This window comes from Pseudophryne corroboree, chromosome 11, assembly GCF_028390025.1.
Source record: "Pseudophryne corroboree isolate aPseCor3 chromosome 11, aPseCor3.hap2, whole genome shotgun sequence".
Taxonomy (NCBI): Eukaryota; Metazoa; Chordata; class Amphibia; order Anura; family Myobatrachidae; genus Pseudophryne; species Pseudophryne corroboree.
In genome coordinates this window covers 266,108,889-266,253,067 of record NC_086454.1, presented here as the reverse complement: position 1 = coordinate 266,253,067, position 144,179 = coordinate 266,108,889, and the positions used below count along the sequence as shown (strand labels likewise).

Sequence of the window (144,179 nt, the reverse complement as noted above, 5' to 3'; positions counted from 1 at the left end):
TGACCTGACTCAGGCTGGCAGTGTCTGAACTGACTTCACGTGTGGCAAGTTCAAAGGGCATCAGAACCTTGCACAACGTTGAAATCATTCTCCACTGCACTTGAGACAGGTGCATTCCACCTACTATATCGTGCTCAATTGTATAGGCTTGAATGGCCTTTTGCTGCTCCTCCAACCTCTGAAGCATATAGAGGGTTGAATTCCACCTCGTTACCACTTCTTGCTTCAGATGATGGCAGGGCAGGTTCAGTAGTTTTTGGTGGTGCTCCAGTCTTCTGTACGTGGTGCCTGTACGCCGAAAGTGTCCCGCAATTTTTCTGGCCACCGACAGCATCTCTTGCACGCCCCTGTCGTTTTTTAAAAAATTCTGCACCACCAAATTCAAGGTATGTGCAAAACATGGGACGTGCTGGAATTTGCCCATATTTAATGCACACACAATATTGCTGGCGTTGTCCGATGCCACAAATCCACAGGAGAGTCCAATTGGGGTAAGCCATTCCGCGATGATCTTCCTCAGTTGCCGTAAGAGGTTTTCAGCTGTGTGCGTATTCTGGAAAGCGGTGATACAAAGCGTAGCCTGCCTAGGAAAGAGTTGGCGTTTGCGAGATGCTGCTACTGGTGCCGCCGCTGCTGTTCTTGCGGCGGGAGTCCATACATCTACCCAGTGGGCTGTCACAGTCATATAGTCCTGACCCTGCCCAGCTCCACTTGTCCACATGTCCGTGGTTAAGTGGACATTGGGTACAACTGCATTTTTTAGGACACTGGTGAGTCTTTTTCTGACGTCCGTGTACATTCTCGGTATCGCCTGCCTAGAGAAGTGGAACCTAGATGGTATTTGGTAACGGGGGCACACTGCCTCAATAAATTGTCTAGTTCCCTGTGAACTAACGGCGGATACCGGACGCACGTCTAACACCAACATAGTTGTCAAGGACTCAGTTATCCGCTTTGCAGTAGGATGACTGCTGTGATATTTCATCTTCCTCGCAAAGGACTGTTGAACAGTCAATTGCTTACTGGAAGTAGTACAAGTGGGCTTACGACTTCCCCTCTGGGATGACCATCGACTCCCAGCGGCAACAACAGCAGCGCCAGCAGCAGTAGGCGTTACACGCAAGGATGCATCGGAGGAATCCCAGGCAGGAGAGGACTCGTCAGAATTGCCAGTGACATGGCCTGCAGGACTATTGGCATTCCTGGGGAAGGAGGAAATTGACACTGAGGGAGTTGGTGGGGTGGTTTGCGTGAGCTTGGTTACAAGAGGAAGGGATTTACTGGTCAGTGGACTGCTTCCGCTGTCACCCAAAGTTTTTGAACTTGTCACTGACTTATTATGAATGCGCTGCAGGTGACGTATAAGGGAGGATGTTCCGAGGTGGTTAAAGTCCTTACCCCTACTTATTACAGCTTGACAAAGGGAACACACGGCTTGACACCTGTTGTCCGCATTTCTGGTGAAATACCTCCACACCGAAGAGCTGATTTTTTTGGTATTTTCACCTGGCATGTCAACGGCCATATTCCTCCCACGGACAACAGGTGTCTCCCCGGGTGCCTGACTTAAACAAACCACCTCACCATCAGAATCCTCCTGGTCAATTTCCTCCCCAGCGCCAGCAACACCCATATCCTCCTCATCCTGGTGTACTTCAACACTGACATCTTCAATCTGACTATCAGGAACTGGACTGCGGGTGCTCCTTCCAGCACTTGCAGGGGGCGTGCAAATGGTGGAAGGCGCATGCTCTTCACGTCCAGTGTTGGGAAGGTCAGGCATCGCAACCGACACAATTGGACTCTCCTTGTGGATTTGGGATTTCGAAGAATGCACAGTTCTTTGCTGTGCTGCTTTTGCCAGCTTGAGTCTTTTCATTTTTCTAGCGAGAGGCTGAGTGCTTCCATCCTCATGTGAAGCTGAACCACTAGCCATGAACATAGGCCAGGGCCTCAGCCGTTCCTTGCCACTCCGTGTGGTAAATGGCATATTGGCAAGTTTACGCTTCTCCTCCGACAATTTTATTTTAGGTTTTGGAGTCCTTTTTTTACTGATATTTGGTGTTTTGGATTTGACATGCTCTGTACTATGACATTGGGCATCGGCCTTGGCAGACGACGTTGCTGGCATTTCATCGTCTCGGCCATGACTAGTGGCAGCAGCTTCAGCACGAGGTGGAAGTGGATCTTGATCTTTCCCTAATTTTGGAACCTCAACATTTTTGTTCTCCATATTTTAATAGGCACAACTAAAAGGCACCTCAGGTAAACAATGGAGATGGATGGATTGGATACTAGTATACAATTATGGACGGGCTGCCGAGTGCCGACACAGAGGTAGCCACAGCCGTGAACTACCGCACTGTACTGTGTCTGCTGCTAATATAGACTGGTTGATAAAGAGATATTATACTCGTAACTAGTATGTATGTATAAAGAAAGAAAAAAAAACCACGGTTAGGTGGTATATACAATTATGGACGGGCTGCCGAGTGCCGACACAGAGGTAGCCACAGCCGTGAACTACCGCACTGTACTGTGTCTGCTGCTAATATATAGGCTGGTTGATAAAGAGATAGTATACTCGTAACTAGTATGTATGTATAAAGAAAGAAAAAAAAACCACGGTTAGGTGGTATATACAATTATGGACGGGCTGCCGAGTGCCGACACAGAGGTAGCCACAGCCGTGAACTACCGCACTGTACTGTGTCTGCTGCTAATATAGACTGGTTGATAAAGAGATAGTATACTACTAATATTATATATACTGGTGGTCAGGTCACTGGTCACTAGTCACACTGGCAGTGGCACTCCTGCAGCAAAAGTGTGCACTGTTTAATTTTACTATAATATTATGTACTCCTGGCTCCTGCTATAACCTATAACTGGCACTGCAGTAGTGCTCCCCAGTCTCCCCCACAATTATAAGCTGTGTGAGCTGAGCAGTCAGACAGATATATAATATATATAGATGATGCAGCACACTGGCCTGAGCCTGAGCAGTGCACACAGATATGGTATGTGACTGACTGAGTCACTGTGTGTATCGCTTTTTTCAGGCAGAGAACGGATATATTAAATAAACTGCACTGTGTGTCTGGTGGTCACTCACTATATAATATATTATGTACTCCTGGCTCCTGCTATAACCTATAACTGGCACTGCAGTAGTGCTCCCCAGTCTCCCCCACAATTATAAGCTGTGTGAGCTGAGCAGTCAGACAGATATATATAATATTATATATAGATAATAGATGATGCAGCACACTGGCCTGAGCCTGAGCAGTGCACACAGATATGGTATGTGACTGAGTCACTGTGTGCTGTGTATCGCTTTTTTCAGGCAGAGAACGGATTATAAATAAAACTGGTGGTCACTATCAGCAAAACTCTGCACTGTACTGAGTACTCCTAATGCTCCCCAAAATTAGTAAATCAAGTGTCTCTCTAATCTATTCTAAACGGAGAGGACGCCAGCCACGTCCTCTCCCTATCAATCTCAATGCACGTGTGAAAATGGCGGCGACGCGCGGCTCCTTATATAGAATCCGAGTCTCGCGATAGAATCCGAGCCTCGCGAGAATCCGACAGCGTCATGATGACGTTCGGGCGCGCTCGGGTTAACCGAGCAAGGCGGGAAGATCCGAGTCGCTCGGACCCGTGAAAAAAAACATGAAGTTCTGGCGGGTTCGGATTCAGAGAAACCGAACCCGCTCATCTCTAGTTGTTTTCCTGATTGTAACTTAATATGAGCTATACACTATATACACCTGTAAATGTATTCTGTGACTTCCAATGATAACATCGACACCAAATGTACTATACAGTATGTATGTAATTAATATTTTGTCCCAGTGAGAGTGGAGGGACAGAAAGCGTTACCGTGCTGAAAACTACTTCCTACGGAAATCAGTTCTACATGGTAATAACTTTTTGCCTGAGTCATGTCCCTGCAATGACAGTAACAGGCAGTTACAGAAGAAGCCGTTCATACTGGAATATAAGTGTTAATGTCCCTTTAAACCAGTCACCCGTCTATGCTGGTGCAGAAGTTGTGTAAAGATAAGTGCAGATTAGCTCTGGGAATGTAGAAGGGGCTTCAAAAAGGGAGATATCTCTAGAAATGATGGCACAGGAGCTGCTTCCATCCGGCACCTGGCTAAAGTGTAAATTATACAAATCCCAGTTCATCTGACAGTCAAGGAGGCAACAACCTGTGATTCTCCAGTGTAACTACAAATCCCAGCATGCCCTGGCAGCCAAAACTGCACTTTTTGGTTCCAAAATTCAAAAAAATATTTTTGTTTTCTCTCTCTCCTGTGATCTGTGGATGTGAGAGATAAGACAACTGTACATGCAAATGGCTGATGTGATAGAGAGACATTGTAGGGGCACTGAGTTCACTGTTATCTTGCTGAACAAGGAGCACAGCAGGTTCATGGAGTTTGGGGAAGATAATGAGGTCTCTGTTTGATAAGGGTGGTCTGTTCTAGCAAGGAGAACTGATGGAGAGCACAGGTTGCGGCAGCTGTCTATCAGCGCAAACGTCTTGTTGCTTCATCTCTGGTGAAAGTTATCACTAGCCAGCATTAGAGGCTGCTCACATGACAACGTCTCTCCTCTCAAGGCAGAATACATCTGGCTAGATCCAAGACATGACATGTACAGAAGAGGAGAAGCGGTGGACACGTGTATTATTACATAATCTTATCATCTTTTACTGAAATATTAAGAGTCAGCGTATGGATTATAATCGATCTAATATTATTATCCAGGAAGCCAAATCATGAGGTCTAGTAATGAAAGGTAGAAAGACAAGCGTTCAGCGAAAACTGTATTTTTCTCAGGATTTAGGGATTCTGCCTACAGTATTTATTATGTTCTTCTTCCTGGTAATGATTATTGCTTGCAACCACTGACGGCAGGCAGCCTTCACCCAGGGGGTAGCCTAGTTACTGTATAGAGGACAGCGGTGGTACTGGTATGGTTGGGTGAAGGAACTTTGCATCAGTAACATCGCTAATTTCTCACTGCACTCCATAGAGGTACGCAGAAAAATGAGTTATATTACGGCACCATATTCTTCCGCTATGTGTGAAGCCAAACATTCTGATGGCACAAAATGGAGAGCTAAACCTCCACCAATATACAGTGATTACAAAAAGTAGCATATTTAGCCTGAGAGAGGAGAGTCCAGGGGCAGATCTACTATGAAACTAATAAAGCTTAAGCTTCAGGGCCCCTAATCCCAGAGGGGCCCATTTTCACCTCTTGTTTTAATGTACTGTGTGGTTATAGCTCGTCTCCAATAACACCATAACAACCAGGCTTCTAGTACAGGGGTGTAGTACTGCTGACCGGCGGTCTCCTGACCGCCGGTCAGCTTACCGACGCCGGGATCCCGGCAGCATACCGACGCCGGGATCCCGGCGGGGAGGGACGAGTGCAGCAAGCCCCTTGCGGGCTCGCTGCGCTCGCCACGCTGCGGGCTCGGTGGCGACCTGCGGTCGCCACGGGTTCTATTCCCACTCTATGGGTATCGTGGACACCCACGAGTGGAAATAGTGACCCGTCGGGCTGGTGGAGGAGGTCATGTGACTGTCGGTCAGTTGACCGGCGGTCACATGAATACCACCCCTAGTACAGCATAGCTGCTATTACAGCTTGGATGTACATTCAGAGGCAGAGCTCTGGGAGGCAATGGAGTCATCTGCCGACGGGCTCCTGCTCTGAAGGGGGCACCTCTCCTCCCATTCTGTGACACCATTGAATTAAGTTAATTGATAGCTGCCGCTATCTCTTCAGTGTCCGACTTCCTCACTGGTCCCTGCACCTTACAAATCACACCCTCTTTATTATACTGTGGATACACATTTTACAAGTGTCACACCCAGGATTAGAAACCGCAACCTATTACACTGGAAGCAGACACCTTACTGATGAAGCTGTATGCTCCTGAAAAGGAAATATGAGAATTTTAACTATATAAAGTTACTTCTCTGACAATCACAAGTAATTTCATATAGTTAGAATTCTCATACTTCCTCTACAGGAGCAAATAACTCCATCAGTAAAGTGTCTGCTGTCAATGTAACAGGTCATGGGTTCTAATCCTGGGTATGACTGCTAAGAATTGTGTGATTTAAAATAAAAGACTATTAAATGTATAAATACAGTATATTAATTTTGTACACACACACACACACACACACACACACACACACACACACACACACTTATTTATCTTAATATAGGAAATAGGGGGGGCACCAATATTTATCTTGCCTCCGGGCAACTGGGACGAACTTACGCCACTGTGTACATTGCTTAGTACCGCAGGAGTTGCTGGGAGTAGTAGTCTAGCTCTGTGATTTGTGCTATGTAAATAGCGTGAAATGTGTATCTGTTTTAAACTACAATTCCAGACAGCCCTCAGAATTTCTCTTTGTGACATTTCCAGGAATAGCGGAGCCTCAGAGGGCCTGTCCTAGGAAGGAGGCTGGGAACAATGGGGGTAATTCTGAGTTGATCGCAGCAGCAAGTTTGTTAGCAATTGGACAAAACCATATGCACTGCAGGGAGGGTGGGGGGGGGGCAGATATAACATTTGCAGAGAGAGTTAGATCTGGGTGGGTTATTTTGTTTCTGTGCAGGGTAAATACTGGCTGCTTTAATTTTACACTGCAATTTAGATTTCAGTTTGAATACACCCCACCCAAATCTAACTCTCTCTGCACATGTTACATCTGCCCCCCCCCCCCTGCAGTGCACATGGTTTTGCCCAACTGCTACCAATTTGCTGCTGCGATCAACTCAGAATTAGGCCCAATGGGGGTCATTCCGAGTTGTTCGCTCGTTAGTTTTTTTCGCAACTGAGAGATTAGTCGCAAACTGCGCATGCGCAATGTTCACAGTGCGCCTGCGCCAAGTAAATTAGCACAAAAGTTTGGTATTTTACTCACGGCCTAACGAAGATTTTTCATCGTTCTGGTGATCGGAGTGTGATTGACAGGAAGTGGGTGTTTCTGGGCGGAAACTGGCCGTTTTATGGGAGTGTTCGGAAAAACGCAGGCGTTTCAGGGAAAAACGCGGGAGTGGCTGGAGAAACGGGGGAGTGTCTGGGCGAACGCTGGGTGTGTTTGTGACGTCAAACCAGGAACGAAACTGAATGAACTGATCGCAGTGTAGGAGTAAGTCTGGAGCTACTCAGAAACTGCTAAGAAATTTCTATTCGCAATTCTGCTAATCTTTTGTTCGCAATTCTGCTATGCTAAGATACACTCCCAGAGGGCGGCGGCTTAGCGTGTGCAATGCTGCTAAAAGCAGCTAGCGAGCGAACAACTCGGAATGACCCCCAATGTCATGTGAGAAGGAGCCCAGGACAAGGAGGCGTCTAATAGGGTTATTTTGCTGGCACTGACGGGTGTGTGCTGTCAGGAGCAGTTCTAGGCACGGACAAGCAGGGCAGGCGGCCGGTGCGCTGCGGCCCACGGGCGTGGCCGCAGTCATCTCGAAGGTGCCCGCCACCCGCCCGCACCCCACATCCTGCACCCCTGCTCCCCGGCTGAAGCAGGCGCCGTGGGCTGTGTGGGCGCCCACTGCAGCCGGCTCCATCGTCATAATTGACCTCTAGTGTCTGTGCTGCGCTGCTATGGGAGAGATGTCATGACGTCTCTCCCATAGAGAGGAGCGGGCGGAGCAGCAGCGACAGCAGAGATGGAGCAGCAGTGGCAGCAGCGGTCGGGAAGCAGGAGCGAGGCTGGTGAGTATTGTTTTTTTTTTTTTTTGTGTTTGTTAGCGGTGCTACCAGGAGGCACAACTACAGGGCGCACAGCTACTCCGGGCACAACTACAGGGGGCACAACTACTAGGGGCAAATCTATAGGGGGCACAACTACATGGGGCACAAACCAGGGGGCACAACTACTCCGGGCACAGCTACAGGGGGCAAAGCTACAGGGGGCACAGCTACAGGGTGCACAACTACTGGGGGCACAGCTACAGGGGGCAAAGCTACAGGGGGCACAGCTACAGGGTACACAACTACTGGGGGCACAACTCCTGGGGGCACAGCAACAGGGGGCACAACTGCGGGGTGCAAATCTACAGGGGGCACAAACCAGGGGGCAAACTACTGGGGGCAGATCTACAGGGGCACAGCTACAGGGTGCACAACTAATGGGGGACAGCTACAGGGGACATGACTACTAAGGCCATAACTGAAAGGGGGCATAACGGTAGCCCCACCCCTTATTTTTGCCGGGGGGGGGGGGCGAAGGAAACTTTTGCCCTGGGCGCCACAAGGTCTAGAGCCGGCCTTGTATGCTGTCAGGTGTTTATTGAAGGGGGGGGAAAGTGCTGTGAGGTGATTACTAAAGGGGGAGGGGGGGTTCGATGTGAGGTGATTGAAGGGGGAGTGCTATGAGAGGTAGACATTATAGGGGTTGGAAGTAAGGGGGGTGCTGTAACCAGACTCTTCCACATGCCAACTATACCTGACCTGTCCCCGCAGACACAGACTGGAGGGAAAGGGCTCACTGTATTGCCCATTTTCAAGAACTCCACCCCTCCACCCTGTTCTCCGCCATTTGAGCCTTAAGATCCTTGCAAGGGCTGCAAGGCCCTTTGGACCTTGTTGCATGTTGCCCTATGGTTGCTGGTTGTGAAGGGGCCCCCATAACAGTTCAAGCTTAAGGGCCTCAAAATTGTAGGTCCGCCACTGGGAGAGTCATGAGGAAGAGACCCCTTTGCATGAATTCCAGTGCTGCTGTATATTTCACCATCCAACTACCAAATCATCCTACTAGTCTGCCTCTAACAACAATATACATATACTATATATGTAGTCCATACACCATACATGAAGGGCATCCTCACACAGCAGAGACAGGGCCTTATAATTTAATGCATATAACGTCATCAGGTACCACCTTGCCCTCATTACATGAAAGAGAAGCAGGATCTGGGAGGATGGCCTACAACCCAGTTGTCCGGGAGACTCCCAGACAAACCAGAAGTGTAGGTAATTATGATCTACATACTATATACAAAAAACATATTATATTGGTCCTGTACTGGTGATGAGACAATACAAGTGTATTTTGCTAGATATAGTCTTTGCTGGTTGGGGCTGAAATGCCGGCGGTCAGAATACCGACCAACGCATCCATTACTGTTTAGAAACCCCTCATCCCCTTAACTCAAACCCTCCCTTACTGCAGCCTAACCCCAAACCCCAAACCTCCCCAGTGGTGCCTAAAGCTAACCCCCCCCCCCTCACCGCATCCCAAACCTAATGCCCCTTTCCCGCAGCCTATAACACTACACCACCAGCCTAAACTTAACACCCCCCCCCCCCCCCCCCCCCACACACACACACACACACACGGCTTACATCTCTGTTGGCCCGGCAGTGACTCGACTGACAGGATTCCAGCGATGGCATTGTGATCCTATTCGGGATACAGTCAAGCCACAGTGATTCTTCGTATTTTAATAAGCAGCTGCATGGAGGGGACATTCCAGGCACCTACAATACTCCCCCACTCTTGTCACTCAGAACATTTAACCATTTGGAGAGATTCAGTAAATGCAATTTAACTAGAGATGTGCGGCGGGCACTTTTCGTGTTTTGGTTTTGGTTCTGGTTACATGCTCGTGTTTTGGATCTAGATTGGTTTTGCCAAAACCATCCTTTCATGTTTTGGTTTTATTTTGCATCTGGATGATTTTTAAAAAAAACATAAAAACAGCTAAAATCACAGAATTTGGGGGTAATTTTGGGGTTCACTACGGCTGGCCGGCGGTCGGGCTCCCGGCGACCAGCATCCCGGCGCCCGACCGCCGGCTTACCGACAGCTTGGCGAGCGCAAATGAGCCCCTTGCGGGCTCGCTGCGCTCGCCACGCTACGGGCACGGTGGCGCGCTACGCGCGCCACACTATTTTATTCTCCCTCTATGGGGGTCGTGGACCCCCACGAGGGAAAATAAGTGTCGGTATGCCGGCTGTCGGGCTCCCGGCGCCGGTATACTGAGCGCCGGGAGCCCGACCGCCGGCAAACAGAAGACCACCCGTAATTTTGATCCTACGGTATTATTAACCTCAATAATATTAATTTCCACTCATTTCCAGTCTATTCTGAACACCTCACACCTCACAAAATTGTTTTTAGGCCAAAAGGTTGCACTGAGGTGGCTGTATGACTAAGCTTTGCGACACAAGTGTGCGGCACAAACACCTGGCCCATCTAGGAGTGGCACTGCAGTTGCAGACAGGATGGCACTTAAAAAAACTAGGCGCCAAACAGCACATCATGCAAAGAAGTAAAAGAGGTGCAATGAGGTAGCTGTATGACTAAGCTAAGTGACACAAGTGTGCGGCACAAACACCTGGCCCATCTAGGAGTGGCACTGCAGTTGCAGACAAGATGGCACTTAAAAAACCTAGTCCCCAAACAGCACATCATGCAAAGAAGTAAAAGAGGTGCAATGAGGTAACTGTATGACTAAGCTCTGCGACACAAGTGTGCGGCACAAACACCTGGCCCATCTAGGAGTGGCAGTGCAGTTGCAGACAGGATGGCCCTTAAAAAACTATGCCCCAAACAGCACATCATGCAAAGAAGTAAAGGAGGTGCAATGAGGTAGCTGTATGACTAAGCTAAGCGACACAAGTGCACGGCACAAACACATGGCCCATCTAGGAGTGGCAGTGCAGTTGCAGACAGGATGGCACTTAAAAAACTAGGCCCCAAACAGCTCATCATGCAAAGAAGTAAAAGAGGTGCAATGAGGTAGCTGTATGACTAAGCTAAGCGACACAAGTATGCGGCACAAACAACATGGGATGTGCTGGAATTTGCCCAGATGTAATACACACACCTTATTGGTGGCACAGGAGAGCGTACCCCTAAACCACACACACACACGCGGCAAAGCCTGTAAATTTTTTTTGGATAATAATAACCCTTTTATTTGGAGCTATTAAAATAATATGCAGCACAGGCAAGTGTACCCCTATACCACGCAGGGCAAACCCTCTAAAAATTATTTGGATAATAATATAAGTAACGTATATAACCCTTTTATTTGGAGTAAATAATATACAGCACAAGACACCACCACTGGACTTATGCCAGCACAAGTCACCACCACTGGACTGATGCAGCACGAGACAGCACCAATGGACTGGACTTATACGGCAGTACCCCTGGACTTATATGTCAGTACCCCTGGACTTGTACGACAGTACCCGTGGAGTTGTACGGCAGTGTCAGACAGGATGGCACTTTAAAAAACTAGTCCACAAACAGCACATGATACAAAGAAGAAAAAGAGGTGCAAGATGGAATTGTCCTTGGGGCCCACCCATCCTTATGTTGTATAAACAGGACATGCACACTTTAACAAACCAATCATTTCAGCGACACGGTCTGCTTTGTTTGAGCCCCCACCAAAAAAGAAACGATCAATCTTTACTTGCACAAACTGTCTCTACAGAGGCAACATGTCGACCTCATCCTCATTCTCCGATTCCTCACCCCTTTCACTGTGTACATCCTCCTCCTCACAGAGTATTAATTCGTCTCCACTGGAATCCACCATCACAGGTCCCTTTGTACTTTCTGGAGGCAATTGCTGGTAAAGGTCTTCCCGGAGGAATTTATAATTCATTTTGATGAACATCATCTTCTCCACATTTTATGGAAGTAACCTCCTATGCCGATCGCTGACAAGGTTACCGGCTGCACTAAACACTCTTTCGGAGTACACACTGGAGGGGGGGGGGAACTTAGGAAAAATCCGTAGCGGATCTTGCCACGGGCAAGCAGGACTTTTGCCCGGGGCACCGCCTTCCGGAGGGCGCCGCACCATGGCAAGATCCGCTATTGCTGTGCCCCCGCTGCCCGCTGTGTCCCCCAGCTGTGTCCCCCTGTGGAGAGGACCTTTGCTGAGCGGAGCGCGATGATGTCATTGCGCACCGCACAGCAAAGGTCTTCTTCACGAAGGGAACTAGACGCTATGCGTCTAGTTCCCTTCATGGAGAGGACCTTTGCTTGAGCAGTGCGCGATGACGTCATCGCGCACCGCTCAGCATTTCAGCGGTGCTACTCTACTATACATGGGGCGTAACTGACCATGCCCCCTGTATGAAGCCATGCCCCTGTTTCCCGCCCGGGGCACAAAAAGGGCTAGATCCGGCCCTGGGTAAAATAAAGCCAGTTTGTGCAAGGGCATCCAAATTGCCTCTTTTTCCTGCCAGTATACACGCTGTCTGACATGCCTACTTGGATGCTGTCACTCATATAATCATCCACCATTCTTTTAATGGTGACAGAATCATATGCAGTGACAATAGACATGTCAGAAATCGTTGGCAGGTCCTTCAGTCCGGGCCAGATGTCAGCACTCGCTCCTGACTGCCCTGCATCACCGCCAGTGGGTGGGCTAGGAAATCTTATCCTTTTCCTCGCAGCCCCAGTTGCGGGAGAAAATGAAGGAGGAGCTGTTGACGGGTCACGTTCCGCTTGAGTTGACAATTTACTCACCAGCAGGTCTTTGAACCTCTGCAGACTTGTGTCTCCTGGAAAGAGAGATACAATGTAGTCTTTAAACCTAGGATCGAGCACGGTGGCTAAAATGTAGTGCTCTGATTTCAACAGATTGACCACTCTTAAATCCTGGCAAAGCGAATGAAGGGCTCCATCCACAAGTCCCACATACTTTGTGGAATCTCTCCGTCTTAGCTCCTCCTTCAATTTCTCCAGCTGCTTCTGCAAAAGCCTGATGAGGGGAATGACATGACTCAAGCTGGCAGTGTCTGAACTGACTTCACGTGTGGCAAGTTTGAAGCGTTGAATAACCTTGAACAAGACGGAAATCATTCGCCACTGCGCTTGAGTCAGGTGCATTCCCCCTCTGCCTATATCGTAAGTGGATGTATAGGCTTGAATGGCCTTTTGCTGCTCCTCCATCCTCAAGCATATAGAGTGTTGAATTCCACATCGTTACCACCTCTTGCTTCAGGTGATGGCGGGGCAGGTTCAGGAGTGTTTGCTGGTGCTCTAGTCTTCGGCATGCAGTGGCTGAATGTCGAAAGTGGCCCACAATTTTTCGGGCCACCGACAGTATCTCCTGCACACCCCTGTAATTTAAAAAAAAATTCTGCTCCACCAAATTAATTGTATGTGCAAAACATGGGACGTGCTGGAATTTGCCCAGATGTAATACACGCACAATATTGGTGGCGTTGTCCGATATCACAAATCCCCAGGAGAGTCTAAGTGGAGTAAGCCATTGTGCGATGATGTCCCTCAGTTTCCGTAAGAGGTTGTCAGTGGTGTACCTTTTATGGAAAGCGGTGATACATAGCGTAGCCTGCCTAGGAATGAGTTGGCATTTGCGAGATGCTGCTACTGGTGCCGCTGCTGCTGCTGTTGTTGTTGTTGTTGCTGCAGGGAGCAATACATCTACCCAGTGTGCTGTCACAGTCATATAGTCCTTAGTCTGCCCAGTTCCACTTGTCCACATGTCCGTGGTTAAGTGGACAGTGGGTACAACTGCATTTTTAGGACACTGAGGACACTTTTTTTGACGTCTCTGTACATTTTCGGTATCGCCTGCCTAGTGAAGTGGAACCTAGATGGGATTTGGTATCGGGGACACACTACCTCCATCAATTCTCTAAGTCCCACTGAACTAATGGCGGATACCGGACGTACGTCTAACACCAACATAGCTGTCAAGGCCTCAGATATCCGCTGTGCAACAGGATGACTGCTGTCATATTTCATCTTCCTCGCAAAGGACTGTTGGACAGTCAATTGCTAAGTTGAAGTAGTACAAGTAGTCTTCCGACTTCCCTTCTGGGATGACGATTGACTCCCAGCAGCAACAACAGCAGTGACACTAACAGCAGCAGTAGGCGTACCACTCAAGGATCCTCCAGAGGAATTCTGGTTAGGAGAGGCCTCCTCAGTCTTGCCAGTGACATGGCCTGCATGACTACTGACGTTCCTGACTGAGGAGGAAGTTGACATTGAGGGAGTTGGTGGTATGGCTTTCAGGAGCTTGGGTACAGGAGGAAGAAGGGATTTGGGTGTCAGTGGACTGCTTATGCTCTTATTCAAAGTTTCAGAACTTGACACTGACTTCTGATCAATGTGCAGCAGGTGATGTATAAGGGAGGATGTTCCTAGGTGGATAACATCCTTACCCCTACTTATTACGGATTGACAGAGGCAACGCACGGCTTGACACCTGTTGTCCGGATTTGTGGAGAAATAATTCCCCACCGAAGAGGTGGCTTTTTTTGGTATTTTGACAAGGCATCACAATGGGCTTATTCATCCCACAGACAACAACTGTCTCCCCCGGTGCCTGATTTAAACAAACCACATCACCATCAGAATCCTCATCGTCAACTTCCTCCTCAGCGCCAGCAACACCCATATCCTCATCCTGGTGTACTTCGACAGTGACATCTTACAGCACTTGCAGAGGGCGTGAAATTGGTGGAAGGAGCCACCTCTTCCCGTCCAGTGTTGGAAAGGTCAGGCATCGCAACCGCCGACACACTTGGACTCTCCTTGGGGATTTGTGATACCATCTTAGAACGCACAGTTCTTTTCTGTGCTCTTTCCAGCTTAACTCTTTTTTAATCTTTCTAGTGGGAGGATGAGGGCTTCCATCGTCATGTGAAGCTGAACAACTAGTCATGAACATAGGCCAGGGCCTTAGCCGTTCCTTGCCACTCTGTGTCGTAAATGGCATATTGGCAAGTTTACGTTTCTCCTCAGACCATTTACATTTATTTTTTGGGGTCTTTTTACTGAATTTTGGCTTTTTGGATTATACATGCCCTCTACTATCACAATGGGCATCGGCCTTGGCAGATGACATTGATGGCATTTCATCGTCTATGTCATGACTTGTAGCAGCAGCTTCAGCACTAGGAGGAAGTAGTTTTTGATTTTTCCCTATTTTATCATCCTAATTTTTGTTCTCCATTATTTTTCTGGAGTTATATAACAATATGCGGTACAGGAGAGTGTACCTCTACACCACACAGGGCAAATCCTGTGAAAATTATTTGGATTAAATATTAATAACCCCTTTATTTGAATAAAATAATATACAGCACAGGACAGCGCCACTGAACTTATACGGCTGCACCACTGGACTGGATTTATATGGCAGCACCACTGGACTGGATTTATACACCAGTACTACTGGATTTATTCTGCAGTACCACTGGACATATACGGCAGTATCACTGGAATTGTACGGCAGTATCACTGGAATTATACGGCAGTACCACTGGAATTATACGGCAGTACCACTGGAATTATACGGCAGTACCACTGGATTTATACGCCAGTACCATTGAACTGGATTTATACGGCAGTATAACTGGATTTATACGCCAGTACCACTGGAATTATACGGCAGTATCACTGGAATTATATGGCAATATCACTGGAATTATACGCCAGTACCACTGGGCTTATACGGCAGTACCACTGGACTGGATTTATACTCCAGTGTCACTGGACTTTTATGCCAGTACCACTGGAATTATACAGCAGTACCACTGGATTTATACGGCAGTACCACTGGATTTATACGGCAGTACCACTGGAATTATACGGCAGTATCACTGGAATTATACGGCAATATCACTGGAATTATAGGGCAATACCACTGGCCTTATACGGCAGTACCACTGGACTGGATTTATACTCCAGTATCACTGGACTTTTATGCCAGTACCACTGGAATTATACAGCAGTATCACTGGAATTATACAGCAGTACCACTGGACTTATACGGCAGTACCACTGGGCTGGATTTATACGGCAGTATCACTGGACTTATACACCAGTACCACTGGAATTATATGGCAATATCACTGGAATTATACGGCAGTACCACTGGATTTATACGGCAGTACCACTGGTCTGGATTTATACACCAGTATCACTGGATTTATATGCCAGTACCACTGGAATTATACAGCAGTACCACTGGACTTATAAGGCAGTACCACTGGGCTGGATTTATATGGCAGTATCAATGGACTTATACACAGGGGCGGATCCAGAAGAAAATGAAAGGGGGTGCACCATGTCGAAGTCAAAAAATATTACATAAAGAGAACATACAAACTACACACATTTAAGTCGCTATACTTGCAAATACGCGCAGCGAGCACAGCCATATATGGTAACACACGCATTTACACGGACATGCCGCAGAGATGGGATCGACACTTATTTCATACAGTACATAATTATAATAATATCAAGCGCCAGACATCATGATGATTTAGAATTGTATATGATGGAGTGGTGTCATGTATGTGTATTATTTGAACTAAACAAGATAAATCGGTCATGTTTACTATTAAAACAACCATCTTAATGTATAGATTAATTTGATACTTGTTATGAAGTTGTAGGACATTGCAGCGAATAGTTATGATTACATGTATAAAAGCTAAAATTACTTTGTTAGAACAATGAATGTTACAGTGGACAGGGAACTCATGCCAGCCCTTTGATGTCTTCAAGGCTGAATCTGATTACCATATACAAAGGAATTGGTGACTCATCATGAGTCCCCTCCCCCAGAAACTAGATGAGACATAAGCTGACCACACAGGAGGTCAGACTTACTTGCTTTTTGGTCTCAGAGGATGATGAACTTGCTGCCAGTTCAGTTCCTATTTTGGTCTCAGAGGAAGATGAAGTCCCAGCATTACTTTACAGAGAAAGAGAGATATAAGATACATTGAGGGAATGGTATTGTATCGCTGGCATGTAATTGTATGTAATTGTATGTAACTATATGTTTTTAACTGCTTACTGTGTGAGTGTAACCATGTAACTATAGGTATACTGTACTTTGTAATATATATTGAATCCATATCCTTTTTAATAACATATATACATCAATGAGCTTTGGAACTCAGATAATGTGTGGGTGTATTGTTTTCTCTTATGGGATACAGTGTTTTGCGATGTACAGCGCACTTTTATCGTATATGGTAATAAGAGGTGCAGGCGTTTACAATATATATTAGAGCGGGCATTTTAAATATTCGTGAGAAATCAATTTAGCATTCTTAGATGGGGCTGGTCTGCGATATCACGTTCTTAATGATGCACTGTACATTATAAACGCGACGCTGTGGTCGATCAGCTTGTGATGGACGCATCCTAAAGCTGAGAAAATCATATCCTTGTGAATTGTTGTGTTATTAGTAAGACGCTGATATGAAATTCAAAGGACAATCCGTTTCTCATAATATTTAAGATGCAAAAATGTATTTTTATTGTTGCAAAACAAGGTTCAAATAAGTCATATTGTGTTTGATTCAGATTGGATTGCTTATCTGTTAAGTAGGGTTAAAAGTACATTTAAAAGTTGCTGCATAGCCTTGATATAGTTTTTATTTTTAACTCAGGCCTAAAATAACTTCTGGTGCTTGTATGATGTGTGATTTCTCTGTGACAAAGGAAGCCGCATGGTCTGTCCTCCATTTTGGACTAACCACATGGCCTGTCCACCATTTTGTGTAACCCTCATGGATGTGGAAGGGGGAGAAGCAGCGGCCATTTTGGGAAGGTCATTTTTCTAAATGGCTGATTTTCAGTCTGCTCAGAATAATCAGCTTTCCTTGGTCACATGAAACACGATTTATGAGTTACCAATGCATTTATTTAACCCATGCCATAGTCGATTACAAATAGTTTCAGCTGGGCCTAGTGAGAATTAATAGATGAATACTTGATGTAAGAATTACACACAGATAAAAAAAAAAAAAAAAAGTTTTTTTTCTTTTACCTCTAGGATTTAGTTAAAATTTCCTTGCTAGTTTAGGATAGCCATTGAAATGTTAATTAACCTGTCCCACTACCCTCTTGAACAGGCATATGAACCTCTGATGATATGCAAATTAGAAGCACTGAATGGGTAAATGAGTCTCAGGAGACCAGTGAATGGTACATATATATAATTATTATAATTATGTGTATATTGATATCAGTGTATGTTCTGCAAGATGGCTATCCAATCTGAATCATATCATTTAAATTATTGATCATTGCTAGATTAATTTAGACCTGTGTGAAACCGGAGATATTTGTTGCTACATAGTTAAAACTAAAATAAATATTTAAGGAAGTAAGCGTAAAGCACAAACACAGTCTGGCCTAGTTGTAAAGGTTTATACAGAAAGAAACTGTGTTGTGTTTAGTGGGCAATAGTAGTTTTATTGCTCACATTTATAGAGTTGTATGATTTGTTTTATTGCGGACGCAGGGTTTTGTACACGTGTCTCGGACAAAGTAAAGGACTGCGCACACAGCATAAGGGACATGCACGGTCGCGTGTTTGCGCAAAGTGCGTAAGAATGCGGGCGCTAAGTACAAATTATACAATAGTGTCGTTTAGTTCAAAGGTGGGATAGTAGACATTTAATACAATAGCACATAACTATCAGAGTTCAAAAGCAGGTTACTCTAAATTTAGTTTAAAAACTGTATTGCCTCTGGGGTAAAGCTGCCTATCTGAATGAATTTAAATTTTCTGTACAGAAAAACAAAGTGTATTTGAGTGAGCGAACGTAAGAGTGAGTGAAATTCGAACCCAGTAATTCGGGATCCCGTCGTGTGGTACATCAAGTGAGTGGAGACTTGGTGGCGTGAGGCGGCTGACTCACGTTAGTATAAAGTATAATACGCAAATCGTGAGGTGATTTGTAAAGGAGCGTGATAGTGCATTGTATTGCGAAGTTTTGAAGTTAAAAGGTTTTTGTATTACGCTCCGGACTGAGGGTCGCAGTTTGTACATCGACCCGTGGTCGTATGGCAGATAGGTAACAAGTACCTATATGCTGTGTGATTGGACCGCGCGTTTGTGGGTGCGATAGATAGCGCAACATGATATCCTTTTTACGAGCTTTTGCATAAAATCGCAGTATCGTGAGCGCCATGTAGAGCATACGCAAGCGTGATTTGTGTATAATGTTATAGGGAGTTTTCGCTGGTCTCTCTCAGGAAAATCTCCAGCGGTGTATATTCACTGGAATAGGTAAGTCACTCCTAAACACTTCCAGTGAATAGAAATCAGATAGGGACTTCGCTGGGTACGCTGTGTTCACTATTGGAGTGAGTCGTGGTACTTAGTGGAGAAGGAGTGGGTGAAAGCGCTCTAAAAACTTTCACCGTCTATTCGTATTGTGCATTGGGGATTGCATAAAAGGAAAAAGCCCGTGATGGGATCCAATTGCACAAGCGGTGGACGTTTTGTAGCCAGGGTTCAGCTTGTAGAGCCGCGGCCCATGGGGTCAGCGATGTTTATTATGTGTGGGAAATATGGTCCACACATGGAAGGCTTTTTGTCTGAATGGGTATGTATGACTGACAAAGATAGGGTACCATTCCCTAAGGTGAGCAGCTTTGAACCAGAGGTATTGCAGAACTTAAGGATAAGAATATGTCTGATAAAATCCCGAAAACAAAGGGTCAGACATACAAATTGTTTAAACCTGTGACAGCAAGAGGGGTTGGCGAGTTTGATCCTAAGATATTGCAGGTGGTATGTTTAACCAAAATCATATAAGACAAGAATGGAAATATAAGAACTGTTTGAACTTGTAGCAACAATAAATAAGTAGGAAGAAAAAAAAAGAGAATGCAAGTACACCGCCTTATGTAGATGTGGAAGCAGTTACGGCCAGCGTACAAACTATAGAAAATAATAAAAATATGAAAAATATGACTGTAACCTATATATGTACTAATGAATGTTGAAGTTTTATTTAGGAGGAGAAGGTGACCTGATCGTTTTCAGCCATTTCTCATGCACCAAGAGGAGTATCCAACCGGTAAAAGAAGAGCAGTAGCCTGTGGGGGAAGTGGCTGAGACCAGTGGAACAGGTAAGTATGGTATCATTCGTGTACATATATAGTAAAACCAAAAAAAAATAAAACTAAAAAAAAAAATCAAGAAAGTAACGTCAGAAATGGAGAAAAACCTGTCTGCACATTAGTATTTGCCAGTAGGAAAGCGGACAGAGACAAGGTAACCCCAGGGTATTTCTTTCAGTTACCATATAAGAAGTATTCATTCCTAGTAATGTCCCTAGTCAAGATCAGCTTGGAAATGTTTGTTGAACCATGTACAGACCCTTAGTACGGGATGAGAAGGATTGAATGAAATACTTTGCATGACCTAGAAGCTTGTTAAACTTTTTTTTTTTTTTTTGTCTCTTGCAGTAATAGAAAACTCTCCATCTGGATAAGACCACTGGTAAACACTAATTCGGCAAATGGGAGGTGGCTGTCTCTGTGCAAATGGACGGGCTCAATAAGGCATTGAGTGTCAGGGTGCAGACTTCTTTGCAAAATTGGAAAGGGGTCACAGTAGCTAATTTTAGATAGTGTGCTATTGAACATCACAAGAATAGTGCTAGGCGCAGAGAACAACAGGTGGAGAGGTTGAGGACGGTAAGTATACTGGCACATACAGGAAAGACCCATCAGTCGAAACCCCAGATCCCTAATGGTCAATAATATGTTACACTTGTAGGAAGGAAGGGCATTTTGCCAGAGATTGTAGGAGTAGTAGGACACATAGTCAATATAGATCCCCTAGACAGAAAACACAAGCCATATTATTAAACACATAGACGGGACCAAGGGACATATAGTAAGGAATCATAAGCCATATAGAAAACACAGATTCGGCTAATGGGAAGAACAAAATAAATGCAACATTACCCTTTGATAAAACTTGAAGACTAATGTCGCATTCTACTGTTCTAGATGCATGTCCATCACAGGTAGAGGAAATTATCTCACAGATACCGGGTTCCCTATGAACTTAGGATGGACAGGACACTGGATTGATGGCTGGGATAGTCCCAGTAGAGATAAAACACACAGATTTTTTTTTTAAGGAGTAGACCAAGTAGAGAATCACTTCCCCGTAGTGCCCAATCCAGTTGTCAAAATTTTTATAAAATCTTCTTCACCTCTACAAACTCATCTGTCACCAACCTCTATTCTGTTTCTCTACAGTTTTCCTCTTCATCTTTTGCGTTCACACATGGTGGTACAATACATGGACCCAAGTACAGTTCAAACTCCACATGACTAGGTCCTTCAGAGTTCTGCCCAAACCCAGAATATCTCAACAGCACGATGACACCAGTAAAACTGCAGTGTGCCTTGTCATGCACAAAGGGTGGAGAATGGGAATACTGGTGAAGGGAAATTTTGTATAGACACTGATATGCCTGTTGGTGAATGGCAAACCTGACATTTTCTTTTTCATTTTCTTCTTCTTTCTCTCCTCTAGAGATGTTTCTTTTTTCTTTTTTTTTCTTTTTGAGTTATGCTCATGGTACTCTACATTGCAAACACACGATAGTTAAAATAAGATACAAAAATTTGTGTTCCCTGCAGGAAGAGGCAGTCTGGAGGACAAAGGGGGTATGGCCAGGAGTTCTCAGGACTGTGGGCAGGTGGACACGGTAAGCCAGTAGCCCCCAGAGCATACCTTCCAAGTCTAGCTGAGGTGGCAAACGGTCTGACTCATCTAGGCAAAGAGGGTAGGTGCAGGCTGATGAGAGTCTACTGGTGTGCGCCAGGATTCTATTCTCATGCAGGTAAGAGAGCAATGACCTGTCTTACTTGCTTGAGGAAGAATATTGGTAAAGCAATACCAACAGAAGCCATCCCATATCCCTTCTGCAGACGGATCTTTTCAGGAAATACAAATCGACTTCGTACAGTTAACACCCTTTAGAAATTATTGTTATGTATTGGTGTGCACTGATGTTTTCTCAAACTGGGTAGAGGCATTTCCTGCCGCCACGGATGCTGCTGTGTTTACCGCAAAGAAAAATTGTGCAGAAATTTGTGTGTAGATAATGGTACCCCTAGAAGTAGGAGCAACGCTTGAAATTGTACTACTGTGATCATAGATACTGCTACTAATATTATGTAGCTTCGGAACCACTCCCAGATCTTCACTCGACGAATGACCCTCTTTGAAATTAGTTTTTGTTTTGGTATTTGTGTCTTTTTGGGTTGTTTTTGGAAGACAACCTCATGTCATGATTGATCCGCACAATGATCAGAAATACACCAATGAGGTGACAGTACAGTACATTGTTGAGATGAGCCAGCATTTGAGAACTTGACAAAGAACTTGAAACTGTTGATTGCTGGTATGCCAAATGCTAACTGTCTTGATTGTGAACCAAGAGACTGTGTGATTGTTCTTACGCTCAGGTTGCCTAATAGACAGGTGGGAAGGACCATACCAAGATTTGTTGACAGCACTAAAGGTCCCCGAAGGAGAGACTTTGGTCCACTCGTCCCACTGCAAGAAGGTCGCTGACCCGGAGAGAACTCGTGACAAAGTAGTTTATTGCTCACATTCATCGAGTTTGTGAACTGTGTGTTCGTAGTGAACTGTGTGTTCCAAGTGAACTGTGTGTTCAAAGAGCAAGGAGGAGAGCAAAGTGAACTGTGTGTTCCAAGTGAACTGTGTATTCAAAGAGCAAGGCAAAGAGATCACAAAAGTATCACCAGAGACTCTGTTCCGTGAAGACTGAGAGGCGGCACTGTTGAACACTACCTGAGCGTACTAAAGGACTGCAGAAAGACCAGTCATTGTAATTGATTTGTCATGAACAAGAGTTGTTTTGTTCTATTTCTCTTTTCTCTCTTTCCCGCTGACAAACATTTTCTTTCAGGATATTCTATTTTTGCGAGGTTTTTTTTTATGAGGAGTCGAGTGTGGGACTGGAACTGGTTCTCTAGGAAGGAGTGATCTCCTTATAGGATCCCAGGATTAGCCGATCAGTTTGTTAAAGTCAGAGAAAAATCAAAGTTCTAGTAGTTATGGAGTTCAGAGGTAATCAGGAACAGTCAGACAATGGCTATTCACACATTGCAGATAAAGAACTCATTAATATATGTGGAAGAAAGGTTTATGAGTGGCTCTCCCCGAACTCCGAAGGTTTATGTTATTTAGGAAGGACACTACTTATAAACCTTGTTCAATGATTAAACAGACCTAGCATACGTTCCAGAAATGGAAACAATGTTCAGAAAATGATAGGAATATGTAGATCATGAAAATTTTATATGTCACTGTCACGATTTGTTTGTGTCTTCTTCACCTACCCAGCAGAACTTCAATTTAATCCAAACATCAGTGTACAAAGACGTAGGTACATGTATGTGTGAAATGTTCGTTGCAAATCAGACATTATAGGCCAAAGCACTGTCCCAGCATACTCTATAGGTTGAATGTTGTCCCACACCCAACCAGTGGTCCCGTGACCGCTGAGTGCATATAGAGGATGTCTCGTCCTCCTCCCTGTATTCCCCAAATATAGTCAAGTGTCTGATTTGCGAAATGCATACATACTTGTGTCTAGGTCACCGATTATGGTATGAAATATTTTTTTCTTATGTTAATAATTGATGGCAGTTATTGTTTACTGCCAAAAGGTGGATTGTCGAAGTAAAAAAATATTACATAAAGAGAACATACAAACTAGACACATTTAAGTCGCTATACTTGCAAATACGCGCAGCGAGCACAGCCATATATGGTAACACACGCATTTACACGGACATGCCGCAGAGATGGGATCGACACTTATTTCATACAGTACATAATTATAATAATATCAAGCGCCAGACATCATGATGATTTAGAATTGTATATGATGGAGTGGTGTCATGTATGTGTATTATTTGAACTAAACAAGATAGACCGGTCATGTTTACTATTAAAACAACCAGCTTAATGTGTAGATTAATTTGATACTTGTTATGAAGTTGTAGGACATTGCAGCGAATAGTTATGATTACATGTATAAAAGCTAAAATCACTTTGTTAGAACAATGAATGTTACAGTGGACAGGGAACTCATAACAGCCCTTTGGATGTCTTCAAGGCTGAAGCTGATTACCATATACAAAGGAATTGGTGATTGGCTGTAGGAGCACATCCTGGTTTATTGCCAATGTTTCACCCTGATGAAAAGGCTGATTGGGCCTTGAAATGTTGGTCACCTGTTCCATTAGTTATGGGAGCCTGGAAGGCACTCCAGCACAATATAATTATTAAAGTTTTTAGTTGGTGGTGGCAGGTGCAGCATACCTTGTTTTGAGACTCAGACTGCAGGACACGGACTGCCCATCTTTGATTAACAGAAGCCAGGGCAGCCATCAGGGGGGGACTGTGGGGACTGGTGTGCCGGGCCCTTAAAGACAGGGAGGCCCACCCCTGGCTCCGAATACCAATACCTGTAGAACTGCAGAGTGAAGACTTTTTAAAACAAGCCTTCAGCTGCACATCAGCTCTCTGTGAACCGTTCCTGTAGGTCCACAACACTCCACCTACTGTATATGTAATCACAATATATGACATCACATAGGTGTGGAGTGGTGTGGCAGAATCTTATTTTGAGGGGGAAGACAGGGGTCGCTTTTGTCAGACCTGGGCCCCACAATTTCTGATGGCAGCCCTGGCAGAAGCAGCCAGCTGGATCTCCAACAAGCAGCATAAGACATCTGCAGGACAGCCCCGTCACAATCACACGGGCCGCCTTCTCAAAGTGGAGGCTGAGTTTGACTGCACCTAGCATGGTGGTAAAGGAAGTGGAGGAGGAAGCGCTGGGAAACTGTGCGGTGCAATGAGGGCTAATAAAGCCTTCTGCGCCATCATAAGTAACAGTATTACTCGATGCTGGCCTTTGAACCCCGTGCTTGGGCTGGACTCTGTCCGGCTGGCAGTGGGGGAGGTAGGTTGCAGTGTGAGCAGGGGGAGGCTGGAGCTGCAGCTCCAGCCTCCCCATTGGTTACCACACGGACTTGCTGTTAGAGCCGCGGCGGGTCCAAGTGCCTGCTGGCTCTTTTATCAAAGCTGACTGACGGAAATAGCAGTAGTGCTGCTGCTGTTTTCCTTTTGAAAAAAAAGAAGAAGTTCGGAAATGACAGTGCCCTCCCCCTGGATCCGCCTATGCTTATACACCAGTACCACTGGAATTATATGGCAGTATCACTGGAATTATACGGCAGTACCACTGGACTTATACGGCAGTAACACTGGACTGGATTTATACGGCAGTATCACTGGATTTATACGCTAGTACCACTGGAATTATAAACCATTATCACTGGAATTATACGGCAGTATCACTGGAATTATATGGCAGTAACTCTGGACTGGATTTATACGGCAGTATCACTGGACTTATACGCCAGTACCATTGGAATTATACAGCAGTATCACTGGCATTATATGGCATTACCACTGGACTTATACAGCAGCATCACAGAACATATACGGCAGTATCACTGGACATATACGTCAGTATCACTGGACTGGATTTATACGCCTATACCACTGGATTTATACAGCAGTACCACTGGACATATACGGCAGTATCACTGGACTGGATTTATATTAGAGATGAGCGGGTTCGGTTTCTCTGAATCCGAACCCGCCAGAACTTCATGTTTTTTTTCACGGGTCCGAGCGACTCGGATCTTCCCGCCTTGCTCGGTTAACCCGAGCGCGCCCGAACGTCATCATGACGCTGTCGGATTCTCGCAAGGCTCGGATTCTATCGCGAGACTCGGATTCTATATAAGGAGCCGCGCGTCGCCGCCATTTTCACACGTGCATTGAGATTGATAGGGAGAGGACGTGGCTGGCGTCCTCTCCGTTTAGAATAGATTAGAGAGACACTTGATTTACTAATTTTGGGGAGCATTAGGAGTACTCAGTACAGTGCAGAGTTTTGCTGATAGTGACCACCAGTTTTATTTATAATCCGTTCTCTGCCTGAAAAAAGCGATACACAGCACACAGTGACTCAGTCACATACCATATCTGTGTGCACTGCTCAGGCTCAGGCCAGTGTGCTGCATCATCTATTATCTATATATAATATTATATATATCTGTCTGACTGCTCAGCTCACACAGCTTATAATTGTGGGGGAGACTGGGGAGCACTACTGCAGTGCCAGTTATAGGTTATAGCAGGAGCCAGGAGTACATAATATATTATATAGTGAGTGACCACCAGACACACAGTGCAGTTTATTTAATATATCCGTTCTCTGCCTGAAAAAAGCGATACACACAGTGACTCAGTCAGTCACATACCATATCTGTGTGCACTGCTCAGGCTCAGGCCAGTGTGCTGCATCATCTATATATATTATATATCTGTCTGACTGCTCAGCTCACACAGCTTATAATTGTGGGGGAGACTGGGGAGCACTACTGCAGTGCCAGTTATAGGTTATAGCAGGAGCCAGGAGTACATAATATTATATTAAAATTAAACAGTGCACACTTTTGCTGCAGGAGTGCCACTGCCAGTGTGACTAGTGACCAGTGACCTGACCACCAGTATATATAATATTAGTAGTATACTATCTCTTTATCAACCAGTCTATATATTAGCAGCAGACACAGTACAGTGCGGTAGTTCACGGCTGTGGCTACCTCTGTGTCGGCACTCGGCAGCCCGTCCATAATTGTATATACCACCTAACCGTGGTTTTTTTTTCTTTCTTTATACATACATACTAGTTACGAGTATACTATCTCTTTATCAACCAGTCTATATTAGCAGCAGACACAGTACAGTGCGGTAGTTCACGGCTGTGGCTACCTCTGTGTCGGCACTCGGCAGCCCGTCCATAATTGTATATACCACCTAACCGTGGTTTTTTTTTCTTTCTTTATACATACATACTAGTTACGAGTATACTATCTCTTTATCAACCAGTCTATATATTAGCAGCAGACACAGTACAGTGCGGTAGTTCACGGCTGTGGCTACCTCTGTGTCGGCACTCGGCAGCCCGTCCATAATTGTATATACCACCTAACCGTGGTTTTTTTTTCTTTCTTTATACATACATACTAGTTACGAGTATACTATCTCTTTATCAACCAGTCTATATTAGCAGCAGACACAGTACAGTGCGGTAGTTCACGGCTGTGGCTACCTCTGTGTCGGCACTCGGCAGCCCGTCCATAATTGTATATACCACCTAACCGTGGTTTTTTTTTCTTTCTTTATACATACATACTAGTTACGAGTATACTATCTCTTTATCAACCAGTCTATATATTAGCAGCAGACACAGTACAGTGCGGTAGTTCACGGCTGTGGCTACCTCTGTGTCGGCACTCGGCAGCCCGTCCATAATTGTATATACCACCTAACCGTGGTTTTTTTTTCTTTCTTTATACATACATACTAGTTACGAGTATACTATCTCTTTATCAACCAGTCTATATATTAGCAGCAGACACAGTACAGTGCGGTAGTTCACGGCTGTGGCTACCTCTGTGTCGGCACTCGGCAGCCCGTCCATAATTGTATACTAGTATCCAATCCATCCATCTCCATTGTTTACCTGAGGTGCCTTTTAGTTGTGCCTATTAAAATATGGAGAACAAAAATGTTGAGGTTCCAAAATTAGGGAAAGATCAAGATCCACTTCCACCTCGTGCTGAAGCTGCTGCCACTAGTCATGGCCGAGACGATGAAATGCCAGCAACGTCGTCTGCCAAGGCCGATGCCCAATGTCATAGTACAGAGCATGTCAAATCCAAAACACCAAATATCAGTAAAAAAAGGACTCCAAAACCTAAAATAAAATTGTCGGAGGAGAAGCGTAAACTTGCCAATATGCCATTTACCACACGGAGTGGCAAGGAACGGCTGAGGCCCTGGCCTATGTTCATGGCTAGTGGTTCAGCTTCACATGAGGATGGAAGCACTCAGCCTCTCGCTAGAAAAATGAAAAGACTCAAGCTGGCAAAAGCAGCACAGCAAAGAACTGTGCATTCTTCGAAATCCCAAATCCACAAGGAGAGTCCAATTGTGTCGGTTGCGATGCCTGACCTTCCCAACACTGGACGAGAAGAGCATGCGCCTTCCACCATTTGCACGCCCCCTGCAAGTGCTGGAAGGAGCACCCGCAGTCCAGTTCCTGATAGTCAGATTGAAGATGTCAGTGTTGAAGTACACCAGGATGAGGAGGATATGGGTGTTGCTGGCGCTGGGGAGGAAATTGACCAGGAGGATTCTGATGGTGAGGTGGTTTGTTTAAGTCAGGCACCCGGGGAGACACCTGTTGTCCGTGGGAGGAATATGGCCGTTGACATGCCAGGTGAAAATACCAAAAAAATCAGCTCTTCGGTGTGGAGGTATTTCACCAGAAATGCGGACAACAGGTGTCAAGCCGTGTGTTCCCTTTGTCAAGCTGTAATAAGTAGGGGTAAGGACGTTAACCACCTCGGAACATCCTCCCTTATACGTCACCTGCAGCGCATTCATAATAAGTCAGTGACAAGTTCAAAAACTTTGGGTGACAGCGGAAGCAGTCCACTGACCAGTAAATCCCTTCCTCTTGTAACCAAGCTCACGCAAACCACCCCACCAACTCCCTCAGTGTCAATTTCCTCCTTCCCCAGGAATGCCAATAGTCCTGCAGGCCATGTCACTGGCAATTCTGACGAGTCCTCTCCTGCCTGGGATTCCTCCGATGCATCCTTGCGTGTAACGCCTACTGCTGCTGGCGCTGCTGTTGTTGCCGCTGGGAGTCGATGGTCATCCCAGAGGGGAAGTCGTAAGCCCACTTGTACTACTTCCAGTAAGCAATTGACTGTTCAACAGTCCTTTGCGAGGAAGATGAAATATCACAGCAGTCATCCTACTGCAAAGCGGATAACTGAGTCCTTGACAACTATGTTGGTGTTAGACGTGCGTCCGGTATCCGCCGTTAGTTCACAGGGAACTAGACAATTTATTGAGGCAGTGTGCCCCCGTTACCAAATACCATCTAGGTTCCACTTCTCTAGGCAGGCGATACCGAGAATGTACACGGACGTCAGAAAAAGACTCACCAGTGTCCTAAAAAATGCAGTTGTACCCAATGTCCACTTAACCACGGACATGTGGACAAGTGGAGCAGGGCAGGGTCAGGACTATATGACTGTGACAGCCCACTGGGTAGATGTATGGACTCCCGCCGCAAGAACAGCAGCGGCGGCACCAGTAGCAGCATCTCGCAAACGCCAACTCTTTCCTAGGCAGGCTACGCTTTGTATCACCGCTTTCCAGAATACGCACACAGCTGAAAACCTCTTACGGCAACTGAGGAAGATCATCGCGGAATGGCTTACCCCAATTGGACTCTCCTGTGGATTTGTGGCATCGGACAACGCCAGCAATATTGTGTGTGCATTAAATATGGGCAAATTCCAGCACGTCCCATGTTTTGCACATACCTTGAATTTGGTGGTGCAGAATTTTTTAAAAAACGACAGGGGCGTGCAAGAGATGCTGTCGGTGGCCAGAAAAATTGCGGGACACTTTCGGCGTACAGGCACCACGTACAGAAGACTGGAGCACCACCAAAAACTACTGAACCTGCCCTGCCATCATCTGAAGCAAGAAGTGGTAACGAGGTGGAATTCAACCCTCTATATGCTTCAGAGGTTGGAGGAGCAGCAAAAGGCCATTCAAGCCTATACAATTGAGCACGATATAGTAGGTGGAATGCACCTGTCTCAAGTGCAGTGGAGAATGATTTCAACGTTGTGCAAGGTTCTGATGCCCTTTGAACTTGCCACACGTGAAGTCAGTTCAGACACTGCCAGCCTGAGTCAGGTCATTCCCCTCATCAGGCTTTTGCAGAAGAAGCTGGAGGCATTGAAGAAGGAGCTAAAAGGGAGCGATTCCGCTAGGCATGTGGGACTTGTGGATGCAGCCCTTAATTCGCTTAACAAGGATTCACGGGTGGTCAATCTGTTGAAATCAGAGCACTACATTTTGGCCACCGTGCTCGATCCTAGATTTAAAGCCTACCTTGGATCTCTCTTTCCGGCAGACACAGGTCTGCTGGGGTTGAAAGACCTGCTGGTGACAAAATTGTCAAGTCAAGCGGAACGCGACCTGTCAACATCTCCTCCTTCACATTCTCCCGCAACTGGGGGTGCGAGGAAAAGGCTCAGAATTCCGAGCCCACCCGCTGGCGGTGATGCAGGGCAGTCTGGAGCGACTGCTGATGCTGACATCTGGTCCGGACTGAAGGACCTGACAACGATTACGGACATGTCGTCTACTGTCACTGCATATGATTCTCTCAACATTGATAGAATGGTGGAGGATTATATGAGTGACCGCATCCAAGTAGGCACGTCACACAGTCCGTACTTATACTGGCAGGAAAAAGAGGCAATTTGGAGGCCCTTGCACAAACTGGCTTTATTCTACCTAAGTTGCCCTCCCACAAGTGTGTACTCCGAAAGAGTGTTTAGTGCCGCCGCTCACCTTGTCAGCAATCGGCGTACGAGGTTACATCCAGAAAATGTGGAGAAGATGATGTTCATTAAAATGAATTATAATCAATTCCTCCGCGGAGACATTGACCAGCAGCAATTGCCTCCACAAAGTACACAGGGAGCTGAGATGGTGGATTCCAGTGGGGACGAATTGATAATCTGTGAGGAGGGGGATGTACACGGTGATATATCGGAGGGTGAAGATGAGGTGGACATCTTGCCTCTGTAGAGCCAGTTTGTGCAAGGAGAGATTAATTGCTTCTTTTTTGGGGGGGGTCCAAACCAACCCGTCATATCAGTCACAGTCGTGTGGCAGACCCTGTCACTGAAATGATGGGTTGGTTAAAGTGTGCATGTCCTGTTTTGTTTATACAACATAAGGGTGGGTGGGAGGGCCCAAGGACAATTCCATCTTGCACCTCTTTTTTCTTTTCTTTTTCTTTGCATCGTGTGCTGATTGGGGAGGGTTTTTTGGAAGGGACATCCTGCGTGACACTGCAGTGCCACTCCTAGATGGGCCCGGTGTTTGTGTCGGCCACTAGGGTCGCTAATCTTACTCACACAGTCAGCTACCTCATTGCGCCTCTTTTTTTCTTTGCGTCATGTGCTGTTTGGGGAGGGTTTTTTGGAAGGGACATCCTGCGTGACACTGCAGTGCCACTCCTAGATGGGCCCGGTGTTTGTGTCGGCCACTAGGGTCGCTAATCTTACTCACACAGCTACCTCATTGCGCCTCTTTTTTTCTTTGCGTCATGTGCTGTTTGGGGAGGGTTTTTTGGAAGGGACATCCTGCGTGACACTGCAGTGCCACTCCTAGATGGGCCCGGTGTTTGTGTCGGCCACTAGGGTCGCTTATCTTACTCACACAGCGACCTCGGTGCAAATTTTAGGACTAAAAATAATATTGTGAGGTGTGAGGTATTCAGAATAGACTGAAAATGAGTGTAAATTATGGTTTTTGAGGTTAATAATACTTTGGGATCAAAATGACCCCCAAATTCTATGATTTAAGCTGTTTTTTAGTGTTTTTTGAAAAAAACACCCGAATCCAAAACACACCCGAATCCGACAAAAAAAATTCGGTGAGGTTTTGCCAAAACGCGTTCGAACCCAAAACACGGCCGCGGAACCGAACCCAAAACCAAAACACAAAACCCGAAAAATTTCAGGCGCTCATCTCTAATTTATATGCCAGTACCACTGGATTTATACGGCAGTACCACTGGACATATACAGCAGTATCACTGGATTTATAGGGCTGTACCGCTGGACTTATACAGCAGCACAGGGACACCACCACTGGACTGATGCAGAACAACATAGCACCACTGCAATGGACTGGACTTATACAGCAGCACTGGACATATGGAAGCAGAGGACACCACCACTGTGACTGGACTGATGCAGCACAAGACACTACAACTGTACCGATGCAGGACAACACAGCACCACTGGACTGGACTTATACAGCAGAACTGGACATATGGCAGCAGAGGACACCACCACTGTGACTGGACTGATGCAGCACAAGACACTACCACTGTAATGATGCAGGACACTGAGGACGGAGACGCGTCCTCTCGCTACACTCTCCAATGCCAGAGTGAAAATGGCGGCGACGCGCGGCTCCTTATATGGTATCCAAACCCCGCGAGAATCCGACAGCGGGATGATGACATTTTTTTCTGGCGGGATAACCCGTGCCAGACTCGGATCTGAGCTCGGGTAGTGAAGTCCGGTAAGGTTCAGTTCTCAGGGAACCGAACCCGCTCATCTCTAAATTTAACATCTGGGGGATCTTGTCTATAAATCAGTTCTCCTTTGTGTTAGCCCATTAAAGAGTGTCACTAATTACAGTTTAAACATGTATCTTTCACAGAACCAACTTATTATATTATATTGTAATTATGCTTGATATACATCATGCTAAGCATTAGTCTGCTACCTACACAGATACATACAATGATTTATCCTATGAATTTTCATTTTCCTGAAAATATTATGTAAATTGCCTCCATTGCAGCTGAGTTTCCCCTACATTCATGAGCTGCTTAACTATTCCCAAACAGTGTTTCAGAAAGACTCCAAACTCTTCTATAAATATAATATCCCAGCAGTTAACACTTCTCCACAGCCTGAAATGAGCCGATCCTGGATTCCATTATTTATCGCAGTCCTCTGCCTCTCCTAACTTCCTGTTGTCATTAATTTTTAATCAGGCATTTAAAATAAATAAGTATGCAGAGTCACTGAGCCTCTCTCAGTGCACGCGATGGATGTTTTGGGTAAAGTGATAGTTTAGAGAACTTGAAAGCATTTAATTCCTTTCTTACTTGGCAAAGCAACACTTATGCTACCCTGGAGGAGGAGTCCTGAGAGACGCCCAAGCCCCAACAGATTAATTCATGCTCAGTACCAGAGGAGTCACATAAACATTGGCAGATGCAAAGATAAGTGGAGAAAGCTGCCATATTGAGCATAGATCTGTTTAGTACTAGTCTGGTGGAACCCAGTGGAGAGCAAGGCGGCAGGCAGGAGGGACTATGGGCCTAATTCAGGTTGGATCGCAGTAAGCGAGCCAACCGCAAAAAATATGAATAAGATACGGGCGCATGCGCAGCATCTGTCCTGCGCATGCGGCTGCATTTTCTGCAGGGGAGCCACAGAAAATCCGATCGCCTCTGCCTGGCAAATAGGCAGAGGTGGTGACAGGGTGGGGGCCAGCAACGCTCCGTTTCCAGGGCGGAGACGGAGTGTCGCGGGGGCAGAGGCCGACAAATGGGGGCGGGACGACGTGAACGGGGTGTGGTGGGGGCATGACTGTCACACACAGACACACCGGGATTGGAAACATGCAGCGGGTCTCCTGCGGGTGCAGCTAAGCTGTGATGGCAGGAGGCAACCTTAATTTCTGCTTGTGGAAGGGGTGGGGGGCTGCGGTCAGCATGCTGGGCGGCCTTGCCCTGCGATGGACGGCCCCCAGCATGCTAACAGAAGGCAGAATTTGCAATCCTTACTGAATTAGGCCCTATGTTCCCTGGACACTCTTGTTATAATGATCAAGGCCTAGAAGTGAGTTTGATAGTGCTTCTGTGCTATATAGTCACATGGTCACTGCATACACTATGGAAAATCGCAATAGTCCCCATATTGGTGGGTTTGTCCCATTGTAACAAAAAAATGGGTGTGGATTAGAGTATAGATGTACTTTGGGTACGTAATGGGAGGGGATAAGTTTGTTTTATGTTATTTAAATGGTGGGAGGCATGCTTTATGTGGCACCTATGTGGCCCACTGCCAGTTGCCACATAGGAACTATATGGTGTAAAGACCATTTACATGCACTGGGAAGCGCATATGGGAGGGGCCGGGGCAACAACATCACTACCTGTTTGATGGCAGCCTAGTCGACAATGTGTGGGGTGGGCTTGGCTGTCAAATGGGCTTGGGCAAGGCACCTCCCCCACTATACAATTTTCAAGTGTGGCCTCTGGGAGACTTGCTCACTTTTCCACCTAAGATTCAGGAGTCTCCAGGGCCATTTTAATAGCAGTGGGGGGGAGTGGACCAGGAAACGCAGGCGTGCCAAGGCAGTTTTCGGGGCCGGATGATGACGTTGCCTGAATTTCCTCCGATAGGAAACATGGTGGCGGTGCACCTGCCTACACAGCCATGCTGCGTAGGCAGGGGTCAACCTCTATTTGAGCTTTCTGCAATGCGATCGGAATTCAATTGCGATCACATCACTGGGCGGCCTTGCCCTGTGCTGGGCGACCCCCAGCATGTGATTTTAGTGGTTACAGATTTGGCAAAATCTGCAGCCAGCTGTGAACAATTCCCCCAATCCACACAGATTGCTTTGATCAGGAATTGAACTCATGACCTGAGGGCTGTGAGGCAGTAATGCTAACCACTGTGCCACCATGCTGCCCAATTTACATAAATATATACAAATATGCATAGGCCTACTGTTTAGAGTAGCCTATGTTTAAATGTTTCACGGAACGGGAAGTCTGTTGCCGTATCTCATGGCAAAGAAAATAATATAATATCTGCCAGGAAGACCCTGTCTATAAAATATAAATGTAGCAATTTACAGATATATACCGGTATATATATATATATATAATATACAGGCCTATGCTATGCACAATGGTAAGTGTGTTTTGCTGTACATATTCAGCCTGGGACTTTAAGATTGCATTAAGCAGCCACTAAATATCCTGTTTGTGTAGTGTTATTCCGTTAATTAGATGATTAAGTTATATGAGTGAAAGTGTTTTATTCAAGGGTCCTGAACCAAGATCACAATATCCAACATGCAATGTAATTTTCTCCTCTGACCCATCACTAAAGGGCTGTTTTGTTTATTCACTAGTCTGTTCCCGGCTAGAATTCATTACCCGCTGCTTTAATTGGACACCTACAGATACTGCTTATGTCGTTTTTATTTGTTGAAGGTCTTACAGGGATCATTTGCATGCCATTATCATCAAGTGGTTCAGCGAGGGGCACCGGACAAAGGTCTGTGGTCTTGCCTCAGGCAAAGGTTTGCTAGCCCAGTGGCAGTATGGGGCATCACGTGATAAGAATTATGTTAATTATCATATTAAGAATAAAACAAATTAAGAAAAGTTTGGCAAAAAAAAAAAAATAGGACACTTTACAAGTACTTTTCCCACTGTAAGTGGAAGTAAATTTGAAACAAATATTTTTACTTGTTAAAGAGACGGTAACCTGTATTGTTTAACCCCTACTACTTGAATGTCACAATAGTTCTGGTGAATGAGGAAATGAATCATAAGTTGCTCACTAAATGCTACCGAGTGCTGCAATATTTTTATGTAAGTCCATCCCACATTCTCAGTTGTTAACTTTAATCAGTCTCCTAAGAAGAATCTGAACGGCAGCAGGCTGATTGAGGCTACAGCATACTTGCTGTCTCTCTCTTTCTGGAGATGCCATAGGAGAGTTCCAACTGGGAACATCAGAGGGGACGGGTCTCTAGTGGCATCATCTACTTACTGCAGTTTGTGCCGTGGCCAATGGTGGTGGCGTTCACAATGACACAAATATGCCCTCAGGCTACCCACTTCACTAGGGCTCCCAGAGGTTGGTCTACTGCCCTGGCAGTGCGCCGTACATATGTAGTGTGTACAGTAGGTACCCTTAGCTATAAAGCATCCATACTTTTCAACGTTTATATTGTTGTAGATGGGCCTCATCGGCACGTCTGCGACTATATGCTGATGTTAGTATCAGCTCTTCCCTGGTCTACATACGTGCAGGGACTGAGATGCCCACTTTGAGCATCTTCAGGGGCTGCCATACTGCTTAGACACCACCATCGGTCACACCATTGACACTTGCACCAGCCCCATGGTAGGTATACATTTTCTGTCTGAGTATGGCTTCCAATGTGAGTGATTGTGGGGGTTATTCAGGTCTCATCGCTAATCGGGTTGGCTGCGATACATCACACGCAGCCGCGATACATCACACGCAGCCGCTTTGATCAAGAACATGGCGGCGCATTGTCTGCATACACTGCAGTGAGTCGTCCACAGTTGCTGCAACAGCAATTAAACTGTGGTCACAGCCACTGGGCAGACAATTTTTCATGTTGTGCGGCCTTGCACTGCGATGGGCGGCCCCCAGCATCCAATAGAAAGGATTTCATATTCTGCTAAAAAGCTAAAATCCTTACTGAATAACCCCCTTTGTACGGAACGTCTCCAGCGAGACATCCACGACACTCCCGACATGCCCATAAGACAGACCCAGCACATTTCCAATAAATTTCTGATACCTCTGTGCACACACAGCGTAATGCATGCGCCGCAGGAGGCTTTAGGCACTTTAGGGGGTGTGGTTACCCCTAAACCCCCCCACAAAAAAGAAGAGAAAAAAAACCCGAACCCCAGTTGCAGGGGAGTCCAGCACCTCTCTGACTGTCCCGAGTGCTGGACCAATGGAAGAACACTATAGAGTCAGGACTGTCCTGCTTATGTCAAGTCAATTGGAAGAGATCTGAGTCTGCTTTCACTTTCATGACTCATACAGTATCTCTTTATTCGGGTTGGGTATGGGAATGTCAACATCGTCATAATGTTGACACTGACCTTGTCGACATTCATCATGTAGACAGTGATGAAATGCCGACATGTTAGCATGTCAACATATTTTCCATGATAGTACACCAGTGACTTACTGGCTGCTCCTGACGGCAGCAGTGGCTCCAGTGGCACCTCCAGAATCCTGGTGCTAATGTGACTGTGACTTCCAGGTCAGACCTCTGATCCATGGGCATTTAGATGAGTATGTCTTCCCTATCTCTAATACCATCCCTTAACCCTAAACTTCCCTTTAGTATCTAACCCCCTGCTCCCCCCTTCAGGGGTGTAAGTTCATAGCAGGAGCCCGCATCTGAAATATTCACTACCAACACCCCGTCCCAGCAGCACCCAGACACAGGGCAGTAGAGAGCCTGGCTGGGCCCAGGTACTTTTCAGGAGGTGTGGCCTAATCATAGGAGGCGTGGTCATGCACTAAAATTGTATTTTAACCTCTTAACTGACGATTTTTCCCTCAAAAAAGCTCAGAAATTGACGTTTTTGTTTTTTTGAGTGAATTAGGTGAAGAACATGAATTTAACCTTGTCCAAAATGATTTCAGTTAAAAAAAATAAAAATAAAAAATGTAAATAATTTTTCTCAAACATCAGAACATCGGTCAGGAAGATAGGTAACATGGGAACATCGGCAACATCGCGGCCATCGCTATGTTACTTTTTACTCCAAAGACGGCTGCCAGGTACACAGGGGTGTGCTGGGGGGGGTTGATTTGATTTACACTTTTCCAGCGGCTGTCATTGTCTCCAGCCGCTGGGTGGGGGGTCCTGCTGTGCTGACCGTTCAGCAATGATCGGCAGCATGGCAAACACTGGAGAAGAGTGCAGGGAGGCAGAGGGACCTTCCAGTCCCTCTGAGAGTAGCAGTGGAGGGAAGTTTCCCTTCCCTGCCGCTGCTAACACTGTTTATCTGACTGGTCGCATCCTGTGCGACCAGGTCAGAGAAAACACTTGCTGGTATGGTCAGAGAAACCAGCGTGTGCTGGTGTGAGGACGAGAGCTGCAGCTGCTGTTGCCATATAAGGGGGAAACAGACGTATCCCCACTGGGCCTATCCACCTGACCTGGGGCCGGGTAATTAGTACCCGCCCCCCCCCCTCTCGGTGCTATTGCCCAGACTCACTCTCTCCAGGGGCACTGAGATGGTAGGGGGAAAGAGTACTAATTACCTGTCCCGGGCCTGTTTGAGGGACCCAGACTGGCTCATTTGCTAAGGGGGACATGGTCCCCCGTGCGGCTGCCTGTACAGCCAGGGCTATGGTCCCCCTCCCCAATCCCCTTCCTCGCTCAGCACACATCGCGCTGTATGCTGAGTGGGGGAGAGATGTGTGCTGAGCGTTCTGTTCTAGATCGCTCAGCACACATCTCTGGGACAAATCTCCCATGTGTACGGCCCTTTAGAGGGGAAATTAGGGTGGTGGGATGTGTGCACTCAAGAGAAAGTCTCTCCCCATAGGTGTCAGCTGCTTTGGAACAGCTCTGGGAGGGTCCATACCTCCTACAGATCACATTCACTTCCACCACACCAGAAGCACCCAGACAGGGAGAGGGAGGATCGCAGTGCATCCCCCCTGACTCCCTGCTTATTCCTGCTCTGGGGCACATAAAGCAGAACCCGATGCAATGGAGGAGGTCAGTGTGTGCCCCCCTCACCGCGGGCGCCCAGAGGTTAACAGCCTTCCATTGTCTTCTTTATTTACGTCCTTCCCCCCTCCCAACCTAACCGTAGCTGTCCCGTCTGCAACATAAAGCTGGGTACACATTAGATGCTTAGGGGGACATTTACTAAGCAGTGATAAGAGCGGAGAAGTGATCCAGTGGAGAAGTTGCACCATCAACCAATCAGCAGCTCTGTATAATTTTATGGTATGCAAATTATAGATGTTACTTCAGTGCTGATTGGTTGTCATGGGCACTTCTCCACTGGCTCATTTCTCCGCTCTTCTCACTGCTTAGTAAATGTCCCCCTTAATTGGATGATTTATTGTTTTGATCCGAATCGGAACGACAAATAGTCCACATCATCCAGTTTGTATGCACTAACGCGTGCTCCCATGAGTGATATGTCACATCTTCTCATTTGCCTGCAGTACAGGCCAATCTGACAATATTGTCAATGATGTTGTTCAAATTGTGCAGTGTGTATGCACCAAGTTCCTACATATATATACCTGACATATCATTAACGACCAAATTACTGAACAACGAACGATATATCGTTCAGTCGTTTGACAGATTGCATAGTGTGCAGGGCAGCAGAGAGCCTGGACGGGCCCAGGTACTGTTCAGGTGGCGTGGCCTAATCACGGGAGGCGTGGCCGTGCCTATTTAGAAAACAAATACATAAAAAATAGCACTCTAAGCGTCTTCCTGGTCACACTGCAGCCCAGCACACAGCAGTGTGTACTGGTCTGAGGAGAAGAGCTGAAGCTGCTGCTGCTAGGTAAAGGGGGACTTGGGCCCCTGCTGGGCCCCTCCATCAGACCTGGGCCCGTGTAAATAGTATCTACTCCCCCTCCCTCTTGGTACCACTAATAGTGTGCATGCACTATGCGGTTCATTCAGGTGCGGTTGTTCTTCCTACTCCTGTTGCAGTGATTTGCCATATGCAACTGCCATTATATGCTAATATGGTCAGAAGCTAACCCGTGCAAAAGGATGCCTACTGCGATCGTATTTCTTGCGTATGGCGCCGTATGATTGCAGAACATTGCTAACATCGATGCACACGCCTCTCCAGTAGCAAGTTTGATCGCAGCTGCTAATATACGCATGCCCAGATAATGCTGTCTGAATGGCCATGACACACCTGCATTTGCCTGATCACTCCCCGTTACCACTCGGAAAAGCTGACTTCCTATCACTCACTTTGCGACTAAAATCTCACTGCGACTGCGCTCGCTAATCACTTGCTGGATGTGCGCATTGTGGCTCACAGGCATGTGCAGTGCTCCAGCCAGATGTTCTGCAAAGTAGGCATTGTTAGGACTCTATAACAAGACTTGGACGGGCCTATTAGAGAGAAAGGCCAGGGGCCACAACTTCATCGCCACCTGTGTTTGCCTATCAGAGTCTGAGAGGGGAAGAAGAACGTTATAAATTTGGAAAAGCACTGGATGAGGAGGACTCCCTCTGGGTCAGGACCGCTGCCAAAGTCTCCTGCCTAAATTTCGATTTCACAGCAAATGAATTGCAGGTCACAGATACCAAAACGTGTAATTGATATTTATTAGTAAATTATCTTCAGGTTTCTTCCTCTCTCTATTCATTCGTGCATTGAGCCGGGAGCATTTGATGCTTAATATGTATTCACGTTCCTACAGCAGAGATATTTGAGTCCTAGTAAATGGGAGAGCTAAGTTTACACAGTCAGATGCATACTCCTTCTAAGCATTACTGCGTGCTATCAGCAGAGAGCGTTTCTATAGACAGCAAGTCTGCCTATCCCTGGCAGGAGCACATTTCTTATATACACAGAACACATTTCTTCTAAGGCGTTGCAGACAAGCTTTTAACTCCTCGAGTTTTAAATTAATATCACCCTGCAGCAAAGGATTTTAGACAGGGAGTCTGAAATATATGTATGAATGTCTGGGGAGGGCAGTGAGGAGAAATGAGGGAGGTTGATGTGAATGCCTAAGAGTACAATACATGCCAAATCTCCCCGCCATTAGAGTAAACAAGCTGCAAGATGGGCAACTTATGGTATGGGGGGAAAAAATTGGGAGTAGAGATGTCCTGTCTGCTGCTTACTGAGATTTGTAAAAAGCAGAGAGTAAGAATGAAGTAGGGCCGGTTGTAATGGCGCCCGAGTTCTGCAGCTGTGCGGGATGCTGGCCGAACTGGAACGTTTTTTAAAGGGGCAATCACTTACAAGTAAAGAGGTGCGGTGGGCACTTTTCGTGTTTTGCCTTTGGTTCTGGTTCCAAGCTCTTGTTTTGGATCTGGATAAGTTTTGCCAAAACCACCCTTTCAGGTTTTGGTTTTGGATCTGGATGATTTTTTGAAAAAACATAAAAATAGCTAAAATCACAGAATTTGGGGGTAATTTTGATCCTGCAGTATTATTAACCTCAATAACATTCATTTCCACTCATTTCCAGTCTATTCTGAACACCTCACAATATTGTTTTTAGGTCAAAAGGTTGCACCGAGGTGGCTGTATGACTAAGCTAAGCGACACAAGTGTGCGGCACAAACACCTGGCCCATCTAGGAGTGGCACTGCAGTGGCAGACAGGATGGCACTTAAAAAAAACTAGTCCCCAAACAGCACATCATGCAAAGAAGAAAAAGAGGTGCAATGAGGTACTGCAGATACACATTCCTACTATCTGTATGTAACACCTGCACAGTATTACTTCTCTCATTATGTATGATCAGTGTAATTATACTGTAGATACACATTCCTACTATCTGTATGTAACACCTGCACAGTATCACTTCTCTCATTTTGTATGATCAGTGTAATTATACTGCAAATACACATTCCTACTATCTATATGTGACAGCTGTACAGTATCACTTCTCTCATTCTGTGTGATCAGTGTAATTATACTGCAGATACACGTTCCTACTATCTGTATGTGACACCTGCACAGTATCACTTCTCTCATTCTGTATGATCAGTGTAATTGTACTGCAGATACATCATAGGTGTGCGCAGCTAATTTTATTAGGGGGTGCACTGCCGAAGGTGCGTGTCTAGAATCACCTTTTGGGTGTGTCTAGTACCGCCTTTTGGGCGTGTCTAGCAACGTCTTTTGGGCATCTCTAGCACCACTCACGAACATATCAAGCACTATTTTACATTCAGTAAAATCACATGGCTTAATCTAATTTCTCCCTAGTTCCTAATAAAGTAGATATAATACACCCCAGAGAAATTAAATGAAACATAATGATGTGACCACTGGCCGGTACTGACTGTCCGCTACGGCATTAACCTGAGTCCTAGCTGCCGTTGCACCCTATCGCTGCTTACACTCCCCCAATCTATCCCTGACCCAGTGGCGGAACTAGAGAGTGGTGGGCCTAGGTGCATATACATTCCCCTCCCCCTACACACATCCCACCCCTTGCACCCCCCAGCATCTACACCTTGATTTTGAGTGGCCCATTCTGCAAAGTACAGGAGATTTAGGGGCCGAACTTTTCAGTTTTAATATAACACAAGTAATGTCCCCATGCCCCTTATTCACATAACACCATAGAGTATGAGTCATACATAAATGCATATTATGCCACACAGTATGAGCCACAATTCACATCACGCCACACAGTATGAGCCACAATTCACATTACGCCACACAGTATGAGCCAAAATTCACATTTACGCCACACAGTATGACCCGAAATTTATATTACGCCACACAGTATGAGCCACATTCATGTTACGCCACACAGTATGAGCCAAAATTCACATTACGCCACACAGTATGAGACGAAATTCACATTACGCCACACAGTATGAGCTGAAATTCACATTACGCCACACAGTATGAGCCAAAATGTACATTACGCTACACAGTATGAGCCAAAATTCACATTACGCCGCACAGTATCAGCCGAAATTCACATTACGCCACACAGTATGAGCCAAATTCACATTACGCCACATGGTATGAGCCAAAATTCACATTACGCCACACAGTATGAGCCAAAATTCACATTACGCTGCACAGTATGAGCCGAAATGCACATTATGCCATACAGTATAAGCTGAAATTCACATTACGCCGCACAGTATGAGCCAAAATTCACATTACACCGCACAGTATGAGCCGAAATTCACATTACACCACACAGTATGAGCCACATTCATATCACGCCACACAGTATGAGCCACATTCATATCACGCCACACAGTATGAGTCATTCACATTACACCACACAGTATGAGCCAAAATTTACATTACGCCACACAGTATGAGCCAAAATTTAATTACGCCACACAGTATGAGCCGAAATTCACATTACACCGCACAGTATGAGCCACATTCATATTACGCCACACAGTATGCTCCCAGCAGTGCCAGACACACATAAAACCCCCCTGGAACTACTGACTGCTTGTCTCAGGCTCAGCTAATATATTTATGTAACCCTTCTTCTCTTTTTGATTTATTTCCAGAGTGTACCCACATATCTATTTTTTGTGGGGGGAGGGGGAGTAACTTCACTTCTGGATGTAACATAATCAAGTAATTCCCCCTTCCCTGGCCCCCCTCTTTCCCCTCCAGCAGGAGCAGGCTCAGCTGCAAGCTGCAGCGCTGAGCGGTGACTTACAATGACAGTGTTTTGCAGAATGTGACCTCCAGCAGCAGCTCGATTCCTCCTGATTGAGAGCGTGGGCAGGAGAAGGCTCGGGCCGGCGTAAAGTGAGGGCGCGGTGTGAGTCACATGACGAGGCAGAGGCTGGACAAAGGATGTTTCAAAGTGACGCAAGTCCCCCCTGTGCGGCCGCCGGTATATACAGCTGTGACAGCCAGTGCATTCATCGGACCGGGCGGCAGGGCCAGCTGGAGATGCACAGTGACAGGAGAGAGCAGCAGGCGGCAGAGTCCTATCACACACCAGCGGGCCGCAACGATCATCACTGTGCTTGGCGTGCGGTGGGGGGGGGGGGATGCCGGACATTAGGGGGTGCCTGTGCGCACCAGGCACCCCCCGTGCGCACGCCTATGAGATACATGTTCCTACTATCTGTATGTGACACCTGCACAGTATCACTTCTCTCATTTTGTTTGATCTGTGTAATTATACTGCAGATACATGTTCCTACTATCTGTATGTGACACCTGCACAGTATCACTTCTCTCATTCTGTACGATCAGTGTAATTATACTGCAGATGCATGTTCCTACTATCTGTATGTGACAGTTGCACGGTATCACTTCTCTCATTATGTATGATCAGTGTAATTATACTGTAGATACACATTCCTACTATCTATATGTGACAGCTGCACAGTATCACTTCTCTCATTCTGTATGATCAGTGTAATTATACTGCAGATACATGTTCCTACTATTTATATGTGACACCTGCACAGTATCACTTCTCTCATTCTGTATGATCAGTGTAATTATACTGCAGATACATGTTCCTACTATTTATATGTGACACCTGCACAGTATCACTTCTCTCATTCTGTATAATCAGTGTAATTATACTGCAGATACATGTTCCTACTATCTGTATGTGGCACCTGCACAGTATCACTTCTCTCATTCTGTATGATCAGTGTAATTATACTGCAGATACATGGACATATGGCAGCAGAAGACACCACCACTGTGACTGGACTGATGCAGCACAAGACACCACCACTGGACTGATGCAGCACAAGACAGCACCACTGGACTGGACTTATACAGCAGCACTGGACATATGGCAGTAGAGGACACAACCACTGTGACTGGTCTGATGCAACACAAGACACCACCACTGGACTGATGCAGCACAAGACAGCACCACTGGACTGGATTTATACAGCAGCACTGGACATATGGCAGCAGAGGACACAACCACTGTGACTGGACTGATGCAGCACAAGACACCACCACTGGACTGATGCAGCACAAGACAGCACCACTGGACTGGATTTATACAGCAGCACTGGACATATGGCAGCAGAGGACACAACCACTGTGACTGGACTTATGCAGCACAAGACACCACCACTGGACTGATGCAGGACAACACAGCACCACTACAATGGACTGTACTTATACAGCAGCACTGGATATATGGCAGCAAAGGACACCACCACTGTGACTGGACTGATGCAGCACAAGACACTACCACTGAACTGATGCAGGACACTGAGGACGGAGACACATCCTCTCTCTACACTCTCCAATGCCGGAGTGAATATGGCGGCAACGCGTGGCTCCTTATATGGGATCCAAACCCCACCAGAATCCGACAGCAGGATGATGACGTTTTGCCTAGTTCTGGCTTCCGAGTCAGGCGGGGAAAACCGAGCCAGACTCGGATCCGGGCTCAGGTAGTGAAGTTCGGTAGGGTTTGGTGCTCAGGTAACCGAACCCGCTCATCTCTACTTACAAGGTATGACCCCCACCCCCGTTCCTAAACCTAACTGCGGCGCTCTACTGACGTGGGTCAGAATTCCAACGTCAGTCTCCTGACCATTTCGGAATTACAGCGCTGGCATTGTGACCGGTGTCGAGATTACGGCATCGGTATTCTGACAGCCGGGATCACGACTGCCGTTAGATTACCCGCATCCCATTCGGCACAGGCTCTCATAGCACCCCTGCAGTATAGTAAAGACTACTTCATTTTTCAGCCTATTATCAAAAAGCTGCACCGTATTTCTACCTACAAAATAAATCAAATACTAATCCCAGTCTTGGTCAAAAGAAAGTTTTTAAGGTGATGGGATTCTAAGTGTGGGGGAGGGTTCACATAACCAAATGTAAACCAATATATACTGTACAGTAACTATACATCTGTGGCTTTTACTCTCTAGGCTTCTAGCATACATGTGACCGCATCCATTTAGCATAAGTAATTGTATATACATACATATATATCTGGATTTACATTGTCAATCTGGTAGCATTAGTTAGTTCAAGCTGATGGCCGAATATTTCACTATGTAATACATAGGTGAAATATACTAACCGGCGTTCAACACTGCTTATTCTCACAGCAATGATTGAATATTATCTCTGTAGCAAATACAAGTAAGTTGAAAGGTGGGGATTGCTATATTCTTGTTGTACAGTATGTTTAGTATAGGAGTTTATTGGGTCATGGTCTTATTGGGATGGGAGTTATGGGATGTTTAGTGTATATCCCGGTTTCCAGATATTAGTCCTTTCCTGATCTGTAGGTATTCTTAAAATGGGTACACACCTAAGCAATGTGGCAACCCAACAACGCAGTGTACACACTACGCATTCAGCTATACACACTACGCATTCCATCATATTATGACGCAATATATTGTTACATGCTTAATGTAACAGCACTGCATCAGCCGTGTAATCGCTTCACTGGATGCACAGCTCATCCAATGGACGATGTGACCACCTGATTCATCAAATTAATTATTGGGTGCTTTTGGGGGTACATACATTATGAAGGTCGTTGCGATATGTCATGGATTACATGATCGGCCAATACATTGTATAGTGTGTACCAAGCTTTAGAATGTCCTTTGTACATGAAGCTCCGGTTGTCATATATGTTAGCCCCTGTCACCTACACAAATGGGAGCTGCCATTTTGTTGACTATACCCAATATTCATGATAGTACAGCTATCAATTCAATGTAAAGGAGGACCTGATTCACATATGGCCATGACGCACCTCTGTGATGTAACTGGTTCTGATTGAATTGATAGACTGTATTATCCTGCATATTTATATAGGGCTCACAATGACCACCAGCCATTGGTGTATCTAATGGGTGCAGGATGTGCGGTGCACACAGCCCTTGATTCCAGATGGTCCACACCACACACCTTACACCCATATAATTATACTTACCCCTTTTGATTCCTGCGGCGGCCGATGCTGCAGATAGAAACCACCGGGAAAATAGCCAGCATCCATTTAACTGGGACTTGCGCATGCGCAATAGATATGTCCCCAGGAATAATGTGCGGGTGCCATGTTACCAGAGACCTGCACATGGCCATTAGACTCCGGCACAAAGCCTAGTCTACAGCACTGTGGCCGCTGCCAGAGAGTAGGGGCATGGCTGTAACTAGGGGGGGCTAAGGGGTCACACACTTCGGGTGCTGGATGAGTGGGCACTAGGGAGGCTGTTTCTGCAGCCAAAATTATCTGAGGGCACCGCGCGCGATTCTGGATGCCGCATTGTGACGTCACACGTATCACACATCGAGGGAGGAGAGGGAGAGAGGACGGAGACAGGAGTCTGGCCAGCGGCATTGAACCCTTGTGCATAGAGTGCGGGGTTGATGAGGGCACGCTGGCTGCAGTCAGTGACAGTGAATCAGTCACTGTCACTCATGCTGCAGCATTCCTCACTGGATTCTAAAGGCTCCTCTGACAGGGGAGCTTTCATGGAGACGGCATGTCTCCGGCAGCCATGAGCACACACATCCCTCCCCCCATGCCTGGGAACAGGGGGAGGGACACAGTGCAGCAGAGTCGACTCTGAACGAGGGGGAGCTGGAGCTGACCTGTGACAGAGAGAGGAGATTTAGGAGGTATATTTCTCTGCCTGGAAGACAGCTCCCCCTATACAACGTGTGTGTGTGTGTGTGTGTGTGTGTGTGTGTGTGTGTGTGTGTGTGTGTGTGTGTGTGTGTGCATCTGGTCCCTATACAGTGTGTGTGTGTCAGTGTGCATCTGGTCCCTATACAGTGTGTGTGTGCGTTAGTGTGCATCTGGTCCCTATACAGTGTGTGTGTGTGCGTTAGTGTGCATCTGGTCCCTATACAGTGTGTGTGTGTGTGTCTGTGTCAGTGTGCATCTGGTCCCTATAGTGTGTGTGTGTGTGTCAGTGTGCATCTGGACCCTATAGTGTGTGTGTGTGTGTGTGTGTGTGTGTGTGTGTGTGTGTGTGTGTCAGTGTGCATCTGGTCCCTATACAGTGTGTGTCAGTGTGCATCTGGACCCTATACAGTGTGTGTGTGTCTGTGTCTGTGTGCATCTGGTCCGTGTGCACTTGTGTGTGTGAGTGTGCATCTGGTCCCTATACATTGTGTGTGTGTGTCAGTGTGCATCTGGTTCCTATACCGTGTGTGTGTGTGTGTGTGTGTGTGTGTGTGTGTGTGTGTGTGTGTGTGTGTCAATGTGCTCATATTCAATCTGTTTTTGTGTCAGTGTGCTCCTGGTCTGTGTGTGGGTGTCAGTGTTCCCCTGGGACCTGCACCATATGTGTATCAGTATGCCCCCTATACAATCTATGTAATGTGTATATTCCGCTCCTCTGTGCTGTAATGTGCATAAGTGTCTCCTCTGCAGTGTAACGTGTATAAGCTGTTGTACTGTGGTGTAACATATATAAGCGGCTGTACTGTGGTGTAATGTATATATATATATTTGTATTTTAATTATTATTTATTATTATAATTTTTTTGTATTTTTTATTATTATTATTTTTATTATTATTATTATTATTATTTATTTATTTATGTATTTTTTTTTGGGGGGGAGAGCGCAATATTTACTGTCTGGCCCCGGGTGAGAGCAATCCTAATTTCGGCCCTGGTAGGGAGCCTGCACACGGGCCCTCTCTGCACATAATCTGCCCCTGCCACCAGCCCTGTGTACAGGTGACATGCCATCTTTGCGAGTAAGATAACACAAACTACTATGAACACAATTTGTAATGCAGGGCAGAAATACAGGAAGGTGTTTTAGTTTTATTGTTTTGTACAGAAAAAACACAGTATCATCTCATAACTCTTGGGGCGGGATGTACTAACAGTGATCGCAGGCCATCGCAACGATGCTAATTGCATATGTACTAACATATGTGATTAGTATTGTAATGCGATGCCAAGGGCCCCCTGTGATCCCTAGTGGTCTAGAGGAGAGGGTGTGCAAGGGCCTCCGGGGGTCTCCGTCACCTCCCAGCACTGGGAGGTGACGTCTGCTGTCAGTCCCGGTCTCCTCCTCCCTGCAGCTGGAAGTACAGATGGCTGTGTTCCTGGGGGAGGAGGAGGCTTGAATTCGGGACTGCGAAGGGAGCTGCCTGCATGCAGGTATGGGAAGGAGGGGTCGGCGTGAGCAGCGCTGTGCGGCGGGTGAGACGGGATGCGATAAGAAGACCATAGGCTTCTATAGGGTATTGCCATAAAAAGATGGCGATACCCTCCGCATCAAAAAGTGGGCGGCTGGGTCTTAGTACATTTGAAAATGCAGTAACCCCCCCAAACCCCCCACCCCCCATAAACGGGGGTTCTACTGCATTTTTCCTTTAGTACATCCCGCCCTTGTGCTGATAAAGCATCAATCATATATGGAGATTCTGAGCAGCATCATTAGATAATGCTTCGTATTTACAGGTGAAATACAATACTGCTTCTGTGTGCCACATTACGTCAGCTAATATGCCATTAAGCTAGCAGCGTGTAGGGTCGCCCCTTATTTGCATGTTTATAGGGTCTTGTGCAGAACTGTGTAGCTTCCAGGCAGCGGATGTCAGGTAGAACTATTGTTGTTCTCTCCGCTTGTTTCTGTAAGGCAGCAAAGCCCCTGGTAGACTGCCAAACCCATTCCAGCCTTTCCCCTGCATTCCCCTCAACTCATATCAAAAGATTCTGTGAAACTGCACAGATACACTTCCCTCTCTGTCCCAGAACCCTGGCTCTGCCATTAGCTGATATTTAGCATGGACATCCTGTCAGGTAAAGTACTTTGTAGTAAGTGTAACACAATTTTCTCTGTTAATTGGTTCTGCTTTCAGATTCCTCATTCCCCAGTACCTACTGCGAGAACTTTAAAACATTAGAGCAGAGATATAGCCTTCTGCATGTGTTATACTGAATCCACAATTAACTCTTACAAACACCTGTGTCCGAAATCAGAGGTAACACCGAGTGCCGCTCAGTCAGCATCCGGGGAGTTCCAGGGGCTTTGCAAAAAAGAAGACCGAAGCAACCAGTTTATTGATTGGACATGCACTTCAAAAGCTTTTCAAAGGCAAAAGTAAATATCAAGAGACAATGGGGTATATGCAATTAGCGGCGAATCGCGGCAAATTATCGGCCGTTTTTCAATTCGACACAATTTGACAGGCTAATTTCGGCAAGTGGGTGCCGAAATTGACCATATGCAATAAAAAACGGATTCGACAGTCCCGCTGCCGAAAAACGGCCGATTTGACGGATTTGTTCCGTTTTTTTAAAAACGTGTAAAAACGGGAAAAAACTCGGAAAAAATGGCGTGGGGTCCCCCCTCCAAAGCATAACCAGCCTCGGGCTCTTCGAGCTGGTCCTGGTTCTAAAAATCCGGGGGAAAAATGGACAGGGGATCCCCCGTATTTTTAAAACCAGAACCGGGCTCTGCGCCTGGTGCTGGTGCAAAAAATACGGGGGACAAAAAGAGTAGGGGTCCCCCGTATTTTTTACACCAGCATCGGGCTCCACTAGCTGGACAGATAATGCCACAGCCGGGGGTCACTTTTATACAGCGCCCTGCGGCCATGGCATTAAATATCCAACTAGTCACCCCTGGCCGGGGTACCCTGGGGGAGTGGGGACCCCTTCAATCAAGGGGTCCCCCCCCAGCCACCCAAGGGCCAGGGGTGAAGCCCGAGGCTGTCCCTCCCCCATCCAAGGGCTGCGGATGGGAGGCTGATAGCCTTGAGAAAATGTAAAGAATATTGGTTTTTCCTGTAGTACTACAAGTCCCAGCAAGCCTCCCCCGCAAGCTGATACTTGGAGAACCACAAGTACCAGCATGCGGGAGAAAAACGAGCCCGCTGGTACCTGTAGTACTACTGGAAAAAAAATACCCAATTAAAAACAGGAGACACACACCTTGAGAGTAAAACTTTATTACACACCTGCCGACACACACATACTTACCTATGTTGACCCGCCGACTGCCACGTCTCCTGATCCGACGATCCGGGGTACCTGTGAATCAAATTATACTCACCTCAATCCAGTGTCCGGATATAAATCCACGTACTTGGCAAAAAAACAAACCGCATTTACCCGGACCACGCACTGAAAGGGGTCCCATGTTTTCACATGGGACCCCTTTCCCCGAATGCCGGGACCCCACGTGACTGCTGTCACCGAGGTCCCTTCAGCCAATCAGGAAGCGCTACTTCGTTGCACTCACCTGATTTGCTGTATGCGCGTGTGACCTCAGACAGCGCATCGCACAGCTCCCTCCATTACTTTCAATGGTGGGAACTTTGCCGTCAGCGGTGGGGTTACCCGCTGTCAGCCGCTGACCGCGGGTGACCTCACCGCTGACGCAAAGTTCCCACCATTGAGTATAATGGAGAGGCTTTGCGAGGCGCTGTCTGACAGCTCAGACGTCCAGCCAATCAGCAGAGTGCCAGGACGTTGCGCTCGCTGATTGGCTGAAGGGACCTCGGTGACAGCAGTCACGTGGTGTCCCGGCATTCGGGGAAAGGGGTCTGATGTGTAAACATGGGACCCCTTTCAGTCCGCTGGTTCGGGTAAATGCGGTTTGTTTTTTTGCCAAGTACGTGGATTTATATCTGGACACTGGATTGAGGTGAGTATAATTTAATTCACAGGTACCCCGGATCGTCGGATCAGGAGACGTGGCAGTTGGCGGGTCAACATAGGTAAGTATGTGTGTGTCGACAGGTGTGTAATAAAGTTTTACTCTCAAGGTGTGTGTCGCCTGTTTTTATTTGGGTATTTTTTTCCCAGTAGTACTACAGGTACCAGCGGGCCCGTTTTTCTCCCGCATGCTGGTACTTGTGGTTCTCCAAGTACCAGCTTGCGGGGGAGGCTTGCTGGGACTTGTAGTACTACAGGAAAAAACAATATTATTTACATTTTCTCAAGGCTATCAGCCTCCCATCCGCAGCCCTTGGATGCGGGGAACAGCCTCGGGCTTCACCCCTGGCCCTTGGGTGGCTGGGGGGGGACCCCTTGATTGAAGGGGTTCCCACTCCCCCAGGGTACCCCGGCCAGGGGTGACTAGTTGGATATTTAATGCCACGGCTGCAGGGCGCTGTATAAAAGTGACCCCCGGCTGTGGCATTATCTGTCCAGCTAGTGGAGCCCGATGCTGGTGTAAAATATACGGGGGACCCCTACTCTTTTTGACCCCCGTATTTTTTGCACCAGCACCAGGCGCAGAGCCCGGTGCTGGTTTTAAAAATACGGGGGATCCCCTGTCCATTTTCCCCCGGATTTTTAGAACCAGGACCGGCTCGAAGAGCCCGAGGCTGGTTATGCTTTGGAGGGGGGACCCCACGCCATTTTTTTCCGTGATTTTACCATTCCATCTAAAAAATAAATAAAAAAATATATATATATTTTTAAAAATATATAAATAATACTTGTGCCTCCCAAAAAGACAAACCAAGTACCTAATCCCTTCTAATATAAATAGATATGCTATTACCAATAAAAAAAACACCAAAAAAAACATGTTTTAATTTTTTTTTATCAGTTTCACCCACCAAAGTGTGGCAGATTGAAAATGACAAATTTACTGTCTAAAAGCACTGTTGTCGAATTTCCAAACTTCAATTGAATATACTTTTGTCGAATTGGCGCATTTGTACCATTGCAGAAAAGTCGAATTTGACAAAAGTCGAATTTCAAAAAGTCGAATTTGGAAAGTCCGTTTTTTTTGACGGAAAGTACTGTATTGCATTGTCGATTTTTTTTTTTTTTTTTGCGAAAAAGTCCAGTTTTTCGACAATTTCGGGAATTCGACCGCAATTGCATATACCCCAATGAGTAAGAACTAAAATAATAACTATTTAACTAGTAATCAAAGTTGCCATATTTCCTGCAAAAATTAATAGAACAGGGTCTGCATTGGGGATGTACTGAAAAGGTTGATAATAACAGTGGTGTTGGCCACATGTAGCATGAAATTAGGGTTAGGCTGCAGCCGGGAGGGTTAGGGTTAGGCTACGGTTTAAGGTTATGGTGGTTAGGCACTAGAGGGAGGGTTAGGGTTAGGCTACGGTTTAAGGTTATGGTGGTTAGGCACTAGAGGGAGGGTCAGGGTTAGAGATAGACGAGAAACACATAAGGTGGCCATCCACTAGTGCGAGGTACCGCATGTGAACCTTGCATGCGATACTCCGCCAACTCACCCGGCAGCTCCCGGGTGGCTGGTCCACATACAATACATTGTATGCGGTTCTTTTGCATACGATGTGTTGTATTCAATTCCAGTCATGGCTGCGGGATCTGAGAAATCCTTGGGGCAGCCATGACGATCTTCGGATCGGAATGGGAGGTAAAACACATACGATGTGACACGTTTCATGGGTCAAAATCGGGTGAAAAATGGCCATATCATATCAGTGTATGGGCACCTTTACTTGAACACCGGAGGATCAGAGGTCTGACCAGGATGCTTGGAAAATCCAACAGCACAGTAGCCCCCATAGAAACCTATGGGGGCTGCTCTGCGGTCAGAAACCGGGGACCCCGGCAGATATTGGAGATATCTATGTTAAGCCCCAGCAATCCTTAATATTTGCAGGTTCCCCTCAAAAAATGGGTGTTTTGGGGGATATCCTGAAAATATGGATTGATAAATATGCCCCTTTGTGTTTTCAATCTTTCTAGTCATCAAGAATGAATTGACCCCAACTGTTTTCATAGATATGTGACTTTACAATAACAGTGCAGTTCTGAGGTGGAATGAGAGAGGGTGGGAAAAAAAAGGTATCGAAAAGCTTTTGTAGAGCATAGATATAGGCGGGGGGTGGCCAGTTGCACCCTTCTCATAACTTTTATTATGTATTTGTTTTTTAAACTAACATGTAAGGGGGAGATGTACTAAGCAATGATAAAAGTGGAGAAGTTGCCCATAGCAACCAGTCAGATGCTCTGTATACTTTTATAGGATGTAAATTATAAATGTTACGTCAATGCTGATTGGTTGCCATGGGCAACTTCTCCTCTGGCTCACTTCTCCACTGTTATCACTGCTTAGTACATCTCCCCTTGAGTGCAATGAGCACCAGCATCTATTTGCCTGCCCCACATTGCTGTCCTTGCCGCTCAGCGTTCTTGAGCATCAAACTTTAACTTGTTGAGAGGGTACTTTAAGAGATTCTTTCAGATAAAGGAGCAGCGGGCATGGGGCGTGGCATGGTAGTAGATGGTGGTCTAGGTGCAGGGCCGGCTCCAGGCCTACTAGCACCCTGAGCGAGAAAATGTAAAAGCGCTCCCCCCCCCATGCGCGCGCCGAAGGCGCGCACGCTCCCAGAACAGTGGGCGTGGCCTCTGGAAAAGTGGGCGTGGCCTCGTAACTTCATATCATCAAACTATAAATATATTTTCACACAATTAGCAGCCTTACACATAGCCACAGTAGTGTTCCTTACACACAATGTCTCCAGTATAGTGCCAGATACACATAATGTGCAGTGCCAGATAGACATGACATGCCCCCCAGCAGTGCCAGCTACACATGACATGCCCCGCAGCAGTGCCAGCTAGACATGACATGCCCTGCATCAGTGCCAGCTAGACATGACATGCCCCGCAGCAGTGCTAGCTGCACATGACATGCCCCCCAGCAGTGCCAGCTACACATGATAGTGTTCACTTTTTAGGGCATGGTGCTGATCACAGGGAGGGCACATTTTTAAGTTAGGAGGGCAAAATGATGTACATACTGCTTGTTGTTCCCATACCTATATGACAAAGCATGGACAGTGCGCGTCGAAGGCGCGCAGCAAAAATTAAGGGGAGTTACTTCGTGGGGAAGGTACGTGGCCACATAATAGTGGCAATTTGCATTACACCACACAGTAGTGCAGCTAATACACACTGCACCAGGTAGAACCTCCTATACACTTTGCGCCAGGCACAGCACGGAGACACATTGCACCAGGGAGAGCACTGAGACACATTGCCTAGCCACAGACGCCTAGCGGGAACACTACATGACATGCCCCCCAGCAGTGCCAGCTACACGTGACATGCCCCCCAGCAGTGCCAGCTACACGTGACATGCTCCCCAGCAGTGCCAGCTACACGTGACATGCCCCCGCCCCCCCAGCAGTGCCAGCTACACGTGACATGCCCCCCAGCAGTGCCAGCTACATAAATGGCCACACAGTGCCAGATATGCACCCACAGTTCAGATACATAAATGCCCCCAAAGTTCCAGATACATAAATGCCCCCACAGTGCAGATATGCCCCCCACAGTGCCAGATACATAAATGCCCCCACAGTGCCAGATACATAAATGCCCCCACAGTGCCAGATACATAAGTGCCCCCACAGTGCCAGATACATAAGTGCCCCCACAGTGCCAGATACATAAGTGCCCCCACAGTGCCAGATATAAAAATGCCCCCACAGTGCCAGATATGCCCCCACAGGGCCAGATACATAAATGCCCCCAGTGCCAGATGCATAAGTGCCCACACAGTGCCAGATACATTATTGCCCCCCACAGTGTCAGATATATTAATGCCCCCACAGTGCCAGATATGCCCCCGCAGTGCCAGATACATTAATGCCCCCACAGTGCCAGATACATTAATGCCCCCCACAGTGCCAGATACATTAATGCCCCCCACAGTGCCAGATACATTAATGCCCTCCACAGTGCCAGATACATTATTGCCCCGTGCCAGATATGCCCCCAGTGCCAGATACATTAATGCCCCCAGTGCCAGATATGCCCCCACAGTGCCAGATACAATATTGCCCCTAGTGCCAGATATGCCTCCACAGTGATAGATACATTAATGCCCCCAGTGCCAGATATTCCCCCAGTGCCAAGTACATTAATGCCCCCAGTGCCAGATATGCCCCCACAGTGATAGATACATTAATGCCCCGAGTGCCAGATATGCCCCCACAGTACCAGATACATTAATGCCCCCAGTGCCAGATATGCCTCCACAGTGATAGATACATTAATGCCCCCAGTGCCAGATATGCCCCCACAGTGCCAGATACATTAATGCCCCCAGTGCCAAATATGCCCCCACAGTGATAGATACATTAATGCCCCCAGTGCCAGATATGCCCCCACAGTGCCAGATACATTAATGCCCCCAGTGCCAGATATGCCTCCACAGTGATAGATACATTAATGCCCCCAGTGCCAGATATGCCCCCACAGTGCCAGATACATTAATGCCCCCAGTGCCAGATATTCCCCCACAGTGCCAGATACATTAATGCCCCCAGTGCCAGATATTCCCCCACAGTGCCAGATACATTAATGCCCCCAGTGCCAGATATGCCCCCACAGTGCCAGATACATTAATGCCCCCAGTGCCAGATATTCCCCCACAGTGCCAGATACATTAATACCCCCAGTGCCAGATATGCCCCCACAGTGATAGATACATTAATGCCCCCAGTGCCAGATATGCCCCCACAGTGCCAGATACCTTAATGCCCCCAGTGCCAGATATGCCCCCACAGTGAGAGATACCTTAATGCCCCCAGTGCCAGATATGCCCCCACAGTGCCAGATACCTTAATGCCCCCAGTGCCAGATATGCCCCCACAGTGCCAGATACCTTAATGCCCCCAGTGCCAGATATGCCCCCACAGTGCCAGATACATTAAATGCCCCCAGTGCCAGATATGCCCCCACAGTGCCAGATACATTAATACCCCCAGTGCCAGATATGCCCCCACAGTGAGAGATACCTTAATGCCCCCAGTGCCAGATATGCCCCCACAGTGCCAGATACATTAAATGCCCCCAGTGCCAGATATGCCCCCACAGTGACAGAAACATTAATGCCCCCACTGTGCCACATATGTCCCCTGAGTACCTGATGTGCCGGGCGCCGGCGATGAGGGAGGGGGAATGCAGCTGCAGGCAGGCGCGCTGTGCGGCGCCTGTGCCCTAGTGATCTGTGCGGCGCCAGTGTCTTACATCAGACGCCGGCGCCGAACAGCGCGGCGCGCGCAGGGCTAGGACAGGGCCAGCTCCAGGCTCCAACATGTCGGCGCCAGCGTGCGGCGCCCTTTAAGAGTGGCGCCCTGCGCGGGCGCTCGACTCGAACATGCCTGGAGCCGGCCCTGTCTAGGTGAGTGCATGGGAGGGTGGTTTGGAGTGATATTATGAGGATGAGGAAGCTAATAGAGAATGATGGTGAGAGAGTTAATGAGGAGTGTTGATAATTAAAGGGATAATAATGATGAAATCAGGTTATAATGTAGGGTGAGGGGTTATTGATAAATGGAAAATGAGGAGTTAATGGAGGATGATGATGATGAAAGGGTTTTAACGACTGAGGTTAGGGGGATAATAATTGATAGAGGGGGTTACCCATCAATGATGCAGGGTTAATGATGGAAGGATGATTAATAATTTATAAATGAATGTTTATCTTTAAAAACAAAAAGTAAAAACAATTCTGTGTTCACAACCTGATGAAATATGCTGCGCATGAATAGGGTATGTGTACATGGTATATGGAGGGCCTCATTTACATGCTTACTTGGGATCTAATGCTGAGTTCAACGCATATTGGCCTCATTCAGATCTGTGCCCTATCCCACAAAAGTACCGATGTTTCATACTTTGCACATGTGCAGCACCTGTTCTGCACATGCGTGAACGGGTCTTACAATGACAGAAGCAGTCCGGCATCAGTCTGTCAGCGGCGAGGGGGCGGCAACGGCCTCCATGTCGCCAACATTGCAGAGAAAGGACAAGGCCAGGAACTGCATCCGAGGACGCATATTTCCTTGCTTCTTGGTAGCTCCTGCGGCGGTAGCGCTTGTGTGACCCCACGGGTCATGCAGCCGGCCGATGATGTTGCAGATGATCCGACACTGCATCCTTAGATGTAGCCCGGATCAGTAATGCAGCAGGAGGCGTGACGCCCCCTGCTGCATTACAATATTAGTGCTACTGCTGCTGCATCTATGTATAGCTCCTCCAACCACATCTGAATGAGGGGCATTGGCTGTATTTACTCTTGCATGGTGTTACAGCCCAGTTACACCTCATCTTGTGTTGCAACATTAGACTAAATTAACACATTGATTAGTTTCAACGGGTGGTCTTCAGAATGCCGAATGTCGGGATCCCGGCGCACATTATACCGGCGCCGGAATCCCGACACCCGGCATACCGACAGCTATTCTCCCTCGTGGGGGTCCACGACCCCCCTGGAGGGAGAATAAAATAGTGTGCGCGTGCCACCGTTCCTGCAGCGAGGCGAGCGCAGCGAGGCGAGCGCAGCGAGCCCGCAAGGGGCTCCTTAGCGCTCGCCACGCTGTCGGTATGCTGGCGGTCGGGCTCCCGGCGCCGGTATGATGGTCGCCGGGAGCCCGAGCGCCGGCATACCGTACTACACCCAGTTTCAACCATATAGTAGATAATGAAGATATTCCAATCAAAGTTGATAAGAAATGCCAATGCATACCTCCCAACTTTCCAATGGCCAGGGTCAAGACGTTGGTGCGGCGCAGCCGCTTGCGACCCAAAAGGGGCGTGGCTTAGTATGTGAGGGCGTGGTCTCTGCTGAGTGGGCGTGGCCGAGCGTCACGGACCTGTTTTCAGCATTTTGGGAGCGTGCACCGTATCTTTTCAGAGATCACTCGCTGCTTTGCAGTTTAGAACAGCAGGTGAACAAAGCCTCCCCCAACTGCCCCCCGCCCGAGGGACAGCGGGGCAGTGTCTGAATAGCGGGACTGTCTCGCGAAATCGGGACAGTTGGCAGGTATGGCCAATGACATTTTCCCATGTGTATATTAGAGATGAGCGGGTTCGGTTCCTCGGAATCCGAACCCGCCCGAACTTCAGGTTTTTTTACACGGGTCCGAGCGACTCGGATCTTCCCGCCTTGCTCAGTTAACCCGAGCGCGCCCGAACGTCATCATCACGCTGTCGGATTCTCGCGAGGCTCGGATTCTATCGCGAGACTCGGATTCTATATAAGGAGCCGCGCGTCGCCGCCATTTTCACACGTGCATTGAGATTCATAGGGAGAGGACGTGGCTGGCGTCCTCTCCGTTTATAGAGATTCGAGAAGAGAGTGAGACAGAGAGAGACACAGTAGTAATTTTGGGGAGCATTAGGAGGAGTACTACTACTACTAGTACTTGCTGAAGTGATAGAGATAGTGTGACTGTATTATCTGACTTGTGGGGGAGACACTGACAGTGGGGAGCAGTTAGAGTCTGAGAGCAGGACTCAGGACTCAGGAGTACATATAACGTACAGTGCACACTTTTGCTGCCAGAGTGCCACACTGCCATTGTTTGTGACCACACTGACCACCAGTATAATATATATTGTGATTGTCTGCTTAGGACTCAGGAATACTACTTGCAAGTTGCTGATAGTGTGACCAGTGACCTGACCACCAGTTTAATAATCACCACCAGTTTATGAGTTTAATATATATATATATATATATAATTGTATATAATATATATATATAATATTGTATACCACCTAGCACCTACCCGTGTTTTTTTTTTTTTTTTTTTCTTCTTTATACATACTACTATAGTAGCTTACTGTAGCAGTCTGCGGTGCTGCTGAGCTGACAGTGTCCAGCAGGTCCGTCATCAGTCATTACATAATAAATATATATACCTGTCCGGCTGCAGTACTAGTGATATTATATAATTATATATATATATATATATTGATTTCATCTCATTATCATCCAGTCTATATTATCAGCAGACACAGTACGTTAGTCCACGGCTGTAGCTACCTCTGTGTCGGCACTCGGCAGTCCATCCATAATTGTATACCACCTACCCGTGGTTTTTTTTTTTTCTTTCTTCTTTATACATACTACTATAGTAGCTTACTGTAGCAGTCTGCGGTGCTGCTGAGCTGACAGTGTCCAGCAGGTCCGTCATCAGTCATTACATAATAAATATATATACCTGTCCGGCTGCAGTACTAGTGATATTATATATACATATATATTGATTTCATCTCATTATCATCCAGTCTATATTATCAGCAGACACAGTACGTTAGTCCACGGCTGTAGCTACCTCTGTGTCGGCACTCGGCAGTCCATCCATAATTGTATACCACCTACCCGTGGTTTTTTTCTTTTTCTTTCTTCTTTATACATACTACTATAGTAGCTTACTGTAGCAGTCTGCGGTGCTGCTGAGCTGACAGTGTCCAGCAGGTCCGTCATCAGTCATTACATAATAAATATATATACCTGTCCGGCTGCAGTACTAGTGATATTATATTTACATATATATTGATTTCATCTCATTATCATCCAGTCTATATTATCAGCAGACACAGTACGGTAGTCCACGGCTGTAGCTACCTCTGTGTCGGCACTCGGCAGTCCATCCATAATTGTATACCACCTACCCGTGGTTTTTTTTCTTTCTTTCTTCTTTATGCATACTACTATAGTAGCTTACTGTAGCAGTCTGCGGTGCTGCTAAGCTGACAGTGTCCAGCAGGTCCGTCATCAGTCATTACATAATAAATATATATACCTGTCCGGCTGCAGTACTAGTGATATTATATATACATATATATTGATTTCATCTCATTATCATCCAGTCTATATTATCAGCAGACACAGTACGTTAGTCCACGGCTGTAGCTACCTCTGTGTCGGCACTCGGCAGTCCATCCATAATTGTATACCACCTACCCGTGGTTTTTTTTTTTCTTTCTTCTTTATACATACTACTATAGTAGCTTACTGTAGCAGTCTGCGGTGCTGCTGAGCTGACAGTGTCCAGCAGGTCCGTCATCAGTCATTACATAATAAATATATATACCTGTCCGGCTGCAGTACTAGTGATATTATATATACATATATATTGATTTCATCTCATTATCATCCAGTCTATATTATCAGCAGACACAGTACGGTAGTCCACGGCTGTAGCTACCTCTGTGTCGGCACTCGGCAGTCCATCCATAATTGTATACCACCTACCCGTGGTTTTTTTTTTCTTTCTTCTTTATACATACTACTATAGTAGCTTACTGTAGCAGTCTGCGGTGCTGCTGAGCTGACAGTGTCCAGCAGGTCCGTCATCAGTCATTACATAATAAATATATATACCTGTCCGGCTGCAGTACTAGTGATATTATATATACATATATATTGATTTCATCTCATTATCATCCAGTCTATATTAGCAGCAGACACAGTACGGTAGTCCACGGCTGTAGCTACCTCTGTGTCGGCACTCGGCAGTCCATCCATAAGTATACTAGTATCCATCCATCTCCATTGTTTACCTGAGGTGCCTTTTAGTTGTGCCTATTAAAATATGGAGAACAAAAATGTTGAGGTTCCAAAATTAGGGAAAGATCAAGATCCACTTCCACCTCGTGCTGAAGCTGCTGCCACTAGTCATGGCCGAGACGATGAAATGCCAGCAACGTCGTCTGCCAAGGCCGATGCCCAATGTCATAGTACAGAGCATGTAAAATCCAAAACACCAAATATCAGTAAAAAAAGGACTCCAAAATCTAAAATAAAATTGTCGGAGGAGAAGCGTAAACTTGCCAATATGCCATTTACCACACGGAGTGGCAAGGAACGGCTGAGGCCCTGGCCTATGTTCATGGCTAGTGGTTCAGCTTCACATGAGGATGGAAGCACTCAGCCTCTTGCTAGAAAAATGAAAAGACTCAAGCTGGCAAAAGCACCGCAAAGAACTGTGCGTTCTTCGAAATCCCAAATCCACAAGGAGAGTCCAATTGTGTCGGTTGCGATGCCTGACCTTCCCAACACTGGACGTGAAGAGCATGCGCCTTCCACCATTTGCACGCCCCCTGCAAGTGCTGGAAGGAGCACCCGCAGTCCAGTTCCTGATAGTCAGATTGAAGATGTCAGTGTTGAAGTACACCAGGATGAGGAGGATATGGGTGTTGCTGGCGCTGGGGAGGAAATTGACAAGGAGGATTCTGATGGTGAGGTGGTTTGTTTAAGTCAGGCACCCGGGGAGACACCTGTTGTCCGTGGGAGGAATATGGCCGTTGACATGCCTGGTGAAAATACCAAAAAAATCAGCTCTTCGGTGTGGAAGTATTTCAACAGAAATGCGGACAACATTTGTCAAGCCGTGTGTTGCCTTTGTCAAGCTGTAATAAGTAGGGGTAAGGACGTTAACCACCTCGGAACATCCTCCCTTATACGTCACCTGCAGCGCATTCATAATAAGTCAGTGACAAGTTCAAAAACTTTGGGCGACAGCGGAAGCAGTCCACTGACCAGTAAATCCCTTCCTCTTGTAACCAAGCTCACGCAAACCACCCCACCAACTCCCTCAGTGTCAATTTCCTCCTTCCCCAGGAATGCCAATAGTCCTGCAGGCCATGTCACTGGCAATTCTGACGAGTCCTCTCCTGCCTGGGATTCCTCCGATGCATCCATGCGTGTAACGCCTACTGCTGCTGGCGCTGCTGTTGTTGCTGCTGGGAGTCGATGGTCATCCGAGAGGGGAAGTCGTACTCGTAAGCCCACTTTTACTACTTCCACCAAGCAATTGACTGTCCAACAGTCCTTTGCGAGGAAGATGAAATATCACAGCAGTCATCCTGCTGCAAAGCGGATAACTGAGGCCTTGGCATCCTGGGTGGTGAGAAACGTGGTTCCGGTATCCATCATTACTGCAGAGCCAACTAGAGACTTGTTGGAGGTACTGTGTCCCCGGTACCAAATACCATCTAGGTTCCATTTCTCTAGGCAGGCGATACCGAAAATGTACACAGACCTCAGAAAAAGAGTCACCAGTGTCCTAAAAAATGCAGCTGTACCCAATGTCCACTTAACCACGGACATGTGGACAAGTGGAGCAGGGCAGGGTCAGGACTATATGACTGTGACAGCCCACTGGGTAGATGTATGGACTCCCGCCGCAAGAACAGCAGCGGCGGCACCAGTAGCAGCATCTCGCAAACGCCAACTCTTTCCTAGGCAGGCTACGCTTTGTATCACCGGTTTCCAGACTACGCACACAGCTGAAAACCTCTTACGGCAACTGAGGAAGATCATCGCGGAATGGCTTACCCCAATTGGACTCTCCTGTGGATTTGTGGCATCGGACAACGCCAGCAATATTGTGTGCGCATTAAATCTGGGCAAATTCCAGCACGTCCCATGTTTTGCACATACCTTGAATTTGGTGGTGCAGAATTTTTTAAAAAACGACAGGGGCGTGCAAGAGATGCTGTCGGTGGCCAGAAGAATTGCGGGACACTTTCGGCGTACAGGCACCACGTACAGAAGACTGGAGCAACACCAAAAACGCCTGAACCTGCCCTGCCATCATCTGAAGCAAGAAGTGGTAACGAGGTGGAATTCAACCCTATATATGCTTCAGAGGTTGGAGGAGCAGCAAAAGGCCATTCAAGCCTATACAATTCAGCACGATATAGGAGGTGGAATGCACCTGTCTCAAGCGCAGTGGAGAATGATTTCAACGTTGTGCAAGGTTCTGCTGCCCTTTGAACTTGCCACACGTGAAGTCAGTTCAGACACTGCCAGCCTGAGTCAGGTCATTCCCCTCATCAGGCTTTTGCAGAAGAAGCTGGAGACATTGAAGGAGGAGCTAACACGGAGCGATTCCGCTAGGCATGTGGGACTTGTGGATGGAGCCCTTAATTCGCTTAACAAGGATTCACGGGTGGTCAATCTGTTGAAATCAGAGCACTACATTTTGGCCACCGTGCTCGATCCTAGATTTAAAACCTACCTTGGATCTCTCTTTCCGGCAGACACAAGTCTGCTGGGGTTCAAAGACCTGCTGGTGAGAAAATTGTCAAGTCAAGCGGAACGCGACCTGTCAACATCTCCTCCTTCACATTCTCCCGCAACTGGGGGTGCGAGGAAAAGGCTCAGAATTCCGAGCCCACCCGCTGGCGGTGATGCAGGGCAGTCTGGAGCGACTGCTGATGCTGACATCTGGTCCGGACTGAAGGACCTGTCAACGATTACGGACATGTCGTCTACTGTCACTGCATATGGGCCCTCATTCCGAGTTGATCGGTCGCAAGGCGAATTTAGCAGAGTTACACACGCTAAGCCGCCGCCTACTGGGAGTGTATCTTAGCATCTTAAAATTGCGACCGATGTATTCGCAATATTGCGAGCACAAACTACTTAGCAGTTTTAGAGTAGCTCCAGACTTACTCTGCCTGTGCGATCAGTTCAGTGCTTGTCGTTCCTGGTTTGACGTCACAAACACACCCAGCGTTCGCCCAACCACTCCCCCGTTTCTCCGGCCACTCCTGCGTTTTTTCCGGAAACGGTAGCGTTTTCAGCCACACGCCCATAAAACGCCGTGTTTCCGCCCAGTAACACCCATTTCCTGTCAATCACATTACGTTCGCCGGAGCGATGAGAAAGCCGTGAGTAAAAATACTTTCTTCATAGCAAAGATACTTGGCGCAGTCGCAGTGCGAATATTGCGCATGCGCACTAAGCGGAATTTCACTGCGATGCGATGAAAAATACCGAGCGAACAACTCGGAATGAGGGCCATGATTCTCTCCCCATTGAAAGAATGGTGGAGGATTATATGAGTGACCGCATCCAAGGAGGCACGTCAGATAGTCCGTACTTATACTGGCAGGAAAAAGAGGCAATTTGGAGGCCCTTGCACAAACTGGCTTTATTCTACCTAAGTTGCCCTCCCACAAGTGTGTACTCCGAAAGAGTGTTTAGTGCCGCCGCTCACCTTGTCAGCAATCGGCGTACGAGGTTACTTCCAGAAAATGTGGAGAAGATGATGTTCATTAAAATGAATTATAATCAATTCCTCCGTGGAGACATTGACCAGCAGCAATTGCCTCCACAAAGTACACAGGGAGCTGAGATGGTGGATTCCAGTGGGGACGAATTGATAATCTGTGAGGAGGGGGATGTACACGGTGATATATCGGAGGATGATGATGAGGTGGACATCTTGCCTCTGTAGAGCCAGTTTGTGCAAGGAGAGATTTATTGCTTCTTTTTTGGTGGGGGTCCAAACCAACCCGTCATTTCAGTCACAGTCGTGTGGCAGACCCTGTCACTGAAATGATGGGTTGGTTAAAGTGTGCATGTCCTGTTTATACAACATAAGGGTGGGTGGGAGGGCCCAAGGACAATTCCATCTTGCACCTCTTTTTTCTTTCATTTTTCTTTGCGTCATGTGCTGTTTGGGGAGTGTTTTTTGGAAGGGACATCCTGCGTGACACTGCAGTGCCACTCCTAGATGGGCCCGGTGTTTGTGTCGGCCACTAGGGTCGCTTATCTTACTCACACAGCTACCTCATTGCGCCTCTTTTTTTCTTTGCGTCATGTGCTGTTTGGGGAGTGTTTTTTGGAAGGGCCATCCTGCGTGACACTGCAGTGCCACTCCTAGATGGGCCAGGTGTTTGTGTCGGCCACTAGGGTCGCTTATCTTACTCACACAGCGACCTCATTGCGCCTCTTTTTTTCTTTGCGTCATGTGCTGTTTGGGGAGGGTTTTTTGGAAGGGCCATCCTGCGTGACACTGCAGTGCCACTCCTAGATGGGCCCGGTGTTTGTGTCGGCCACTAGGGTCGCTAATCTTACTCACACAGTCAGCTACCTCATTGCGCCTCTTTTTTGCTTTGCGTCATGTGCTGTTTGGGGAGTGTTTTTTGGAAGGGCCATCCTGCGTGACACTGCAGTGCCACTCCTAGATGGGCCCGGTGTTTGTGTCGGCCACTAGGGTCGCTTAGCTTAGTCATCCAGCGACCTCGGTGCAAATTTTAGGACTAAAAATAATATTGTGAGGTGTGAGGTTTTCAGAATAGACTGAAAATGAGTGGAAATTATGGTTTTTGAGGTTAATAATACTTTGGGATCAAAATGACCCCCAAATTCTATGATTTAAGCTGTTTTTTAGTGTTTTTTGAAAAAAACACCCGAATCCAAAACACACCCGAATCCGACAAAAAAAATTCGGTGAGGTTTTGCCAAAACGCGGTCGAACCCAAAACACGGCCGCGGAATCGAACCCAAAACCAAAACACAAAACCCGAAAAATTTCAAGTGCACATCTCTAGTATATATATAGGGAATGAAGTGCACCCCATCTATAAGCATATAGCAGACTCTACTACTAATATTGATACAAGCATTTATTTTGTATGTCTCTTTCACTGGGTCATTACAGGACAGAATCAGGTTCTTCTCATTTCCCAACCCAGACATTTGCATCTATGACGTGTACAGCACTGCAGCAAGACCGCCATAGACTCAGCATCAGAACAATTCTCAGGAGCTGAACTCTCTCTGTCCCATGCAAGTCTGGATCGGCTCCGACACAAGCTGGCTACACTAACCAGCTTACAGAGTAACATAATGTATTCAGCATGAACCATAAAACCCTCACACTGTTTCCCAGCTTCCTAATTTGATTGTTATTATGTGTTTTCTGATACTTTGTGCTTCTACTCACATTAATATCCAGACTCATGCATAATAAAATGCCCTATACTGCTTCGAAAATGTTCTCCTACCGGGAGAGGAAAACACAGAAGTCATCCAGATATTAGATAAAATAATAATACTGATTTGATTTTGAGCTGCGTAAGGTTCACTGCGGCATCTGCACGGGAGCTTTACGTAGCAGACACACAGGGTAGTAGAGATGTGCTTCCAGCTCTTTGCATCTTGCCTTAAGAACACTCTACACATTTAAAGAGGAAATATCCTGATTCTCATATCTGATTAAAACAATGATATTTATTTCCCTTTATTGATTGAGAACTTACATATTATGCAGCACTTTAGAGAGTATTTAATTATTGGCATCGCCTCCTGTCCCATTCAAGCTTAAAGTGTAAGGGGCAAAATAGAGATGGATGCATTTTATCCCTGAACGAAAGCAGAAAAGAATGCATAAACAGCACATATACAGGTCCATCTTAACAGCTTTGTAGGTCCTAGGCCAGGCATTCCCAACCGCGGTCCTCAAGCCACACCAACAGTGCAGGTTTTAGTGATATCCAGCCTTCAGCACAGGTGACTTAATTAGTAGCTGAGCTGTTTTGATTTAACCATCTGTTCTGCAGCCTAGATATCACTAAAATCTGCACTGTTGGTGTGCCTTGAGGACCGTGGTTGGGAATGCCTGCCCTAGGCAATGCAATGCACTGGGACTCCTACTCACCAATTCATGGGAATAAATAAAAAAAGAAAATTATAATGTACCCCTCCTGCAGTCCCGCGCCGTCTCTCCACATGCTTCCAAACAGTGAATGGCTGGCAGCACTCTGATTGGTGGATAGCTCCAGCAATCCACCAATTAGCATGCTGATAGCCATTAACTGTCTGGCTGAAGTCTAGGAGGCAGGTATAGAAATGCTGCACTCTGACTGGTGGATAGCACCATCATTCACCAATCGGCATGCTTATAGCCATTGACTGTCTGGATGCAGGCTGGGAGGCATTTAGAGAATGCTGGAAAAAGGATAATTTTAAGGCTAATTATAAGATGAAGCACGTCGGTAATGGGGTTGTAAACATATGCAAATACAGCCCTAGGGTTGAGACCAAGCGCTATATTTTAGTGTTGTGTGATGCAAAAATAAATAAATAAAAATAAATAAAATAATACAAAATAAAAAATAGAATTAAAATAAAAAAATAAATGAATATAAATAAATAAAAAATACAAAAATAAAGAAATAAAAATAAATGATTTGAAGAGGAAGGGATGAAAACGATAGGTAAAATATACAATGAGAAAATAAAATAAAAGTAAATATAAAAAAATATAAAGCTGTCAATTGACCACAATGTTTACAGCCTCTTTGGGCAGTTTTGGAGCTGGTGGTAGTACATTGTAAAAACAGCCCGTTCAACTGCTTATGCCTTATAGGCTGCGGTGAACTATCTCTGCACATAGAAGGTGGCTCAGCAGGTCTTCTTTTGGTAGACCCATATAGAGTTTGGTCTCAGCCCTAGGGCACTATTTGCACGTATTTAGAGAATGCTGCCTGGCCACTGCCTTTACAAGAAGGTCTGGAGGCACCGGCCTGAGGGCAGATGCCCCCTGGTCCAGTTGGTCCCTGCTCGAAGGCCCTAGAATTGTGGAGCCCTTGACAGCTGCCCAGTGTGCCATATGTTAAGATGGCCCTAAACATATATATCTGTATTTACTCCAACAGATGCTTTTCAAAACACATCAACCGTATATGCAATGAGTTTATATCAGCAGTAACAAGTAACAAAGGTGTATACTTATTCCCCATGACAGAAAATGTAAGGTTAGCTATGCGATATCGTTGCATACCTCCGAACGTTTAGGGGACTGAGGGGGACATTTACTAAGCAGTGATAAGAGCGGAGAAGTGAGCCAGCGGAGAAGTGCCCAAGGCAACCAATCAGCACTAAAGCAACATCTATAATTTACATACTATAAAATTATACAGAGCTGCTGATTGGTTGATGGGGCCACTTTTCCACTGGCTCACTTCTCCACTCTTATCACTGCTTAGTAAATGTCCAGCGAGTGCGTGTGCCATAGGAAATAGGTGTGACCACGCGTCATACCCTATTACGTGTCCCTTCGGGGACATGACCACACGGGTTCACTACAATATGCCGGCGGTCGGGCTCCCAGCGACCAGCATACCGGCGCCAGGAGCCCGACCGCCGGCTTACCGACAGTGTGGCGAGCGCAAATGAGCCCCTTGCGGGCTCGCTGCACTCGCCATGCTACGGGCACGGTGGCGCGCGTTTTTATTCTCCCTCCAGGGGGGTCGTGGACCCCCACGAGGGAGAATAAGTGTCGGTATGCCGGCTGTCGGGCTCCCGGCGCCGGTATGCTGGTCGCCGGGAGCCCGACCGCCGGCATACTGAAGACCACCCGACCACACGTTACACCACCATTACATGTCACGTTGACTGCACATCACACCCCCATTGTTCATCACTCTCAGGGTATTCATTCACCCTCCAATGCTATGTTTATAGTTTCACGAACCGTCCAGCCCCTGTAGGAGGTATATAAGCATATGGGATCAGGCCTACTGTACATGGAATACCCCCTCTTTGTTCTTGCCTTACACTTGTCTGCTCTTTCATTCTATCATATCAAGGATTAGGGGTCATAAGGGGAAGATACAACTAAGGGGAATATGTACAAAGCAGTGATAAGAGTGGAGAAGTGAGCCAGTGAAGAAGTTGCCCATGGCTACCAATCAGCTGCTCTGTATATGTTTGTAGTATGCAAATTATAAATGCTACGTCAATGCTGATTGGTTGCCATGGTCAACTTCTCCACTGGCTCACTTCTCCTCTTTTATCACTGCTTAGTACATGTCCCCCTAAGTCTGGATCTGGATTCTCTCTCACTGGAGGACACAGTCATTTTTTCAGGAGCCAGTTCATCTACCAGAATATTAATGGTCTATGGGAAAAGCTCAGGCACAATATAGAAAGATCCATGCAGTTAACGCCATTGTTGGAATTGCCCCAGAGCCCCCGTACTGTACGCTGGCACTGTGCCTCGCAGCTGCTTACTGCAATCACATCCATCATTCAAGAGGTATTAAGTAAACTGCAATCGGTTTCTTATATGCAGTGCACTGCAAAACAAATAGGTGGCACTATTCTTATTGGGTTTATGGAGCTTGACATCTTCACAGCTAGCATTTACAATAGTTAAACATGAAAGCTATAGTAAAATATTAAAACAATTCCAAAAATGAAGTCCCCTTTTTAAAACAAAGGAACCATACAACCGCATTTAAATGCAGTTCAGCATTTACACCCACATATAAATTAGACTTAATGTAACAGAATAAAGTGTGATTAAGTTTAGTAGTGTCTGTCAAATCTTTTTCATGCTCACAGTTGCCATCGTTTGAGTCATATAAGAAGCATTCAATAATATACAAATATCGAGGGTGGTATGCAAGGTTGACCACACTTAGGTCGACAGTGTCTAGGTCGACCACTATTGGTGGACAGTAAGTAGGTCGACATGGTTTCTAGGTCGACAGGGACTCTAGGTCAACATGTAGTAGGTCGACATGACAGAAGGTCGACATGACTTATTTCACTTTTTTGGGTGTCGTTTTCTCCGTACAGTGACCGGGAACCCCAACTAGTGCACCGTGTCCCCACGTATGGCTTGCTTCGCTTGCTAGGTTACCATTCCCAATTGTAGTCCACGTGGATCATTAAGTATAAAAAAGTTCCAAAAATGAAATAAAAGTGAAAAACTCATGTTGTCCTTCTGTCATGTCGATCTAGAACATGTCGACCTAGAGTCCCTGTTGACCTAGAAACCATATCGACTCACTTACTGTCGACCTATAGTGGTCAACCTAGACATTGTCGACCTAAGTGTGGTCGACGTAAAGACCGGATACCACAAATATCAGTATCAGCCCTTCCCCTTGTGTAGTAGCCTGAGCTTCTATGTGCTAGGACCAGGGCCCCAATTTCTGCGTCTCGTCTTACAGTAATACTGCCGACAATTCTTTAGACACCACCATCGGCGCACCTTTGCGTGCACCTTCGTGACTTAGATCAGCCATAAGGCATGGGCAGTTTCACCATCTGCCTCTGGTCTCCTATGGCTGCAGCTGTGCGTTTATGAACGTAGCGACCTGCGTTGACACACACCCGCGACAGTCTTTTGCACAACCATGAGACTGAATTTTTTTGCTTTCACTTCTAGTCACTGCCCAGGAACACCTATTACTTTTCCTCCCCACTTATAACACCATTTCTCCCGATCGCAATAGAATCTTTGCTCGTATATGCACATGGGCAGTTGATAACAATCGTTCAACTAAGTGAGCATTTGCATTGCGTGAGGATTGAGTGCAACTATAGTGTTTTCAATTAACACTTATGCCCAACAAGTACACCAGTAATGGTTGTGCACAAATCTGCGGCAGCGAACCTCAGAGCACTACACTCTCCATCACGTCAAGATTTTTGTGTGCAGTTGTTCAATAAGGGAACATAAGGAAAACCCTTTTGGGGACAAAGCTATAAAACTTGAAACTGTGGCCTTTTCAAGGTTCCATCCCCTGAAGAGGCCCAGAGAGGAGACGCTGCTGGCCACTTCCGGTATGGATAGGGGGGAGGGGGAGCTGTCATGTCATTAGGCTCCACACCCATGGCAGGAAAAATGTCGCAATTCGTGGGTCCATGAGGAAGGGGCGAGGTTAAATGATGCAATTTTACATAATTTAGCCCCCATATGGGTATATACTCCTTATCCTGCACACTTCCCCCCGGAAGCGAGCCTGGATGCGGGAGAGCCACCTACACTTCCAGGGATGCAATGGACTACCCAAACAATCGTGAATATCCAGCAACTTTTCGGGAGAGTAGACAGGTATGGTCTATGGGGAGGGGTACCTTGATGAAATCTTACACAAGGTGGCAACACAGCTCTAAAACTCATAATGCAACATGGCAAGCCCTCGTCACCTTCATTACAGAAATGGGTCCAAGAGAGTTGAATTTCAGAAGATTCTGGTCCATTCTGCAAGAGTAGGCAGGCATGCTATAGATGCGTCCTAACTTTTGGATAAAAGTTATACCAAAAAAAAAAAAAATCATTGACAAACACTAACAGCAGTAAAACATTAATAATATCCAAAGGGGTCTTTGTTTATTCACCAAACAGGCAGTTTTGGGAGTTAACAGAGGAGTTTATCCTTACTTATGCCAAGGAAGAAAGGATAAAAAGTAAAATATATTCACATTACTAAAGATCTGCTGCCCCTGAACACTCCTGCCCTAAGGCAACACAGAAGTATGTACCAAGCTCACATTTATCTGACTGAGAAAAAAACGTGTTACTCAATGTGTAATTGCAGGCAGCTCGATGAAAGATGAGAGAGATCCCGCAGATTTCAGAAGTAGATTATATGCCATTAAAGTAAATAAAATAAACCCCCAAGAGCCCCCAAGCCTGCCGCCCAGACCTCAGGAAGTATTAAGGAAATTCCTCAGGTCCACTCCCCACGGCAGGCACCCAGGTCTCTTGTTTTGGTAAATTTGCTATGGATTAAGGGAGTATAATTTAAACATGCACATATATTCCTCCTCTATTTAAATGAAGAAGTGAATCTATTCTTCCTGGGCTGCTGGCTGTGCTGCCAGCCTCAGACTGACAAGTTTAACTCAAGAAAAACAAGGCTTAGATTTTTTCATGGCATGTCAACTCTTATCTATTATTTCCTTAGAATTTTGGGGAGTGTTTTGCCCAGGATGCGACCTGACATGTGACTAATACTGTTTTTATGCATTATTATTACATTCATTTAAATAATTAATTAATTGGCAATTAATTATTTTATTAATTTAATTATTTAATTATGACATTATTTAAATATTAAAGCAATGATTTTCTTCTGTTCTAACCGTAGGCTCCACCATGCAGGGGCACGGGGGAGCGCTGTCACTAGTGATAACCATTTGATGTGTAGGGTGAAGCTGATATGAGAGAGCATGGTACCCGCTATGGTGTAGCAGCACATTATCTTTCCTGGGTTTTGAGCAGGTGTGTATCAAAAGACGGACAACAGGTCGGCAGTCAATTGGTCGACTCCACGTGGTCAATATGCGTTAGGTTGACAGGGTGAAAAAGTCGATATAGCAAAGGTAGACAGTACAAAATGTCGACAGGTACAAAAGGTTGACGTGGAAATGGTTGACACAAAAATGGCCGACACAAGGTTTTTTTGTGTTATTGTATATTTAACCATATCTAAGCCAAATTAGTGGAAACGTTAACCCATACTTGCCTACATGATATTTCTCCTCTCCGGGAGAAGCCTGGAGAGGAGACGTTGCAGGAGTCTTCGGGGGGCGGGGCGGACTGTGACATCACCAAGCCCCACCCCCTCACCGGCAAATTCAGTGATTCGCGGGTCTGCGGGAAGGGGGCAGGGCTAAAATGACGCGATTTGCATCATTTTAACCCCTTCCCCACCCAACGGACCCGCGAATACGGGAGATTATCTCTCCATCCTGCCCGCATCACTAGGGTGCGAGCAGGATGCGGGAGACCTGCCCACTCTTCCCGGGGTGCGGGGGGCTACCCCAAAAAACGGGAGCCTCCCGCAGCTTCCGGGAGAGTAGGTAAGTATGCGTTAACCCTAGCGGGCTCGCTTAACTCATCACGCTTCAGGCAGGTTGCTATTCCCAATCGTAGTCCACGTGGATGGTAAATGATGAAAAAGTTGAAAAAAGTGAAAAAAAAAATGACCTATTGACTGTAGAGATGAGCGGTTCGGATTTGAAGAAATCCAAACCGCTCCGAACTTCCGGGATCTGAGGCAGTCGAGCCAGGACTCGGATCTGCCCAAGCTGCCTAAGATCCTGACCCGAGGCGAAACCATGAGATCCCGCTGTCAGATATTGCTGGTATGACTCAGGTGCCAATTTCAAAAGTCCCATTAAATCAATGGGCTGACCACTGATTGGGTGAGAGAGTTGTCAGGGCTCTCAGCTAATCTGCATGTCCCCTTGACTTAAATGGGACTAGATGGAGGCCTGCACCCCAGTAATTACACCGCTGCCCAAACTCCCGATACCCCCGCACTGAGGATACTGCCGACACTCTCGTGCTGTTGACAACCCCGCACTGAGGACCCTATTGGAACTCCAGCAATGCCGACACTGCCAGCACCCATGCACTGAGGACATTGCCAGCACTACTGCACTACCGACCAGTACCCCCACACTGCTGACTCAGCCGGCACCCCCACACTGTCAACACTGCTGACACACCCCAGCACTAAGGACACAGCTGGCACTCCCATGTTGCCAACACTGTTGGCATCCAATGCACTGAGGACACAGCCAACACTCCTGCACTGCTGACACCACCAGCAGTACTGACACCTCCGGCAACCCCGCACTGAGGACACTGCCTGCAATACCGACACTGCTGGCACCCCTGCAGTGAGGACACCCCTAGCACCCCCACACTGCCAACAGAGTAAGCAGTACCATCTCCACCAGCAACTCTGCACTGATGACACTGCCAGCACCCCTGCACTGATGACACCACCATCACTGCCGACACTGCCAGAACCCCAGCAGTATGGACACCGCCGACATCTCCACTCTGAGAGCACTGCCAGCACTGACGACACTGCCAGCACCCCTGCAGTGAGGACACCCCTGGCATCCCCACACTGCCGACACAGCCAGCAGTACCGACACCCCCAGCAACCTCGCGCTGAGGACACCACCATCACTGCCAACACTGCAAGCACCCCAGCAGTACCGACACTGCCGGCAACCCCACACTGAGGACTCTGCCGACACCCCTACACTGCAGACCTTACCACACTTAGGACACCACTGGTATCCCCTGTCACAGTAAGTGCACTATTGGTGTATCCGCCCTGCACTGTATCCTGCGTTGTATCTGCCACACAGTGTATCCCGCACTGTATCCAACCAGCAATGTATCCCACACTGTATCCGACCTGCAGTGTATCCTGCACTGTATCCAACCTGCAATGTATTCAGCACTGTATCTGACCCGAATTGTATCCCGCACTGTATCCAACCAGCAATGTATTCAGCACTGTATCTGACCCGAATTGTATCCCACACTGTATCCAACCAGCAATGTATCCAGCACTGTATCTAACCCAAACTGTATCCGACCCACACAGTATCCAGCTCACACAGTATCCAACCCGTAATGTATTCCGCACTGTATCCGACCTGCAGTGTATCCCGCACTGTATCCAACCCACACAGTGTCCAACCCACACTGTATCGAACCTGCATTATATCCCGCACTGTAACCAACCCATACAGTATTCAACCAGCACTGTATCCAACCCACCATGTATTCCGCACTGTAACCAACCTGTCCTGTATCCTGCACTGTATTCAACCTGTCCTGTATCCCGCACTGTATCCAATCCAAACTGTATCCGACCCACACAGTATCCAGCTCACACAGTATCCAACCCGCAATGTATTCCGCACTGTATCCGACCTGCAGTGTATCCCGCACTGTATCCAACCCACACAGTGTCCAACCCACACTGTATCGAACCTGCATTATATCCTGCACTGTAACCAACCCACACAGTATTCAACCAGCACTGTATCCAACCCACCATGTATTCCGCACTGTAACCAACCTGTCCTATATCCTGCACTGTATTCAACCTGTCCTGTATCCCGCACTGTATCCAATCCAAACTGTATCCGACCCACACAGTATCCAGCTCACACAGTATCCAACCCGCAATGTATTCCGCACTGTATCCGACCTGCAGTGTATCCCGCACTGTATCCAACCCACACAGTGTCCAACCCACACTGTATCGAACCTGCATTATATCCCGCACTGTAACCAACCCACACAGTATTCAACCAGCACTGTATCCAAAGGCCCATACACACTTGACGATGCACACGTCGTTAACGGCTTCCCTTGAACTTCCCTTGAACAGCTGAGCAAACGACATGAGCATACACACTATTAACGATCAAAGACCAACGACCAAAGACCAAAGACCATTCATCGTTGAAGCATCCAAGCTGAACAGTTTATTAAAATAATGAGCTGGGAACAGGGCTGGTGAACAGTGGCTTGGTCGTTGGTCATTGGTCGTTCACACCATACACATTCAACGACGTCTCTGGTTGGTAACGACCATAGTGGAAATAGAGCATACATGCTCCACAGATAAGCGAGGGTCGTTAACGTCCCGCGGGGCCGCGCATCGGTGGTCGTCGGATGCATACACACTTGACGATATAATGAGCGACGTCGTTGATGAGGGCTGAAATGAACGACGTCGCTCATTTTATCGTCAAGTGTGTATGGGCCTCAACCGACACTGTATTCCGCACTGTAACCAACCTGTCCTGTATCCTGCACTGTATTCAACCTGTCCTGTATCCCGCACTGTATCCAATCCACACTGTATCTGACCTGCACTGTGTCCAACCCACACTCAGTAGCGGATCTTGCCACGGGCAAGCAGGACTTTTGACCGGGGCGCCGCCTTCTGGAGGGCGCAGGTGCCATCCAGAGGGCGCCGCACCATGGCAAGATCTGCTGCTGTGGTGCCCCCCGCTGCCGCAGCCCGCTGTCCGTTGTGAAGGGAAACTAGATGCTACGCGTCTAGTTTCCCTTCGTGGGCTGCCCGCTGTGAAGGGAAACTAGACACTACGCATCTAATTTCCCTTCCTGGAGAGGACCTTCACTGTAATGATGTGCGGTGCGCGTTGACGTCATCGCGCACCGCACAGCAAAGGTCCTCTCCACGAAGGGAACTAGACGCTTAGCGTCTAGTTTACCTTCGTGGAGAGGACCTTTGCTGTGCGGTGCGCGATGACGTCATCGCGCACCGCACATCCTACAACAGTACAGAGGGCGTAACTGACCACGCCCCCTGTATGAAGCCATGCCCCCTAATGCCGCCCGGGGCGCTAGAAGCCCCGGAACCGTCCCTGCCCACACTGTATAGTTTACCAGCCAGCCTTTGGCCAATATTGGTGAAAACTATATTGTAAGCTGTGAGGTGGTCAAAATTGAGTGGAAATGTCAGGAAACTAATGTTATTCAGGTTAATTTAGTTTATTTTTTTGTCAATTTATCAAAAAAATCAAAATCCAAAGCCAGTCACGGCGGTTTGGCAAATCCAAATCCAAAGCTGGCCGACGAATCAGAACCAAATTCAAATCCAGCAAAAATGGCCCAGTGCACGTCCCTAATTGACTGTTGACCAATTGACTGTTGATCTATAATCCGGGACCCCACTGAGTGGTGGTGGTATAGAAAAAGGTACCTGTGCTGTGCCCTAGTTTAAACTCTGAGCTAGAGCTTTCCAGGACATACGGGAGTGGTACTGCTGCCCAGTTAGTGGAGTTTGGAAACGTTCTTGCTCTGACTTCTTGTGGTATCGCTGTGCCCGGACTTAATTGCACTGCGCTCTTGATTTATAAAGCTGCATATAGCTGCCAAGCAGGCTGTGCTGACTCTTAAACACAGGCAGGGAAATAGCCATCACCCTCTGAGCCTCCGAACCCAGAGCAGTTGCTACTGCTGCCGACGCCATTGCTATGCCATTGGCAGTAAACACCCGATGGGACATGAAATGATCAATTAGTATGTAAATAAGTGTCCCACCATGAGACTGACAGCAGTGCCCACTGCCACTGCCTACCAGGCATTAACACAAATGTTAGTGCCAGTGCCACAAGTCAGCCTGTTCACTGTGTTTCTGGATAGAGTTACATGCCGTACAACTAACACAGACCTGTGATAGGCAATTTCATGTTCTTATTAGTTAAATAAAATCACTAGTCACTGGTCAATCTCACTATACTGGCAAATGTATTCTTAAGCACATTTCAGCTTGTTGTTCAGACAAATTGGTTAAATCACACATTTTACCAATTTGTCTGAACAGCAGATTTTGTCCATCTTCCAGTGTTTTAGGAGCAAATAGCTGATTGTCATTTGCTCCCATACATTACCAGATTTTCATTCCAACCAGCCAGATTGGACAGATGGTCTGTCAGATAATTGTATAGTGCAGGGGTGGGGAACCTCAGGCCCGAGGGCCGTATAAGGCCCTGCCAGGCTCACCTAACCGAGGGAGATCCGGGTGCCCGCTGAGATTTTGTTACTAGTGGGTGCCTGGCTTCTTCCCCTCAGCAGCAGATGGAGGCAGGCAGTGGTGTAAGTTCGTCACAGTCGCCCGGAGGAAAGATAAATATTGGTGCCCCCCTATTTCCTATATTAAGATAAATATATGTATGTAAATGCGCGTGCGTGCGTGCGTGCGTGCGTGCGTGCGTGCGTGCGTGTGTGTGTGTGTGTGTGTGTGTGTGTGTATGGAGTGTTCTGAAAAAAAATTATATCATGTATTTATACATTTAATTTTATTTTATTTTAAATCACACATTTCTTAGCAGTCATACCCAGGATTAGAACTAACAGCAGACACTTTACTGATGGAGCTATTTGCTCCTGTAGAGGAAGCATGAGAATTCTAACTATATGAAGTTACGTGTAATTGTCAGAGAAGTATCTTCATATAGTTAAAATTCTCATATTTCCTATACAGGAGCAAACATCTTCATCAGTAAGGAGTCTGCTTCCAGTGTAATAGGTTGTGGTTTCTAATCATGGGCAGTGGCGGATCCAGGGGAGGGGCACTCGGGCCCGTGCCCCCCCTGTCATTTGTGGCAGTTTTTTTTTTTAGACCGGCAACGGCACTGCTGCAATCTCCCCTTCATAGAGCCAGCGGGCAGTAGTCCCAGCGCAGGAGGCCCGGCGGTCAGAGCTCACACTGTCAGCCGCCGGCGCTGCGCTGCACCTCCTCCTGCCTCGTAATCAATTGCAACCCGGCGCCAACACATCACGCTGCGCGCTGCCGCTCTCTCGTCCTGTACCGCGCCGCACGCTGCCGCTCTCTCCTCCTGTACCCAGCCCTTACTCACCGTGCGCTGAGCGCTCTCTCCTCCTGAAGCTGCTGTTTATGGGCACCATTAGGAGTCACAAACGCTCCTTCCTGTCCTAGGATGCCAACCAGTGGGGCAAAGACTTAAGGTATTTGCTAAGTAAATGTGATAGGATTGGGGGGGGGGGGGGGGGGGCAAGGTTGTCAGGCAATCCTCAAAGTTACAGTATGTCCCTCTATCTCCCCCTCAGCACCCTCCTCCTCCCTGTATCTCCCCCCCAGCACCCTCCCCCTCCCTGTATCTCCCCGTCAGCACCCTCCCCCTCCCTGTATCTCCACCTCAGCATCTCCCCCTCAGCACCCTCACCCTCCCTGTATCCCCCCTCAGCACCCTCACCCTCCCTGTAACTCCCCATCAGCACCCTCACCCTCCCTGTAACTCCCCCTCAGCACCCTCACCCTCCCTGTAACTCCCCCTCAGCACCCTCACCCTTCCTGTATCTCCCCCTCAGCACCCTCCACCTCCCCTCCCTGTATCTCCCCCCCAGCATCTCACCCTCACCCTCCCTGTATCCCCCTCAGCACCCTCACCCTCCCTGTATCTCCCCCTCAGCAACCTCACCCTCCCTGTATCCCCCCTCAGCACCCTCACCTTTCCTGTATCTCCCCCTCAGCACCCTCCTCCTCCCTGTATCTCCCCATCAGCACCCTCACCCTCCCTGTATCTCCCCCTCATAACCCTCACCCTTCGTGTATCTCCCCCTCAGCACCCTCCTCCCTGTATCTCCCACCCAGCACCCTCCCCCTTCCTGTATCTCCCCCTCAGCACCCTCCCCCTCCCTGTATCTCCCCCTCAGCATCTCCCCCTCAGCACCCTCACCCTCCCTGTATCCCCCACCAGCACCCCCACCCTCCCTGTATCACCCCCTCAGCAACCTCACCCTCCCTGTATCCCCCCTCAGCACCCTCACCCTCCCTGTATCCCCCCTCAGCACCCTCACCCTCCCTGTAACTCCCCCTCAGCACCCTCACTCTTCCTGTATCTCCCCCTCAGCATCCTCCCCATCCCCCTCCCTGTATATCCCCCTCAGCATCTCCCCCTCAGCACCCTCACCCTCCCTGTATCCCCCACCAGCACCCCCACCCTCCCTGTATCACCCCCTCAGCAACCTCACCCTCCCTGTATCCCCCCTCAGCACCCTCACCCTCCCTGTAAATCCCCCTCAGCACCCTCACCCTCCCTGTATCTCCCCCTCAGCACCCTCACCCTCCCTGTATCTCCCCCTCAGCACCCTCACCCTTCCTGTATCTCCCCCTCAGCACCCTCCTCCTCCCTGTATCTCCCCCTCAGCACCCTCACCCTCCCTGTATCTCCCCCTCAGCACCCTCACCCTCCCTGTATCTCCCCCTCAGCACCCTCACCCTTCCTGTATCTCCCCCTCAGCACCCTCCTCCTCCCTGTATCTCCCCCTCAGCACCCTCCCCCTCCCTGTATCTCCCCCTCAGCACCCTCACCCTCCCTGTATCCCCCATCAGCACCCTCACCCTCCCTGTATCTCCCCCTCAGCAACCTCACCCTCCCTGTATCTCCCCCTCAGCACCCTCACCCTCCCTGTATCCCCCATCAGCACCCTCACCCTCCCTGTATCTCCCCCTCAGCACCCTCACCCTTCCTGTATCTCCCCCTCAGCACCCTCCTCCTCCCTGTATCTCCCCCTCAGCACCCTCACCCTCCCTGTATCTCCCCCTCAGCATCTCCCCCTCAGCACCCTCACCCTCCCTGTATACCCCCTCAGCACCCTCACCCTCCCTGTATCTCCCCCTCAGCAATCTCACCCTCCCTGTATCCCCCCTCAGCACCCTCACCCTCCCTGTAACTCCCCCTCAGCACCCTCACCCTTCCTGTATCTCCCCCTCAGCACCCTCCTCCTCCCTGTATCTCTTCCTCAGCACCCTCACCCTCCCTGTATCTTTCCCTCAGCACCCTCACCCTACCTGTATCTCCCCCTCAGCACCCTCCTCCTCCCTGTATCTCCCCCTCAGCACCCTCACCCTCCCTGTATCTCCCCCTCAGCACCCTCCCCCTCCCTGTATCTCCCCTCAGCATCTCCCCCTCAGCACCCTCACCCTCCCTGTATCCCCCCTCAGCACCCTCACCCTCCCTGTATCTCCCCCTCAGCACCCACACCCTCCCTGTATCCCCCCTCAGCACCCTCACCCTTCCTGTATCTCCCCCTCAGCACCCTCCTCCTCCCTGTATCTCCCCCTGAGCACCCTCACCCTCCCTGTATCTCCCCCTCAGCACTCTCCGCCTCCCTGTATCTCCCCCTCAGCACCTCCCCCTCAGCACCCTCACCCTCCCTGTATCTCCCTTCAGCACCCTCACCCTCCCTGTATCTCCCCCTCAGCACCCACACCCTCCCTGTATCCCCCCTCAGCACCCTCACCCTCCCTGTATCTCCCCCTCAGCACCCACACCCTCCCTGTATCCCCCCTCAGCACCCTCACCCTCCCTGTATCTCCCCTTCAGCATCTCTTCTGCCAGTTAGTCACCCTCTCTCTGTCATCCACTGCCAGTCTCCCTGTCACCCACTGCCAATCACCCTCTCCCTGTCACCCACTGCCAGTCACCCTCCCCGTCACCCGCTGCCAGTCACTCTCCCCATCACTCACTTCCTGTCACCCATTGCCAGTCACTCTATACCCAGTCACACACTGCAAGTCACGTTCTCCCAGTCACCCTCTCTCCCACTGCCTGTCACCAACTGATAGTCACTCTCCCTGTCACCTACTGCCAGTCACTCTCCATCAACCGCTAGCTGTCACCAACTGATAGTCACTCTCCCTGTCACCTACTGCAAGTCACTCTCTCTCTCACTCTCTCCCTGTACTGTGAGGCCTCACCCCTTGTAGTGGTGACACACCCCTTTTCTGGGAGCGCATGCGCTGAAGGCATCCGCAAATGTACTTGCCCCTTCCATGGTGCACCCCCTGTCATTTTCTTCTGGATCCGCCCCTGATCCTGGGTATGACACTTGTAAAATGAGTATATTCCATATAATAAAGAGGGTGTGATTTGTACAGTGCAGGGACCAGTGAGGAAGTCGGCCACTGAAAAGACAGCAAAAGCTATCAATTAACTTAATTCAATGGTGTCACAGAATGGGAGGAGAGGTGCCCCCCTTCAGAGCAGGAGCCCTGCGGCAGATGACTCCGTTGCCTCCCTGAGTTCTGCCTCTGGAGGCAGGAGCTCACTCCAGAGCTCCGGCTTCCAGCTCTGGCAGTGTGCATGTGTGGCTGTGCGGTGCTATGGGAGAGATGTCATGACGTCTCTCCCATAGTTCTGAGGAGCGGTGGACAGGCGGAGGGCAACGGTCCAGAAGCAGGAGCGGGGCTGGTGACTATTGTTTTTTTTTCTTTTAATGTGTGTGTGTGTAAGCGTCGCTACTAGGGGGCATATCTACTGGGGCATAACAACTGACTGGGGGTATATCTACTGGGGGCATAACTACTGACTGGGGGCATAACTACTGTGGGCAGGCTAATTTTTGAGTTGATAATTTTTGTATGGCCCCCAAAGGATTTTAAAAATATCCAAATGGCCCTTGGTAGAAAAAAGGTTCCCCACCCCTGGTATAGTGTATGTCCAGCTTATCTCTCCTGGAATGTACTTGAATTAGAGCAGACTTCTAAAGGTGCATACACACTGGATGTTTTTGCCAAGTGTGTATGCAGAGCGATCATGTGAACATCGCTGGGCGGAAAATCGCACAATACATACACACTGAGCGATTTTCACCCGGCCCAGCGATGTTCTCGGAGGTGAACCACTTCCCACAGTAGGAGACTGTGGAAAGTGGTTCACTCGGTCGGTAAAACAGGCCAACGGATGGCGGTGGCAGGCAATGATGCGGGAGCGCGCATCAGCGCTCACCGCTCATTGCCTGGCCATACACACTGGCCAATTTTGAGCTCAAAGTAGCTCAAAACGCCAAAAGTGAGCACAAAATCACCTAGTGTGTATGCACCTTAAGAGAGCAAGCAGATGTCCCATAGACCTGCTTTAGAGTACTAAAGGAATATTACGGAATTACATTTTCAAGCTCTGCCTTCTTCAGTTCATACCGAGTGTATACTGAGGTGGGTGGGGCTTATTGAGGTGGGTGACACTGGACTGCATGATTTTCCTGCCACTTAATGAATTAGAAAACATAAGCAAATACTTGTGGCGATGCATTGCTAAGTTTTCCTTTTGTCCAATGTGGAAAAAAATGGGTGCTCAATTATTACCTCAAGATTTTACCAAGTCACCATTTTTGGAAACGTATGTTGATACAGCGACTAGTGTGGTCACTTTGGGCCTGATTCAGAGATATGCACAAACTGATGGCTTACGTACATCTCTGATGTTAGCTTAACTGCGCATATGCAGATTGGAACCTGCATCTTTAGTCAATGAGGCTGTGGGGGTCATTCCGACCTGATTGCACGCTATCTATTTTTCTGCAGCGCTGCAGTCAGGTCAAAACTCGGCAAAACTGAGCATGCGTTTGCACCGCAATGCGCAGGCGCGTCGTACGGTACAAAGCGGATCGGTGCTGGGTGATTGATTTAATGAAAAATCCATTTGCACAGCCGATCGCAAGAAGATTGACAAGAAGGCGGCGTTTATGGGTGTCAACTGACCATTTTTAGGGAGTGGTTGGAAAAACGCAGGCATGTCCAAGCGTTTGCAGGGCGGGTGTCTGACGTCAATTCCGGGACCGGAGAGGCTTAAGTGATCGCAGCGGCTGAGTAAGTTCAGACCTACTCAGAAACTGCACAAAACGTTTTTGTACCGCTCGGTTGCACATGCGATCACACACTTGCAAAGCAAAAATACACTCCACTATAGGAGACAACTATCTGATCGCAGCGCTGCAAAAAATAGCTAGCGAGTGATCAACTCAGAATGATCCCCTGTGTCTGTTAGGAGGTAGAACAGGGGTGTTGCCAGAGAGCGTTCATGAAAACAGGGGCATGTCAGCACCATTTTCTGGGCATGCTGAGTACAGTGTCTACATTTTCCAACACAGCTTGGCCGGGAAACCACCGGCCATTCTGAGAAAGCTGAGGGTTACACAGATGGCCGATGTTTTCGCAGATGGTCCGATGCCGCATCTTCCAGCTCAGCAGTGGATCAGAGAAGCTGTCACAGTACCTGTCAGGGTTTCTGCTAGTTTTCAGGGAATACCCCCAACCTGGCCCTGCCGGCCGCTGCACACGGCTACCCCCTCTTCAAGTTTAACTATTGACTGATATGGGTCCTGTACCCCCCCCCCCCCCCCCCCCTTCCCACTCGCTACGTGCAACAGACACTCAGTATTTCGTATGGAATACTATTAAAAATGTTCCTCCCAAAATGGCCATTTTGGGAGGGGCATTTTCAATAGTATTCCATACGGAATAAGGAATGTCTGCTGTACTGACGTGGCGGGCGACAGGCATAATGAGCAGCGGGCGGGGCCTATAGCACAGCAGTGGAAATATCGTCGGGCGGTATGAGCGACCTGGGCCCTCCCCACTTTGTCAGAGTGGCCGGGCCCAAGACAATTATACCCACAGCACCCCCTGGATTTCGGCACTGGCTGTGTAAACTGTGTACACCTCTGAATCAGACGCTTTGCTCATTGCTAATGTACAGAATCCTAGGTCACCTGTACTGTATGACAATGGCTTGATTAATAAAATAATCTAATATGACACATTGCTGTTCTCCTTTTCTTTTTTTTTCTTTTTTTGCAAATTTGATTTGCCTGTCACTTTCGTTTTCACGTTTGATTCATTGGCTCATTTTTATTCAAGATTTGATTTATAGATCAATTTGTTTTCAGATATGATTGAAACACAGCAAAAGCTATTTTTAAATACATGTTTTTGCTGCGAAGGTGTAAAACCGTTAACAAATGTGCAAAATCAATAATAACAGCAATCTTCTGAGATGGGTGAGCATAATTCAAAGGAAATATTCATGACATTAAAGAGAAACATTGTAACATACACACTTGGATGAGGCATAGAAATATATTAAATAAACATATCTGGAATAAAACCACATGATATAAAAAATAAATAAGAGAATACTATTTTTATTTGTTGAGAATTTTATTCATAAAATCTATACATAGATTACTGGAAGAGGAATGTTTGCGCTTCAAAGCTTAGTTAAAAGCTTGTTGACCATGGACATGCATGTATAGTTGTGTTCTAGTGCCGCACCATTGTCTGTTTTTGGGCCACTATCCTGTGACAGCAACGCGTAAACCTGCAGCTATGGATTATAGGGACAGCGGAGATAGTTCTGGGTTTTTGAAAGACCTAAGACCTGGCCCACTGTACAATTGTAATAACTAAATTCTACATGTGATTTCAGGAGACACTTGTGCAAGGGTCTAGCTATACTTGGTCTAGGCATCAGTCGATGGGAAAAAGGACAGGGACAAAAAATAACTGCCTTCACCAGGTTATAGGTTGGGATCCTGGCAGCCGGCAGTCTGCCGGCTGGCATTTTCTACCCAACCCATGTACATATGTCACCAAAAAATATTGTTTCACAATCCCGTTGACTGGTGATATTCACCCCATGGTAAACTATGGACAATGAGAGTGTAAATTAGAGATCGGTGTTCCCTACACTAAACTGAGTGTCAGTGCACCTCAAATGAAGTGCAGAGATATGAATGGATGGGTGAAACACAAGATGGATGACAGGAGTTAGGTTGTTCAGAGATAAATAAGGTTAAAGAAAGGACCTGGGGAAAGGAAGGGAGAAACGAGAGACATTAATAAACATATTATTGGAGAGGGAACAGGCATTTGGCTCCACAGAACTGAATGAATAAATAAATAAATAAATAAATACATTTAAAATAAATAAATAAATATATAAATACAGCTTTTTCTTAATAGCAACAGAAGACATCATATTGATAATTTCAGGATCAATTTGCAAACAAAAATATACAAAACACAAATGTGAGTGTGTGGGGTAATGTTTGGATGGCTTGAGAGGTAGCAGAGGGGGTGGGAGTGGGGGGTGGTGTCAGAGCTGCTCCAATCTACTGTTGTGGACCCAATATTTATTTGATAGAATATATTTCCTGCAAGAGATAACATCTGCTGAAACACCAGTGTCACCTGGAGTCATACAAGTAATAATTGCCCCACACAGGTTGCAATATGGTCATTCACCACAATCATCAGATGACTGCAGTTGGTCAGTAAAATAACATAATGAGAAGCAAATTGGCAGCTCTAAGCATTCTAGCACTAGGGTGAACAATGGGACCACAGTGGGAGACCGCACACATGGTCACAGCCCTCCTGCACCGGCTGATGGTATTATATGTAGTCATCATGTTGGATAAAATTGGGCCAGATTTGATTGCTTACTATGGGGCAATACCATGTACAACTTGCACAAAAATGACTTTATTAGCCAACCAACCTGCTTGTGAGTGGCTGGCACTGACTTTGTTAGAGTGTTGTGGATGTATAGGGTGACCTTCATGACTTCTCTGCCCCATATTGTTGTGGATGTATAGGGTGACCTTCATGACTTGTCTGCCCCATGTTCTCCTGGACTTCTTCATTTGAAGGTCCTACTAGTATCCAGTCACTATATACTCCTGAGCTTGTTCTGTAGAATTCTTCAGCTTTATTCTCTTCCAGGGAGCAGGGCTAAAGAGCCAATATTAAGGAATAAATAATCTGAAGGGACAACAGTAGCAATTATATGTTTTCAAGCAGAGGTCTGACATGCAGGAAGAGTGCAGTCAGCACTACTAAGTATTCAACTCATTTACTGTATGTATTTTCAGTTTTTGCCTGTAGTGTTCCTTTAATTTTGGATTAAGTCCAACATTTTTACATTCCTTCTCTGTCACATTCTATTGAAGCCTGTAAGGTGACAGTAACTTTTTCCCCCCAAAATTTAATAATCAACTTTTGAATGTTTAAAATATGCCACTTAGCAAATTTGGCTGGGGCAGCTATTTATGACGTTCAGCACTCCACTTTCAGAAGCTATGTGGTTAAACCTGTTCAAAAAAGTTCATGTTTCATAATATCAACTTTCAATGAGATACATTAGGAACATATTTGTCAAGCAAATTCTGATCTTACAAAAAGGGGAAATGGCTGACCTGCTGCCAGTATGAAACAACAGCGAGGTGAAATAATCTCGCTTAAGTCAATGGAGCAGCCCTGTCTGAGCGGGATAGCAAAATCCCTCTCTGGTGGGCAGGAGGCGATAGCAATGCTCATTGCAGTATTTTTGCAATGCACGTGATGTGTGGCCCTGTCTGAACACTGATAAAGGGGGTTAGATGTGCAATGTACCGATTATCGGTACTTTTGCAGGATATGTTCTGCACGTGCGCAAGCGGGTCCTGCGATACAGTAGCATGAAAGCAGCAGACTGTCAGTGATTGGCAGTCTGCTGCTGTCTGGGGGGCAGGGAGGGAGCAATGGCCTCTGTTTTGTGTCACTGTTTAGGGGGGGAGGGAAGAGGCCAGGAATCTCCATCATAGAACGGAGATTTCCTGGCCTCTGCGACGGGTGGCTTGCGCACACCATGGGTGCCGCAAGCCGCCCAATGCTGGGTGAAAGAGCCGATGCGGCATCCCAGGACACAGGTCAGATCATTACTGCAGCAGGAGGCTCCTGCAGATCCCCCTGCTGCATTACCATAAAGCACTATCACTGCTGATTAAGGAGAATCAGCAGTGATAGCAACTCCAACCACATCTGAATCAGCCCCACAGTGATTACTTGAGTAATCTGAAACCATGTCCAGGTGACTGAAGCTTAATACATACACCTGAAAAAATATTCCTTGTTGCCGCAATATGCAGCTATAAAGAATGCTACATTTTGGCTGCATACCGCAATTTTTTAATACATATGCCCCAAAGTGATGTACACTGTTCTTCCTATTCAGTAGCAGTACTAACATTTTAGATACTGTATATATAGTCACTGTATGTATAATATACAAAAGAGAATGGGAATAGGTAGTCTTCATATATTGATTGATGTTAATATATTGTGTACAATTATAAAGAGGGCTGTACGCCCAGATTTAGCCAGACGTCATTCCTTTCCCTGTCTAGTAGATCTCACAACTACATTTTTGAAGCCTGGGACACAAGGAAACACTGAGACTCAGAATAGGGTACCCATCAGATCTCTGTGTCTCAGCCAATGTCCCAACTTTCTCCCAGAATTACCTTGGCATAACATGGCTCACTCAGGACAGATAATCATCTTACATAGACCCACATCAGGGGCCTGATGCAGGGTTAAACACATCTTGGCAGCAGATGTTCTCACTTGGATGTATAAAATGTGTATACCGTAATCACCCGTATGCAGATTGCATGCATCTTGTGGTGCACCTGCCGCCCTATCTATATGCATGCTTTGATACCCATTTTCGTCATGATCAGTGTCAGACTGGAGTATGAAGGGCCCACCAGGTGAATACAATGCTAATGTACTGTGCTTGAAGGGTGTGGTTAATAACACAGGAGGTGTGGCCAGTTGGCCAGCTATTAGATGCCATGTAACTTACCCTCTAATAGAGTAACATTTTGCACAGTCTGGAACCTGACACTATATGAAGGTGTGGGGTTCTCAGGCAGTGGGGTCCACTGGGGATTTCCCCGTTACTCCTATGGGCCAGTTCGACCCAGATCATTTCTAGGGTACACTTGCACCGCCTATTGTAAGGGTGATTCAGAGATGGGTGCAGGGAAGCCATCTAGTGCAAGTATCTCTGCGCATGCATCCGGGCTGCACCGCCCATGCACAGTGATGGCTAGTGCACAGATACGCAGTTGCACTGACACCAGAGGCCATGGTCAATTGGTCATTCTGCGTCTGCCATAGGCAGGTGCAATGGCTGAAGGTGAGCTGATAGTGCGTCTTTATACATACAACGGCAGAATCATGCCTCAGCCTGTGGGCGTCTCAATAGGACACCCATCTGCCATGACATTACCATAATGACACAGTATTGGATGCGCCGAAAGACGTGCAATAGATGAGATGCGACTGAATGCTTTATACTCTGCATTACCTGTACATGGGTAGGGCGAAATTACACAAAGTACACTCTGCAAATGGGCATATGTTCAACACAACATCAGCCCCTGTAAGTATAGGTTATGATATCTTCCTGTCCTGCACTGACTGTGCTTTTTCCTGACATAACTCATACTGTTTTTCAACTATTTTCAAATTAATAATTTGTGTCATATACACATAATCTACTTTGTTAAGTCAATTACCTAAGGCATGCGCCTACATGTGACATTTACCGATACATACATATTTTCCTTCCCTGTAAGAATCAATGCAAAATCAGATTAATCTTTAGCATATGTGGTGTTCTTGATTGTTTCCTTCTAAGTTACATCTAGGGGAAGTGAACAGGAAGTATATAACGAAAAAAAATGCAAAAATGGAATTCTTATGTCGCAGAATGGGGGATAATTACAAAAACTGGTGCACAGAAGAAAGTTGCTGTATCACACAGCAGCCAATCAGATTCAGTAATGTTCCTTGTTTAAGATAATCAAACCTAGAAATGGATTGGTTGATTTGAATTACAGTATAACACTTTTCCTGTACACCCAGTGCCGTACTGGACATCTGAAACTTCTGGCAAATCCCAGAAGGGCTGATGGCCTGTTGGGCCGGTCTGGCAACACAGAGAGTCGGCAGGGCAGGTGCAAGCTTTCTCGGCTCCCTAGGCAAAATGCCTACACTTTGCCCCTTCCCCCAACATAAATAAAAAGGAAAAAATCCCACTAGGCATGACATTTTGTGGGCCCCCCAGACAGGCTGTAGTGTGTGTGTAGTGGGTGGGGGATGACAAACAGATATATATATATATACATATATATATTTGAAGGTGGGGGTGATACATATATATATATATATATATATATATATGTGTGTGTGTGTGTATGTATATATATATACATACACGTGTATATATATATATATATATATATATATATATCTTGCATTATAAGGGCACTTGTATGGCTGCAGAGGAAACCCCAGTGAAGCTGGGGGTCTGTCTGCAGTCTGCTCTATTGCTGCTGTCCCTTACTTGGCAGACCAGGATCGGCCAGTAGTCCATCACGCAGGACTCCGGTGATGTCACCAGCGGGATGGAGAGTCGGGAGGCAGCACGCGGGCAGTGTCTCCCAGATGGTGCTGGCATCCAGGAAGAAGTTAGAGGCAATGTGGAGCTCCGATCCCGGGGAAGGCGCAGCTGACAGGAGCAGCGGAGCTGAGAATAAATGCGCTCGCTATCTTTGCCAGTCAGGTCATTCCCCCTTAACTCATTTTTTTCACAGGCAGACACAGCAGGCTGCCGCCTCAGGTCCTGCCGCCCATAGGCAGCTGCCTACAGCTGCCTAATGGAAGCACAAGCCCTGAGAGTCGGCCTGACCGCACACAGTGCAGCCGTCCAGCTATCTTTCTGACCGCCCCCTCGCCCATTCGTGATGATACACTTAGATGGGGGTGTGCTGCGAGGCCAGATCCCCCTGACTCTTGGCACGCCCCCGTGAGCCATGGCCACACACCCTAGTCGTACGTGTGTGCGCATTGTCAAGCAGTCCAGTCCGCCCCTGTGTACACCTGTATTCATGAAGCACCCCACCACCCTCATTAGTGTATCAGTATGGAGCTGTGGCATCTAATGAGATACTAGACCAAGGGTAGCCAACTCTGGTCCTCAAGAGCTACCAACAGTTAACGTTTTCCAGGTCTCCTCTCAGCATCACAATTGAAGTAATTGGCTCCACCTGTTGATCTCTTGCAATGTGTCAGTGAGTATTGAATACACCTGTGCACCAGGTAGGTGGTCTGGAAAACGTGAACTGTTGGTAGCTCTCGAAGACCAGGGTTGGCTACCCCTGCACTAGACTAATAGAGAGAAGTTGCACCTACGTGTCTAAATTTATTTTAGAATCTTATGGTGCCAGAGGAGCTTTGCTCAAGGGGTAGCAGGAAACCTATTTAATGTAAACCCATCATCCCTCTAATGATTTTGAAAGATTACAAATCCCCTCTTAATCCAGCCAAAAACATGGAGTGGTGGATTTGGCTAGTGTGGAATAAGCATGCATGGTTATAGAACAGGGCAGAACAATTGCATGTATGACCCGGTGTATCTACTGTACATGGTGGTTATAGTGTCTGTTAAAGAAACTATACTAAACTAGATCATTTTATATTTTGTGTATGTTTGATAGAAGTAAATCAAATGCTGGTGTGAGCTAAATTCTATACATTAAACTGTATATACGGTTTTCTCCTATCTTCATGGATGGATACGTTATGACCAGCACAGACGTTTACACCATGCCTGGCCCCCCTTTCGTACCCTGGGGGTCTCCATTACACTTTCAATCTCCCCCCCAGCAGGGAAAGTTTACATTTACATATATATACATTGATAATTTGTACAGAAGTATATACAAAGAACGTTTCATTGCTTTTCAGTGTAGTCAGTATAACATATTACCATCGTTCATCAACAGTCCATTTTTACTCCTTTTTAAAAGTATTTAAAAAAATGACTAGTAGGACTTGGTCAGTGAGTAGTCTTTCTGTGCCTTGTGTTGGGTTACCGGGATCCTGGGACTGTTTGCTGGCTGTAGACTGGAGGATATATCAGCAGTGTGCAGAAATGTTAGATCCTGAGGGTTGGTGGTTATACATGGAAATGTCCTACAGTCGGAAGCTTGAGCTTATGTTATGTGCCGCTTATGCCACTTGAGGACGTTTTGGAAGAATGGAACAGTCCTATCCAGTCTCAAGAAATCCACTGAATAGTCCTTGTCCCGAAAGGTGACAGACGAGTGGTTCATTCACAGAACCTGTTGCATATTGAGAACAACGATGGACCGAGAGCAATTCATACATAGGGTGGTCATCATTAGAAAGCGTTATAAAGATCCTAAGAAAAGCATGCAACCGAAATGTTGAAGCCAAAAGTCCCACCAGGGTCAGTGGTATTTACAATGATGAGGTTCATGATTCTGCATGTCCATTGGAAAGTAGTCCTCTGTGGGAAAGTCTAAAATGAGGAGGCTCTGAAGTCACCAGAGGAGCAGAGTGGGGGAGCTCTCACTGAAGCTACCCAACTTTACTTCACCTGCAATGAAAAAGAGCACTTCAGTTTCTGGATATAAGTGATATGTAGCATCAAGACTCAATGTTTAGTGGCTGGAAGCCAGTGGAGAAATAAAGTAATGCATACATGGCAATGATATGGACATATATGGGAGTAAACAACAGACATCCTGCTTTTAAAATGGAGACAGTGATTTTATGGGCTGAACCAAAACTGATGTGATGAATTCTTTAGAAGCTAGTGACCTTATTGAGGCAGGGGCCCCTTGGTTCACAATGGTGTAGCCCATAAAATAATTGTAGATAAGTGGTACACTAACTCCTGGCTCTCCAGCTGTGTTGAGATGAACCATAAAGATGGACAAAGTGTATAGTTACTTGTTCCTATGATAAGAAACTTAATTAGTACATTTTACTTACACATATAACATGACAAATGCATAACAATACTGTTCATATGGACAAGCCTAGCAAGTAAGTCTACTTGGTTAGAATTGCACCTAATAGAGAGAGTGGTAGGAACTCTACTTTGGATTTAGGGGGTTATTCAGGTTTGTTAGCAAACCCAAAAAGTGCGCAATTGGGCAAAACCATGCTGCACTGCAGGTGGGGCAGATGTAACATGTGCAGAGAGAGTTAGATTTGGGTGGGTTATATTGTTTCTGTGCAGGGTAAATACTGGCTGTTTTATTTTTACACTGCAATTTAGTTTGCAGTTTCAACACACCGCTCCCAAAATCTAACTCTCTCTGCACGTGTGATATCTGCCCCACCTGCAATGTAGCATGGTTTTGCCCAATTGCGCACTTTATTGGTTTGCTAACACACCTAAATAAGGTCCTAAGTCAATAATGAAATTTAGGGATATTTCACAAATTTCCAAGGACAGCACTTTATAATTTGGTGCTGGCACTGGAAGTAGAGGACAGCTGAAAACTATGACACGCCGCTCAAAAAGTGGCTAGTCTGCAAATTGTAAGTTATCAATTGATCAAAGCAAAATGGCAAAAATAAAGAAAAAATATCCAAAAATGGAGATCTCTTTGCTTTGACCACCACGGATTGTGGCGTCCTATGACTGTGCCACCCTGGGAGGTGTGCCAATGCATCCAACTGCACCACAGAGGAAGGCTGACAGTGGAAAGTAAACGGGTTAAGTTGTTTCCACTGTTGGGGATATCACAATAACTTTAATGCTGAGCTGAAGACCTAGATAATAAAGAGCAAAGGAAAATACAGCAGTTTCCTAGGAATGGGCTATGATAATCATATACTGATTTTAAAATGAAAGACACAATACCAACAAAAATTTTAAAAAAGTGTATTCTGCTCACTTCCCTGAGCAATACCCAGTTAGCTGCTCACTGTTACTCACTTGCCTGTTTTCCTCAGCAAACTAAGGGGGTTATTCAGGTTGGATTGCAGATTCTGCTAAAAAGCAAAATCTGCAATCCTTTTTTTTCACATGCTGGGCAAGGCCACCCAGCATGCTAAATGGCCTGCCCAGTGGCTGCGACTGCAATTTAATTTTCCAAAACAATATCCAATTGCCTACATTTATAAGCATGCAACATTCAACTGCTTTAGTTGCTAATTAGATTCCAATTACCTGATCAGCTGTAAAGTATGCATTTGTGCAACACCCAATTATGTGCTTACCTGTGCAATGCCAAGCTGCCCTTTTCTCTTGGCAATATTCAGTTCCTATCTCATAAGAAATACAATGATGTGCCTGCTTCCATGTTAGTCAGTGCTTCACTGACCAACACCCAGATGCCTGCTTCCCTCTATCAAATTACCTTCCAAAACTTCTGACCTACAAAGCAAGGGGTGTGGGGGAATGAGGAGAGGGTTGTTACTATCACCGGGCCAGTAGCGCATTGGGCAAAAAGAGAGAAGATTGTTGCTCTCTCCCCAGCACTGATGCAGAGAGTCCAGGGAGGCTTCTGTGCAGCAGTAGCCTCCCCTTCCTCCTTGACTGATGCCTCCGGAGCTTCTTGGGAGGCAATTAGAGAATGCTGCCTGGCCACTCTGTTTGTGAATTACACCCTATCAGAGCAGACAGGCAGCATTTTCTACCTGCCTCCAGCCTGCAGCCAGACAGTGAATGGCTGTCAGCTTGCTGATTGGGGGCTGGTTGGAGCTATCCACCAATCAGAGTGCTGACAGCCACTCACTGTATGGAAGCATGCCATGTGGAGAGATGGTGCGGGACCACAGGAGGAGTACGTTATGACTTTTTTTTACATTTATTTCTGTGAATGGGTGGGTAGGGGCCCTACCTAGTGCATTGCTTTGCCCAGGGTCAGCAATGCTTTTAATGTATTCACGAGAATGCAGACTATCAATTCACTAAGAATCAGTGACTGATCAGTGACAGTGCACAGTGTGTGTATCTTGTTTAAGGGGGCTGCTGGTATCTGAAGAGTTGTCCAGACTCAGGCTAGTGTTATTGTACAGGTTTTGGATACCTGCGCTCACCCTCTATTTGGTGTTTGTATGTGAGAAATAATGTATCTCTATGATCTGTAAATACCTTTATAAGTCACAATGCTTAGTATAACAGATGGTACAATAATTCATATATAATCGATGATATTGTGATTACACATAAATGCCCTTATTTGCAATAGTGACATGCATATTGTGTGAACATCCGATATATAGGGAAAATAAACACAAGATGTAATAAAGTATGGTATTGCCGCGTGATGAATATCCTAAAGAAAAGTCTTGTGAGAAAAGGAGTATCTTTGTTCCAGATATATAAGAGTCAGTCTTTATCTGAAGGGATTTCCTTTCCCCTCAGTGTGAGTCTAAGCAGAGTGCCCAGAGGCGGTTCTATGTCAATAATTGATCGTAGGTGGAGGTCGTGTTCTGGGAGGCCGGCGTCCCGGCCATCCAGGTGCAACTTACCCTCACGATGTGATGTTTAGTTCTCTTTGTCCACTCTGTGGTGAGTGATGATGTGGCCACTTGCGCTGTTTCCGCTGTATCCGTCCCCGGTGGTGCTCCTCAGAAGACAGAGCTGGAAGCCTTCCTGGCTCTGCTGCTAGGCTGCCGGGTCCCGCCGGAAGCCGCACTGAACAACCGGAAGTTGCGTTGCCGCAACGCTCCGCTTCTTCCTATGTCCTGTGCGGTCTCAACGGCCGCTCCACTCGCCGGCCGGCAAGGAGTCTTGTGGATGTAGTTTGCGGTGATGTGCTGGCAGGCTTGAGGTGTTTGCATGGATCTGTTTCCAACGCGTTTCGGCCGCAAATGGCCTTCTTCAAGGATTCAGAGTGCTGTCCCATGGGGTTCTTTTATTGGTCTTTCTGACCAATCGGATGCGGTGGGTGTGGTTCCAAATGGGTGATTGATGTTATGGTGGGTGTGATTCCAAATGGGTGATTGATGTTTCCATGGAAATGCTTCACTTAGTGCATCTGTTCATTTCAAACAGTAGTGTGCCAGACTTTTTTACTTTCATGGTATGGTGTTTGATGACAACGTGTATGTCCCATATATAGATAGTGGTTTCTTGGTCATATGTATCAACATACATGAATAGTAGTTCTACGGTTAAGTAAAGATATCATTTTCTACAAACATATGACATTTGCATATGTATTCATGTCTATGTATAAGTGGATATGGGTGTCTGGTTTTCCAATGTCCGATAGTGTGCTCCAACCTGTAGTAATTATTTGGCTAGTATGCTGTTATTAAAGTCAATGTTGAGACCTTTCGGTGCCATGGTTTTGAGATTAAAGATCCATTTTAATTTGTTCCTATCCAATGTTTTATTGAAATCCCCACCTCTCCAATTTCTGGGTGGTTTCTCTATTGCTATGAAGAACAAAGTGGTGGGATTTGCCTCATGTACTTCTTTGTAATGTTTTGATACGCTGTGGTTCTCATATCCAATTTTGATGTTTCTTATATGTTCATATATCCTATTTTTTAATGGTCTGATGGTTCTGCCTATATATTCTAGCCCACACGGGCATCTCAGTAGGTATATCACCCCCTTACTTTCACATGAGACTTCATTTTTGATTTTGAATTACTCATTTATCGTGGAGGAGTGGAATTCCTCTATTCTCTTTGTGGTGGTCTTGTGTGTGATCTTGCAGCCTGAGCATTTGCCACAATAGTGAAAGCCTGTATGGTGTTCTGTGTACGGTAACGTAGTTTGTACCTTTGCTGATGGTTTGAGATGGTTCCTTACCAATTTCTGCTTAATGTCAGGGGCTTTCCTGTAGACTATGTGTGGTCTGTCATCCAAGATTTTATTGAGGTCCTCATCTTTCCTTAGTATACGCCAATGTGTTTGCAATGTCTTCTCTATTTGTTTGGCTGCTCTGTTATATTGGGTTATGAAGTAGGTCCTCTCTCCTGGGGAATTCCGTGTTTTGGTTTTGTCCTGTAGCAGTGTTTGTCTGTCTAAGTGTAATGTTTCTGCAAATGCTTTGTCTACCAATTCGGGGGCGTATTTGTTTTCCAAGAATTGGTCCCCCAGCTGTTTCCCTTGTGTCTTAAAATCACCCACATCTGAGCAATTTCTCCTAATTCTCATGAATTGCCCCTTAGGTATGTTTTGAAGCCATGTGTTGTGGTGTCCACTGGTTGCTAGGATGTAACTGTTGACATCCACATCCTTCCTGAATGTTTTTGTCTGTAATGAATTGTCTTTAATGAAGATCTCTAAATCCAGAAATTCAACCTTCTCCTTGCTAGTGTGAGTTGTGAATGTGAGATTCCTGTCATTGTTATTCATGTGTTGGATGAATGAATTCAGGGAGTCCTGTGTCCCTTTCCAGATGAAAATTATGTCATCAATGTAGCGCCGCCATAGGACGAGGTTGGCGCTAAAGTCATGCCCTCTCCATATGCTCTCTTCCTCCCATTTGCCCATGAAGAGGTTGGCATAACTTGGCGCCACCCTCGATCCCATGGCGGTCCCGGTCATCTGCAGGTAGTAGGTGTCGTTGAACCACACATAGTTATGGTTTAGTATGAATTCGGTAGCTGTGACAATAAAATCAGTTTGTTCTGGATCCAGAGTTCTGTCTGTCTGTAGAAAATGTTTTATGCTTTCAAGCCCTTGGTTACTATTGCAAATAAGGGCATTTATGTGTAATCACAATATCATCGATTATATATTAATTATTGTACCATCTATTATACTAAGCATTGTGACTTATAAAGGTATTTACAGATCATAGAGATACATTATTTCTCACATACAAACACCAAATAGAGGGTGAGCGCAGGTATCCAAAACCTGTACAATAGAGAGCATCTACAACAACACTGAATGCGTGACATAGTAATAAAGGTTCTAATGTGGATAAATGATGGAGTTGTAGCCCAAAGCAACCAATCATACTCTACATATAATTTTATATAGAGATGAGCGGGCTTGGTTCTCAGAGATGGGCTGACCACTGATTGGCTGAACAGCCTTTCTCACGGCTCTCAGCCAATAGGTTCCCTGGATTCTCATCCATCCAGAGGCTGCTGTTGCGCTGAATGGCACTGAGAGAGCGCTGAGTGCACTGTAGACTACAGTGCTCAGACCATCATCATCCTCACAGAAACCACCGGGTTCACTTACTATCAGGGGACCCTCCCGCCTGCTATCACAGTAAGTTTACAGTTGGTATATCAAACCCACACTGTATCTGGACTGTTAGTGTGCCTTGAGGATTGATGTTGGGAATGCCTGATATAAACCACCAGTAGAAACCATTGATTGTTTAACCATCAATGGCTGAGTAATGTGCAAGTGCAGACCTTGGCCATTAGATTACCATGGACCAGGTCTGTAAGCAGAGCCGGCCACAGGCATAGGCAAACTAGGCAATTGCCTAGGGCATTTGATATGCCTAGGGGCATCATCAGCTTCTGCTGATTAAAATGATATGCAGCATGCCTATATTCTGTATGTAGCATTTCATATGCAGATACAGCCACAGTCTCACACAGTATATTGGCATGCTGCATATCAGTTTAATCAGCAGAAACTGCTTGTGCATCCTAGCCACATAGCAATGCAAATAAGATGCATTTTCATTAAAAAAAAAGGTGCCCGACGTTAGCATTGATGCAAGATTTGTGAGGACACATCTGTATCCAAGCAGAGGCAGAGGTCACAGTGTTAGTGGAAGTGTGAGTGCTGTGTGCATGTGAGTGGGTTGGTTGTGCAGTAGTGTTCAGAATATGTGTAAGGAGCATAATGTGTGTCATGTAAAAATGCTTTAATAATGTGCAACATATGTGTAAAGGGCCACTATGTGTGTCATTACGTGTATAAGGGCATTAATAATGTGCGGCATATGTGTAACAGGGTACTACTGTATGTGTGTCATTATGTGTATAGGGGCACTAATAATGTGCAGCAAATGTGTAGGGGGCACTGTGTGTGTCATTATGTGTATAAGGGCATTAATAATGTGCCGCATATGTGTAAGGGACATTATGTGTAAAAGGGCATTAATAAAGGTTGTCATAATGTGTAAGGTGCATTATGTTTATAAGGACATTAATGTGTCTCATATGTGTAAGGGGCATTACTGTGTGGAATTGTGTATAAATGCATTACTAATGTGTGGCATTATGTGTATAAGGTGCTCTACTATGTGGCGTTGCATATAGAAAGGGCACTACTGTGTCGTCTAATGTGAATAAAGAGCAATAAGGTGTGGTGTAATGTGAATAAGGAGCAATTCAGTGTGATGTAATGTGAATAAGGGGCTCTACTGTAACATTTATAATGTAAAGTGATACTACTGTGGAATGTAATATGAATTATGGACACTATCGCAAGATAAAATGTGAATAAAGTTGCAGCACTGTGTGGCGTAATTGGAATTGGGGTTACTATTGTGTGGCCATGCCCCTTCCCAGCAAGAAGATGCCCCTTTTTGGGCTGTGCGTCAAATGTGCGAACTGTTCCTATTTAAAATATAGGGGGTACAAGGACTGCTATGGGTGAGGGGTGATGGTGCTGGGAAAGAGGTGCAAGGTCAGAGGCAGAACCAACGGTGGTGCTAGGGGGCACCAGCCAAAATATTGCCTAGGGCATCATATTGGTTAGGGCCGGCTCTGTCTGTAAGGTAATGCCGCAGAGCATTGAACATTAGTGTCTCAGAGCTGTAATAGAGTAAATACATGCAGAGCTGCAATAAAGAGATGCAGAGCTGTAATATACAGTAGTAAAGAAATGTAGAGCTGAGACAGATAAATGAGGGGCTCAGGAGAAAATAAGCACATGCCACAATGGCACATGGACCCCTTTTCAAATAGATATGTCTTGAAATATAATACCAGGGATTTGTATTTTGCTGCTGGTGAGAAAAAGGCACATGGCACTATGGTAAAAGTTAGTGGAATATAGACACAAGATGGCAGAAGCTAATTCATGGCAGCAAATATTCAAAATATATGTAGATGTGGCATGTGCCTCTTTTCCACTGAGACCCTCAAGTAAGAGAGAGACTTATATAAAGCCCTATGAGTAGAGATGCTGAGTGAGATTGAGAAGCAGCTCCGAGTAACACTTTTGTGGAGTATAGTAGCTATAGAGCAGAGTGTACACCTAGGTCCTGTAAATCAGTGAGCCAGATTAAAGAAAGGGGATGTGTTTGGAATAACAGGCACGAGCAAGGAGATGCATATGTTTTCATTGTTATAACCCAAGTACTGTGCAGGAGGGGAGAAGGAGATATAGATATTTTTGTTTATCGTTTAGCAACCAAGTAATAAAGGGAACACATTATGGAAAACATATGGTCTGGCTCATTATATTTGCACAGCACACCCACCACGTCATATCACCTGTTTCCACACAAGGGAACACTTTGCTGTAAAGCCTCCATGAGCGGAGACCACAGTCACTAATTTCCCACACCCATAAGCTAGCCAGGGAAGAGGATTGTATTGGTGAGGAGGTGGGCTGTCAACTCATGCACATCATACCAGCTGTTCAGTGACAAGGGCCTAAATACTAGATAACTCTGATTGTTACATGGGCGACACCTCCACTGGATCTCTTCATAGGCTGGATACGTCTCCCTCTTTAATGTCACTCATCCACTGTTTTTATGCCCACATGGCATTGCCATACTGCCCTCTTACACAAAGGATTAGCAGCATGTACATCTGCTGACTGCTTTTCCTCCATGTCAGTGTTACGCTGGCAGTGTGGTACTTCGTAATAATATCACAGCCAAGAGCCATGCTCTCTGTTAGAGGATCCAAGATTGCTGCCCCCACCTACTGCTTGCTTTGGTAAGAAGCAGCGCAGGTGTGGATGTATATTTAGGTCTGTACCAACCCTGACTGGAGACCACATCTAGTCTCTTACCAAACATGGGGCCGGATTCATAGTTGTGGAACTATTATGCTAATGCAGAAGGAGGTGTCTGGTGTAGATAGAAATGGCCTGCCTGCTTCTGTGATCTGTTGCTGAGCCTGACGACCCAGCTACGGATCACTCTGAGGGACCATCGGGCATCTGAGGAACCTTCAGATTACTCAGGATGGCTGCCTTAGATCCAAAGCTGAGGCCAGTAAAGCTGCGTCAGCAGATGCAGACACTAACCTCGGCACTCCCACAAAACAGAGGCGACTTGGACCCAGCTGTCGCTCCCTCCCAGCCCCAAACACCCTCAGACTGGGGATTAGGGGGCACTGTGTGCGAGGATGAAGGACCTGTTCTGCACAAGCACGGAACCATGGGGTTTGCATACAAGTCTGAATCAGGCCCAATGCTCATGTCTAATTTCTTTCCTGGTGGTGGTAAGGACGGTAATGCAGCCCTGAATATGTTGTGTTAGAAGAAGACTTTCGATTCATACAGTCCATATATTTCTATTGAGCATAAGAGCTGGCATTCAGTGATGGCCTGATATTGGCTCTGTCCCTGAAACAGATCACCTTGGATGTCATTTTGGCATTTGGTTTCTGAAAAAGGCATAATGAAAGTGGAAAGAGTTCAGCTGCGGGTGACAAGAGGAATAAATGGGATTGGATTATGAAGAGACGTTAGCCACACTCTGTGTGTTTACTCTGGGAAAACGATTCCACCGGTGATCTGACTTCTCTCTCGTAACAATATATTCAAGGACAATACAAGTAGCTGTTACTAAAGTTTTTAGCAAGACCTGAGTTAGAAGAGTTTGAAAAGTATGCAGTATTGTTACCTGCACAAAGCAGGCTTCTCACTTGTAGTCTCTGTGCACAACAATAACTCCCAGAGTCCCATGCACAGGTTACATGGTATTAATGGTCCCCTTTCACACAGAGCTGAGATACTAGGTTATTGCTAAGGCAAGTCGGCATGACCCACGTCCAGGCTTGATGGAAATGGGGCAGCCTGGTTCTTGCATGCCTGGTCTGACCAGAGCCTGCAGTGTAAAAGGCAGACCCAGGTCACTGATGCCTTAAAGTCTGCTCAGGAGCATCTGGAGATGACGACATCTCCAAGCGTCCTGTGTGAGCGGCGATTACACAGGCCTCAGAGGCGGTATGAAAGGGGTAAGTATAGCTGAAGCCCGGCTCTGAACCATGTTCAGTATTCTGGGTCGGACAAGGGTCAGAGTAAAAGAGGTATATTAGTGAGCAGCAATTGAATGGCCGATATATCGTGGGCACGTTGGTTGATGTGTACCAGTGATATGTCCGTGAATGATGTCATTCACAGACATATTGCATTGGCCCTGCAGCACAGCCGATGTCCAATATATCTGCAGATATATCGGCACATTGTCCTGTGTGTACACACTTGCTGCGGGGGCCGACCTCACAGCTGGGTGTGCAAATTCAAGTGCCCACCCAGCTACAAGACAGGGACCAACATATCGAGCAGCCAATGGTTAAGTGTGTACACTTACCTTGATCAGCCGCATGGTCGGCGTGATGGCGGGTCCACCGACATATCTGTCAGGTGTGTACCCAGCCTTATACTGCAGTGGCCATTAGTTAAGCAGATGTGTATATTATTCTCTATGTCTTCATTCCAATCATTATCCATTTGTTCGTCCATTTGTTGGATGGTTTGCCATGCCATATACTGTGTGTAAGGTTAGTCTGATATTATATAATTCTAGAGATTACAGGAATGTTTCTCTCTACAGGCCTATTTATCATTAAATATTTGCTGGATAATCCCTTATCATAGACATTTTTGTGGGGTACCCGTAAATACTGATTGCCCATATGAACCATGGAGGGATCGCAGCAGATACAGTATCTCCGTAATCTCCCTTCATTTTCATCTGCAAATACTGCATACTTAGCTACTCTCCTGGGACCTTCGAGAGACTCTCACTTTTTTGTGTGTAATCCCCGCACCCTCAGAGGAGTGTGCACTCCTCCCACATCCCGCCTGCTCCCTAGTTATGTGGGCACAATTGGGAGAATACTACTGGGAATCCATAGTCCTCAAGAAGGGGGTATCGCCTAGGGATGTGTTTCTATGGTAATCTCATCATTTTGGCCCTGCCCCTATGCAAATATGCATTATCACGTCATTGCACTGCGAGGGTTGTGGCCTGATTATGCAAATGGTGCAGCCCCGCCCTTATCGCCGCCCACCCACATCTCCTCTCCAGGCTTTTACCGAAGAAGAAACTACCAAAGTAGGTGAGTATGAAATGCAGCCCCCATAGTTTTCTAATGTAGACTGTGAGATTATATTCTGCATTTATTTAGGGTTTCGGTATAAAGTCATTCTACCCTTATATGCAGTAATTATGAATTCAGTAGATATGAAATACCGGTGGTTATTTAATGCCGCTTATTGTCATATTTCTGATGAGAAGAACAGATAGGAAACTATTACACATAGACAGAAATGTAAATGAGCAAGTTCTACTGGATGACACCTTCCGTCAACAAAGCAAAGTGTAATAAGAGAAATCATTATGGTGCAAACAGGAAATCGCTCAGATAATAGAGAAGTGTTTATAAATAGATTAAGTGTTTATAGCAATTAGGGTAATACATAAATGCAAAACAATTACAGGAATTTGGGTGTTTTTTTATCATACTTCACCAAACACAAACATAAAAAACTAGCTGCATTGGATTTGGAACCAATAGGTTTGTGGACCCTGCCAACGCTGGACCACCCTCCTAAGGGTATCCGGACTCTGGGTCGACACCACTTAGGTTGACAACCATTAGGCTGACACCCAGTGGTCGACAGTGAATAGGTTGACACTAGAAATAGGTCGACACGACCATTAGGTCGACATGAACAAGGTCGACTTGCAATGTTGACATTCCTACCTCTATGTCTGTCTGTTTTTACCCAGTTTTGTTCTATTACTGTTGTTCTAATTGTAAAGCGCAACGGAATATGCTGCGCTATATAAGAAACTGCTAATAAATAAAAAGGGTCGACATGAGTTTTTCACATTTTTTTTCTTTTTTTAACTTTTTCATACTTTACGATCCACGTGGACTACGATTGGGAATGGGAACCCCAAAGCATGGCAATAGGAGGGGACAAGATGCACTAATTTGGGGTTCCCGGTCACTTTACGAAGAAAACTACACCCAGGGCTGCCATCAGAAATGATGGGGCGCGGGAATGACATATTTGGCAGGGCCCCTCCCCCTGTCCTATAGCTCCCCCACATCTTACCAATTTGTGAGGTCCTGGGTGGCAGCCGTAAGGATCGCGGAGACAGGCCAGCTACCTGCGCACGGGCAGAGCAGGCAGCCACGGAGGCACAGCACACACAGAACTGCGGTTGTAATATACTTTCTATTGAGTTGTCGTGAGCCAAACGGAGCTTATGGACCGGCAGCCAATCAGGAGCCTCCAGCTCCTGATTGGCTGCTGGTCCATGAGCTCCGATTGGCTCACCGCCGGCTCAATAGAACGAATACAGCTGTAGCTCTGTGTGTGCTGTACCTCAGTGGCTGCCTGCCCTGCCAGCGAGCAGGTAGCTGGCCTGTCTCCGCGATCCTTTCGGCTGCCACCCGGGCGCCGTCTCAGTCAGGGCCTGGGACTGGAGTCCCCACCGTCCCCCCTTGATGGCGGGCCTGACTACACCAAACATGAAAAACTCAAGTCGACCTTTTTTATGTCAACCTAATGGCCGTGTCGACCTAGCCACTGTTGACCAATAGGTGTCGACCTAATGAGTGTCGACCTAGACACTGTGGACCGTGAGTCCCATACCCCTCCTAAGACCCCTGCCCTGATGTGCATGCAACACTCAAGTCCCATACCATGTTCTGCCCCTGAATAGCAGTGAAACCACGTAGAATCCAACTTTGTAACCATGTCCCATTACCTAGAAAATGAATTGCACTGCATGCTGCCCAATAACCTCATCATGACTAACTGGTTCCCTCTCCTCTCTTTCTGACATTTTCACATTTTTGCCAATGTGCCTATTTTAAAACAAGCCTTGTTATTTTATTTTATTTTTCATCTAAACAAGTGTAATTGTGGCCCAGATTTATCAAGCCTTGGAGAGTGATAAATTGAATGGTGATTAAGTAGCAGCCAATCAGCTCCTAACTGTCATGTTACAGGCTGAGTTTGAAAATTTACAGTTAGGAGCTGATTGGTTGGTACTTTATCACTGTGCAATTTATCACTATCCAAGGCTTGATAAATCTGGGCCCGTATCTGGGCACTATACAGGGAAGAAATATAGGGGGACAGAAAATCCCTTTCCTATATTTTGTGCTAATTTTTATTTACCCATACTGGCCAACTTAAAGCTGCCAGCCAACGCAGCTCTGCAGGGGTCGTGTTTCGGCAAAGTGGGCGACGTGGGGGGGGGGGGGTAGTGTGACAGCGTGATTACGGCGTGATTACACCATCATGGCCCCACCCCTGAAAAGTGCCACAATTACCAGCATCGTGACATGAGGAATGGGGCCATGATGATGCAATTAAGCAATTTCTGAGTGACGTGGGTGGTCCAGGCTCCTTGCTCATTCTTCAAGGCGCCCGGGGTGGCCACTCGAGATCCGGGAGCCTCTGGGACGTCCTTGGAGAGTAGGCAATTTTGTATTTAGCCCAAATTGTAATCAGCTACTTCTCACTAATATCTGATTATCAAATATGTGTATGTTATATAAATCTGTACTCAATATAATATCACACTTCTCATGTGCACACATACTTACTGTGCAGATAAGGGAAAAGTAAGTAATCTTTGGGCTGGATGACATCAAATACAGACATGCTGGCACAATTAGGAGAGTCTGTAGTGCCCATTGTTCTCAGTGCCAGTCATGGTTCTTTATGCAACGTGCAATGAACAAAGACTGGTGAGGTTTTATCAAACTGTTCTAGTTGTACTTACTGTGTGTGGGGCTGTGTTCTAGAACTCTCTAAGGGTTCCCTAAACCCAACGGAAGTTGTTGCTTTTTTTTATTGAGCCTTGTGCTCCAGCAATTGGAGGATAGGATCTGAATCAATCAAACCCTTCGGCTGCCACTGACAGTCAGTATCTATTAATTCAGCGGTGTACAGACATCTTTACCACCCACTGTTAATTTATGTTGCCTCAGGGACTTGTGCCGAGTTGACATAGATACAGTACGGGTAGTCATGAAATGGTAAATATGTCAGATCATTAGTATTACTGAAGCATATAATATAAATATAGTAGAGCAGGTGTTTACAATGAACTAAATCTATGTAATACGCCATTTATCTCATGATTTTGCCATCATAGATGGCGGAGACGTCTCTGTTCTGAAACACTTTGTGTTTCTAACTCGCACAATTATGTAGCAGAAATGCTGTAAACACATAATTAGTTTCTAACATAAGGGGGAATTCAACTGTATGCGATGGATGCGATGTGCAGCTCTGGATGGCACATCATGCACGCTGGCATCATAAGCTTTCCTTAGTGTCCGATAGAGGTGAGGGGGAAGAGATCCATTCAATTTGCCGGCTGTCGGGATCCCGGTGGTCAGGATACCGACGCAGGAATCCCACCAGCCGACAATGCCGCCAGCCGGAATCCTAGCAAAATAGGATTATTCCCACTTGCATAGCCAGATTAAGGGTGGGGCGCAGGGCATACTGTACCCCCCTCTGTCAGGGGGACCCCTGGCTGGAGCACAATGACATCACTAGCTCTCCTTCTTGTGCAGTAGCAGAACCAGGCAGCAAGAATGTGAGCAGGTCAGTATGCAGTGCAGGCAGAGACACAGGAGTATCAGGTTTCATGAGCTACCGACGGAGCTTCCCGAACAGAGGAGAGCTACAAGGGGAATGAGCTGTAAGTGACCAAGGGATCCCATCTTCTCCTCCTCCTTGCCTGGGTCCTTTGTAACTTGTTATATAATGAGAGCATTTGGGTCTAGAAAGAGACACACAGAGTCCTCCTGATTCCTGTCCCAGTGTGTAAGTAGTACAGAAGCTGCTTCTATTCTACATGTGACGCCATAGATGATATATTTTATTTTTATATGTGTATTTTAAGGTTGTACCAGTACAAGAAAACTTTATAAAGTAGTTGTCTCTCAATTAGGTGGAGCTATAAACAGTACTCAGGCATTATTAAACTATCCGTTTAAATCTACTATACACAATTGATTTAAATTTAATATAAACAATCAATCCATACCTCCCAACATGACCCATTCCAGGAGGGACAAAATGCTCTCTAGCTGGACCTCCCTCTTAATTTATGATTGCAATCACCCTTTTTTATAAATTAAATAGTTCAGCACAGGTGTCACCAATCAGATATTAAGAGGGAAGCCCAGATAGAGAGCATATTGTCCCTCCTGGAATGGGTCATGTTGGAAGGTATGTACAATCAAATATATACCCCTCCCCCTCCCCCCCCTTCCACCAGGGCCCCCCTGTCTTAAGTGCCCTAGGCACCCCTAAGGCTTAATCCGGCCCTGCCCACTCCTAGAAGTCAACAACACCCATAGAGTGGAAACAGATTCCGTGATGAGCGCAGCGACCCCGCAAGGGGACTCTTTGCGCTTGCCCCACTGCCGGCATTCTGACGGGCAGGATGGTGATGTTGGGATATGGACAGCTGGAATCCTGCCCGCCAGTAAACCGTACTGATACCCGGGGGATAGCTGCAAAACTGTCACTGCAGTAACTTGCCTATTCTTACATCATGAAAGGATCTAGTGAAGCTCTCAGTACTTGCAGAAGGAAAGATACAATGTAATTATATTGTTTTTACTGAATCGCTTAATGAAAAGAAATGAATCCAACCTCTGCAGGGTTTAATTGATGAATTTAACATATTTAAAATAAAAAGATGAATGTGGGATGTGCGCAAGGAGACTCAGTCAGGCAGTACTTAGTAACACCTTCTTTGGCCGAAGTCACAGGTAGCAAGAACTTCTTGTAGACAAACTAAGGGGCATATGCAATTATCCTCAGGGCTTACTGTGGGAGAAAAGCCTTGAGCTTTAATGCCCGGAGCTGTTCAATTTTATATCGCCCGCAGTAAACACACGACTAACTTGCGTGAATCCATAGGTTGTGGGTTAACTCGCTCAACCGCGGTAAAAGCCCTACTTACTGTGGATTTCTGTTCGCACCTCAGGAGGATGCAAACAGAAACCAGCGGTGGGCTTGCTGGGTGCTGCAATAAAACAGCTCCGGGTACTGCAAGAAGCCCGCTGTAAGCTCTGCAGCTAATTGATTATGCCTCTAGGTGTCTATCTATTATTCTGACTTTGGGAAATTTCCCTGAAGGGTTTGGACCAAAGAAGGCATGGGACTGCTGCTTAACAGGGCGTCCTGATCCGAACCCCCCCCCCCCCCCCCCCCCCCCCCTCCATTCCTTACCTCCTCCACTGGCATCTCTGCATCCATGCGGGACTCTTCTACTGTAGCACAGAATAATTCTTATTATTGTTATTCTTAGTTTTGGGGAGTATGAAATCCCTTCCGACACTTTAGTATCGAGTTCCTGTAGGTACTTTATAGCTTTGGTATCGTCTAGGGCATTGTCTAGCTGAAACCTCCAACCTGTTTTAAACTTCAGTTTCTTTCAGGGGCGTAGCCAGAACTTTGTGGGCCCAATAACAACATATTGAAGTGGCCTCTGTCCCAATGCTTCTAGAGACACCTCTCTGCAGCAGTTGTTAATTCTATGCCCCATAATAGTGCCCTAGTTCATTTACTGAACCATAGTAGTGCCCTAGTTAATGTTATGCCCCATAGTAGTGCCCTAGTTAATGTTATGCCCCATAGTAGTGCCCTAGTTAATGTTATGCCCCATAGTAGTGCCCTAGTTTACATGATGTCACATTGTGGGGCTGCCAGTGTACAATATGCAATACAGTACCCCCAATTTAGTTATGACAAACAGGTCCTAATTCGTGATTGTATGGAATTACATAGCTACAAGGAAGCGGTTGTGCAATTCTGTGTAATTAAAATTCAAATGTGGAAATAGACACCTGCATGCATTTGTGAGATCAGAGTGCTGCTTCTATGGACGCAGCCTCGGATCACCATCACCATCACCATCATAATGGTTGTGATTCACAGTGATTTTAGGCACTGGTCAGCCTGAGTATGCTGAAGCTTATGCAGGCAGGCCATCGGATCTGGACACCTAGGTCCAGTAAGTCTGCGTCCAATGAAGAACGGTGCCAGGTGCTTCCCCCGCTTCGCCACCCAAACGCTGCAGCATGTCAATCACGCTGCGACTGACAGGGGACCGCGAGCGATATCACAAGACCCGTTCTGCACATGCGCAGACCCACAACCTTCGGATTTGTACATAAACCATCAAGTTTACATACAAATCTGTATATGGCCCACAGTGCCCTCTGTTCATATTATACCACATTACAGTGCCCTCTGTTCATATTATACCACATTACAGTGCCCTCTGTTCATATTATACCACATTACAGTGCCCTCCAGTTCAGATTATGCCACATTACAGTGCCCTCTGTTCATATTGTGCCACATTACAGTGCCTCCCAGTTCATATTATACCACATTACAGTGCCCTCTGTTAATATTATACCATATTACAGTGCCCTCTATTCATATTATACCACATTACAGTGCCCTCTGTTCAAATTGTGCCACATTACAGTGCCCTCTGTTCATATTATACCACATTACAGTGCCCTCTATTCATATTATGCCACATTACAGTGCCCTCTGTTCAAATTGTGCCACATTACAGTGCCCTCCAGTTCATATTATACCACATTACAGTGCCCTCTGTTCATATTATACCACATTACATTGCTCTCTGTTCATATTATACCACATTACAGTGCCCTCTGTTCATATTGTGCCACATTACAGTGCCCTCCAGTTCAGATTATGCCACATTACAGTGCCCTCTGTTCATGTTATACCACATTACAGTTCCCTCTGTTCATATTGTGCCACATTACAGTGCCCTCCAGTTCAGATTATGCCACATTACAGTGCCCTCTGTTCATATTATACCACATTACAGTGCCCTCCAGTTCAGATTATGCCACATTACAGTGCCCTCTGTTCATATTGTGCCACATTAGAGTGCCGTCCAGTTCAGATTATACCACATTACAGTGCCCTCCAGTTCAGATTATGCCACATTACAGTGCCCTCTGTTCATATTGTGCCACATTACAGTGCCCTCCAGTTCAGATTATGCCACATTACAGTGCCCTCTGTTCATATTGTGCCACATTAGAGTGCCGTCCAGTTCAGATTATACCACATTACAGTGCCCTCCAGTTCAGATTATGCCACATTACAGTGCCCTCTGTTCATATTATACCACATTACAGTGCCCTCTGTTCATATTGTGCCACATTACAGTGCCCTCCAGTTCAGATGATGCCACATTACACTGCCCTCTGTTCATATTATACCACATTACAGTGCCCTCCAGTTCAGATGATACCACATTACAGTGCCACCTCACCATTATAGCATCCACTACACACTCCTCTCACTGAATATGTAATATCACACAGTTCAGACTGGAAATGGACCAGATGCAACAAGTTAACAGGCCAATCTGGGCAATTGGTATGCAACTTTATAACCTGGGTCCAGGCCCTCCTAAGCCTCTGGGCTCCATAGTAATGGCACCCCTTACACCCACTGTAGTTACGCCCATGGTTCTCTACTGACTCTGGGACACTCACATAACGTATTATAATGGGTGCAGTATGTGCGGTGCACACGGGCCCCTGGGGGCAGGGTGGCCCACATCATACTCTCTGCACCCATAGATGATACGTACATGTCCATTGTCACCAGAGAAATCACCTGGAAAATGGCGTGGGTGGTATAATCCTGGCGCTCTCCCTGTGCATGCGCTGGTGAGAGGGCGTGGGGGCTTGTATAGAGGCTGCACATGATTTCCTCCTCTCTTAATCAGGCCCTGGACCTTCACTTCTAGGATTTGTTGAATCCATTCTACCGCCACACAATGGCAAAGCACAATCTGTCCACTATCATTGTTAATGGTAGGCCAGATGTTCTTTATCTTCTACTAATGCGTCACCTGTTTTCTCCAAATACATTTTAAGTGGTTGTGGTGAAAGAAGAGTATTGTTTGTCTGAGCAATCCGCAGCACTTGTTCCAGAGAGCTTACGGCTTATCTAAGTCTTGTTTTGCAGACTCCAGATGTTGATTTTTGTGATAAGTTATATTTGTGTAAGAAGTGAGCAGTGCTGTACTGTGGACCTGTGTGGCCACTACTCCTGCCAGCTGCACCCTGCTGCAGGTGCTTTGCCGTCATATGTAGGTTTTTGCATTGCATATATGCCCAGTTTACCCTCAGATATTTCTGGGACTTCCAGATCTTGCTTAATCTTTAAAGCCGGGTACACACTGAGCGATAATGAAAGGCCGGCGATGAACGTCTATATCGTTGCACGATACAGCATTCTATGATATAATGCGTACACACGATAACGATCAGTGACGTCACTGCCGGCATTCCCCGACATGCAGCTCAGCCTGACATTGACGGGTTGAGCTGCATGTCAGCTCAATATTGGTGATTGCTGAACGGCGTGCAGGAGCGTGCATTGTTCATCGTTCACCAATATTTCCACCATACACCCTGGATGCTATAAGCCAAAAAATAAACTATAACGACATTTATTTCATTCTCGTTTATTTTTTAGAATGAAATCGCCTTGTGCAGGGTTGGACTGGCCCACAGGGGTACATGGGGAAACCACCAGTGGGCCCCACTGCCTGGGGGCCCACCCCCTCCTCTAGGGATCAGGTTCCAGACTGTGCACTTGAATTGTACTTTATACATATTATCTACAGTGCATTGCAGCTGTTAATCTGGTACATTATCATGCATGCACTAGCAATATTTACTACAGGCTTGCCTGCCCGATTTTTGCATGAGCCTCCCGCTGCCCCGCATACCTTGTCAGCCCTCACGATTTTCAAAGTCTCCATCCCCGTAAATTCGGACTGCGCATGCGCAAGTTCGGAAATGCGGGGGGCGGGGCCAGCAGGGGAGAGGCACACTGTGTCCTGTGAGAGCTCTGTGCACTGCAGACTGTCAGAGTCTGCAGCAGGATATGAAGAATGAGCACAGCAGCCACCTATAGTGTACAGGGGAGCACATGACCCGGCAGCCAGGGCTGGCCCCGCCCACCACACTAACAGTACAGTAGGCAGCGTGACACAGCCCAGCCTTCCTGCTCCTGCTTGTGTCTGCCCTGTGCTACCTCCCCCACCACACACTCCCTGCTCCTCAGGGAGCAACAAACCAAGTGTGTACTGTGTCTGCTGGGGGTTATTGGGGGGGGGGGGGGGTAGTAATGTAATGTGTTGCTGTGTGTAACATGGGGGGGGTGTAGTGTAATGTGCTACTGTGTGTAATACGGGGGGGTGTAATGTAATGTGCTGCTGTGTGTAACATGGGGGGGGTGTAATGCAATGTGCTACTGTGTGTAATACGGGGGGGTGTAATGTAATGTGCCACTGAGTGTAATATGAAGGGGAGGGGGGGGGGTAGTGTAATGTGCTGCTGTGTGTAATATGGGTGGGTATAGTGTAATGTGCTACTGTGTGTAATATGGGGGGGGGGTGTAGTGCAATGTGCCATTGTGTGTAATGTGGAGGGGTGTAATGTAATGTAATGTGCTACTGCGTGTAATATGGGGGGGTGTAGTGTAATGTGCTGCTGTGTGTAATATGGGTGGGTATAGTGTAATGTGCTACTGTGTGTAATATGGGGGGGGGGTGTAGTGCAATGTGCCATTGTGTGTAATGTGGAGGGGTGTAATGTAATTTAATGTGCTACTGCGTGTAATATGGGGGGGTGTAATGTAATGTAATGTGCTACTGCGTGTAATATGGGGGGGTGTAGTGTAATGTGCTGCTGTGTGTAATATGGGTGGGTATAGTGTAATGTGCTACTGTGTGTAATATGGGGGGGGGGTGTAGTGCAATGTGCCATTGTGTGTAATATGGAGGGGTGTAATGTAATGTAATGTGCTACTGCGTGTAATATGGGGGGGTGTAGTGTAATGTGCCACTGAGTGTAATATGGGTGTGTGTGTAATGTAATGTGTGTGTAATATGGGGGGCGAGGGGGCTGTGTAAAATGTAATGTGTTACTGTGGTAATATGAGGGGACATGGAGCAGCGGGTCCCAGAGCTGCTCGCAGAGGCAGGTGAGACATGGAGCTGTGGGTCTTGCTGAAGCGTTGCTGTCTATCATGGTGTGACACACACACACACACACACACTCACAGTCTCTCTCTCTCAGGTATAGGGGCTCCACCTGGCGTAGTGTGTATAAGGGACTCTACCTGGGGTAATGTGTGTAAGAGGCTACCTGGCGTGATGTGCGTAAGAGGCTACCTGGCGTATGGTGTATATAAGGGGCTGTCACGCGTAATGTGTATAAGGGGTACTGCTGTGTGATGTAATGTGACAAATGTACACTACTGTACAGGGTATGTAATGTGAATTATGTGGTCATACCACTTTCCCATGAAACCATGCCCCTATATTTTTTGGGGCGCGCCTTCGGCGCGCAGGCCCTGTTTTACGTTTGGGTTTGGGGCACCATTTCTATTTCTGGCACAGGGCACCAAAATGGCTACTTACGGCTCTGGCTGTGTATATAATGTAATGTATAATGGTGCTATATATATATATATATATCACACAATCGCACACCAGAGTATATACTTTAGGTTTTCTGTTTGTCCGTCTCTTCTCACCAGTGTACAGTACACATTACCGTAATATATAGTGCACCTATTATTACTCTAGTGTACCTATATTATTACTCTTTTTTGTTTTTGGCTGGTTTTAGTACTGTAGTTTTCATCAGGACACACCCCTGAGTGGCAATAAATCCCCTTATAGGTGGACCTAGACACACCCTTTGGGCGGAGCATGATCTCCCCCCACCATCAACGGAAAGCGATGCGTGTTCTGCTGCCACCTGGAATCTCCCTGAAACTAGTTTTCAAAAGTAGGCAAGTATGATTTACTATACATATTTGTCATGGGGCCCAGACCATGGTTAGCCAAGCCTCTGTGGCAGTTGGCCACATACCTAGGCATGGGCCTCTACCACAGCATTCCCCCGGTGGGCCCTCCATGCCCCAGTCTGACACTGGCCTAGTGTGTACACGGCTTAAGTTTCGTACCATCCCAATCCTAACAATGTTTCTAAAGAAATAATAAACCAAATGGAAGAACATAATAACACTTTTACGTAACACATTAAATGTTTTTTAAACCTGAATAATTCAATTCAATTCAATAAATAGTAATTGCACATTAATACATGCAGAAATAAGTCAAGTTTCATTTTGCCCCTGCAGAGGTTATATTAATATCTTGTCACTTAGCAATTCAGTCACACATAGAAAACCTCTGCACACTGTTTAAGTGTGCTACTTACAACCATGCTTTCTGGCAACTATTAAGGATTCTGAAAACTGTAGAGAATTCCCAAAGCAGTCCTGCAAAGTGGTTTCCTAATTAAATATTTGCATCCATTTAAAACACTTTACAAGACAAAGAACTAGGGATGGACATCATTAGCATTCGATGGCGGCAAACATCGGAATGCTGCCACTAAATGGCACACTACCATCGCAAGAAAAACATAGATGGTCGGCAAACATCGACCATCAATGTGCATCCCTACGAAGGACCTAATTTATGTGTCAGGGCTTCTACTTCCCGCATCAGGCTCCTCTGTAAATGTCACCATCTTGGTTTTATATCCCATGCGCATTAGGAGATTTGTAGGCGCACAATCAAAGATCCAAAGATGATACCGAGCTGCGCTTCAGTAATGAGGCCCATAATGATTGTTTTAGTGCTGCTAATTCACCAAAACAAAAAAACGTCCCTGCACTTAATATAGTTCAATAATTCATTTTAAGATATTCCACAGCAGATGTGTAGGGGAGCTCTGTAAAAATAATCTGGCCAGGCTTAATGTAGCGATTTGTGTCATCAGGGTCTGCCCGCTGTGACACAATTTGCAGCTTCATGCTACGCACACTGCAGTGCAATGATGCAAAATACACAAGAACTCCATGAAGTTCACAGGGTGACAACAGCAGTCAGGACTGCCATAGCTTATTCTGGCTGGGCATCATGGAGATTGCCAGACATTGTCGGGGGCCACTAGGGAGGGAGGGGAGTGGGTACTAATTACCCGGCCCAGGTCTGATGGAGGGGCCCAGATACGTCCCCTTAATTGACAGCAGCAACCGCAGCTCTTCTCCTCAGTCCAGTACACAGCATCCATCAGCCCAGTACAGTACATGTTGCTGTGTGCTGTGCTGCAGTGTTGCCAGGGCGGTGCTTAAAATGCTATTTTTTTTCCTGTATTTTTTTTTTAAGGGTGCATGGCCACGCCTCCCACAATCAGGCCACACCCCCTGGAAAGAACCTGGGCCCAGCCAGGCTCTCTACTGCCCTGCTCAGAGAGAGTAAGAAAGTATGGGCTGAAGAAAACGGAAAGACAAATCAGAAGCTAAAAAGAATTCTGGAACTCTTCCTATAAACCAATAACGTTTTGGAATAAAGTCAAAAGAATTATGGGAGTTGTAATGACATTGGAAATATACATTTTCACTTTATAATCCCGAAAGCTTTTCTTTTTTCTGCCTTTATTAATTGTAGTGTGAGCAGCCATATTGCTTGCTCTGTTGACAGAGACTGAAAAGAAGTTATTGAGTTGATTCCCGTTATTATTGGCGTAGTCCACAAACCGGCCGTCTCTACTACGTAGGTGACAGGTGCACTGTGGGAATCCACCTTCACCCTTTGAAAGGGCACGGTTACACGGAGTTAAATTTAGAAAGTTGTCACTTATTTCATGCTATGAAAGTAAATTGCTAACACAGAGCATGATAGTTCCCAACCTCATGGCCCCTTTAAGTCTGAAGAGGTTAATTCTGTGTCTGGTGTCAGTGGTAAGGTCACAGCAGATGGGATGGATGGTTTTGCAGATACAGAGCCCCAGCCATTTCTCACCCCTGGGGAAGGTGATACTTTGGGTCAGCTGGGAACACGGTAGCATAGCTTGTAAACTCAGTAAGTGGCTATATTTTTCAGTGCTGCTTCCTTAACCTCAGTGTTCGTTATGCTATCCTATTCCCACCCTGCTGCCGTTTCTGACGTACATAGCACTGTAACTCACTCCAAAAATGACCTCGGCTAAATAGTATCTCGCTGCCGGATTCTAAAAAGGCTTCAACTTCTTATAACATATGAAGTCTTTACAAACATACATGTTGACAGGTTAAATATACAGCTTAATAAAAAACATTTAGCTATATTTTGAAACAAGGAAATACAATCTATTGGGCTCGGACAATATACATATGACAAGCGCAATAAGCAGACCATGGTCACACGTGTGATTTCAGGTGAAAATTTATTCCGCAAAGAAATGAATTGATTTTGATACATAACACACTCAAATATGAAAACACAGACCTTCAATATCACAAGGCAGCCTGAGCTAGCGCCTAGTGAACGGCACTAATGTTTCCATCCTCCTCAGTGCTGCCTGGATGAACTCTTTCTGTTTAAATGCTTTCTAGAGCTACTTTTACAACCAATAATCCTTTTTTAATTGAACTGTCCACTTTCAGACAACCTTTAGACAATATTATATGCCCTTGGCTTTATAGTAGGCACAGGTCATTCCCCCTGGGAAGCCTCTCTGTTAGCTGATGCTGAAAGTTATTCCACTGCAGCACCTTAACTGCCACACTGCCAGGGGATGGGCGGATCAGGGTGCTCATAAGTCACTAGACTGCCACTTACTGTATGTTCAGCAGTGCAGTGGACCCAGAACCCTACAACACTTCATGATTGTGGTGGAGGCTGAAAGGTGTTTCAGAGCTTTACTGATCAAGCACTATTTCCAGAACTATTCATTCAATTTGCCAGCAGTAACATTAATGTCAGCTCTGTGCTCTGCAAAAGGCAGCTGGTGTGCGAGTGGTGCTGTCGCACAGAGCGTAGGGCTCTGGTTCAGCACCTTCGCTGCCCCACAGCCCCACCATCTGGCTAAGCAGGATGCCTGGAATGACCCCCTCTATCCAGGATCACTGCTGCAGTGCCATCCAGAGCGTCTAGATGCTCCAAACATGCACCTTGCAGTCTGTACAACCACTCAGAGCTTCCTCAGGAAACTCAGGGCAGTGCTGTTCTTCCCGGTGCTGGCGACCCTGCCCGCTCTGTGCGATGCCATGACGTCATGCACTAATGCAGTGCGGCAGGCACATGGCAATCTGTTAGGCTGCTGAACAGTACTACTACTACTACTACTACTACTACTACTAGTTGAGTATCCCTTATCCAAAATTCAAAATCCCACATTTTTGGGTCCCCTACTGAGATAATAACATATATATTATATATTATGTGTATATATAGAAATATCATATAGATATATAATATAATATATATGTATATGTGTCATTATCGTGTCATTATCTCAGTAGGGCAACCAAAAATGTGTAATTTTGAATTTTGGATAAGGGATACTCAACCTGTACTACTACTACTACTACTACTACTACTACTACTATTATTACTAATTATTATTACTAAAGAAAGATAACCAATAAAAACAAAGACTAATAATAATAATAATAATAATAATAATAAAAATACAACATAATAACAACAAATGAAAAGATAATAAAGACGACTGAAAAGGTAATAATAACAATTACTGTATGACTCCTGATTTTAGCCTAGAATAATGTACACCTATTTAGTATCTTTACGTTTTGGAGAACTAACCCGATGCACTAATGGTGTTGTCTTAATTGTGTGTAACTGACAGCAAGCAAAATTGTGAAAAATTGTATTTTTACCTATAAAGGTGACATAAATAAAAATAAGTTTATTCCAGTATTCTACAAAAAAGGAAATCCTATCTGCCAAAAAAAACACAAAACCAAACAAAAAACACTACACACAATATAATACACACATACAATATGTTTTAGCAAATTTAAAAAAAATACATGAGAGTATTAAGAATTGGGATTCAACCCGATAATAAAGGACAGGAAACATTGTGAAGTGGTTACAAGATACATTATACAGAATACAATGTAGCATTCCAGTGTACAATACCCTTCTGTCTGTTAAGAGGTTAATATAGGAATATGACATTGACCACTTCTGTGGTAGGTCTTCCTAATGAATAACATATCCAATCTTTTGTGAACAAAATGTAGTAAAATGAATTGTGTTCCGTTGCCCTCTCTTCTCTATACTGAACTATTCCTCCCAGATCTTATGTAAAGTGTAGGTGTGAATTCTCCATAAGCCCTAAACGCTAATCTACAGAATGTGCACGGGAAAATCAGCACTCACATCTGCAAAGAGTTAATACCTTGTTATCTTATAAAAAAACACACGTGCACACACACAAAGTATTAGCGCCGAATATATACCCTTGTGTTTCCACCTTTAGCAGCAGCAATAAAAAACAACAAGCTGGAAATTATCTTAGGAATAAAAATGTACATGATAAAACTCTTCATTCAAAACTAATTGTGAAGCATTTGCTGTCTTTTATTAAATTAGGGAGAGAAGATGAAATAAATATTTTATACGCTCGGCTGCAAAGTGGGAAAATACAGTGTGTTTGGGATTTTACTGCCTTCAGAGTGAAGAAATGTATTTGCAGCGAGTGGAAAATAGACAGCAGGCATAAAATTCAGCACATTCCCGCTAGTAAAATTATTTATCAAGTTAACAAGGGTGGGACACTGCTAGTGACAACAGGCCGGCGAGGAAAAGACGGCTTTTATATGTTACCTTTGGGTTAGAGCGAATGTAAAAACGCCACTTGACAAGCTCTTCGCATAAACATTTCTTTGTAAATGAGGCTGTATTGTTAGAGAGGAAACACGAAGCCAACATGTATCATTGTAAACACAAGCCCGTCCGGAGATCAGGCATTAACTGAGGTGCCACAGCCTGCACCAAACTCAATGGGACGTAATTTGTGAGATCATAAGGGTGGTAAAAATGTATGTGGCGTCTCCATCTTATTTTTAGCTACTTCACGGCCTGTGGAGACCGTAATGGAATATTCTGAAATGCTTTGGAGTCAGTGCTGGTAATGAAGGGGCAAAACATGAATACTGTACTCTGTGTTACATTGTAGACTAATTGCTCTCAGCCTTCTATCCCATTTGCCCTTGAATCCCATTTTATATGTTATATAATTTGGGAAATAAAGAAACATTAGAGTTATATATACATATTTTGTGCTGAACTATGTAACTGCTTTGGGTCTCATTTACAATTGGACGTTTAGTCAATTTTATGACACATAACTTAGCTGGAGCCGTACGCTGCTCATATTTTTAAAGTGGCAATCATTTACACGGCAAAACCAACCTGGTTTTGCAGTGTGAATGACTGGCGCTTTAAAAATACGGGCAGACTCACACAAAGTCCCCAACAGACTGTTAAATTTCACCCATGGACCTTCTGATTGGCACGTTGGTACGGTAGCCTCGATAAATTAAAAAAAAATCTTGCTTCTGACAATTAGCCCACTACAGTACATTAATGGAGGTGGTTCTGAAGGGGTATATAAATACACAATGTATATATGAAAAGGTAGGCAACTTGTGACTCCCCAGTTGTTGGAGGACTACAAGTTTAAGAATACCAAACTCATGCTTGGCTCCTGTGGCGTCTCCAGAGGTGGGGCTGCAGTGCAGTCCAAAATTCAAATAGGGGAGCCACACCAACTGCCACCCCAAACACTGCCAATCATAGCTGGCCGGAACTCACTGGACGTTTTTGCTGTGTATACCCTATTTCAGTTTTGGACTACGCTGCAGCACCAACCTCTGGAGTCCCACTGCTTGGCTCCGATAACTGTTGTGATCCCTCCCCAGCAGGCTCCGCTCATCTCCCACCTCAGTCTATCACAAATTTTTGGCTGCGCATGCGTTCACTAATGGCTGTGCGTGTACATTTGCGCTGTAAAAGCTACACATGCACATGATTACAGCCCAGCAGTAAAGTGATAGTAATTGCTAGCTGTCCTGGTACGATCCCCAGAGAAAATAATTTCTCAGCGCTGCAATATGCAGCAATAAGAAATAATAAAGACGGGGCCAAATCACATTCTTTGTTTAATAGGCCCCACAGTTCCAAAGCAGCTGGAAAGCTTCTGATAGTCCAAAGTCCCTGTATGTCATTGTCAGGCACTGATGTATAGGGGGAATCTTTGCATTTCAGTGTCTATGTTTCTCTGTCTCAGAGGATATGTTTTCAATACCAGCCAAAAACAATCCTATGTCACTTGCCAAAGAATAATAAAATGCATCTTACCAGTTTACAATAATTAAGACCGTAGTTGTTACAGTAGTCTGGGAATTCTGCCAAGGTTGAATGTTGTTATACTTGTGACATCATTATTAGTGATGTGCACCGGACATTTTTCGGGTTTTGTGTTTTGGTTTTGGATTCGGTTCCGCGGCCGTGTTTTGGATTCGGACGCGTTTTGGCAAAACCTCCCTGAAATTTTTTTTGTCGGATTTGGGTGTGTTTTGGATTCGGGTATTTTTTTTACAAAAACCCCTCAAAAACAGCTTAAATCATAGAATTTGGGGGTCATTTTGATCCCATAGTATTATTAACCTCAATAACCATAATTTCCACTCATTTTCAGTCTATTCTGAACACCTCACACCTCACAATATTATTTTTAGTCCTAAAATTTGCACCGAGGTCGCTGGATGACTAAGCTAAGCGACCCAAGTGGCCGACACAAACACCTGGCCCATCTAGGAGTGGCACTGCAGTGTCAGACAGGATGGCACTTCAAAAAAATAGTCCCCAAACAGCACATGATGCAAAGAAAAAAAGAGGCGCAATGAGGTAGCTGTGTGACTAAGCTAAGCGACCCAAGTGGCCGACACAAACACCTGGCCCATCTAGGAGTGGCACTGCAGTGTCAGGCAGGATGGCACTTCAAAAAAATAGTCCCCAAACAGCACATGATGCAAAGAAAAAAAGAGGCGCACCAAGGTCGCTGTGTGACTAAGCTAAGCGACACAAGTGGCCGACACAAACACCTGGCCCATCTAGGAGTGGCACTGCAGTGTCAGGCAGGATGGCACTTCAAAAAAATTGTCCCCAAACAGCACATGATGCAAAGAAAAAAAGAGGCGCACCAAGGTCGCACCACAGGTATAGAATGTAGATGGATAGTATACTTGACGACACAGAAGTAGGTACAGCAGTGGCCTTCCGTACCGTACTGCTATATATACTGGTGGTCACTGTGTCAGCAAACTGCAAAACTAAAATGCACCACAGGTATAGAATGTAGATGGATAGTATACTTGACGACACAGAGGTAGGTACAGCAGTGGCCTTCCGTACCGTACTGCTATATATACTGGTGGTCACTGTGTCAGCAAACTGCAAAACTAAAATGCACAACATGTATAGAATGTAGATGGATAGTATACTTGACGACACAGAGGTAGGTACAGCAGTGGCCTACTGTACCGTAATGCTATATATTATATACTGGTGGTCACTGGTCAGCAAAACTCTGCACTGTACTCCTCCTATATATATATTATACTGGTGGGGATCCGGACTGAAAGTCGACAGTAACTAGGTCGACAATGTCTAGGTCGACCACTATTGGTCGGCAGTAACTAGGTCGACAGGGTGTCTTGGTCGACAGGGTCTTTAGGTCGACATGTTCTAGGTCGACAGGTCAAAAGGTCGACATGAGTTTTTCACAATTTTAATCTTTTTTTGAACCTTTTCATACTTAACGATCCACGTGGACTACGATTGGAACGGTAATCTGTGCCGAGCGAAGCGGTAGCGGAGCGAAGGCACCATACCCGAAGTATGGCGAGCGAAGCGAGCCATGCGAGGGGACGCGGTGCACTAATTGGGGTTCCCGGTCACTCTACGAAGAAAACGACACCAAAATAACATTAAAAACTCATGTCGACCTTTTGACCTGTTGACCTAGAACATGTCGACCTAAAGACCCTGTCGACCTAGACACCCTGTCGACCGAGTTACTGTTGATCAATAGTGGTCGACCTAGACATTGTCGACCTAGTTACTGTCGACTTTCAATACCACACCCATACTGGTGTTCCCCAGTCCCCACAATAAAGCAGCACACTGAGCACAGATATGGAGTGTTTTTCAGGCAGACAACGTATACTGGTGGTCACTGTCAGCAAAACTCTGCACTGTACTTCTCCTATATAATACAGCTGCTCCCCAGTCCCCACAATTAAGCAGTGTGAGCACAGATATATGCAGCACACTGGCGTCCTCTCCCTAACATTTCCAATGCACGAGTGAAAATGGAGGCGACGCGCGGCTGCTTATATAGAATCCGAATCTCGCGAGAATCCGACAGCGGGATGATGACGTTCGGGCGTGCTCGGGTTAACCGAGCCATACGGGAGAATCCGAGTATGCCTCGGACCCGTGTAAAAAGGGTGAAGTTCGGGGGGGTTCGGTTTCCGAGAAACCGAACCAGCTCATCACTAATCATTATAGGCACATTACTGTACGGCCATTGTTATTATTGCCGTTGGACCCTTACTGTCATTAGTATCATTTGCATGTGACTACTCAAAGCTCTGTTCTTTGGCTATTAGTTATTATTATACATTTCTTTGCACCATATTACTGAATAGCCCTTATGGTATGTACTTACATGAGATTGCATATGCTGCTTTGCCCTTTTCTGAGTTCACTGGAAGGTAAGATACAGTACCACAGATGGGCTTGCCTGCCCGTAGATACCATTGCGGGCAGGCAAACCGTGCGTAGGGGGGGAGAGGGGGGGGGTTAAGTTTAGGCTGCGGGAAGAGGGGGAGTTAGGTTTAGGCACCACCGGGGAGGGTTAGGCTGCGTGAGGGGAAAAGGTTAGGTTTAGGCTCCGGAAAGGGAGGGTTAGTGGGGCATTGGGCGAAGGTAAGTATACGTTCTAGTCCCTGTCGGGATTCTCACCATCAGTATGCCGCGGTCGCTCTTCTGCATCCCAACCACCGGCATATCCTACCCAACCTGTTTGTTTATTGAAAATAGCCTTAACACAACCAGTGGCTGACTTGCTGTTGGTGCACGGCTGGTAAAGGGCCCAGCATCGCCTCCCCCACCCCTCTGATCTATTTGAGTATCCGTGTAATCTTTGTCCCATACTAAAAGTTTCTGACTGTGGCCACAAATTTAATTTATGCCACTACACAAGCACAGTAGCACTGCACAAACACAGTAGCACTACACAAGCACAGTAGAACTACACAAGCACGGTAGCACTACACAAACACAGTAGCACTGCACAAGCACAGTAGCACGCACTACACAAGCACAGTAGCACTGCACAAACACAGTAGCACTACACAAGCACGGTAGCACTACAGCAGCACGGTAGCACTACACAAGCACAGCAGCACTACACAAGCATGGTAGCACTACACAAGCACAGTAGCACGCACTACACAAGCACAGTAGCACTGCACAAACACAGTAGCACTACACAAGCACGGTAGCACTACAGCAGCACGGTAGCACTACACAAGCACAGCAGCACTACACAAGCATGGTAGCACTACACAAGCACAGTAGCACTACACAAGCACGGTAGCACTACACAAGCATGGCAGCACTACACAAGCATGGTAGCACTACACAAGCACAGTAGCACTGCACAAACACAGTAGCACTACACAAGCACGGTAGCACTACAGCAGCACGGTAGCACTACACAAGCACAGCAGCACTACACAAGCATGGTAGCACTACACAAGCACAGTAGCACTACACAAGCATGGTAGCACTACACAAGCATGGCAGCACTACACAAGCATGGTAGCACTACACAAGCACGGTAGCACTACACAAGCATGGCAGCACTACACAAGCACAGTAGCACTACACAAGCACAGTAGCACTACACAAGCACAGTAGCACTGCACAAACACAGTAGCACTACACAAGCACAGTAGCACTACACAAGCACGGTAGCACTACAGCAGCACGGTAGCACTACACAAGCACAGCAGCACTACACAAGCATGGCAGCACTACACAAGCACAGTAGCACTACACAAGCACGGTAGCACTACACAAGCATGGCAGCACTACACAAGCACAGTAGCACTACACAAACACAGTAGCACTACACAAGCACAGTATCACTACAACCATCATATTTCATCATCCGTCCTTGTTACTGTCTAAGCACAGGACAGATAATAAACATCTACTGGAACCTACCTTAGCAACCTCACCTCAAATGTATACTGTCATAGCAACCATTCTGAAAAAGTGTCTGTACTTCTGCATGTTATTATCCCAACATAAGGTGAGCTGTACCACATTGGTCCGTACATTTTAAGAACTTGTTTACATCACTTTTATTTTTTTATTAAGCCACTTTACTACAATGCCAACAGAAAGCACTTCATCTCCCATTAGCCTTACTCATAAATAACAGTTTGATCAGCAATTCTTATAACATCACAATGAGAAGCAACTTGTACAACTTCACTAACGTTCCCCCTCCCAGCCTGTCACAGAAGCTACTCTCTATAGCCAGCAGAAGACAGATTATTTTAACTCTTCTGTCTCTATACTCTATATATCTAGACTATGAGTTTGCATAAATGTTCTGATGAAAGTGTCCAATTGATCAACAGTATGAATAAATCTGATTTATACTCTTGGTAAGTGTTTCATCTCAATTTGTGCTTTTAATAAATGCGTAGTCAAGGACCGGAACAGCTGCCTTAAATCACTTCCAGGCAGTTACACTGGCAGGGAAAACACAGTGGAAAGTACATCTTTCTAAAGAATAATTGCAAGATGAAAAAAATAAATAAATACAAAACAAACACCAAAGAAGAAAAAACTTAGGACAACGACGCGACTATGATATGGAGAAACTTTGCCATTATTTGCCAAAAAATGTATGAATTGCCTTTTATTTTAAATAAAAAAGAATTTAAAACTGATAAATACAAGTAAAGGGATAGAGCTGCAAATACGAAACAGTCGTGAATTAACAACACCAATCAATATTCAGCAAGACTTGAATCCCTCCCTAAAAATGTAATAATCCATTCTGTTTATGCCATGCCACGTTCCACACTGTATGTTGCGTTCCAAAATCAGGACATTTATTCTATAGTAATCCAAGGTATAATCATTACATTTCACCAGTATTTATTGTTACCTTCCTTTCAATACATAAAAAAATCTTCTTGAAATAAAACAATGTGATTGGTCCTCCCCTTACTCCTCCCACTACCCCCCAACCAACCCAATTTTTGCCAGGGCTATAAGTAAAATGGGAGTTGTTTCCTGCAGCCCTTTTTCCCCAAAGCAAGGGAGTGTGCTGCCTTAATAAACTGTTTTACTATGTGGTAGAGCAGCTATAAAATATTCCACTGAATTCTTACAATTCACCTATTAGTTCTTACAATCTACTTAAATTCCTGTCACCTGCAAATGCCGGGCAAAAGCAGGATTTTAAAAGAGGATTTCCACATGTAAGAGTTAGTAAAAAGCAAAAAAAAAAAAAAACAGGCCAAAAGTTAAGTGGTGACGGAGTGTTCAGAATGGCGCTAAATCTACTTTGACAAGTGTATAAGCACTATACTGCATAGTTGAGCATACATCATATACCTATCAGTGTATGAATGAAATATGTATTTACCAGAAGTTATCTTTAGTATTAAAAGTATGCACAGATCTTAGATTTAATTTTTACAGAGCTTATTTATTTTCAATTATTTTTCTTATTACAAATCACCGTAGCTCATAATTTCCAGGTCGAAAGTTGACCCACAACAGGGCAATCAGTAAGAGGTGTTGCCACCAATGAGCGCGAGCAGAAATCTGATCAGCAGGTTGAGCTGCTGCCACTGGGCGTGCCTAGAATTTTTATTTTGTCCATTTGCGATACAGAACATGGGGGCAGCTGTATTAACCTGGAGAAGGCATAAGGAAGTGATAAAGCAGTGATAAACTCAAGGTGATAAACGCATCAGCCAATCAGCTCCAATATGTAAATTGACAGTTAGGAGCTAACTGGCTGTCGCTTTTATCACCTTGTGTTTATCACTGGTTTATCACTTCCTTATTCGTTCTCCAGGAAAATACATCTGCCCCATGGTGCGTGATATATGGAGGTATCACTACTACTGTTCTGAACTTCTTGGCAAGGTTTTCAGGCTACTGGAAACCCCCTCTAAGTGCGTGCCGGATATGGTGTGAATTCCCCAGCATCAGATGTACACTATGTCTTAAGTGTCTCTATGACTGCTTATTATGTTTAGTAAATCAACCACCTACCTATTACGGCATATTATTGCAAACCCTTATTTAAAGAGGTATCCATGCAATGACTATTATATATTAGATTTACAGTCTCTCCCTAATTTAAGTACCTGTGCCCATTATTTGTCTCTGACATGAATTTGGGCACTCAGGAAACTACTGTAGAACGGATCGAATGGTTCCCATTTGGTGCAGCTGACCGATGACCGCACACACTGACAGATTGGGATTGTTTCTCTACATTTAAACCTGAATGTGAAGCCATTTTGAAATCATGATCAAGCCTCGATGTGTGTAACCACTTGCCCAAAATCCATGCTGTGGTCTGTTGACCCCCTTGGTAATTGGAAAAGTATAAGGGGGTAGCAGAAATATTATAACTCCATGCTGGATCATATATTGACAGCTGATGCAATAGTGGTGTGTTCAGATACAAACTTATCTGATCTTGTGCAGTGGCGCAGTGAGGGGAGGGGGAGCGGCTTCTAATTACCCAGGCCCATTCTTGTTGAAGGGGCCTGGGTCTACCCCTGCCCTAAGCCTCCCTTCCCCCTTCGCCCTCTCTTAGGTGAAGGTCATTAATAATGATATAATAGAGTAAGTCTCAGCACCCACCACGATACAGAAATCAGATTATTTAAAAAACTATTTCTGTAGCTTTCATTTTCTTCTCCAGTCCCCGCCCCTGACATTAGAGGGTTACCGCTCTTTCTCCCTCACCTGTCACTCATCGGCTGCTGATAACATTTTATTTTTTCCCCAATAGTAATTCTACACAGAATATAGTGACTGGATGAATCATTCCTTATCAGTCCCTTAACCCTTAGTAGAGCAGGTTTACTTTTAAGAATAAAAGAGTGGATATACTGTACTTGGAGATAAACACTGATTTATTCCAGTTTACTATTCTGATACTGTTTTTTTTTAATTTTATTTTCTATTTTTCCACAAAAGAAAATTTTCTGTATAGTAATTAACTTTAATTAAGTGATTCGCCTGTTCAAGGATAGGGCCTGTGCTATTAAGTACCACTGTAGGAAGAGGGTCAATTTATGATTGCCATGTATTTATAGCAATGTTCATTTTCCCAATTCCTAGATTATGTCAGTTGTCTTGCAGTCTAATAATGCAATACTGCAGCAATGTCTGGCAGCCAACGATAATTTTATGCCTTAATTACTGCCTTTAGAAGAGAAGGTAAATCTCGCCAAAAAGTAACATAAAACACATAAACTGATAGTCTTTATTATTTTGGAAGGGCTTTTAAGAATGTAGGATCAAAAGATAAGTAAAACCAGTATTAAAGGTAAGGAGAAAAACTTTTTGACAAGCTTTGCCTTAACTACTGTCCCCATTACTTGGTACTGCTTAACGTTTTTGCACAAGTCCCGTATCAATGACATCAGAGTAACCTACATAATTGCCACGTTGTATGAAAGTCACCTAAGTAACAGCGATAGCTGCAATAGTGACATTGGAGTTACCTATGTAACAGCACTCAATATCAATGACATAAGAGTCACCTACATAATACCCATACAGCATCAATTACATTAGATCCACCTAAGTAACTGCCATTTACTCTGCCCTAATTCTGTTTATCACGTCATGGCTATACTGCTTAGCAAAAACAATGTAAGGTTGAAGTAAAATGCTAATATTAATTTTAATGATTTCATTCTGGTTTCCTTTTGCCTTTCATCTAGAGAAAACGGCCAACTGCGTATTTCATCGTTGGTGGGGCATAGCATAAGCCCATATATGATGCACTCAATATACTGTAGTCAATAGAATATAAAAGAAACAACTTACATCCTTACTCAGGTTTCCCTCCCACGTACACCCCACCAATATAGACTATAGCTGTGTTATTACTAATCTCGACATACCTGCCACTTAATGATACAAAACTATTTTTCCAGGGGTCCAAAAGCCTTGACAACATTTTGTTATTGCAGCCGCCCCACCCTAATATAATTAAACAAATCAGGAATTGGATTCTTTTTGGTGTTTGCCAGAAACCCTCCGAATCAGTATTGTGAGAATCCTAAAACATGATTTGGAAGAATCCAAGTTAAGAACCGTACCAAAATTTAGGCCCGTCAAACACTTTAGAAACCTTCAATTAAAATATTAAAATAAGATTTTTTTTTTTTTTACGTATCAATATAAAACGCAGCAAGAATGAATAATGTATTTAGAGTACAAATATTCTACGTGAGTCCTTGTTTGGATATTTGTGAAAATCTGGCTTTTGCAGGCACTGAAATGATTGCGTCCTGGAGGAAACACATTTAGGGTTAATAGTTACTGGTTGCATTATTGTCATGATCTTCCCAGCAATGCACAATAATGGTACATCTAGCTAGTTCTAAGTTCACTTGAGATTTGCATTAGTTTTCCGGCCGCTGGAATTTTTTCTACTCCCCAGTGTTTATCTGTACGCGAACCTCTATCCTGGTCTCGGTATAACATTTTAGTGCATTCAATAGCTATTTGTTGAGATACATGTACAGTGTGCCCTCCTTATTTATTTCTTTTTACAGACTGAAAATGTAAAGAGAACACGTACCTTTTGAACTTCAGGCATCAACGATTTTCACATCACTGATGTGGAGGATTCCCGAGTGTACCTGGGCGAGTAGATATATCAAAAGAAACAAGAGTTCATGAATATTCACGGCTTAATACAGAGAGATCTCACACTTACAGCACCTAAATACACTGATTGTATCTAGTCTTGTATTATAAAACATTTATACAACACGCTGTGATTGGAATATATCTACACGTTAACTGCTTCAGTGCTTGGGCTGGTGGGATGCAGTGTTTGCACAGGATTTAATAATGGATGGTTTGTGGAATTTGTTTTAAGAAGAAACATCAAAATATTTGATCTTCACTGGATTATATAATAAACTGAATTAAAAAATGGATTTTGTTATTTAAATATTTGTCACCTTTTAGGTGTAGTAGGTTCTGTCTTGAAAGATAGATAGATCGATAGATAGGTAGATAGATAGATAGATAGATAGATAGATAGATAGATAGATAGATAGATAGATAGATAGAAAATCATTATGTTGATCTATATATATATGTTATGGTTGGGCAAATACAATTAGATCAAAATGTGCACTAATGTTTATATTATAAGTGAGAGTATAAGATCTATATTATTGCAGTGTGTATGAGTGTATAGTATATACAGACAGATACACTCGTATATACACCATAGATCGGAAGTTTGTGTGAGAAGGGTCCCTTGTCTTCTCTACATGATTATGTCAATAATCATGTATATATATATATAAAACTCCAGCAATAAATCGGCACTCATGAGACTTGTATAAACAGACTAAGGTCTATTAAAGATCCAGGTTTTTTATTTATAAATAAACACACACACACACACACACACACACACACACACACACACACACAGAGAGAGAGAAAGAGAGAGAGAGAGAGAGAGAGAAAGAGAGATACCATGCACTCACAGGTAACAGGGAATCCATCCGCTCTGGTGCAACCATAGGACAGATCCATCCATCCACTGGCTAATATCTTCAAGCATAGACAGCAGGCCACTCACTGGTCTTGAAATGCTTTAAAAAGGGATTTCTTTATCCATAAAATGTCATAGTGTAGAAAGCAGAGGCGACGTTTCGGTCCCTCTGTGGGACTTACTCATGGAACAATTTACAGTAATCACTTTTTAAAGCTTTTCAAGACTGGTAAGTGCCTGCTCCTCTTTGTATATATATATATATATATATATATATATAAAATGAAAAATGCAGGAAAATAGTAGAAACAATATAGTGCAAATAGTACTGAGGAGGATAAATGGGAAATAAAAAAAAACTTTTTGGAATTATATTATAATCCTATCCGGTGTCATATTTTATTTAGTATTGTAATTTGTCACAACTTGTTTTTGCAATACTACTTGCAAGATCATTCAGTTTTGTGTTCATTTTGCACTTTTAATACTATTCTATATGTTTAATACTATTCAGCAGATTGCATATATAAATGTTCTGGGCTCTGAAGGCTGGGACTCCTCTTGCAGCAGGGCTGATGTACAGTGATCACTCGCACTCTTCCATTTAATGTAAGAGGCTTATGGAAACATGCACCCAGCAGGGCCACGCTGAAGCGCAGATCTGCATAGGGAATATACGATAAGGCTTTCTGCATTAAAAGGATGGTGGGGCGACTTTATCTGCGATGGTCAGGCTTTACATCACTCTCTCAATTAATGCTGTACAAAAGGCACCCTAGCACAGTGCTTTCCATTGCTGCATTTTGATTAAGACCACAACACCTCTGGTTGATTAAACTAAAGCCACATGAATATGTTTATTGAGAAAAGATAGGCTGCAAATGATATCTTGCTCCGCTTAAGGTGTCACTTCAAGATTTCTACTCTCTAGATCCTGGAGCGTGTTATTTTTGGAGCATACGTTCAAGACTACCTTAAATGCTACTGCTGGCTTTTTGCCCGGGATCTCTTAAAGTAGATGACATTTTTAGACATTCGGTGTCATTTTCCTCAATATGACCTCTACTTTCATGCCAGGGATGAATCCATCCTGTTATTAATGCATTCAGTTTCATGAGGGAGAGAAGAAAAAAAAAAAACGCTATTCAATTTTCACACCTGAATAGAGTCCAAAAAAAATCCTAGTTTGCTACTGTTATCATTGGGTTGACGAGGAGCTGAAGTTAGTCTCTCACTTTACCAGGCCTCTAGCCGTCGCTCTAGCACCAAGACCCAAGAGAGCGCACAAAGTATATTTAATCAAAGCCGTTGTATAAATAGTAAGATTGCTCTCTTGGATCACCTTTACTTCTAAAGTGGAACTACAAATTAGAGAGAGAAAAAGAGGAAAGGAAAGAGAGAGAGAGAGAGAGAGAGAGAGAGAGAAAGAGGAAAGGAAAGAGAGAGAGAGAGAGAGAGAGAGAGAGAGAGAAAGAAAGAAAGAAAGAAAGAAAGAAAGAAAGAAAGAAAGAAAGAAAGAAAGAAAGAAGGAAGGAAGGAAGGAAGGAAGGAAGGAAGGAAGAAGGGGAGCAAGAGGGGGGGGGGGGGGGGGCGAGAGGGAGTGAGTGAGATAGAGGTACATCTAACAGTGGGACCTAACACTGAATTAGAGGAAGTGAATGATTATTGTAAAATACCATACTCCTGATGCAGGCCAAATCATACTGGCAAGCCTTTGGTCATATAATTGGAAGAAATTTAGTCCACCAGTAAAAAAATATACATACAGTGACCAATTAAAATATGACACTGTGCTACTACTAAACTACACAATACATTTACTAGGTCGAAGTATTGGTCGTACATAACTTATTTTTAACCAATTGCTGATCTCGCTGTAATGCCTGTTCACAGTCATAAAATAGCAGTCAGCTGAAATTGGTGGTTGTCAGTATGTACATAATAATGGGAGCCAGGACACCATGCCCTCCCCCCCCCCTCCTTCACCCCCATAGGCTCCAACTGCTGCGACATATGGATGGGACAGCTGAACATATTGATGATTATACCCACAGCGGGACAGGAGCTAAGGTTATCGCGGCCGGAAAAACAGAAGTCCGCCGGGCGGGGGCGAGAGCGGGCACCTGGTGAATGATAGGTGAAATTACCAAATATCTGATGAGGTAACCGAGTAAAAAATAACGTGAAATGGAATCAGTGGATGGAGCAGGGAAGGTGGGATGGGTGAAGACAAATTGGATAAGTGAGGAGAAGAGGGACAAGTTGAATGGAGGAAAAAGAGAGATGGAATAGGGAAGTAGTGTAATAGTCACTTTGAAGAAGTGGAGCAGATTATTAATATGAAGAAAATTTGAAGAAAAGAATGGTGACCAGATGGAGAGCCTCCGGAAAATGACGGTTTCCTGAAAACATCTTTAGCAAAACATATTAAGTATCCTTAAAACTTGGTGGCCTCACAATCAGAGGCTTCCTCAATAACTGAACTCCACAGTGCAAATAACAAATATACAGTAATCTGTATTAAATATCAGTACAAAAGGACTACTTAAGGAAACAGAGTTATCCTGTACTGGAGCTATTAACCCCTGCAGGAGAAGTGTAGCACAGGCTACTCTGAGCAGGTTCCAATAGGACGTTATGCTAGCTGCAGCGACAATGAGCCTCATCCAGGCCGGCTGCACCTGCGCCCATCGATGCAGAGTATGATTTTCTGTACTTTGCACATGCATGCATGCATGCATGTGCCACCGTTTAGGGGGTGGGAAGAGGTCAGGGATCTCTGTCGTAGGACAGAGATTTCCTGTCCTCTGCGATGGCTGGCTTGTGCCCGATGGTGGGAGAGAGATTCGATGCTGCGTCCTAGGAACGCAGGTGGGATCACTGCTGCAGAAGGAGGCGTCTGCATGTAATAGACACCGCCTGCTGCATCACCGTACAGAGCTATCACTGCTGCTTCCAAGGAAGTGATAGCAACGCCAACCACAACTGAATGAACCCCAATGTTCTCACAGTTCTGCACCCACGCCTGTACCGTACTAGATGGCAAAGGGAGTTTATTGATCATATATATATATATATATATATATATATATATATATATATAAAATTATATATGTATATATATATATATATATATATATTTTTTTTTTATTTTTTTTTCTCAGAGTTCCTTTTGAAATAAGCTTTAAAGTGAGTCTTGGGCAGTTGAAGTACAAAAACACCATTCCTTACTATTTGAAAGGGTTCTGAATATTTATTTTTATTTCTGCTTTAATAACAAATTGGAGTTTCCTTAGATTTAGCATTTTGCATCCTCTATTGAGAAAAAGGGCAAGCCTGACTTTCCATAAAGAAAAAAAAATGTTTTGTATTTGGTATTGTTTGCTATTTAATTTATAATATTAAACATCATTCAGAAATTGCTCACTGCGCCCTGTTACATTTCTGTAAAAGTGTGGCCCACAATTTAATTACTGAATCAATACATTTCCCTGCCAGCGCTAAGATTAGCCTCCATTATTTTTACATGTAGTCTTTGTCATGTAGGCATGGCCATCAATGAGTTCCCCATCAGTGGTCAACATCGATGGTACCACTGGTGGTTATTCTCGATGGTATGAAACCATAGATGGGAATCTATTGATGGTTTCCACCCACCGATGGTTATCCCTGGTTTGTTACTCACAGGACAGTCGACCAATCAGAGTTGGGGGTGAAGCTTCAGCATCACATCAGGGGCAGAGCTAGGCTCCATGTCCCAGCTGTGGGTAGAAAAAAACCATTGTGGTACAATGGGCCTAATTCAGACCTGATCGGCTAAATTTAGCACATCTATGATCAGCTTCCCTGCCCCGTCGCAAAAGTACCAAGCTTTGCACGGCAGCGATGCTTTTATACTTGAAGAGTAGCTCCCCACCAGCGCAGCTCCTGCGCGCTGGCAGGGAGCTGCCCATCGCTGTGAGGGTCACAGTGGCTGCGTGTGAGGTCACGCAGCCCCCACGGCCCGCCCCCCGCACGGTCCGGGCACGCCTGCGGTGCCCGTACCGCGCCCCTAAAATGACGGCCAAATGCCGCCGGCCCACCCCCTCCCGCCCAGCAAACCTCTCTGCCTGTCAATCAGGCAGAGGCGATGGCAGGGCTGAGATGGTCGTCGGCTGTCTGGCATGAACAGTTCAGACCTGATCGGCTGCTGTGCAAAAACACACAGCACCAATCAGGTTTGAGTTAGGCTCAATGTGCCATCGATGGTGAAGAATTAGTAGATCTCCACCATCAATGGTAAACCCATGGTCATCAGATGTTAATTTCGATGGATGTAATCCATCAAAAGTCGATGGCAATCCCTATGGTCAGTTGATATCTATTACATATACTCTGTATATGCTTTTAAATAAGTCAGTCAGTGCTAAGGATTTTCATTACTGCTGTTTGTTCTCAGCATATACAGAACAGTGTAGATCACTGTGTAGAAATATGCTGTTTCTATGTACAGGCTCCAGCAGGGCGAAATACTGTACCCCACCTAGTAGACGTATGGTTAAGAAACTTATGGACTATTCACGGAACTGTCAGCACAATTTGTAAAGCACTCCATCACAGATCAATTACATGCAACTGTAGCCACTATTAAAAATAATTAAATCCCACTGTCTTTCCCTAATATTAGGACAGGACAACCTTGACAGTGAATATTTCCTTCTCTGACTGGTGAAAAGAACTGTAACTATCTAGGAGAAAAGATTGGCTAATGCTACTCTAGAACCACATGATCCATGCGCTGACGGCACAACACCCAGAAACACCAGCAAATTGCCTTATAAAAACGTTTTCTGTGACGTAACAACATGGCTTCCTGTTTCTCAGTACCGATGCCTATTGCAGCGATGTTAAGAGAATAAATAATATCTGTAATTTTACATCAGAATCTTCCTGTCTCAGAGATACAGTAGTCCCTTATTTTACTTTGGATAAATCAGTGGTAGAAACTGGAAAGCATTACTGCAGATGTACAAGTGGTCCTTGCTCTGCCCATTACCTTTGTGGTCACATTATCGGTATAAGATGACCAGCATCACTTGGGATGGTCGGCATCAAGCATTCACACATTATGCGCCACCTACTGTACAGATGAATGGTGAGAAGGCGTCACCAATCAGCCACTGTCTAACCTGCTACATGTAATGTGTAACAGTTGACTCACCAGTAAGAGGAGAATTTACAGTAGGTCAATTATTGGCCTGGATACAAGCCTCACTATCTGTGGGGGTCTATGTACTAAGCCTTGAAGAGAGATAAAGTGGACAGAGATACACAGACACTTTAATAATCCAGTCATGCTGTATTGTATGACCAGTTTGTAAAACGCTATTGGGCTTGCAAGCACATGCCTGTAACATGTATACATGCAGCTATCTTCATGTAACAACTTGGGATAGAACTACCTTGCATTTTTTATAATTACTGCAAGACTGCTCTCTTGATCTTTCATCCCAAATGTTCTTGCCTTTTATTAACATATTATATTCTCCCATAATCCCATTGTAAAATGCACCAGCAGACACGGGGCTAACCACCCTCCTTACACTCTTACTGTGCAGATCTGGAATCTATCGGTATCTGCTTAGGCCACAGTAAGACTCAGTAGCTGCAATGTTGCACAATGCAGCTACTTCATTATACACTGAATCAGATTACAAGCCTTTGGGGGAGCAGAGCAAATAGGTGGTGTGAAAAGCTGAATAGGAGGCGATTTCCTTACCCTCCTATCCAAACACGCTTACAAACTCTGGAAGATGTTATTTCCTTGCAGTGTTCCTCCGGAGAATTGCTATTCCCAAATGTAGGCTAGTCAGTATCAGACAGTTAATTAACAAGCCATGATATGCCTCTATTCTCATTTCATAGTATGTAGAGTGCCAGAGGAACTTCAATGCAGAGAATACTGAAGGGTTAAAAGGCAGAATAGTCTATCAGGGCCTGTGGCACAGCTGATGCACAGCGACACCTGTATTGGATATCTCAGATGCATTCCATGTATCATAAACCAGGGTCATGTTATGTCCCAGGAGCTAAATGATGTTATTCTTTTGAATGGTAGTGTTACACTAACAAGGCAGACAGTAGGCTACTGAAAATTGCATTTGGCTGGACATCTTTTATGGGTTTATTTCATAACATAGTGTAATCTGCATGCATGTGCTATAACCACGCAACCAATCCGATGGTGCTAAAGTGACAGCTATAATATGATTGATGGCTATAGGTTATAGCACTTGTGCGCACATTTACACTTTTTGTAAAATAAGCCCATATTACTCTTGTCTAAAACAACAGTATATTTCAATGGGGGTAATGTGAAATCGGAGACTGATTTCGTTGCAAAATCATAGTAAGTCAAGTTGTATTATCCAGGTTATTTTTGCAAATCCATCTCTTGCAATTACTTTGCCCAGTGCACATGAAATAATACACAAAACTGTGATCACACAAATAGGAATAACAGTTTATCAGGATTGATGTCCTTGATTGTCAAATATTAAACATACACACCTGTATAAATGACGTTTTTTGGATTAGCGGTGAAGAGACAGTCGGTAAAGTTGTTTCATTGTAAATATGATGTAAATGTGAAACTAAAGACTTTATTTAGGAAAGGTTACAAGTAGCAGATATTCTTTTTGCACTATGTAGTAGTTTCTCTTTAGAATGAGAAAAGCATCTGACTGCTGTACACATTAGGGGGATGATTGTAAGGTCTCACTTTCAAATAAATTTGCTTTAAAGTTGTATTTTCCAATATCTACCGCAAAGTACGCAGTAATGGCACTGTTCACGTATACAGGAATTATGTCACAGTGAAGGACAAGTCAAAAAAGACTCCTTTGAGGGAATACTACAAAATAGACAAAGAACGTCATATAAATTGTATTTAAATGGCGTGAAATTACCCCAATTCTCTTAATTATAACAACACTTTTATCTCTAGCTTATCACCTTTTATTTTAGTAGGAGTTAGGAACTGGTGTTATTTTTTCTCCAGGAAACATTTAATACCATTATAAGGGCTGTTATACTTGACTCTGTTTACCCCACTTTATGGAATAGCCTGTTTGAACTTTGAACATCGGCTCCTCAATTTCCAAACTCCCAATGTGCCACTTTAAAATGGCTAATCAGTTTACAAACTGTACTCTTAACGTATAAAGACACTGGCAGAACTACAGCATATGGACAATAGGACGTTTTATCATGATGCATCACTAACACAATCTAATTGTATTTTCACCCAGACTGATCCAATGGCCTTAGTCAGAGAACACACTGGAAACATATCCACCCCAGACATTTATTTATAAAGCTTCTTATTTAGGGAAAATTGAATCCCATATTTAAATAAATACAGTTATATGTGAATTGCGATAATTATAATATATCGCAACATTGACGGTCTCAGTCACCTGTACTCAAATGATGTCATAGACACTATAAACATCTACTGAAAATGTCTATCATACAGGATAATGATTCAAAGAAAAATGCATTAACAGAACTTTCCGTAATCTAAAGAGCTTGCAATCCGAGCAAGTTCAGGTCAAACTGTATATGTGTTGCATTGGAAAAAAAACCCTGTCTCTGTCTACTGCCATGTAATATGTGGCGCTGTATAAGGGTTAGCAATAATAACCTCACTGCATGGAATATCTCCAATCTCACTTCAATAATTACATTTAAAATAAAGGAATTAATTCAGCATCCGTCATCGAAAAGGAATTGTACAAAACAAGTCAAAAGATACAGTGTATGTCTTCCATGGCCAGTATAAATATAATACATAGTCACACAAAAAAACAAAGGTCAAAACTGTGTACACTAAATGGTCAATGTGTGAAAAAGAATGAAAAAAAGAATGCGGATTTGGATATTGGTAACTTTCCATATTTTATTATTATAAAACAATAAAGAAAAATTTGTGTTAAAGGATTAATGTACTTTATGTGCTTCAACTAACCGCCTATACATAAAACATCACTGCAATAAAATTTTACAGGGCTGTATAATACAAAGTAAAGGATTATGCCAGGTGTATTTAAATTCTGGAAAACGTGGTGAAAGCATGCACTATATAATTCAGGCCTGAAATTATTCCACTGCGACAATATTTTAAGTTCTCCCTCTAATCAGCAGCTCAGGGGTAAAATACATAAAGCAAATTCATCCTGTTCCAACATTCTAAGAAAGTTGTCTATAGATGAATAATTATCAGGGAACATATGTGCTCTTTAGTGTGCGACAGCGTGACCTTGCCTAGCCTACTAAAACTGCCAGTCTGACAGTGAGGATATAATCCAAAGAAAGTGTATTGACTTTTTAAATAGGAAAAACACCTTTTAAACCTGCCTGCCGAAAATCTCATTATGTGTTAAATTCTGCTTACTTGGAGTTTACAGTAAATGAGACTTTCTCTGCTGTATCATCCGTACTGATTTCCCCCTCCATAATGCCTCTTCTTGCTTTCATTGCAGTACTATAACCCAAGTTGCTCACATGCATTTTCTAGATCTGAAACATGACACATCTACTGCAATGGAAAATGAGGTGATATGTATGTACACAGACAACAGCAATCCACCAAACGGAAATGTGATCAACTGATTAAAGCTATGTGGTCCCCACCTAATGGTGTCTCCTATGCCTAGTGCCCGAGTGTGTGTATGTAATACATATCTCTCTCTCTCTATATATATATATATATATATATATATATCAAAGAAGGCTGCGGCACTCAGAGGCTTGAAGCAGTGAAGCTGTGTATTAAAAATAACACATGGTGTCAAACGTTTCGGGGTCGACACACCCCTTTGTCAAGGATAAACAGCTGTTTATCCTTGACAAAGGGGTGTGTCGACCCCGAAACGTTGGACACCATGTGTTATTTTTAATACACTGCTTCACTGATTCAAGCCTCTGAGTGCCGCAGCCTTCTTTGCTTTTTTGGTACACTATGTAACCTGGAGGCACCGGAGCAGCAGAGTTATTCTCTAGGGGAGTGCCGGTCCATATAATGCTCTTATATATATATATATATATATATATATATATCCCTCCAAAAGAAAGTCGGCACTCAGAGACTGTTGAATGATAATACCGCTGTATTCAGCAACACATGATGGTAAAGTAGTTTGCTATCATGTGTTGCTGAATACAGCGGTATTATCATTCAACAGCCTCTGAGTGCCGACTTTCTTTTGGAGGGGTATGTAATACTGGTATGGACACCGGAGCAGATGATTTAACACTGGAGTGATTTGGAGTATATATATATATATATATACATACATACATACATACACACACACACACACACACACACACACACACACATACATACACACACAATGGGGAAGTACTGCACCACGTTTGAAAAGCCTAATATCTCGGATCCGAATCAACTCAACAAGCAATGAATTTGATAAAAAATTAAAATGAAATGAAAAAAAAAAAAAAAACAATAATTGAAAAAAGAAAAGGGGACACTACCCAGTGTTTAGGGTGTCCGCTGCCCACAAGGTACACAGAGATGGTAAGTCACTGTAAAGAAAATAACATAGAACAGGGGAATGGGGGTATAAGCGACCAATGGTGTCATACAAAGTATATATACAATTTATTTATAACATCACAAAAGGTAAAAAAGTTTTTAAAAACATAAAAAAATGTTTTAGTATAAATGAGGGATATAGAGCAATCAATTTTTTCTAAGACAAGTGAGAAATTTTATCTTATCTTAATCAGAGGTCATTAAGGATAGTCCAACGTGTTTCGTCTCTCATCTCCCCTTGATCAAGTCTGAGAGACGAAACGCGTTGTACTATCCTTAATGACCTCTGATTAAGATAACATTTCTCACTTGTCTTAGAAAAAAATTATTGCACTATACCCCTCATTTATACTAAAAAAAAAGTTTTATGCTTTTAAAATCTTTTTCACCTTTTGTGACGTTATAAATAAATTGTATATATTGTATAATTTCTTACAATAATGGGCATCTGCTCTTTTAAAATTGGAAAACTGTTGTGTGACACCATTGGTCGCTTATACCCCCATTCCCCTGTTTGTTTATTTATATACATATATATATATATATATATATACATACATATACACACACACACACTATATATATATTTTCTATTTGTGTGTGTGTGTGTATATATATATATATATATATTACACGCATATATATATAACTTTAAACAAACATGTATACACACACATATACTGTAGTTCTTAACCTTGGTTTCATCTTAGACACTAGTATGAGTGGCATGTATACAAGTGTATTCTGAAATACAAAGCTTATTATATTGTATTTTGTCCTTACAAAATGACTTGCTATTCACTTCGGTCATCATGACCCAGGCCTGTATCATTATACATAGTTACCTGTATTTATGTGTCTCCAGAAAGCAAACACAAAAACTATTTTCTGAAAATCAGTAAGTAATATGTGAAATGGTTGGTACTATGGACACATAATACACAAAAGAAGGTAAGGGGTAACATTGCTTCTTAATTATTCTGTCAAATGAAGGCCTTATTTTCTAGATTGCACACGCCTGACTTTCCAAATGCAATGTAGAAGCCATTGGATGGCATTACTGCAAGAACGATCAAGCATCAGGCTGAAAAAACAGAGGGTGAAAATGTTGCTCTATGAAAATAAAGCGGGATGGGTTTGGGGTGGGGGTGTCCCATTCCAAAACAAAACACCATAAGACGTAAACAGATAAATACAACAGTAAGTATCTATACATCTCTCTATCTAGTTTCTGTTTCCTGAGTACACTTTCCGCACTGGGTTATCTTAGTCACTACCACATCTCATGCAGAATTTTTATTTCTTTTAAATTCTCTCAATGAAAAAAAAAAAAAAAACATTCTCAGGGCAAGAAATGGGCTCTTTACTAGGATTTGTAAGATAATGATATACCTGAGCAGGCTGCATGCATCTTTGCTGCAGACTCCTATGATTTAAGTGACGTTATTGTAAATCACATTCCCTAGACTGCTCATAGTATGTCAGTTGTGTAAATGAGGGAGTCTTATCAGAGGCTGGTTATAGGCTCTTGTAGCCATTTGCTTATCATATTTTTTAATGGGTTTATAAGAGTAATCATACACAAGAGGGGACATTGCAAAATATATGTGTATCAAAGACAAAGCCATGAAGGTGGGTACTGAACTGAATGAATCATTAAACACTGGGACTGCCTGATTGGTTAGTCATGTAACCTTCTGCTTGATCCTTGTCATCTGGCTAATATTAATCTCTGGCTTGACACGGGTTTGCCAAATACTTTCCTGCATAAAGTAAATATTGATTTCATTTACAGTGTATAATTACAGGTTTGTATTTGAAAATATTTAAACTGCAGTGTCAAAATAGGCCTAAAAAATATTATATGACTTGTTATTTTTGGCAAATTATTAGTGTACTGCCGTAGGCTAACAAAGTACACATTTTAAATAAATTCACCAAAAGTATTGTGTTTAAAAAAACATAAGCTCAACACAGACAGAAATTTGACATTATTGAAATAAATAATAATAATAATAATAATATAATATATATATATATATATATATATATATATATATATATAAAAACATTCTATGAGATTATAACACCTTTACATTTGGAACTGTTTGCTTAAATGACATTGAAATCTCTCTAGAGAAGAGGAAAAACAGTGTAACATCCATTATTAAATTCTACACAACTATTTCGCAACAGCTGCAGTGTACAAAAATGTGTCTGCCTCTATAAGGTAAGTTATCTGCACAAAATAAATAAGAAACATTCATTTGGTGATATAAGCCTCTAGAACTTCTAAGCAGGGGTTGCTTAATGGGAGTTAAAATTAACAGTCTTAAATTTAAATTATATATATATATATATATATATATATACACACACACACACACACACACACACACACACACACACAGAATAAAGGATTTCCTTTCAAATCTCGCTATGCTTCGAGGATAGCAATCTGCAGTATTTGAAAAGATAATTCTAATGTGCTCTATACATAATTTACTAACTCAGTACAGGAAACAGGGAATATATGATACTCTATTCTCCTTCAAGGATATATTTCTCAAATATTACAAATGATTCCATATCAAAAGCTGAAATGCTACAGACAGAATACTGTGGTAAGTAACAGATACCTTGCTGGATGTTTTTTTATAAAGGTGTGCTTCTATTTACCTAATGGCAAAAAGTATCTCTCGCGTTCTAGACGACAGCTGAACATACTTAATTATAGATTCTGGTGCAGAGATACTCCCTAATAGTTATATCCATATATATATTTTTTTTTTAAAAATGTGGAAGTTCCCCTGCCACAAATAACGCACAGTATGAAACATTTAAATGATCCACCACCTTCATAAGGGATCATATATTAATTACCTGCTGTGAAAACTGTAAAACGTAATTGGGGAATGTCATAGGTTTCGTTTTATTGCAGCTATACAAGAGCAGGTGACAATACAGACCAGGGATTCTATCCTAAATGCCTCCACCCCTCTGACAAGGTGGCACGTTGGCAGTAATAATAGTTCTGTAGATATTTAAAATATATTATAAACTAACATAGTGACTCCATATTGCTACATGACTAGTATATAATATATATTCTATTTGTCATTAAGTATGTGTCCTTTGAAAATACACTGCTGACATGGATCAGTCCTGTGTGATTGGGAAGTATGCAATATAGCCATAAAGACCGAAGAACGCATACATACATACATACATACATACATATATATATGTACCAAACCATATATCCTAAAAGGGCACTCCGTGGTTTAAGGACAATTGGCGTTAGATAATTACTCACATACCAACAACTCAGCTGATGTTCTGATGGTTTGGAATAAAAACAAACGCTGCATGTGCCAAATGATTCTTATGGATTCCCTATAGATCCGCATCACGTATTCCCCAATGCTGAAATCAATCAGCATAGTCTACATTCAGAACCATCAATACATGGCCAACATGGCGACACTCTGAGAGCGAGTCAGAATATCAAGCACCACGATACATTGTATACCACACAGCTCACAGCGTGTATAAGCAAACTTCAACCACTAAGTGCAACATCTCACTAACCTCAACATCCACAACATGGCTTTCCTAGAATATTCACAATCATGCGAAGGGTTAAGGAAGCGAGGATGAAGGGTGAAGGAGCATATTTTGCAACTTTATGTACATAAGATAAGAGAGTGGAGGAGTCAATCACAGCTTGTGTTTTGAGGGGACAGATGTTTACAGAAATGATCTTACCATTCCCTCTCTCTAACACTACATGACCGACACCAGAACAACCGATATCAGCACCAGTGTGCAAATGTATCACTACATGGGCTCAGCTATGGCAACCCAGGGGTTAACAGACTCAGTGTTTCACTATAAAACATTATCTCTTCCGATAAGATATCCATTCTGTGTACTCTAGAACGTATTGTGGGTTCTATCATTTCCAACTTACAAGAACTGGTACTGTCACAGTATAACATTTAACGCTTTCATTGCTTGGGGGCTATGAAAGCGTTAAACGTTATACTGTGACACTGCAGAAGTCTACAGAACAGAACAATCATTTGGAGAACATTTCAATATTTGATTTATGGCAGGCAAGGAAAATAACTAGTGTTAGCAGGACCTTTACATTTTATATATAAGGAGAGATTCTATCTGCAGATGCCGTCTCTCCAAATGCAACTGTTTAGCCTCTTACTAAAGATTTACTAGAATATGAAGTTAAATTAACTAGAATATGGATCTGTAATCATTATCCAAACAACGGTGTAACACAAAAGGTCAAATGTCAAAGGGTGATGGTTCAGTGATCATTAGAGTAGCAATGGACATTATATTTTACAAAAAGCAGAGGTGTGTTTAGGAAATTGTGCTCATATTAAAATAACTAGTGTGAAGAAATGTCAGTGCTCAGTCTGAGATTATATTAATTTCCATATTTAATGTACAGAATTATATATAAACTTGAGTCCTTAAGGTCTTGCTACTATACAATAGTTTAACATAATCTAATGCACACCTATACGTTAACGTGAGTTGGAAATGATTCTCCAGCACACTATCTTGCAGCAGTAGATTGATATGTGATCATGACACTAATTACTGTTGCAATTAGCTGCTGGGAGACTTCCTTTCAAAGTTTGTCACTGCTTATTCTGTCACTGCAACACTCTGTCTGCATTATCCACTGTGCTGTGTGATGAACACAGTCTTTTAGAAAAATAAAATTATTCATTTAAATATATATATATATATATATATATATATATATATATTAGATTGCCACTGAATTCACTGAATGATTGTATAGCATTGTGCAGACTTTACTAGAGGCGAGTCCTGACAAAGTGAGGGTAATGATTAAAAAGTGACCCGAGAATGAGCAGGGGTGTAAAGTTATTTAATTGCAGGATTCAGATACATACAGGTGTTTGGTTTGTGTGTGTGTGTGTGTGTGTGGGGGGGGGGGGGGGGGGGGGGGTAATTGCATTATCTGAGAGGGACAAGAATCTGAACAACCTTAGGAGACTGTTAGCTTCTCCAAAGTTAAGTAAATTAGTATGTATGTTAAATTCTACATGTCCAAATATATTGCATTCTGCGAGATTCTAGAAGCCTCTACTATAAGTCATATTTTAATGTATAGCCCTCATTTAAAAGTATATTTTAAAAACAGTTACCCCCCTCAACAAAATTATACATCCGAGCTGGATACAGAATCAAAAACTGCAGTTTATTATTGTAGATTATTATTTTTTTTCCTTTTGACATGACCATAGAAGTAAAATGACAGATCACAAAATACAACACATGTCGTTAGTAACTCAAATATAAAACAATTTTGCACAGCAAAATATGCATAGGAAAAATAAAACATAATAGCTGACGAGGATTTATATCGACTATGGTAACTTTACGTTCATCTGCAAAAGACATGTTATCAGTCCCTGATAATAAATTTTCCTGGTTATTGCCTTTAAGACTTGTGAAATTTGTGAGAATACAGAAAATCCAGTTCTGCACCACAATATTATACTGTAAATAAAAAAAACTCTGCATTGTTTTAAAATTGTGCAGTAATGCCATTTTCTTGTTGTTTGTTTATAACTTCATACATTATGTATTAGCGTTCTAAACAGTTCTGCATTTTATTTTATGCTTGCAGGTTATATCTTAGTGCAATTCAGTCCCAAATACTTCAATGCTGAGAAAAAAATAATAATAAAAAAAAACAAAACATACATTTTTGAATGAAAAATACCCCATAAATATACATAAGGGTATCTACCCTTTTAATACTTTGGTTTTCAAATACAGTCAGTGGTAAAGCATGGGTTGAACACATAGCCAACTTATATTTAAGTTGCAAGCACATGCGTTGAAAACTACCTTTAAAATAAACAGACCCAATGCAATTTCTAAATCTTTCCAACATCACAACAGTAAACAACTTAGTGCATCAGTCATTAAAAGGTTCTACATCTAAAACAGATCTAACTCGTTCCAATGAATCTATGACATTCCTTTATCCGTGGCATACATTTTAAAAGGGCTACACAGATTTTTTTTAAAATGGAATAAAATTGACTACGAACCCATAGCATTCCACATTTGACATCAACCAAATGCAAAAAAGGGTGTATATTTGTTTGTTTTTTTCCTTAAAATAAATTTGTTTAGACTGTCAATCGCTCACAGCATTTAGTCCCAATACGAGTTAATTTTATAAGACATCTTTCAAAGGTCCTTATATATAGATTTTTTTTAATATACATTTTACCACATTTAAATATCAAAATCCATTCTGCTGTGTTTTGGAGGAAAAGCAATCAGTGCATTAAAAATAATAATAAAATTGAAGTTTTGCATATTTTTCAAAAACAGTTTTTTTTGTTTCTTTAGCGGATGCAAACTTTATTTAAGGGGGGGGGATCTGGGTTGCACTTTTTCGTTTGCAACTGAAATAAGTGA

At 45.0% G+C, this 144,179-nt stretch overlaps 1 protein-coding gene and 1 long non-coding RNA gene across 3 annotated transcripts in view; both read right to left on the bottom strand.

The window, feature by feature from the left end:
• Window positions 1-83,694: 83,694 nt before the first annotated feature.
• Window positions 83,695-127,369, bottom strand: LOC134969428 (uncharacterized). The gene is made up of 2 exons (XR_010189477.1): window positions 127,151-127,369; window positions 83,695-90,788 (listed from the first exon to the last, which is right to left on the bottom strand). It is a non-coding gene; the product is annotated as an uncharacterized LOC134969428 (long non-coding RNA).
• A 15,551-nt stretch (window positions 127,370-142,920) lies between these two features.
• Window positions 142,921-144,179, bottom strand: part of MAF (MAF bZIP transcription factor) — a 5,192-nt gene continuing 3,933 nt past the window's right edge. For both annotated transcript variants that reach the window (XM_063945373.1, XM_063945374.1), the window contains one exon: window positions 142,921-144,179. This exon is cut by the window's right edge and continues 556 nt beyond it. The gene's annotated coding sequence lies outside the window, so the exon portion shown is untranslated.